This window comes from Falco punctatus (assembly GCF_963210335.1).
Source record: "Falco punctatus genome assembly, chromosome: 20".
Classification (NCBI taxonomy): domain Eukaryota; kingdom Metazoa; phylum Chordata; class Aves; order Falconiformes; family Falconidae; genus Falco; species Falco punctatus.
Genome location: NC_137600.1, coordinates 606232 through 725988, shown reverse-complemented (window position 1 = coordinate 725988; position 119757 = coordinate 606232). Strand labels below are relative to the sequence as shown.

Genomic DNA, 119757 nt, shown 5'->3' with positions numbered 1-119757 from the left:
CCAAGGTAAAGAAAAAAGGTAGTCCTGAGTACCACTGTCCTTCAGTTCAGAGATTGCTGGTACGTTTACCAAGGAATCACAACAAACACTTGTGTTTCACGGTACTAAGCCAAGTTGCTTCATTCCCTATAGGTTTTTCAGAGGTGAAATGATCACATTACCTAGGAGTTTAAGGACCTACACTTCGTAAGATCCTTTGATAACGCCAAAGCTGGACAGGGCCTCTTGACTAGCACTAGCATAAACATTTGATGCAGAGAAACATGTGCTAACAGTGTAGAGTGTAAGAGTGCCCCTCTGTACTGGAAAACCAAAAGACTATTGAATAGCATGTCTTTGGGCTCATTAATTTTTCAGTTAAAGATCCAGTTGCGTTTGGTGACTGCAAAAGAATCTTTCAGTCATACATATCAAATATTTCTATTGCAGCAATTATTAAAAACTGAGCAATAAGAATGCACTGTTGTGGAATGCCAGCTATTGCTATGGAGACTAGTGTACATCAGGTGTGTTGCTGCAGGTGCCATAATCGTATTTTGATGACTTGCAACGTAGTTTCTTGTACTGGGGGGGGGGGGGAAGAAATTGTTTTAAAATATCTATAAAGGAACTAAGTTTTACTTAAGAGGAGTTAATCCTGAAGCGCCAAAGTACTCTGAGCCCTAATGCAAGCTGATTGTCTGTAAACACTGTCATGAGAAAGAGCTCTACAGATCAGGCACAGGATGTTGCATTCTGACACAGCAGCATTTCCACCTACTAGTTGCTTGTTTTGATAGTGGCTTTGATACTTGAGATGGCTCAGTTTGGTTAAAAATGCAAGTGCAGTATGCTGGGTATTAAGGCTGCCAATCAATGCACAGATCACTTAACACCATCTTAGGTATGACCTTAGGGTAATTTATTTTTCTTTTCTTGTTTTTAAAGGACCCCAATATACAGAGGTCAAAGACTACCATGCATTAAACTTGATGTCCTGCAACATCTGGGCTTCAGCTACTGTCATGCCAATACGTAGGCCTGAAAATCTTACCTTTCTTGAACTAAGCACAGCTGCCTAATAGCTGCTGCACAAAGCCAACTGTGATACTGTTCTTCCCTCACATTTCCTCTTCAAAAGTTTTGTTCTTGATGATTCAGGTGCTGAAACAGATCAATTGGTGACCGTATCTTTCAATTAAAGACGTTTAGCATCAATGAACTCTGGGTAGTTTGTTATTCCTATACTCTTTATCATCTGTGAACCCATCCAGAAAAATATTTTGATTACATGTCTTGTACCCCTCTTAAGCCCTTCAAATGCTCTTTTAAAAAAGTCTGCTCTTAACGTAGGGCACATCCGCAGGGGTGGGCAAGCGCCAGCGTGTGTACAGTACAGATAAGGCAGAGTTAAAACTTCCATTCCCTTCTCAGGGAAAGATGTCTCACATGAAAAATCTTTATTCATGTTGCCTGAAAGGTAGAAAGAAAGAAGGACAATGCAACAAATTTGCCCTTTTCAAGGGAAGAGCAGTGTAATTTGTAGGATTTACAGAGTTGTTCTGTTGCTAAAACAGAGTCCTTTTTTTTTTTTTTTTTTTTTTTTTTTCCCAGTGCATAGCAAGGACTGGCTAGAGGTATCCCATTGAACACTCTGGTGGATGGAGCTTTGCTTCAAAGATGCACATGCAATATAAACACAATTATTGATCCATGTAAGACAGTGCAAGATTCCCAGCTGTCTCCTCCCAAATGCCTCTAACTCTGCCTTGAAGATGAAAAACAGGCAGGCTTAGTTTTTCTTCCATAACGCTGCAATGGCATCATAAAAGGAGATGAAAGATTTATTCCATTTATGCTGCCAGGGACGTGTAGAAAGAGTCTGCACTTTACTGATCGCTAGTCCTGGAGTGTCTGTATGTCCACTCTTCCAGTAGTATAAATTTGACATGAATCAAGCTAGGAATACAGTAATGTTTCTGCTGAATTAACAAGGGCATTTGACAAAGTGTTTATGTCAGATTTGTCAGTGCTAGGCTGAAGACAAACAATCCCCTATCTATTGTGATCCAGCATGAAACTTGCTGTTACAAAGTTTACCTTTTTTTTTGAACAAGTGGGGACTGAAGGATGCATTTATCTTGGACTGTTGTCACCCAGCAACGGTTTTCACCTCCCTGATCCTGCAGCGGACACCTAAACTCAAATATGTTACATGGTCAAGCCACTGTCAGAGAAGAATCAAAACTTCAGAGAGTAAGAAGCCAATCCCAAACATTTGAGAGTAGAGAAGTTTCAAGGGGAATTAAAGTACTTTTTTTTTTTTCCAGCAAGGCAAGGTCACTGTTGCTCAAAGCTTTTAAAAATAAGATTGAGCTCTTCTGTTCTAACAAAAAGGACAGGGTGGCCTGGGTTATCCAGGTGAATATAAATCTGTCTTTAAGAGGAATACCAGCCATGCAATGTCCCTCAGTTTCTATTTCCCTCTCACTGATCCCCAGAGGCTTTATTCTGTGAGCAGTTTGAAAGGATATGGAGTTCACTTAGGCACATCTCAGGCAAAAGCATCGGAATTATCTGGATTAGCATACATCAGTCCTAGCAGAGGAGACAGACAGTAGTTTGTTGCTGCTAGTCTCCTTCCTTTTTGGTATTACACAAGCTCTTTTAATTCCTTCACACACCATCAGTTCTCATTTTGCTCAGGCTGAGGCTAAATATGACAGAAAGAAGAACTGAAGTTTAGGAGGGATTTTTGCTTATTTTTAGTCATCATACAGTATCCTAACAAAATCTTTCAGCTTTTGCCATGCCCCACTTTGCCTTCATATTGGCATTTCTTTAACTCCCTTTCCAGCAGGGACTGGAAAAAACTTCTTAGTAGTAGTATGTGCTTCTTTAATACCAAACATACACAAGCAAAAGAAAAGGAAACTTCAGCCACCTAGCAAACTAAAGAAACTCCTCAGCAGCAACAAAAATACCTGTCTTTTGCTTACTGCAAAATTGTAGTACAAGCAGTCTGAAGAAACGAAGTTGAGGCAAGGCCTCAAATAAATCTGATGCTTCAATAGAAACTTTATTGCTTGTTGGAGCTGTTATAGGTCTTGTTACCCCAGCCTAGAGTCTCTGCCTGCCAGCACACCCCCACAGCATATGTACACATATGAGAGTTCTGAAGAACAGCAAGAACAACCTCACTACAAATCTTCCAACCCCTGCCATCCTCCCGCACAGAGGCAGGTTACAGTGGTCCGGCAGGTGACATTTAATGGCAGAGAGCAGTGCATGGTGGATGTCCACAAAGCCATCTTCCAGGATCTGATATGCAATGATTTGGGATTTTAAAGAATCACAGTTGCACTCTGCATATACTCTTCTGCATTTTGTCCCATAAAATCTAAAGCATGTGCTAATAAGTGCAGTACTGAAGATAGTAGGCAATACTCAATCAAAGGAGATCTGTAAGCGTGATTAGAAGCAGGATAATTTGACAACACGGTGCAGGCTGAAAAGGGAGAAGTTTTCCCTTCATCACTCCAGTCCAAACTCCAGGCTGGAGCACACATCAGTATAACTAACTCCTTCCAACAAAAGTCTTCGAGGAAGAAGAGGATCAGTTAAGATACAATGTCTTGCCTCATAGATAAATGGTCACATTCTCCATGTTTACAGCACTTTGAAAAAGGCAGGTCAGACACTGCAAAGCCAACAACACCCTAGGATTTGTTTTTAAATCCCATAGGATTACGTGAAATTCAGTCAGTAAATCTGAATCTTGCATTCTGTGCAGCTCTGCTCCCTCCTGCTGGGCGTGTGTGCTTATCCTTTTGCCTTAGAACCAGTGGAAACCGAACTGCAGAAGATCCTAATATTCATTTAAACAAACAGTGCTTCATCAGTGCTGTTTGCATATTCACTTGCTCAAAGTTAAATGCATGTTTCTAGATAATTGTTGTTACTTTGGACTTAATTATTTCAAAATTCATGAACTTTAATTTCTTCAGGGGGTTAATTACTGCTGTCTAAAAGTTAAATGCATGTTTCTAGATAATTGTTGTTACTTTGGACTTAATTATTTCAAAATTCATGAACTTTGATTTCTTCGGGGGGTTAATTACTGCTGTCTAAATATCTGATCAAATTGGATGGACTTGTGAGTCACAGGGGACTGAGAATCCAGGCACCTATGCTGTGGTTTGAACTCGGTCATTAGAGCATTCAGAGTTTTGAGCTCAGGTTCTTAGAAAATACTTTTAACAGAGTGATTTCATTTAAGAAGAGAGGTCAAAGTCAGCCACCCAATTTTCAGAAATGCTGAAAACTGGAAACCTCCAATGATTTCCTCAACATTTGTTCCAAACTCCAGATCAGTGGGAACCAGGCTGATCACCTTTGTCTAAATTCAATTAGAGAGAAAAATTACCACTAATGATAGATGCCCCTTTGAGTAAACTGGGCTGCATTTTTTCTGGCTGTAAGTGAATGTAAAAGACACACCTGCAGAGGTGCTGCAAGGATGCTCTAGTGTTGGCAGAGTGCTTGGAAATGGTTAAAGGCAAACAAAAGCAATATAGATGTGATGCTGAGCAGAGGAGGGAAGGTTGCCAGGATGTGCATAGCCTTATTACACAGCCCTGTTTTCCTACGGCACTAACCAAAGGGGACAACAGCTCATCTGGCTGCGCCCCTGCTCCTAGGCAGCTTTACGCTTTAATTTAGAAATTAAAAAGCAGGCAAATGCATGGCCTTCTTAGATTGTGGTAGAAATATTCCCTATACCATATTTTCTCCTATTTTATTTAATACATTACAAGCATTATATTTTCATCTGTATACTTAGCATAGTATTCCTCTTCAGGAAGAGGTTACATACCTATAGCAGCCCTTGTTAAAAAAACCACCAGTGGAATTAACTGTAATGACCAGAAAAATGACGCAATACTGCCTTACATGTTGCAGGAGACACAAATAAAATCAAAGCAAGGCAAAACCACATAAAAGCAAGAGGCAAGGGTGTTATTGATCTCTTGAAAAAATAGAGCAAGCCAGGGAAGAAAAAAGCCTCCTTGGCCACTGGGTGTCAGCCGGGAGTTATACGTTGTACAACTGAAATGTAAAGGCAGACAACTCATACCGGGAAATCTGTTCTATACCACATAAGACAGTGTAGCTCTGCTAATACTAGCAGGGCTGTGCTGAATTACACCATTTGAAGATAAAGACATGTCCTTAAACTCACTGGCTACACTGACGACATGGAAGGAGTTCCTGTGCAGTGATAATATATTTGTGATAATAACATTGGTCAGTGTAGGCAATTTGTGACATCTTGATTATCCATCCAGTGCTGCAACAGCTTCCTGCAGTGCCATGAAAGCCAGCGAACACGATTTTGAGATCTTGACAGAAGCCATTATCCACCATCCAGATCAGACCTTTGCGAGCCAAAGGGAACCACCCCCAGACTCCCAAGTGAGTGCTCACAGACCCACCCTGTGCTATGCCTCGCCTACCAGCAGCACCTCTGCTACCACAGACTGACAGAACCAGCTTCTTCCAAGCTGTGAGTTCCAAAAAAAGTTGCGTAAAGGACTAGATGATAAAACAAGGAAACCTACTGATACCACTTCCCCCATCATTTACATATACAAATTCCAGTCACACACCAAGGGCATCATTTGGTGCTTAATTAACCATTGAAGTGCTGTATGCAATTAAACCAGCATTTTTTATTGTATGTATGCATGTATATATAATGTATTATGCATGTATATATAATGTATGCTGTATGCAATTAAAACTTTACTTCTTATCTCTTTTGCACAAAGAATACAGCACACCCAGTCTCTCCAAGAGTCGTTAGGTCTTTCACACAAAACCCTATAGTATTCATAATATTTTTATTTCTAACATTTTTAGTGAGGGAGGAACAGACAGACACTTCAGTGCCTGTGGACAATTCCAGTCCTGTGTCTCACATGAGCTTCCTTTTATGGAGCTGCTTTTCTCAGAGTGTTGATGCTGCTATTACCACCAGATCATGAACAGACACATTTGTGAGACAGACACACGAAGAGGACTAGCCCTGAAGAAAGTCAGTGTTACAGCATGGTGTTTCACTTTGTCAGCAGCTCCCTCCATCTCAGAGTGCTCTAAGCTTCATCTGATGCCTCATTCCTTGGCTTTTTCCCAAGCTTTCCTGGGCCTTCTGTCAGCCTGAATCCACAGCTACATAGAATCTGATCTCTTCCTCCATTCCCCCTCCTTTCCCTCTGCTAGCTTCAGGCCAAAGATATTTTCCTGAGGTACAGCCTTTTTCTTTTCTAACCTCTACATATTTGTTTATCTCAGGGCCAGTCAGAGACAAATGGAAGAAATCAATCTGCTTTTCATCTTTAGGCAGACACAGGTCAAAAGCTAGTGACAAGTGACGAGATACTTTATCTGGCTGTGGCAGGAGTCCTAGCCATACCTCAGGTCTAAGGCTGGCCCTAAGTACTTTTCCAAAATTTCTCAAAAACAGCATATCAGTCCCCAGAAAGGAAGCTTTTCTTCTACCCTTCCTATTTTTACATCCTCCCACTCACTTTAACATACCAAAGAAGAATCCACACACTAGTCTCATCCCCTTCCTTAGGGCAGTACAGCATTCAAATACTGACCTATTGCATAACCCCAGGGTTTGGGCAATTCAAGCTTCATAACTATAAACATTTTTGCTTCAGAGCATCCAGATAACACTTCAAAATCCCCAGACCCTACTTGTTCACCTAGCACAACCCTGCACTTAGACACCAACTCACAGTACTGAAGGGCCAGATCACCCAGATATGTAGACCAGGAGGTGGCAGCTCCACCCGTTTTCACAGTGACCCCAAAAGCAGCACCTGTCCTCACATCCTGCCCACCCAGGGCTGGTGCACGTGCCAGCCCTCAGTTTGGGAAGCATCACAACAACCTCAGCAAAGCCTCTCATACACCTCTCTGACATTGTGCTTTATTTTTGTTCATGGTAGGAAGCCTGATTCCCTGACATGGATCTTCTGCCTATGCAGTAAGGAGCTGTATTACTACTCTCAGACTAAGAGGTAACTGAAAGACTCACACCTGCACTCCCAACTTCTCTTGAGTTTAGGTGTGGAAGCCCAAAATATCCATTTACTAAACAACTGATCATGCTTCTGTCTAGCCCTAGAGAAGCTTTAACTTTCAAGGGATCTCCACTTGAGGTTTGATCAGGATTTGACATCAGGACCAAGGAGGTACCATTTGTCCATGTCTCTCTCTGTATTACTCACATTAGAGGAGATGGAGCTGGTGTACTTGCTGAGCATAGCCAGGTGTGGGAGGGAGAACACTCCCAAAATTTTAATCGTCAATGCAGCAAAGTGCCTGACTAATTTGTAATGCCAATGTTTGCACTTCTGTCAAAAGTCTATCGTCATGCTGTTTGTCATTTTCTCTTGAAACTTACCCTGCTGGTCTTCCTGATCTTTCCTCAGATTGATTGTTTTTGCTAAGAATATTTTAAAGACAAAATTAACTCTTTAGGCAATGAAGAACAGCTTGAAAGCCTGACTAAAGTGCACTTGCATCCCACGTCAGAAAGCTGACCTGGTCCCTCTGCACTTGATGCAACACCTGAAGCTGTTCTGCTAAGCAGCAGTTACACTCAGAGAACAGGTGTGTTACAACCTGAGGGGATTTGAGAGGGAAGGCCAGAAGCCCCTGCTTCTGGGATCTCTACTTTAGCTCCTGTTGGTATGGGGGTGGTGGTGCTTTGACTGGACAATGCTTTTGAGCTGTCCTGTTCAGGTTTTAGAGCTTCTGGTGCTGTTTGTAGAAGGAGACAAAAAATACAAATGTAGTTGAAGTTAAATTTGCCAGCAAGTTTTCTTGGAAGGAGGAGAGTTTAGGCTCTAGTGGCTGAAATGAGTTTGCTAAGGGTGGTAAAAGGGGGAAGCCCGTTTCATAGGCACAGACACTGCTTGATGTTTCTTGTGACTGAAAAAATACGAGGGATGAAACCTGGTGTGGCTTGTCACTTCAACATTTGTGAAGCTACTGCAGGTTTTTTAAAGTCTTCAAACTCAGATGTTGCCTACGTAGGAAACAAAGATATCTCAGCGTGGTGCTGTGTGACTGCTGTAAGCAAAACGACTTCTACAATCATACCTAAAGCTGCTGTGGTATGTTTAGTACAGTCGGTGCACGAATGATGTGCTTAAAATCAGACTCCCGTCAGCTTGAGTTTTCGCCACAAGGTGGCATTCTCTGAGCTTTTTTTTGCTAAGGGAAAAGTAAAACTTCCCATCCTTAATAATAACAATAATAATTAAGGAATGAAAAAAAACCTCAAACCCTCCCTGTATTTTCTGGAGTCTGTGACAAAGCAAGATTTGTTAGAAGGCTGCTCCTGCTCTTGCAAAACAATGGTGCTGCTTTCAGAGAGCTGCAAGTAAGACTGAGGGTCAAGTCCCTTTAAAAAAAAAAAAAAGTGAAATACAGTATTGTGCATCTTGAAATCTGAAACCAAGAAACAGAAGTGCAAGGGAAACAAGGGGGAAAGTCTTGCAATTCCTGAGGACAACTGTTACAAGTGGAGTTTTAAGGAATAAAATATACACATATACATTTAAAGGTCATTGAATGGCTTTTGTGGAGAAACCTGTGAAATAAAGGAGCCTTGGAAGAAGAGATTTCTTTTTCTCCTCCTCTGTGGATATAATGGCCATTGCAAAGCAAAGCATCTTGAGATTTGGCTTCAAATGTCTCTTCCTAGCAACTTTTATGCTAGCCTGTGATGGACAAGGTGGAAAGAGAGAGAATGGTGGTCCTGCCTGTTACGGAGGATTTGATTTGTATTTCATTCTAGACAAGTAAGTCAGATCTACTCTGTTCTTTCTCGAAGAAATCTTTCTCTAGGTATGAACCGGAATAGCATATACTGATACCAAGGAGGTTTTCTTTGGATTTTGGTTTTGTAGAAGTCCCTGTGTCCCAAGGGACCTGCAAAACTCCTTACTACTCTGGCTTTGTTTTCGTTGTGGTAACTTTTTTGGTAGGTCTAGTATATAATCCCATTGTGCTGTGTAAATCGAATTGTTGTAAGTTTTGCTGTGGCTGATATAGAAGCTTTATTGTGTACTTGACCCTGCAATTTCTTAAAAGAGTGGTTGGGATAAGGGCAGCACCCTGATCACCTCTGATTTCCCTGTGAACCGTGAAGGTTGAGGCACTCATGAAAGCAGGGGTTGGAGAGTTACTATTAAAGGCATTAATTCTGTAGCTGAAAACGTGGAGGAAATGCTCGCCTGCCTGGAGGTCTGCTTCTGTTACCGCTTGCTCCTTAGCTCTGTATGTTCCAGAGCAAAAACTTGCAGGTAAAGACCCAGCTCTGAGAGGTGGCTACTCCGTTAGAAAGGGTCTGAGTTTAGCCCTTGTGATGGAAAAGGACTAGAGTGCTCATTTAAGGAGAGCTTTGTTTTCTCTACACTGAGTCACACTTTCTTTGTTTCCTGTTAATCAAATGCATATTTTGACTGTTTATACTGAAGATGACTACCTATCTCACTTTTTTCATCACTAATTGTGATAGTGTCATCTTCTTGGCACTGGTAAGTTTGCTTCTTTGCAGGCCTTCAGGTTGTAGATGGAGCAATATGAAACAGATATGTGCTGAGCTTTGGAAAGTTTCATATTGAAGCAATACAACAATTTACGCAAAAGTATTAAAAAGTACTAGCTAAAATGATTCTCCTAATTTTCTTGATTAAAAACAGTTACTTTGAACCAAAGGTTTGGAAATACTGGAGAATATGCATGCCAGAGCCATGGTACTGACATTATTAACCATAAATTTCAGAGACAGGAAAGTATTTGCAAGTTGCCAAAAGTGCTCACACATGAAGATTTCTGACTGATCCTCTTGAGTGTTTTGCAGTAGCTCCTACATTCCGCTAGTATAAATTACTTGGAATTACATAACACTTTATTACAAAATACTGGGTAAAATGTAAGACTGAGACATTGGCTCCTTTAGTGTGCCAGTTGTCCTAACACTCCAAGGGAAAGGTATTTTTTTTTCTTTTACTTTATTCAGTGGAAAAAATATACCTGTCTAGGGCATTTTGTTGCTTTGGCTGTTCAGTTATTAGTCAGAATACTTCTATTGCTACATGTAAAAGAAGAAAACCCACCCAAAACCAATGGAGCATGTTTTGTACTGCAGACAGCTTTTACAAACTGTATTTCTCTGAAAGCTGAAGCAGGATTGAAGGTTTTCTCAAATCTGATGGTTGTGTGTGTTATACCTCTGAGCTAACATGATTTTAACAGCCACTTATTTCAAGTTCTGTGCTGTCCTGTTAGTCAGAGGCATGACTTTCTAGCCTTGCTCAAGAGATTATGAATTTAGGTGGAAATGAGGCTTGGCACAAACTTTCAAGTAGGCAGGCTTACCTTGGTGTATGTATCAAGGTATTCAACAAAAAGTCCTGCTTCGACAGTTGCAGGATTCCTATTTCAGGGATTTTTCTAGTGCAGAAAAGAACTGGATCTGATGTAAAAATTTCGTTGCTCACCAGTGGAATTTGGAGGGGAGTTATGGTGTTTAAGCTACTAGTGTGTACAGTATACTGTGGACGTGATTGTTTAGCCTTACTTTGATGAAAGGCTTACTGTGGTCGAGTAGGTTATCCCATATCCTTTGGCTTTAAAACTTTCTTTTATTCCTTAGAGGCTAAGATGAAGGTCTAAAAAACATGTGTCTTATTTAGCCTGGGTTTTCTATCTTCTAATTGTCCAGAGAATGTTTTCAAAAATGCTGCTTGCAGTCCTGAATGTGGAGAGAGGCCTCCAGGCAAACTATGGAACAGATATGGAATAGATTCAGGTTTGCAATAGCTCTAAAAATGATCAAAATTATTAAAAGTGATAAAGAAAACTGAAGGAGAAGACATGTAGATTCTTAAAAATGAAATATTAATTTCAGTGGTGGAAGAAAGCCATTAAAATATTAAGCAACCTACTTTCTGGGATCAAAGGAGTAATATAAAAAACAATAAACACGGCCCTGGCAGTCACTAGTGCTAGAGCCCTCTACTGACCCTTTTGCCTCAGTGACTTTGTCCATTTAGCGCCCTGGATGCGTGCATCTTGTCGGACGTGTTCCAGCTGCTGCACTGTGCTCTGTCCTGTCACAGACCTGGTTCCTGAAGCGCGCTCTGCCCACAGGAAACCCCTTCAACATGAACATGTAGCCCACTGAGGAAGGGGCACGTGTTAGAGGCTGTTCTCCTGGAGTGATGCTTTAGCTCCCTGCAACATTCTCCTTTAGAAGACTCCTGCAAACTTGCTGTGTGAACTGTTGAAGGGAAACCAGGCTTCCTCCAGCTGTCTGCAGACAACTGGAGATGTGACGCCCTGCAGATGGCATGCTCAGAGGACCTCAAGCAAATCTCCCATTTCTGCAGGTCAAGAAAGAGAAGAAAAGCCAGCATTCAGCCATTAAGAAATAATCCTGTTATGCTACGCAGCTTTGATGTGCATGTAACAAACAAACAAAAGCTTGAATGGTACCAGATATGTTTGCTAGGGTATGATTGCATCTTTAATCTCTGTGCGTGCACTTGCGTGTCTTTTATCACTTCCAAGAGTTCTCACCAGCTTAGATAGCACTAGAGAAGGCCTTTCATGCTGTGACCATTGGACCTCGGGCAAGAAGAGTAATGTTCCCAAAGTGATGCAAAGACATCCCAGAGGACTGCGGTTTGAGTTGGGCAAACTCCTTGCCAAGTAAAACTGAAGTTGTCTCGCTGTTGTTGTTGCAGTGCCCCAACTTTGGAGGAAACAATGGTTGTCAGCTCTCTGGAGAATCATTGCTTGACATGCAGCAAACTTAAAAGGATAAAAATAGTACCACACACAGAAAACACCTAACTTGAAATTCTGAGCTGCCTGACAACAGGTTCACTGAAGGAATTGTATTCATGTGAATTAAGACTGGATTAATCCACTTTTCTTGTGCTTTGATAGCAAAACAAAACAAATCAAAAAAAGGTGGAGAGGGCTAAAACTCAAGCTGTATGTTACTTAGAGTATAGTAGTATGCTATTTGCATTTAGGTTATATGCAGAATCTAGTCATACAGGATGCTGAGCATCTCAAAGTGGAGGTCATACCAAGGTGAGCCTAGTGTTGTGGAAGCGAAGGCCAGTTTGTCTTGGGAGAATTGCTGAGAGAGCTGGTCCTAGATGGCATGTCCTTCTGTGTTACTGAGGGGTTTCATGGGCCGAGGCTGCCATAGACTGAATGGTACCAAAACATGGCAGAAGATGGTGCCACAGAATTTACAGCCTGAGTATAAGATTCAGGGCCTTCATTAAGAAGGCAGAATGAGGAAGCAGTGAGATGTTGATAAAAAAAGCCAACATTTGTTTTTGCTGACACTGTCCAGTTATTCTAAATATGTCATCCATGTGACAAATTAATGAAGACTATGACCCAGCCCCTACCTGACATGGTATCTACTGCTGTAGTATGTAAATACCTCCCATGAGCACAGCTGGAATATTTAGAGGCAGCTCACAGATTAATTTATTTGCAGGTAGGGAGGAAGGAATAACGATGAGTAAGTCTTCTCAGTAATCTTTTGTTACATCCTCTGTAGGTTAAAGGTGTTATTTCCTATGCTGTTGCCTGTTGTGTGCAAATAGTAGGCATTTTATACCCATGTGCAGAAAACACACAAGGAACCATACATGCGTGAAAGAAAACTTGGCTTTAAAAGATCCTTGGCAAAATGAAGCAAGTAATCCAAGCTGTTTCCTGTGATCCCTTCGTTATTCAGCCAGACAGCTGATCTATTTTTAGTGATTGTCTTGAAGTTGTCTTGAAGTGAAGCTCCTGCTCTAGAGAGGCTAATAGTTGCTTCTCTGAATCTAGCTTTAGTAGCTGTAGTTACCATGACTTAAACAGGACTAAGTCCAGATTTACACTCAGAGTGTAGAAGAATATAGGGGCCACAGTGGGATGGAAAGCAGACAGACACTGCATCGCCAGGCAGGGAGACTGACCTACGTGAACCGCTTCTTCCTTGGGAAATGTGAGCCCTAACCACAGGACCCTTACAGAGCTGAGTAATAATCTAGCTGCTCCAATCTGAGGAAATACAAGTCTTTAGTAGGCAATGTAAAATAGAGTGCCTGCAGAAATAGGTTCAAAACAATCTCTGATCTTCATTGGCCTAGTCAGTGATTCCTTGATTGTTTTTCTGGAATCACAGGCCTGAATCCAGATCCAGAGAAACGTATGCATTTGGTTTGGATGGCAGGGAGCTGCAAGTATACGGAGGCGTAGTTTTTATTTTGGCATGAGGGTTGAGGGATGCTAGCAAGGTAGGGTGGAGAAATTTGTGCATTCTTGTATCTTTTTACTTGTTGCCTGAAGGAATGTAATTAACTCCTAAGTCCACTGTAGGCATGTAGGCATGCAATTGCAATGAGCTAAGTTAGCATGTGAAATCCTTACCTGTCAAGACCTGTGTACATGGGTTTTTTTAGCCAGTGGTGAATCTAAGGTTAACTATTCCTTGGTAAAAGGGATGGGTGGGAGCTGTCTTACATCCAGGATTAAGTGTGTGCCCGCAGCATTCTGCGCTTCATCTACTGCTCAATGTAAATTCAGACCATGGTTACTTGTTTATTCATTGGTTTTATAAATATCCTCTGCCAATCAGGGAGAGAAGAATGTTCTTGGACGAAGATTGGACTTAGAATCTCTGAACTGGGCTTCTGTAGACCCTGTAACCTCAAACATTTGACAGTATCTCTGGGGAACTTTCTTATGTGAAGTGTGGTAAAAGATAGTAACATTTCCTCAAAGAATTGCATCATCTCTGTAACATCTTTGTGTTATGTAGTATTTTCAGAATTCCTCCTGAAGTATTTGCAAAGACAAAGGATACTTTTTGGCTCATTTGTGTTATTTTTTAAAGAGCTCAATAAAAAGATGCTGCAAAACTTTTTGGGTCAAATGCCACCTCTGGCAGCTATGAGACTTCTTGACATTAGCCCAAAACTGTGGAAGTTTAAGGAGAATTTGGATTGACATCAGTCTTTGAATCAGGTGTCTACTTCTGTCAGCTGCAGTGCGTGTAACTGGTGTGAAGTCTTTGTATAAGAGTTTGTGGGCTTGATTCTGTTTTCTTCCAGTTTGTGAACTAAATAAAATCACGGGTGTTTTGGGAAGGTGCAGTGACAGAAATGGAAATAAGGAGTCTAAAAAGTGCAGGACAGACAAACTGTAAGAAGGTTTGTGTTGCTGCAGCTTTGGGTTATGGTGCATCTTGTCACAGTGAGTAGGAGAAAAGTACTTGCGGGAGGGTGGGTTTAGCCAGAGTGCGGCTCTCTGTGGCTGGAGAACTGTGTGGAGTGTCTCTTACCCTTACATTTAGTTTAGATGTAGAAAATATCATCACATTTGACCACAGAATGTATCATTCCCTTGTTAAAGGCATGATGGTTTACTTAATCTTAATTTCCATTTATTAGACTTTTCTCCAGCAAGAGAATTTGGCATCCTCACGATGAGCCTTTTCTTAAACTGCAAGTTTGTAGCATCAACCAACCATTCAGCTGCAAAGTGGTGGCTCGTTGATCATCTTGTTTGTCTTTGGGAATGTGAAGAGATAAGGATTTTAAATTTGGCTTTTATTGCCTTACAGTTAGGCTTTAGAAATGCTTGTCCTGCTCAGAGTATTGGCCTGCTTTGTGAGAGGCTTTACAAGTGACAAGTGGCTTTTACTGCAGGGCTTCCAAGTAACACAGCTGAAAGCTGTGGAGTTGAAAACTGTAAGCTAATGCTGGTTTTTCAAACCTTCCATTGACTGCAAAAGGTTAGTTTTATTGGTTTTGTCCATTTTATGCCAAGTGAAGACTGTAGGAAATCTGAAGTGTGCTTCAGAAGATGTATTTTATGTATTGGAGGAGTACTTTTTTCTAAATGCAGACCTGGGCATTTATAGCCACTGGCAGCTGGGCTTGAGTAGATGGAGACTTTAGCTGCAAGTAGACTGCAAGTTGTCTAGCTTCAGAGGAAAACTTGCTGCGCTGGAAGGAACGACGTATGGTCAGCAAAAGTGTGAGCCTTCATTTTGGGACCCTTTTATAGCTTGCTTTGGTAGAGATGAGAATAAATGGATTGTAGAGTATGCCAATTGCCCTACTTCAGTGAAAGCAGAAACCATCCTTTTGTGGGATAGAAAGGGTTTGTTTTTATGATTGTAGCAATGGTAAGAAGTCTCCTTAAAATAGGTGTTTAACATTAACAAGCTCTTGAACTTCAGGTTGTTCCTTTTGTACATTCATAGATGTGTAGGAAGGTTTCACAGAAAAAAAGCTGTAACTTCAGATGCTTGGAGGCTTGTTCCAGAGGGCATAAAGATGGGACTGTTGGCGGGAGAACAGAGTGAGAATGATGAAGGGGAGGTGGTGCAGCAGGAGCTGAAGTCATGCTTTGTGAAGAATTAAACGGCACTGCATACCTGAAAAAACTGCCCAAACAATTTAAGACTGGTGGAACAGCAGTTGCAAAGGCAAACACTTAACCAGGATGTGCTATTGACTTATTGACTAGCACATCATTGAACTGAGCTATTGGTTTTTCAGCTTTATTCTGGCAAATGCTGTTTTCAAAAAATGCATGACTTCTCAGAGCCATGGAAAATGACAGGAGTTTTATATGACGACCTACATACCTTATGTGCTCTGTGGCTGGATCTCATTCCCAGCTGCCTTGCTGCAATAGTAATTTTAAGTGACGATCAACTTTTCTTCAGAGGAGAAGAAATAACCATACTTCTGAAAGCTACCGTAGCTTCTAGGGCAGTGTCCTGTTGCAGGTGGGGGTTAGTTAGGGCTTTGTACTGGCAGAGGCTGAGCGCTATGTTTTCCCTTAACATAAAGTGTAGTATGGTTGTGTTGTCTGATGGCCTGGAGGAGGTTGGTTAGGGTATATGTGTGAAGGGATCCTGGCTTCACATGTCTGCTACCGGATGGTTGACGAGACGTGAAACTTTAACGAGGTGTACTTTTTTTGAGAGGTGGATATATGGTCTGTAGCAACATACATTTCACTGAAGGAGGCAGTAATTTTTTTATGGTTAACAAAGCCTTGGCTTCATGTGTCTTATAGAGACTGATGCAATCATTGCTATAAAGTCAAGTGTTTCTTTTACAGCTCACCGTAAAAGGCAATAAATACTTATTTTCCAGGCCAGTTATTGGAAATTATTTGGGCTGTTTGGCATTGATGGGAGTGGAGTGCCTGTCATATTCAGGGTCTCAGAGTTATTCCATACATCTCAGAGGAATTTGCACATGGGGCTGAGCTTGGCATGTCTACGTTCTATCAGTTTGCGGTTTGCATGCAGCGGGAGTTGTTTCTTGTTTGAAAGCAAGTACTGATGTACCTTGCCCTTCATCGGTTCTAAGACAGCAATTTTCCCACTGTCTGTGTGGTTTAATCAGTTTATCAAGACCCTTGCTACTAGTGTTTCTTTGGCCCTCTCCAATACCTATTTGTATGAAGAACAAGTCATGATTTCAAGTCCTTGTCTGATGAAAGGAAAGAGAGCCCTGAAGCACTATTAACATTTGCTTATGATCAAGTCTCCACTGCAATCTGACCTTTAGAATCATGGACAAAACTGGGGACCCCTTAAGGTTGTCTTTAAAGTGCATTTGGTATCAGCTCCTTTCTGCAACGAGAGCTGGAGAATTCACTGTTTTTCCAGACGGTCTATATGCTTTTGTACCTGTGCAAGGGTCCTCATTGCATGTCATCTAAGGTTGTCTTTGGATATATTGGGGTCATACAATGGCTTAAGGTATCACGGAGCAAGTGGGTAAGGCCAAAGTTTTTACTGAATGGCTGCAAATAAAAACCAGGTGTGGGGAGAATGGAAGGAAATTTGTATGACCTGCACAATGTGTTTAGCATGCTTGCTATGCTTATAGGAAGTGAAGTAATGCTCTTTGCAGCCAGGCTGGGGTTGGCGGTACCAGGTGTGCAGTGCCTGGGTGAATCTATTCATGGCTGTTCATTGGCATTCTCACATCTAAGGTAGAACAGTCAGGTCTGATGCTTTTTCTTTCTGTGAAGCAAAAAAACCCCACTCTTCTCAAATGCTCATCTTTTCTTCCTCAGGCTGCAGATCACTAAAGCTTCTATTAAAACTAAAATGGTTATTTCCTTTATAAATATTTTAACTGTATTCAATGGATTAAATAAGTGATGACATATTTATTTTCTGATTCTAGGAATGATTTTTTTCCAATATTAATATTCCAGTGTTCATAGAATTTTTTGTGCTGGGATGGGCATTTAATGCTGAAAGATGCTGATTAACCTAATTTTTTCCTGGTTCTTACAGCATAAAGAAGAATAATCCAGTCCTATTATAGTCCATGGTTTATTCTTCTGTGATGCAAAATTAAATTGTTTTGCCTTCAACTGGGGTGTGAATGAATTAGCCAGGACAGTTGGCATGTGGACCTAAGGTGTTTTATATTTCATAGAATGTATACAGCATAGTGGTAGAGAAGGTTAATAATCTGTTCCTCCAACTGCATTTTATTCTCAAAATACACTTGAGCTAAAAGCTCTGCGTAATGGTATGGCAAGTGAGTTGGTGGATTTAATCTAAAATACTGTGCAGAGAGACGGGTTTTCACTCATACAGGATTTATTTGTTTAAGGCTGTGCTGAAGGTCTAGCATAACTGCCATATGTTATTGCCAAGTGTAGCCTCAGACACTTGCATGGAGTGTAAATTATTCCTGCTTTTCGAAGTTAAGTAGGAAATGTCATTTACAATTTAATATCTCTTTAAAGGAAGAGTGTGGACAGTGAGTGTTAAACAAAAGAAAAAGGAATGACTAGCTGAGCAACGTGTAACAAAACATTAGGCTGGGAAAACTACAATAGCAGCAATTAAACTAATATTGCCTGTAATAATTGTTTCCCTAGATCAGGAAGTGTCCTGCACCATTGGAATGAAATATATCATTTTGTGGAACATTTGGCCCGCAAATTCATAAGGTAAGAAGCGCTGCTTTGCAGATGAGCGAACGAGGAGGGGGGTGTGTGCCAGCGGCTAGGAGACACACTCTCAGTCACAGTCAAGTAGCACATGCTGCTTCCCACCAGGGGACTTGGGGGGGAGAGACTTCTTAATGCTTTTCTCAGATTATCCCATTGACTGCTTTTCCCCAGATTTCTGTCATGTAGGAGCAGATAAGCTAATAGTTTTCCTTTTTTCCTGCCTGACTTCCATGGATCAAATTGTATTTTTGTGGGGAAGGAATCCACTTGTTTCTGAGATGGCTGGCTACTGCCTGTAGTACAGGAGTTTGGGTCTGCAGGGAGAGGCCTTAGGCTGTAGCTTTCAGGCACTGAGTGACTTGAGACTGGGTGAAAAATCCCCCAGGCCCATGGGTGGAATGTGTTATGATAAACAAAATTGGCCTTCTTTCGTCTCCATGGGGATACCAGGATGCACTTAAGCCTTTCTTGCTTTAGCAGTCCTAAGGTCATGATGCACATGCTATTTACATCTTTAAGAAGGAATCCTCATGGTTTGCCTTGACTGGGAAGGCCAAAGGCAAAGCGCCTTTTGCTGCTTAGTCTTGTCTTTCATCCTGTGGAGTTGTAACCCCTAGAAATGTTCAAGGCCAGGCTGGGTGGGAATTTGAGCAACCTGGTCCAGTGGAAGGTGTCCATGTCCATGGCAGGGGTTGGATCTAGATGATCTTTAAGGTCCCTTCTGACCCAGACGTCCTTTGATTCTGTGGTAATATAGATAGCAATCTGTGTGTTCGGTGTTAAGCATACGGTAAGCTCTGGTCTGGACCACCAGAATAATTTACTTTTTTTCCTCTCCTTCTCCAGCCCTCAGCTGAGGATGTCCTTCATTGTTTTTTCAACTAGAGGGACAATTCTAATGAGGTTAACAGAAGACAGGTAAGAAGAGGTCTAAAGGTGCACAGCAGCTTTTGTGTCCTTGTAGCTTTTCACCTTCCTTGCTCAATGATTTCCAGTCCACTGTGAGCAGTGTTGTGACACCTTTGTGCTTCTGAATTTGTTTGAATTGCCTGCCCATTTTCACATGTGACACTTGTTCTGCTAGAATGCGTTAAGGTCTCTTAAGGCAGAGGTTGCCTTCTTAATTTTAACTTCTAAAAGTGTTTCTGCCAGCAATTAGGGTTTTGACTCAAACTGCTTTCGTTGAGGGAGTCTGCCTTCCACAGATTTTCAGGCTTTTGCCAGACAAGAGCCTTACTGCCTTTGAAACATCCTTAGGGAGTTTCTTCTGCAAACAAATAGGTGAAAGTCCCTTCCCATAAAAATAAACTTGAAAGATGTAGGTGATATCCATACTCTTGAGGTAGAGGCGAACATGATTTCTTTGGAGGTTGGAAGGTATGTTATAGACAGACAGCGTTTAGGGTGGATTGCAAGCATGTATATTTTCTGGAAGTGCTGGTTTGATTGCCATGTTTCTGAAGCATGTTCCTGTCATATTGTCATATCCCTGTAGATCCCTAAGTTAATCCCAGTAAAATCTATGGGATGGATTTTATTTTTTTTACTCTGACTTCAAGGAGAGCTGGATGAGATTCTTTAATCACTCTTGCTTCCTCTGTTAACTTCATTGCCACGTGGAGCAAAAATATATGTAACACATGTGAAGACTGTATAAGTCAGCATGTGTTTTACATATTGGATGTCTATGAAATTGCATACCAGAACATACTATAGAGGAATGAATAGGAAATTGGCCGCTTTCCTAAAGAGCAATCCACATACATACCAGCCATGAAAAATGTCATTAAACCCAGCCAGCCTAAGCATCTCTTGCCACTTACTGCAGCAATAAGTATAAAGAGAATGAACCATATCTAACTTGAGGCCAGAAGAGAACCTGTTCCCTGGCTCTTTCTGTCTCCCACCCTGTGAGCACACCCCATTGCAAAGATCTCTAGTCTGTTAAGGCTCTAAGCTATGAGACTTCAGTGTTTCCCATGTGGAAATGTATTTCGTATTTATCCAGCTGTCCTAGAAATGTTGACTGGGAACAGGATATTGATATGGTACTAGTCTAAAAGCCAGCTGACTGGAGAGCTGCTGTTTTTTACTGGAGGACTGACAAACAAGGTGTAGGCTTTAGTTAACGCTGGCCTTTCTTAATTGGGAAGCTGGAGCAGTGGCAAAACCTCTTCTACCTTGCCCCTGTCTCCATGTGGTGTATCAGCATCTGAATGTGAAGGTTATGGGTGTTTAATATCCCTTTTGGAAAAATTGTGCTTCTAATGGGATTGGATTGACATATTTTAAAGACTTTTGTTGTATATTTCAAAATTTCAGTGCTCATGTTTGAAAAAATAGTTCTGATCACAGGAAATGGTCTTTATTTTATATTCAGCTTCAGCTTGGTATGTGCATGGGTAGCTGAATGGAGGAAATGTCTGTCCCTAGCCCACATATGATATACAAGCTCCATGTCCTACAAGTTTGGGATATCAGAGGTACAGAATGAGTTCTTGAAAGTTTGATAATTCAACCTACTGCAAAAGCAGATACTCTTTTCTTTTTTTTTTTTTTTTTTCTTCCCTGTGGGAGTTACCTCTCTGTAGACTGGATAATGTTGATATGTTGATGCCCTGCTGCAGTCAGCCTCACAAACATGAGATAGAGTTGTGATCACACAAACTGGATTTTCTGAGGTAGTTAAAAAATGCAGGGACAAAACTGCCTTCTGGCGTTCAGTCTTACAATGTCAGCGTGGTCCTGAATTGCAGTGACTTAATCGGTTTCCCATGGAGTTTTTATAGTTTGCTCAGAGATACACCTCACACATTGCAGGTGTTATCTTGGTATTAAAGACTCTTGGCCTGTACTTGGCTTCCAGAGTTTGGTGCCTGCAACTCAATGGAACAGCAAAGGGGCGTCCATCCCGTTTAGCCTGCAGATGATCTGTCACGGTGCCTGGGATTTCTAAAAAGATTGAAACAGATACCCTGAATTGTAGTAAACTATTGGGAAAGGCTTTAATCTTAAAGTCAGTTTTGAACAGGAACTGAAGGTGTAATGTCCAAACAAACAGGAGTTGCCAGGATGGTTTGAGATTGGTTCATTTTTTGTGTGTGTTTGATTACATTTGTATGTCAAGACAGCCTAAGTGAGGAGTGAGCCAGGTGCAAGTGGGCTGCTCTGCATCAAATGTTTGACCAGGGTTGCACAGGGAATATGTATTTAGAAAGAAATGTATGGATATTGACCTGGGAGATGCTGCTTTGTGATGCTTTCCCCAGGCTGTGGGAACACCGGCAGCCCAAGTGTTCTGTTTTCCACATCCTTAGAAAGGCATCTACCCAGACATTACTTTAGCCTATATAAACACTGGCTAAAGTCTTCCCCCCCTCTCTGTATCTAGTTCTACCATGCATCTCTTCACCTGGATATCAGCTCCTGGTAAATTTGATCTTGGATCTAACAGTGCATCTGCATTCATTTCAGGGAACAGATACGTCAGGGTCTAGAAGAGCTGCAGAAGGTCCTTCCAGGAGGTGACACATACATGCATGAAGGATTTGAAAGGGTAACTAGTTGCATGCTATAGTGCCTTTAAACTGTGTCTAGGTGCTCCTCAGGAAATGTTAAACAAATGAATCTGGTTAATAATTGTCTAGTATGAAACTGGGGCTATTTCCCTTTTATGCAATAGACACACTGAAGTGTACACAGTGTTGGATCCGGTAAAAGGGAGCTGTAAACCCTGCTACTTTTCTTTTGCCTTCAGCTTTTATGGGGGGAGCAGCTTTTTCAGCTTAGGACAAGGCAGAAGTCTCTGGCATTGCAATCCCACATGGAACCATGTTCACAAAGAGTGGAAAGCTGCCCAGAGTCCTACATGGGTGCTGTAGTAGGCTTGTTAGAGTTGGGTGGGAGCTGAGACCATGGCTCTAACATGTTCTCACTGGTAGAAAAATAATGCTGCCCAAAAGTTATTGCTTGCTCTGGCCATCTCCTGTTTGTTTTACAAGCTCAGGATTTTTTCTAAACCTGAACTCCTGAACCCCTCCCACTTCTGTACTACACATGCATTTGCGAGGATTGCGGAACTGCCTGCCTATTGAAAATGCATGTGAACACACAACAAAAATTCGGGTGACCTGACAGAGATGCTGGCTCTTAACTAGGAGTCCAAAACCAAGTCCCAGAGTGTGGTGACTTCAGAAACTCTGCAGAAGTCCAAAAAACCCAAATTTAAATTCAGAACAGAAATGAAATGAATAAGTCAAGTGTGGTCAGGGTGGCCTACTTCTTAATTTTAAATTGATGCACACTGAAGCCTTTGCCTTTCTACCCTGCAGAATATGCTTGAGCATAGATCAAAGGGGAGACAGAAGCATAAGAATATCTCCCTGCAGTTTTTTTATTTGCTATTGGAGTAGCTGATCTAGAGGTGCTGGGGAGTATTTATCAATGGACGTAGAATGTTTCTCAAGGCAGAAGGTGAGTGTGATTTTCAGATAGCGTAATAGTGGGAGACTACATTATTCTTGGCCAGTGACCTTGGGGTTGGTCTGACTGAGTTATGCTTTAGATAAGACACTGAAGAACCATAGGCAATCAGAACCATAGGCAAGAAACTTGTTCCACGAAGCAGATATCTCTGAAAGCCAAGGTTATGTGTGGACTACAAACATGACATCCTCACTGCCATCTTCTCTTTCTTTCTGGTGCATGTGTAGATGCCCACAAAGTATTATTATTCATTTATTGCTAATAATATTTTGATTTAATTTCAGGCAAGTGAACAGATTTACTATGAAAATGTTCATGGTGAGACACTTTCTTCATCCATTGATTTTTTTTTTTCTCTTTCTTTTTGACCTACAACTTTCATAGATTTGAAATGCAGCTTCACTGTGGGAAAGGTGGGAGGTGGCTCCTATTCTTACAGGAATGCAATGCTCTTTGGGCTAGTTGTCCCTGAAAAGGAAAAAGAACAGGTGGAGCTTTAAGGATCCAGAGCTAGAATGAATGAGTTTCAGGCTAGAAATGAGAAGCCAGGCTGACTGAAGGTGCCTACTCTTTTATCAAAACTGTCTAGTACCTTATTTTGTTCTTTTTGCTTGAAGACTCAGGTAACCATTTCTTCTTCCTTCTGAAACATGGGTATGTGGAGGTGCTGGTAGGTAAAAGTTTTTTCAGTGAGCAGTTACTAAATCTAGTAGTAAGTGCAGAGAATTGCAAAAATGTTTGTCCTTTCCTTTCTTGCAATTAATATAAAAGATTTCTGCATTGTAAAGCCTGAAGTAGAAATATAAACAATTTTCTTGGAAGCCAAAAAAACAGGCAACCAGATGTTTCAGTACAAAGCTAGTCCTAATGGTTTTGCAGGGCCACTTGTGAATAAAATGAAGTAGTGACCACGTCCACACAGCTTTGGGGCTCACCTGTAAAATATGACTGCAGCAGAATGGAATAGATAGCTAAAACCATTCGATTTGGGATTGATAATGCTTTTTACATGCTAGTATATGTACTACATGTAAACAGGTTGCTGTCATATGCAAGAAGCAGTGGCCAGCTGGGTCCTCAAGTCTGAATGTTGGCCTGTGTTTGTCCTTGGTCTAGTCACTAAAGAGTGCTTCTACAACCTACAGTAGATCCAAAGGCTCCTTCAGTAGCCAGTGGAGGGAGAAAGGCATCTCTGAGGTCATTTGGGCTCCTACGTTTGTACAAGAAGTGCTCACTTTTCTCCATTTCCTACAGGAAGCACCTAGGCACTTGAGTTAGGCATCTGCAACAGGAATGGCCCTGAGTGTTGCTTACTGTTTCTCAGGCACTCAACTTCCTTGCTGCATCATTACCACGTTACTTAAAATTGGGGATTTCTAAGTAGCACCAAGAAAATTAGGTGTCAGTTCTCTATTCTGTAGTAATTAAATAAGTTACTTGTTTGGATTTTTATCTCTTTGGCAGAAGCTTGTTAAAGGCACAGCTACTGGTAATGGCAGGAAAATGCCCTAGATGGCTATATAAATTTAAAGGTTGATAATTTACATGCCTTGAGATATTTAGATTTTATCTTTCTGTAACAGTGTGCAAGATGTACCTACAGAACTCCTTCAGATCTATAGCAATTCCCTTGTCAGAAATATGAGTTAATTCTATTTGGTCACTCCTGAAAAGTAGTACAAACTTGTAAACCCCAAGCTATAATCAATACAAGGGGAAGATTGGAAGGTTTAACTATGTTGCTGAAATATGTTACATATTTTAGGCCATTTTCCTACCATATCCCAGCTGTGCTTTTTATCACAAGCTGAAAAAAAATCTCTGAATTTCTTGAATGGACAGCATTAATAAAATCAGGAAATAACTAGGAACACCTTGTTTTCTTGATGGCTGTGGTCTAATCTACTGGTCTGAAATACTGAAATAGAAGGGGCTGCCAGTTAAAAATCACTGGCACATCAGGAGAGTGGTATAAAACTGGTATTGAAGTCAGGTGTCCAAGTGTAAAAAAGTATGCAGAAATTCAAGTCTTCTGAAAAGTGGTTGGCTGGAGGGAGGTTAGGGCTTGAAGCCCATTGTTTCTGACCCTTTAAGTGTGCTGACAGGTTGCTAGTGGGTTGTTATCTAGGCTAGTTTAAAAAATACAACTCAAACAAGAGACTAAAGAAGTTTGTGTGTTTAGGTTACAGAACTGCAAGTGTCATCATTGCGTTGACAGATGGAGAACTCCATGAAGACCTATTTTTCTACTCTGAGAGGGAGGTAAGTGTCTTACACTTTTTTAACCAGGGAGAAAGTGAAATGTCTGGGCTTGCTGCTTTGAAGGCAAAAGATAGGGAAAACATATTTCCCTAGTGACAGAACTTCACTTTGGTGTTCTTAAGACATGATTCTTAAGGATAAACAGTAACGGTAGCAATGCTTCTGACTCATCAAAACTAAGGCTGTTCATGGGAAAGGAGAGGGTTTTAAACTTCCAGTTAAAAAAATAGAAAAATGTGGAGGAAGGAATAGTTTACAGCTGAAAGGTTTCAGTATTTGCTGAATTGTTCTGGGAAATACCTGGATCTCACTTTGACTTTTCTTCTTTCACAAAAAGTGGGTGACTGTTGTTCCTATAATCTTCTGTCACATCAGAAAGCCTTTCAGAGGATCAAATCCAAAGTTTCCACAAATATTTCCAAGATTCAAGCATGTGTTTTCAGCACCCTTGTTAAATTAGCATATTATGCAAAATATTAGCTAAACACTAGGTTGAGCACTTGCAAGCTTTGCTGTATAGTGTTCTTGCTGACGTCCTTTTGATAGTCATCTCTGAAGAGCTGAACCAGTTTTCACTTGTCAGTCAAACAAATTTAAGATGACCTAAGCTTGGAAGATGGTATTGTTACATGAATTTGCTGTTGACAGATTTCTTTTTTCCTCTCAATCTGTCCAAAGTGCAGCTTTAAATCCAATGACAACAGAAAGAATGGTTTTGCAGAATAAAACCAATATTGCTACAGCACAAACAAATGTCATGAATCAAGAGTTCCGGTCCTCACTGTTCATCTTTTCTTCTGAAATAAAAAATCCACAAGAAAAACAAGTTTGTTTTTAGAGGTGAAAGAACAAGTTGAGAGGTCAGGAGTGTTATATTTGTGTTGGTTTGGGGAGAAACAGCTAGTGAGCTAGTAGAACGGAGGTCCTGAACTCAGCTTTTATGCTGTGAGTTGCTTCGGTTGTTTGGGTTTAAGTTTCTCGGTATAGAACTGGAATGATGCTTTTCTTGTAAAGCACTTTGCTATTGAACAATTTGAACTGCTACAGTCTTCTGATATAATCTGACTTGCTACCATCTTTTCTGGGCATAGGTTTTTGGTCAAGTCTTCCTGTTGTAATGAAATATGATTAAATGACTTCATTCTTACAGAGGCAACAGAATTTAATACAGTTGCTTTTTGAATAGTCAATGCAACTACATCTGCATGTCAATGAAATAGCCTGGAAAAATCAAACCTGTGTATGTTCTCCTTTTATTAGTTGAGATGCTGTGTAAATAGTCGGAGCAGTACAGTTCTGTAGGAGATGGAATAAAATGTCTCTTCACCTATAGGTATCATGAGTCCAGGCACACGTCTGAAACAGAAAACAGAAAAATGTTTTAGGTTACTGTTATACTGGGATATGTCCTAAATGATGAAAATAAAATGGATTTAGTCTGTCTTACATCTGTTGGACAGACAAATGTTAGGAAGATGGAGTAGCTGGGAAGGTGAGCTAATTAGGTTTAAAAAACCCACTAAATAACGGGATTTGCTTTACTAAACAAATAGGTACCCTAGTAGCAGATAAAACCTGTTTTTGCAGAATCAGTGAGGAAAGCTTTTAAAGCTTTTTTGCGGTAAGTCCCCCCATTGCTCGTTTTAGAGAGAAAGACTAAATTTATGATTAAGACTTTTCAGAAACCTGCATCCCATCACATTTTGCATTCACGTCACTCTACCTTTCCTTGTTCCAGGCTAATCGGTCACGTGACCTGGGAGCAACAGTATATTGTGTTGGTGTGAAAGACTTCAATGAGACCCAGGTAAATGAGGCACTCGAGTTTACTGAGGTACTTGGCAAAGGCACACATTGAACACAAGCACGTGCTCCTGAATCACTTTCTCAAGACTTCTCAAGTGGTCTTCCTCTCCTTGTGTTGACTGTCTAAAGTGACTGCCTGAGGTGTCTTGGTCTGGCTATTGGGTTTCAGCCCCTTTCTGTCTAAATATCCATATGTGGAGAACTGTTCCTCTGTCTGCATGCCACAGTGACTCTTGCTAATGGTGGACAAAAGCAGAGAAAAAGACACAGGAAGAGTAGCAAATCAGTCTGGCTTAAGCTGTAGGCAGAAGGAGGTTGTGGGAATTTTTTTTTTTTTTGCCATAAAATTCAAGTCTTGCCATATAATGTTTCAGTTTGCGTACAACTTTTCTTTCACGGGAAAACTATGCCATAACAAGCAACAGCTTTATTAGTGACAGTAATATTTTACAGTGTTTTCCCATTTGATAGTCTGACTTCTAAATTTATCACATGAATGTTAATATGTCCATGAATTAGATTTCACACCAAGTGTGACAGTTGACATTATATTTTTCTAACATGAGTGAAACACTTATACGGCCCCTAAGTGGAGTGCTGAAATAGTTGTTGAGTAGAACTTTTTCAGGTTTTCAGCTTTCTAACAAAGCTTCAAACACTGATTCAAAAAGGAGTCAAAACAAACTTGGTTTAGAGTAATCTCCTTGGAATCAAAACCAGAGACTAGTGCAATCCAGGGTAAGTTATAGAGAAAGCAAAGAGGGAACAAAAATGGCAAAGAGACTAGATCTGGAGTAGCAAACCTCAAAGACAGCTGCTACTTGAAGCCATTTAGATGCTGAAGAAATTAACTGGAATTGGATGACTGTGTCCAAATGCCAGAATGCACTGGGAGGAGGACTATGGGGAATGGGTTGAGGAAACTGTAAACATCCTGGTTTACAGAAGCTGCTGTACCTTGGCCAACAAGCAGTAAGTTGCTTTACTACCCTTCTTGGAGCAGGCAGGGGAAAGTTGCCTGGAGTATTTCTCTGGACACAAACCAGGAGGTTGGCAGTTTGGTGTTTTGCTTGAGAAGTGGGAGTTCTGAGTGACATGAGCTGGAAAGGTGGAGCCACTGGGGTTTAGGGAGGAATGTGTGGCTAGTCTGCTGCCTCCAATTTGCAGTGCTACAGGAAACGCCAAAGAGGCCTGCTGGGTTGATGTTACCTCTGCCATGGGAGAGAATTGCTATAACAAATGTTGGTCTTGCAGCAGTAAAACTTGATTCTGCTCCAGCAGATGCATGGAGAGCTCATTACTTCTGAATTGGGCCTATATTTTTGCCTTAACCCTTAGCATGCCATAGACAAGTGAACTTGCATGTAACTCTTTGCAGATGATTTCCTGGTTCCCCTTCTCTTACTACCACCTCATGAATGGCCCTTTTCCTTGTCATGTAGACTTCCAAATGCTCTTCTGCTACCTTTTTCCTTCCAGGCAGAAAATATCTCGTGTTAGCTCCCTGTTTCTTCTTCTTGGCTCTCTAATGCCTAAGACTATGAAAAATAGTCAAACCTCTGTCCTGACAGGAAAGGTGAATCAGGCCTATATCTCCAGATGGGGTATGACTTGCATTAATCTTCTCTATATTGTGAAAATATGGAATCATTTTCCTTAGTTCCCTGGTTTAAATGATGTATGTGCTGAAATGTTTTGCTGCATTAGTGGTCTGTCATGATGCTGTAGCCTATTTTGGTTGGGGAGTTACAGTGCTGGGTGATTTACAGTCATGTGGGAGACAGTTTTTGCAATAAAGATCATTAGGCTCTGGGCATCGGTGAAAGTCGTGTTCCGTCCTGTCTTCAGAGTTAAGGGAAGCCTTTTCTGATTCCTGATATAGAGCTTTCTAAAATCAGTCAGGGTAAAGAGATAAATTTTTCAGTACTTGACAAACGATAATGCACTAGCAATCCATATGGAGTACCTGGAGTATTTGTTGTTTGGTTTTTGGGGTTTTTTTACTTGCAAGTGGATGAATCTGGAGAACTCTTAATTTGCTGCCTTCTGGCTAATTTATCTCATTCTTCACATTTCTGTTTTATTTACTTTTACCACTCTGTCAGCTGGCTAGAATTGCCGACAGCAAAGATCATGTCTTTCCAGTGAATGACGGTTTTGAAGCCCTTCAGGGTATCATAGACTCTGTAAGTATTTTTAATCATGTGTTTGTATGTGTGCATGTTAGTCTGTGTTAACTTGTACAGTTGAAGGTTAGTTTTCCTGTGCTCCTAAATCACTTAAACATTTGGTCCAAAGAAACTGACCTTTGTACTGATATTGCTAGTTCAAGGTGGAGTTTATCAATAGGTCGCAATACAGGAAACTTTGAGCCCAAATATTATCTTTGTATATCTTTATATATTCCCTCCTTGATGGAAAGTAACTGACTGAATGGACTAGGGACATGATGGCATTTTATTAAATGGCTGTGACAGACAGGGACAGCAGAGATGTGTTGTGCACATTCTATATTAAGGATGAGGGCACTCTTTGATCCCTGTCTTTCTGTTTGATTATCTTCCTTTCTGTCCTGATGGATGTGCTGCACTGCTCACCTGTTTAGACTAGGGGAAAGGATCCTACTATGTATGCCAAAATCACAAAAAAATCTGCTTTCTTGCATTCGGCCTCCTGACAAATGGCCTACTGTTTTCCTCTGCAGATCTAGGTTTCCTGATTTAGATTGATCAATTCCTGGCATTTTCTCTAGGGGTTGGGTGCAACATGTAAAAGCTGGCCTGTTCCTGGGGGGCTGGGATAAGAGCTAGTAGTTCAGCTGACAGAGGGAACGACACGGATTGATGCCTGTCCTATGCCTTTCATACAAGTCATGTAAATGGCTCCATGATCTTTACTGGCAAATAAGGGTGCCTCATGAGGCATCTCTATTTCTAGCTCTAAAACTTGGAGCAGCCTAATACGCTGTCACCTAGGATCAACACTTCCCTTGACTGAGCAGGAAAGGCAATATATGAGAGGATGTGTGTCCCGTTTTCATTTCAATTGTAAAATGTGCAAGTATTTGCTAAGAAACAGTATGTTTTCAGGTAGTTTTAAGTATTCTTCTGTTCTTTCTGCTTAGTTATATCTCGTAACTGTTCTAATTAGATTGCTTCCCATGGCTACAAAGAAGGATGGGAAATCCTTTTAAAAGCACATGTTTTGTTCATTTTGAATAGGCTTTTTAGTTGATAAAACACAGGAGAAATATACAACTTGAAGCTGGGGAGGGTAGGATCACCAAGGCGGGGGGTCTCAGATTTCTCTGTTTAACAGTGGTTGCACACCATTCCAACCATGTGGTATGGAGCAAAACTGTTCCCTCAGCACAGGTTCTATTTTCCCTGGTGCTCTCACATGTAGATGGAGTACAATTCCTTGCTTATTGGTTTTCCTGGCACTGCCCAAGCGTGGGGCTACGGCCTCAATTCTCTTGGACAATCAGGTGTTGCATGTCATTTAAGAAAGCAACAAAACAAACCCCCCTAGTTTGCTTCCCAGCCCTGCATTCCCTTTGCAGCTGTTTTTAATGAATTCCAGCAGCAGTTCTGACTCCCTTTCCAGTTACGCTGAACACAGTGGGACGACTTCACCCTCCAGGAACCTAGTCAAGAACTGCTTCAGCTGACTGGTGGAAGGTTGACCAGCCCTAGAAGGAGGGTCACAAGCAAGTATAATTGTACAGCAATGAATCTGTGATCTGATCACCTGCGTTTGAGTGGGGTGATTGCAATAGGCTGGGTAGAAAGGAGGTGTGTAAAAGGAATGGCAAGAAGGACATCAATCACTCCATAGAATAACAAAGAATCTGTAGGTTTGTGTTCTAGCCAGAAAATAAGCTCCCTCATTCCTTCTTTTCTTAGCCTTGCAAAGCATCTCTGTGTTCCTCGAGCAAACAGAGCAGTTGTGTTCACAGGAAAGCATTTTAATGTTGAAAGGTCCATGAGATTTGGAAGCTTCTTTCAATTCCTATGTAGGAATAAGTACAGCAAGGATGCTCAGCCATGTGTCGAGGCGATTGGTTAGGCTACTAGCTGATGGTTGGTATGTGATGTAACAGGGGAAGAAAGGATAAAATGATGAGCCTAGGGGAGATTAGTGCTTGAAATCACTCTAGAGATGTGAAGACATGGGTTTATTCTGGTCTGCAGTGATTTGGTGTGAACTGCCCTGTATTCCTGTTGAGGTGGCCTGAGCCTTCCCTCCTCCCCTTGTCCTGAGGAGTAGCTCTCTTTCGGCCCTCTGTGTGTACAGAGGCAGTAGAATTAGAAGTCCCTCTGGAATGAGGAAGAGGGTGGGAGCTGGGAGTGGCTGAGCTTGAATCTGGCCTCTAGGTCTGCTGAGCAAAGACTGTCAGGGTGATTGGTCTGCAGATGTTTCAGTACACCTGCCTTTCCTTTTGTGTGGGAGCCAGCAAGTTTTGACTTAGCAGCTGCAGGGAGATCTGCTCAGTGCTTTCTGAGGAGGACTCTCTTCCCCTGAACACCACCAAGCTATTCAGGCTATGCCCTGGAGGCTGTGCTGAAATGAGCTGAAAATATAGTCCCATGCTGAAGTCATGCTTAAAACCACGATTCTTAAAGTGGGAGCTAAGGGTATACTGTGTACTGTAGGTTTTGGTCCTTTTGCTCCTGAGAGTTCCAATGTGACTTTTTTTAAAGCAAATCAATTCCTTCGCCTCCCTCATCATGAAAAAGCCACTGCTAAAACTTCAGCTTCCTCCATGCTTAGTGGGGATTTTGAGTTTGTTATGAGGGAAGAATCTGGTAGAGAAACAGACATCTGATTGCTCTAAGCTGGAAAACAAATGGAGGGAACTGAATTAATTTATTAAACATGTCTTTGCTGTGAAAAAATTTCTGCAGATCATAACCTGTCAATTTAAAGCAAATGGAACAAGTCTTAGAAGGAAAACTTGAAACTCAACTTCATCTGCTGCTCGAGATGTCTTTGGTAGGAGTGCTGGAGGCAATGAAACATGAAGCAACATGAAAATCAGGATGGGAGCCTGTCATTTCTTTGCTTTGAGTCTTTAAGAGAAACTGTCTGAAAGAGCCGTCGCTTGTAACAAGAATACTCCTTGATCCTTGCTGTGTGTTAAGCAGTGGCACGGTAGCTTGGAGCTTATCTCAAATGGAGATGTAATCATGGGTCCCTTAGAAAGGATTCTCGAGTGAGCTGCAGGAAGCCTCATGAAGCAGTTGTGATGTATAAGAAATGAAGTAGTATGAATTAGTTTGTCTCCTATCTGTATAAATTGTGCAAATGATTCATCCTTTTAAAAAGTTTAATTTCCTGCATACTCCTTTTGGGCCACCTTGCAATGGTGTCCATCTACGCTCAATATTTTTCAGGTCTTGCCTCAGCTTTTAGAACTGATGTGACAGTTTAATGTACTCCTTCACCCCAAGAAATTCTAGCTTGGAAATACACTGTCACTGAACATTTCTGTTACACAAATGTTTTCTGGGACGAACTGCAGTGCTGGATACGTGTAGCATGGTTACTTTTGTAAGAACATGAAGCGAGCATCTAATAGACAAAGAATGAGAAATGTGGTGACGCTTTTACGTACTCGTTCTGAGCTAGCTGTTCAAACTTTGCTTGCAAATAGGTAAACTGTATATTCCCTGTTGCAGGGAGAGGGGCTGAGACCCCGTGAATGGGAGAGAGACATGAGAGAAAGTTACTTCTTTTCCAAGACACGTCCTGTACGTGCAAAATCTGTAATGTACACAAAACGTCTAAGTCAGCTGTCTGTCTTAGTGTAAACCTCTAGTCTGAGCTGTACGCGTACACCGCCCAGGGTCAGCAAGCCGGGCTCTGTCAGCTTCTGCGGCCAGTAAGGACGGGTGGGATCTCCAGTGGGCAATTCAGAGCTGGAGCTTCACACAGATATTCTGAATCTGTCTTCTGTCAGAGCCACACTTTCTGTGTAGGCCAAAGAAAGTCAACAACTCCAGTCTCTATAGTCTTGTGTAGCTACCTTACTCATCTAATGTAGAGGATGTGAACCCCCAGCCTCAATTGTATAAAAAGTAATGAGAAAAACAAAGTGTTTCTCATTACTTTTAGTGATATATGATCAGGCTTTCTCCTTTCTTCTCCCAAATGCATCTTTAAAAATGACTTAAATGTATTTATTTTACTTAGCTCATGCAGATATTATTGGACAGGAAGCACTTCATAAATAAATTACTGTTTTGTAATTGGCAACAGACTTAGTTATTTAGTAATTCAGCAGAGTCTGATAATGAGTATCTAGCCTCAGACTGTAGGTCATTCACACTAACACAGATTAGGCAGTAACCTTCTATTAAACTTCAGCATCCTGTTTGCTAATTAGCATTCCCAAATTTGTTGGAAAAAAAAATTATAACAAATATGCAGCTGCTGTGGTGAAGTAATCTGTCTGCATGCTTGTGGACCAGAATGCCAAATGGAAGCTTCCAGCAGCTGCAGATTTTTTTCTCCGCTTCTTCCCTTTGTTTCTGAAAGGGCCCGGGTGACCCGCAGGGCCTCTCCTGGCTCTTGGCCTTGAATGTGCTGCCTGGCAGAAAGCTAAATTAGTCACAGGTAGTGCTAAATTCAAGTTCTGTCCTGACAGAGATAACTGTGACAAATGAAGCCATGGGTTGCATTTTTTATTTGGCATGTCAACAAATATTAACAAGACATCCTCGCAGGAGCTTGCGTGAAGCTGGAGCGTAATTGGAGCCCTGTAGAGTACAACAGAAGACTGATTTGGGAATCTGAGCTTGGTCATTAAGCGTGTGCTGCTAAAGACAATGGGATGCTTCCTCACCAAGGGTGAGCACTTGCTTCAAATGCTTTTCTGCGTGGATGCCAAGGCAAGCTGCCTCGAAGCCTGCAGCTAGTTACCAAGTGAACCAGCACTGTTGTAGTCCTCCTTATGAAAATGAGGATGTGGGGTCAGCTCTCCATGTATGCTGGTGGAGCGGTTTATAGGCGCTCAGCTGGGAGATTGCATCACCACTCCTGCATGTTATTTTGCTTTCCTGGGGAGCCAGACAGCAGTGAATGAAGTGCACCTACAGCCCACACAAGGCTGTGCGGTCCTCAGGAAATAAGAGAACAGATTTGATGAAATCTTCTACAATGAACATGTTGAAATCCATTTTGAATATATTTTTATAACGAAGAATAGACATAAATGAATTCTTTTGCAATAGTTACTGCTGCCTGATTTTCACTTTAAGTTGGGGGTGGGTGCTTGAAGCATTGGAAACTTCTTATTCTAAAGCAAAATAAATGTTGCGGTTGGCACTGTAAAAAGCCATTAAGGCCAGCTTTTTATAGTCACATAAATGGATTGGATTGGACTGGAAGGGAGGGAAGGGAGCTCTGCATCATCTAATTGAGACACCTGCTATTCCACCCTCCATCTGAGCTGGCTTACAGCGTGAATGTTTGCAAATGACTGAATAGAAGTCATGAATTTCAAACTTAATCATGTGAGATTTTACTTGTTTGTTTTTTTTTTAATGAAAGTATTGTATTTTTCATGTATTTGTTCTCAGACTCGTTTGCCTACTTCTCTTTCACTTTATCGCTGAAAGGCAATAATAAGAAGAAATATATATTAAGATGTTTGGGGATGCTGAGGGAGCGGGGAACAGAATCTAAGGGGGTATTTGGAAAAATGTGGAAAGATTCCATTTTTCAGTGGAGAGGAAAAATACTTGGCAAAAAAAAATATCAACTCTTACTTGTGCTCATTAGCTCCAGCAGTCAATTTAAGAGGAAAAATACTGTTTTTTTCAGAGAAGCAGAACCTGCAATGAGTAAGGGGGCAGGTACTAGAGGACTGACAGGAGATGGATGGATAGCTACAGATGGATACATTGGAAGAGTGTTTCTTACAGTCCTCTCTATTTTTTGTGTGTCTTCTTTCTTCTGCCTTTCAAATTCTTCTAGTGCTTTTCAGTTCTGTTCTCAGCTGTTGACTTTCTCTTTTTTCTTTTTTTTTTTTTTTCTTTCACTTTACAGTTCCTGTATGACCTTATTCCTGCGAATCTTTCTCCTCACTTGTCAGGCTGCCAGCAGCTCAGACAGTCCTGGTTCCTTCACTCCCTTGGTGCTCTTTCAGGCTCTACCAGCCCTGCTTCTAAGTAACTTGAACTTTTGTTTTAAAGTTTTTAAGAAAGAAATTGTGGCTCTGTCTGTACCTTTTGTGATTAGGTATTTGAGGCAGAGGACCCTGATTGTGGAGAAAAAACAGATTATCTTTTTCTTACAGAATTTATTGTATTGGTTGCTGTTCTTTCCTTACAGATGTTTCAATTTAAAGTTGGGAAAATAATTTTCATGTTGGATTTGAGTCATGATGCTTGGCTGACATTTACTTGCCTCTTGGAGCTGACCTAAATTTTGATCAGTATTAGCTCGTCTAGGGGCTGCTCAGCCCAGTGCTGAACACCCACAGCTCTCGGTTGCTGCCGCTGTTCTCACAGGGGCTTACGGATACTGTCACAAGTTTGCTGAGTGTGTGCAGTGAAGAATTAGAGTTGGTCTTCAGGGCAGTTGAAAGGCTGCTGCATGCAAACAACAGCTTGAGCAATTTTAACACCATATGGGAATAAACAATGTCCAGCTCTAGCATGGTCCTCGTGCCTTGCAAGGAGGCTGCCGAGCCTGATGCTGAAGCATTTGTGTAAGTTGCTGTCTACACATAAAGCGGTTAAAGGCAGTGTCAACCCTTATGAAGACATTCTGCTTAATTTAAGTTGGGTTTAAGTAAAGAACAATTATCTATACATCTTGATTTGAAATCACAGTGCAACTTAGAGGATGCACTCAGGTGTGCTCTCACAGATCAGATGAAAAAGTAAGGAGTTTGAACCCCTATGCTAAGACTTGAGAAGTGATTATATAGATTTTCCTAGGATGTTTTAATGTGGAGGTAAACAGCTTAGCTTAAACTTGTGCTGTTTTGTTTTGAGTTTTAGGCTCCAGAATAATTTTGGAGAAGGAGGTGAGGCTGCAAAGGGAGGGCCATGGCATTGCCTCACTAACCCTTCAGAGTGCGCCTTAGTGGTTACAGATCCTACTCTACATCGTAACTTGTACCATGGACAAAGCAAGCTTGTACTGACATAGCAGAGAGGTGGCTTCCATCGCCTCCCTCTGCAGAAATAGCTTGCTGTGGAAGAGCAGTGACACCTGGTTAAGATGGCGTAATTGTGACGTGAATGCAAAGTGCAATGTTAAGTTAAGCGTTTACGTGAGAATAAATGCATTCTCTCTTATACTTTCAGATTTGTGTTTCTATAGGAACAAGTCTGAGATACTTCATGACATTTGGTCTGTCTTTTAGATTTTGAAGAAATCCTGTATAGAAATTTTGGCGGCAGAGCCTTCCAGTATATGTGCAGGGGGTAAGTACAAATGTAGGCTCTAGTTGTTCGTGTTGCCTAAAATACATCTTTCTGTCCATCTCTAATTGCTGGAGAGTGCAAAGGGAACCAATTAACAGAAGCTAAATCCTTCGCTTTTTTTGGTGAATTTCTTTTTCATCTCACAGTAGCTTGCACGTTTCCCACTTCTGCCAAATGATGTCAAATGGGATTTTCTTACAGAAAAAGCTTGAGTTTGACAGTTCTGCTTAACTGTTGCACTCAAACCAGTCTGTCTTTCTTGGACTGTGCCAAACTTGAAGTAGATATGCTGCAAGAATACAAACCAAATCAGGAAATAAGACTTTGTGACTAGATTTAGAGTTTTGCAAATTCATCACCTCTGAAGACTGCTGAAGGAAGTACTTCTTAAGAAACGAGCAAGGAAGTCAAAAGAGCACACTTTGATCTAAAGGCTTCTAAGAGCCTTTGAACATTTCTTAGGCATTTAGTATTGACACAGTGACTGGGACTAGAATTTAAACCTCATTCAGCTGACTTGTGTAAACCGTAGTGCGTCCCCTCTTTGTGTGCTTGTTCTAATATGATTGTGTCACCTACACTGTGGCTTTAAAGTCCTGGCAAGCATTTCTGCATTCAGCAGAACTCAGTTTTTTTTGAAGAAAACTTAAAAAAGTCTTTTTTAAAGAAAACCATTTTAGCCTCTTCCATCTGCTTCCTGTGAATTCTTCACATTTTATGAAGTGTATCCTAACTGTTAGTTGAATGTGTAACAACTCATAAAGTAGAGAGGATGGGAGAAAAGCTGAGGTTTGTAGAGAAGGATGAGTCCGTGACAAGTCCTGCATCTTCCTTTTTCTTAAATTGGTAGTCCAAATAGGAAAACTAATTATCATTACTTCTTTGTTTTCACTTCTAAAGCAGCTGCTTTAATCATCCTTCCTGCATCTCCTGTTCCTGGAGCAACTGCCTGTATGCCTAAACATATATAGGCAGTCACCCTTTCCGAGCAGCAGGAAGACACCAGGCCAAATGCCCAATAAGAACCAGGCCTCAGTTTTGCATTCCATGCGTGCCACTACAGTAGTTCTGTTTTCTGAAGCCAGGATGGTATCATTGACATGAATTATAGTACTAAGTGATCTGGTTTTCATTTTTGCTGGCCAATTAAACAGTTCCTCTCTTTAAAAAGGCTCCAAAACAGGGCTCTTTCTACCTTAGCATGGTGGATGGTTGTTGTCATGGGTCTCTGATATAGTGCAGTGATGTTCCGTAAATGTTTGGGAAAGGAAATGAAATTTTATGAAGATCCAGAGCCACTTTACAAACTTAAAGATTTTTAAAAAATATATTTACATAGTTATACAAGTGATAAACAATGATACTTATGTAATGTTGTAAGCCAGAAGATGACTTATAACCATCATTTATAACTATCTTTAACACTTTCTAATATGCTTGGCAGCTGCTTATTCATCTTATCACTCCCATTCATTGTGTCTTAATGAGAATGTGGGAGTAACGTACAGCTGTATCCAGCAGAGCCAGCTGAAAGAAATGCAGAGGGGTTTTATATAAACTGTTCATATTGGAATTTGGCCAGTACTTCACAGGAGGAGGAGAAACTTTAAACTTGAAAAATGCCAACAGTTACTTAGAAGCTCAATTCAAGGCCCCATCTCTGAGTCTGGGCAGATAGTCCATTGCTCTCAAACTGCAGCTAACTTAATCGCTTTGGACTTTGAGACTAATGCAAGTGCCATTGAATATGAAAGCTATGTACATTTGTGTCTTTTTTAAACAATTTTTTGCAGGTATAGCTCTGATGCCTCATGTTTTCTTGTTCCTGTGCACATCCTTGAAGAGTGATGGTGCCATTTTTTTTTTTTGTGGTTTTGGTTTGGGTTTTTTGGTTTTTTTGTTTGGAAGGAGAGAACATGAGGGCTCCGTGTTCCCTGAGGCCACTCTTGCACTGCAGAGTGCTCCCAGACACTTGAGTCATGAATTTCAGCAGCAACACATAATTCTGAAATGTCAGTTTTTTGATGATTTGGTTTTGCATCAGTACAGACATGCAGGGTGCATACTGTATCTGGTCATTTCAGTCTCAGGCAGAGACAGGATCCCCGTGGTTAATCTGACATCATTGATATACTGTTCTTTGACTGTACTTGAACTCTCATTCCCCAGCAGTTGAGACTTCTGTGATTTCTCTTAAGTATTCATCAGCCCCCACGCTCCAGAACAGAGCTCTTCTCCCCTGTTCTTCCCAAATGCTCTTGGACAACACATAACGGGCCTGCAAGGCAGCTTCCCTGGCTAGATGTGGTGGGATGATTTGCAACTTGGCTGTAAACAAGTGGGACCTGGAAGAGAGCCCAGATTCCAGAGCAAATCTGCTTTTTTTTTTTGACAAGTACAGTGTATGAGTCCTTAAGGGAGATGAAAGATGGGGACTGTAAAATGCAAAGGGAAAGATTTGAATCTGCAAAAACTAGGTTCCTTGTTTCTCCTGGGAATTTTAAAACCAGGGTGGTGTTTCTGAAGCACTGTAATTAGTCCTGTGTTGTCTTGGACGGTGAAATATTTTGTGTCCAAACCACATTCACCAGTGAAACATCAGTGGGGATTATCTGAGTGCCTCTCCTAGATAGTAACAGGAATTGTGGGGGCTGTTTCCTTCACATGGGGAACTGCAGAGTTTGAGTCCCTATGTCTGCTGCCAGAACTTTTCTGGGACTATGGCCCTGTTTCAAAATCTGAAAGTCTGGAAATGGTGCTTGCCTTGCAAGGCAGTCTTAATGCTGGTGGCTGCAGGAAGTTCATAAACCTTTCCCAGTACTAGGCTCAAGTAGCTGGAGCAGCAAGGGATGGTAGACAGTGGTCCAAAAGACTTGGGAGGATATGATCTCATTGCTCAGCCCTGCTTGCTCAAAAAAAATGACTGCTCACTTCAGCGCTCAGGTGTAAGTGACTGTTCTTGAAGCTTTCTGCTTGCACTGCAGCTTGTGGTGACCTTGTAGAGTTATCTGGAAAAATAGCAGCAAGGAAGACTTGGGGAAATGCCCACCAACTTTGAGATCATAGCCTTTGTCCAGAGACTGGAAAGCTGGTCGGTTGATGAAATTCCCTGTCACCGTATGCACATAAGTCCAGTCAAAGACTCATGGTCATTGTACAGGCTAGTAGGGCAGGGTGTGACACAACTCGTGGCAACTGATACAATTTTGCAGTTACCTGCACTTGGGAAAGTAGCACTTGAACTTCTCCAAGTTATCTGTCACTGAAAGAATTTTTTTTTTTCCTTTCCGTGGAAAGATAACCTTTGCCTTTCTTCACCCAAAACTTTCTGCCATTTAAAATGTCAACCTGGGGAGGGGAAAGCTCAGTGTGTCTGAAGCTTAATGTTTGCACTGCAGGTCAGTTATAAAATGTTTCTGTTGCGTATTATTTACTATTTCTAAAAACTCAAATTGAAATTGGGTAGAGATCGAATGGAAGTCCAATTATTAACAATTTTTAAACCTAAAAATTGTTAAACTGCAAATCTTAGCTCAAGGATCTCAAGTGAAAACTTTTGGCATATGTGCCTTGCCTAAATGACCGTTCTTTGCCTTGCTATGTATCAATGATCTACTGTTTCTTTTGCTACAGAGTCGTTTCAGGTTGTCGTGAGAGGAAATGGATTTCGACATGCCCGTAATGTTGACAGAGTGCTCTGCAGTTTCAGGATCAATGACACGGTTACTCTCAGTAAGCTGTTTTGATATATATTTTTTTTTTCTGATTCTGCACTGGCAGACTTCTGCTTGCAAAAGATTTTGGATCTTCAAATACGTTGACTGTGAAGGTAATAATAATTATGGGATGAGGAACTATTAATTTGCAGAATGGAGAAGAGGTGATTTTTCTAGAGGAAAGCTGCTGCTGGTATTGTATACTGCGACTCTGACAGCAAGTATGTGAGAAGCTTGAGCAGCAAAGAGGACGAAATATAGAAGACAAGGAACTTGCCTGTAAAGAGTATTTATATGTGTCTTGCTGGGTTAAGTATGTAGTGATACGAGTTCTGTTTCTCTCCTTACCTATATTTTGTAGTACTTAGCAGGCCTGGTCATGCATCTTAAATAAACACAATTGTTGGAAGCTGTGTTGGAGCAGTGGTGAAGGTATAGCTGTGCTTCTGCGGGTGTAGCTTGGAAAGATTTTTCCTCTACAGAGTCCACCCAGCAGAAGAACCAAAGTTAGAGAAGCAAATTGGACCCTGAGTGTCTGGCCTTTTTGTGAAGTGTACTGACAGCTGGAAGGCCTAATGATCCTCTTGTTCTCATCTGGCATGCCTGCAAACCCACATAGGAAACCAGATAGCGTAACTCATAGCTAACACCACCAGTGACAGTAGAATTCATCTTTTCTAACATGGAATCAATTTGGAAGCTGCCTGATGGTTTTGGAGGCAGTCCTGACCCTTTTGAGTAAAACCTAAATGCATTAATTAGTTTCTTACATGTGGAAGTCTAATGGCTTGATGTTGGATTTGCTCGTGCTTTGAGCATTTGTGTAATTTGCTCTTTGGAGCAGGGGAAGAGTTTGCTAAGGCTGTTTGCTATGTTGGGAATGCCACTGAGCATTCAGTGCAGGTATAGGACAGTGAGTGTATGTAATTTATCCTAAAGGGCTTTTGTACTGTTATGCTGGCTGCCTCTGTAGTAGGCAGGTTCTGGAATTGCTATCTCTTGTGTCACTAAGCAGAAAGCTTGGCTGGCTGTGGTTCGTATTTGCTTAAGCAGTTATGGTGAGTGCTGAGGACATGAAGATCAGGAGCTGGAGGGCTCAGTGTCCAGGGAGGAGCAAGTGGCATTGGAGGGGGGGAGGAGGGAAGGAGAGGGATCTGGGCTGGGTAAAAAAGCACTGGTGTGGGAGGGATATGGTGAATTAACTGCTTTGGAGGCACCTCCATGCAGCCCAGATCTAAGTGTTGGAGATGTGTGAGCAAGTGAGGGGTGGCTTTCAAACAAAGAACAGCAGAAGCAGCCACGGATTCACTTATTTTCTTTCTAAGCTCCATAAAATTGGAACCAAACCTGACATGTGGCCGGAACTCCTTAAATCTGGATCATGGCTGTATTTAGATATTGAACCATGTTCGGTTTCTCCCCAGAGCTCAGATCCAAAGTTTTGTTTGGATCCTATGTGTTATAAAGTCACCCATAGTTCTCCAGAGCTAGGTAGGAAACCTTCCCTTCTCTCTTCACCTGGAAGGTTCCAATGGAAATGAAATTGCTGTTCAAATATTTACAAGTTTTCTTTTCATCAAAAGTCTGAAGCCATGTGGTACAAACCCATAAGCCTCTGGGTTTGGCTGCTGGAAGCCGACAGTTTGTAGCATCCTTAGTTTGCATGTCTGCTGTCTTTTTTTCAATTAAAACATGAATATCCTGTATTAAACATAACATTTGGGTGAAAACTTCCACTTTGTGGAGGAGCTACTTTCAGTTAAGGAGAAGCATTAGTGGAGAATTTTTCAAGCAGTCATATTTTATGCCAAGAAATGCATGGATGTGTATAATGGAAGTTCTAGGAGTTACAAGACCACGCGTCAGCATGACAGAAGACTGTAAAGCTGCAAGATTTAGGGGTGCCCACGTCACCCTGCTGTAGCTTGGCCTGGCCTTGTTTTAAGCCCTGAACTTCCCTTAGGCCAGATTTCCCTTTGAGAGACCTGAGCTGTTGATGATTTCTAACGGAAGATGGCTTGGGTCAGAGTGTGTACCATTTCAGATCCACCAAGGGCCAGATTTGCAGCCTGTGTAGGGCGGGGATAAGAGCTAGGTTTGGTCCTTCCTTAGTGGAAGGACATCATTACTCTACTTCCCCAAACTCCTTTCCATTTCTTCTATAAATAGCTTTCAAGAGCTGCAGCACAAAGGTCTTTGAGAGTAAGTTCTGAAAGCCTGAAAAACTTGGATCTTGGGCTTAATTTGAACTTTTTTTTAGGAGCTTTAAAATAATCTGTGTCTTTAAGAGAAAAAAACATTGGAAGGTGTATATGAATGGAGTAAACTCTGCCTCCCCGGGTTTACAAATGGGGGAACTGAAGTTACAGTACTGAAAGTAGCTGCTCCAAGTGAGCTGATCGCAGGCAAGTGGGCGGATGTCCTGACACCCAGCCTAGCGCTCTTCCTATACTAGTTTGTGGGGCCTCTTCAGAAGCTAGAGATTTGGTGCAGGTCTTCTTTCTGGATTGCCTGTTCTTCATTTATTTCTGCCTTCATATCCGTCGAACAACTGCCCTTCTTATGGCCCCCTTTACACTGTGAATCCAGGACTCTGAGCCTGAATGGAAGGTGAAACAGCTACTGTTCCTGCCAGCAGCTTTGTGAGTTATGGAAGTGATACTAATGCTATCCTTTTCTCTCTTAGGTAAAGTCTTTTCAGCACTTGACTTGCTTTCCCTCCAGAGAAGACTACTTGCTCCCTTGTCATTAGCTTGAAAGTTACCTCTCTTACCTGAGGCTATGCTAGCTGTGACCTGCCAGTTGCATCCCAGTTGATTCTCAACTCAGCTTCCTAGGAGCTGGCTGGCTCTGGAGCAAGGCATTCATTCCTGGAAACATCCTAAAGTCCTCACAGAGCTAAGAATGTCATCCATCAACTTTCCACTATTCAGTGTCCTGTCTGTGGAGACACAGAAACGTCCAGTGTTGCCAATGGGAGGAACTGTTTGCGAGGGTTACCTCACTCCCAAACACTGTGACCTGGTGTTGGTGGGGTGAGGAGAACAACTCCTTCTCTTCTTGTGCGCTGACTGCTTGTCTAGCTGAGTAATTTATTACGGTGTCTGTCATCATAATTTCATAGTAGCTTTCAGGAAAGATCAGTTTATCTTAGTGCAACCCATGGACTTTAATTTGAAGCTGTCTTCCTGTGTCCACAAAACGACTGTGGAAAATGAGGAGATGAGCCAAATATGTTTCCTGCCCCCCTGACCTGATGCATTCATTGTGTCCTGAATCGATGCATAGGTGAAAAGTGAGCTCATTCTCCTTGGCACTGCACCAAGACTTCTCAGTTCGTTTTGCACTAGTCTGTCTGATGCAGTGACCTGCAAGCAGAGAGGCTGCAAACAGTTTCTGAGCTCAAACCATTTCCTCACTGAGGGAACTCAACAGTTGCTCATCAGTGTTCTCAACCCCCAGTCTCTCCTGGTGGGAACTGGCACAGCTCTGTTAAGTTTAAGTTGCTTTATGTGAGAACGTATCTCAGTGTTTCGCTTTACTGGAGCCTGCAGCTCCAGCCTGCATTCTCAGTGTGCCTTTGGCACTTAAATGCAAACAGCTTACTGTAAGAGTTAAATAAATTAGAATTTTATGGAAACCTTATGGAGATTGGATAGTTCAGTTATTTTTGATTGCTTGAAGCCTCTCAGCCTCTGATTGTATCAGGGAGGGAGAGAGGGATTTTTGAAGATAACGCTAAGCCAACAGTTCCTGAAACCTTAAATTATCCCAGATGAGATGCAGGCCAGCACAGCTAGGACTCACTGAGGTAAAGGGCATGAGCTAATAGGTTTTTATTGGGATTATTGGCAGAGAAAAGTGGCAGGTGAAGAGAGCATCAGCTCATAATGTTCATAGCTTTGGGATAAAAAAAAGGAACATCTGTAGAAACCATGAAGAATATTTGGCTGAGCAGAACTGTAATCAGATGCATGTTCAACAGCAGGATGTTTTCTGCCAGCAGCAGGACCTAGGAGAATTGGTTTCAGACTGCACAGAGTTAAAAGTAATTATGCAGTGCAGTGATTTATGACTGCTTTGTGGTGCTAAAATGTCTTTGTCTGCCCAGATTGTGCAGGATCCAGCAAAGATAGTTCTGGGCATAGAGACGAGCTTTGTCCTAGGCAATTTAAAACTGAATCAACAGATGAAAGATCAGTGAGGAAACAGCATGCCCTGCAGCAGGGGTGGGGCTAGATCTTTTGCATTCTAGTGAATACTCCGGACACTTGGCCGAAACTGATCCTTTGGACAAACTCGCCTGATTTATTTTTTTTTTCTCCAGCACTGAGTACCAGAAGTGAGGGGAAAATGAGGCAAAGACATTGGGAGCAGGACTTTGCCAGGTACCAGTGGAGAGTGAGCTGTATAGGGAACTGTATCCCAAAACTGCCCAAGAAACGCCTTTTAAAAGTGGTCTTCTGTTTTTAAATCCCTAGCAGGTTGCTCTGTTTTCCGTGACTTTCCTTTCTCCTGGCAGCACGGTACTTTTCTGGTGATACCTTCTTTACTTTCTCACAACGTGGTCACTCAGCACAGTAATGTTTTGCTTTGCAGTTCCACACACTAATCCCCAATTTCCCCACTTGATCATGTCACTTTAACTCTCCACTGAACCTTTTCCTTTCATGTTCTTATAGTAGCTTTTCCCTCTTTCCACTATGGTAGAAGAGAACTTCCATTACTGTGTACTAACTCCATCAGGTGTTTTTGAGAGTGTGACCTTTATGAAGGACACAATGTATGCCTCTAATGTGAAAACATACACCAAGGTGAGCTTGGAATCCTGTTTTGAAGGATGACCCAAGTTGTTGCATGACAGAGAATATGAAAACAGAAGAAATGGTCACACTTCCTTCATAGGCTCTCCTAGCCTCCAACAAATTGCAGTGTAAGAACTTTTAAAATGGGATTCCTGTGCATTTACCTCCAGCAGGCTTCTCTGCAACTGTCTAGGCTGAGTGTGAAGGAGCAAGCACAGGGCAGCCAGGAAACTTGGGCTGAACGAGGAGGAGAATCTCTGTGGAATGTGAAGTGCTTTACTAAGCTCACTTTTTTATACTGTCTGCTGCCGGGGAACCAAGATGGTCTCTTGCTGCGACACCAGTAGATCTGTACAAATAAGTACACTGGAGCTTATGGTAACAGCTCTGAGATTGCAGTGGAGCTGTTGCAGTGCTGGAGCAAGACGCTCCTGCCCAGGGCTGCCCCTGTCGTATGTGCTGCTCTCCTGAGCCACCCGTTGTGCGCATGAGCAAATGAAGTGTGGTGCTTTGTCAAGTTCTGTTAGTAGCCTTGCAGCTATGTGTGCTTGTTGAACAGAGCTGCAGGCACAGCAGATGAACCCACCGGAGAAAAAAGCAATTCCTTCCAGATCCTTTCTCTCCATCTAGAGATTGTTATGAATGTGATATCATTGTTCTGTGCTTATCTGTTTCTTTCCCCCTGTCTCCTAACTCTGCTCTGAATGGCTTTGGCATTCAAAGCTCCCTACACAAAGCAGAGCAATTATAGTATGATCTCAATGTGGTTTTCATTACAGCATTAACAAAACATTTCTTATTTATGGGTCTTTCTCATAGGCAGTTTCTCTAGCTCAGAGAGTATTCCAGTGTCTTTCTACATTCCTATCTCCCCACAAAATGGGTTTGAAAGAAAAACTTTTCTTGCAGAGTTGTCACAAGGAGTGGCATAGGAGGAGTCGTCAGCCAGGAGGAACAGAGACTGTGCTGTGGGAGGCAGTGCAGAGAATTATGGAGGTATTTTTTCTCATCTGAGGTGACAAAGGGACGATGGAAGTACTCAGGCTCACGATGGCTCAGGGCTACCCATCAAGAGTGGGCTGAGGTGCCGACAAGAACAGCCGCCTTAGCACAGATGTTCCTGAGGGAGTCTTATGTGAGAGCAGCCAGGCTCCCACCCCCAATTTGGCTGTGTTTGTCTAATAGTCCAGAGTCTTCTCTCTTGCTGAAACAGAAGAGTTCTTTTGTCTCTTTAAAGCATTTCTGAAGATGTGCTTTAGTTGAATGCAAATCATAAGTACAGGGATAACAGAGGGAAATTGTTGGTCTGTGATACATGGGAAGTTTGGCAAACAGCTTTTGAAGCCTTTTCTGGACTAAAATACTGCTGATATTGCGAGTCCAACAAGCAGCAGTTGTGATATTGTGGTGGCAATTTGAAAATGTGCTTTTTAAAATGCTTCTGTAAGGGATCTTTGCAGTTACTTTTCAAAATGCCACTTGGTTCTTGGATGAACCGTTAACCAGAGAAAAGGCCATTAATTTTTGCTTGGTTATATGGCTAAAAGAAAGTACTACTATCTGTCTTGGTCACCTTCTTTGGGGTTTTATGCCTCTCTTATTGAGGTTTGCTCTTCTGTGTTAAAACATCATGCATATATTGAGCCTTTTATTATTATGGTTGGGAAGTACTCCAAGGCTGGCTTGCCAAAAGGTTACACCCTGTTAATGGCAAAAGAAACTATTCACTAATGCTGGGAATAATAGATTTTACAGGCTACAGATAGTTATTAAAAGGTGTAGGAATGCTGGGTAGCAAATTACAGGAATTTGAGCAGTAGCAAGTACCTTGTTGAAAGGGCATCCACAGAAAACAGATGTATTTTGTGAGATGTTTGGCCCTTCTGCATTTCTGCACACTGTTCTGAAAGGCCTTATGCCTTGGGACTGCCTAGTTTTAGTTGCCTATGTGTGCTGTGTCCTGTAGGTTTTTTTTATATAGTGAGAATCTTATTTGACTTGATAGAGTGATTAGAGCTGCACAGGTAAGGAGCAAATTGTGCCCATTACTGTAGGCAGACTTTCTCAAAAGCGAGGCGTTGCAGAATCTCCTGAAGATGCCCAAGCTCTGCTTGTGATTGGTGTCTGAGATGTGATCAAGGCCGGGGCATCCTTGCTGTAACATTGGCAAAGGAGGCAAAGTGATTTCTTCACGGTTATGCAGCCAGCTAGCAGCTGAGCCAGGAACAGAAATCACTTCCTGGGCAGCAAAGTCAGCGACATCGAGCCGAGTGCTCCGCCTCCCGCCTTCCACAGCTCCTCCACTAGTATTGTCAGCTGAGAGGAGGCCAAACCACAAAACTCAGATTTTGGCATGAGATCTAGAGTTTGGGAGCATTTGAGCCCATCTCTTACTGCACAGGAATACAGCAAGTTTTTTTCTGTAGCAGACAAGAAAAGCGGCGTTCTTTCAAATGCATCCTGCAGATACAGATGCAATAGCAGATGGGAAGTGTTGTTTTGTTTGGTTTCCCTATGTAAGTTTTCCAGGAAGGAGTCAGATGGCCAGAGTTATGCAAACCAAATGGATCGTCCTTTGTTTAGAGCAAAGGAAAATAATCACTAATTTTTGTGGTGAAACACAAACATTCTCCAAACAAAATAACCTCTCCCTATAGCCAGCCTGGCCAGCCATGAGTTCCCCCTCTTGGGACTTTGAGTCTGATAAACTTTCTAGAGAGGCATAGACTTTAATGCAAGTTGAGGGTGGGAAGGGAGAGAAAGAGAAACAAAAAAGCAAATGAGATCTATCTAAAAGGCCTTGCAAAATTAAGCCAGCTTTTGTTTTAGTGAATGCTGGCACGGAGAATTCTTTGGCCTTTGCTGCCAGTGTTAGCAAAGGAGAAAACAAGACATCGGTCTTCATTCTCTTGGCATGTTTGCGCTGAGGCGATGTCATAAATTTATGGGAGTTAATGGTATCTTCATAAATCAGGGTGAGAACAGAACTGTAGGGCCAGATTCACCGCCGCTGTGCATCTGCCTTGCTTGTGCAAAGTGGGAAATGCTGGTGGTTTGATTTGGTAACTCCATTGCAAAACTGAATGCCTGTAGATGATGCAAGCGCATCATAAATCCAGTGCCTGTGCTGCAGGCGATAGGAAGTGAGGAGTGTGCACTGTATCGCTACATTGCATGCTGTAAGTGCCTACTGTCTGTCTGCCTTTCTTTTAATGAGGAAGAAAGTATGGGGCTAGCAAAGGAATATCGCATGCTAAAAACATCTGCTGCTAACATTTAGCATAGTGGAAGTGTTCTTATGTGTTCTCGCACTGAGGCTATGGGAAAATAGCAATAATATGGTACTTTCCAGGCCAACAGGAGCAGGGATCTAGAGTGATCACAGGAGCTTGAAGACTGCTCTCAGTAGGTGAGCCATGACGCAGAAGCCAGGCCTATCTGTGAAAACCATATGGCTGGCTAAAATAACGCACTTTCAGCTGTTTGCCTGTGTCAAACAGTCCTTAACAAAATAATTGCTGTGGGTAACCCAAAAATTCAAATGTGTAGGCATGGGGTTTGCTGGAAGCTGGAAACATAAGGAAAACTTCAGGGAAGGTTACAACTTTTCATTACTATTTTATTTTTCTTTTAATGGAGTGTAAAACCTAAACATTTCCTAACCTGCCTGAGGAAATAATTGTTTATACTGCTGCCAAAGCAAAGAAGTACACCTGTACGAAGTAGGGATTATAATGTGTGATAGGAATTACTAAAGCAATATTACTGCTTTCTAGAATTTTGAGTTCAGTGGAAACCTCTCTTTTAGGAACATCTAGGAAAGAATGTTTGACTTGGTGAGTCCTGCTTCTTCATGAGGGGACAAACTCTTTTAGTCTGTATCTCTGATCTTCATGCCTCATCCAGTGCAGAAAAATGTGCTGCGTGACCCTGCTTCTGAGTGAACGCTGCTGAGCTAACCACCGAGAGTGGGGCCAGGGTCAGTAGTGCTCTGCTGCTGTTGCTCTAATCATCGTTAGGTACCATGTGAATGAATTTATCTTGGCAGCCAAGTATGATCAAGGCTCACAGCTGATGCAGAAATTACTTCAGAGAAGGTTGCCACTTTCTCTTTGGCTTGTGTCTCTTCATGGCTTTCCCTCCTTCCACTGGCACCTTAAATGGAACTGCAACTTGCACAAGTTTCCTCAAAACCAAAAGACCAGACAGTCAGAATAGTGCAGATCTTCATTAGATTGCTAAATGATTTGGTTAAACTTTTAACCTTGCTCCCTTCTGTTCCCTGCTGCTGTCAGTGATGCACTGAACACTGTAACCTTACTTCCATGTCGGCAGTGTTACTAACACCCCGGGCAGTTAATTAAGTGCACTGTGCAGTTGTGAAGAGACTTTAGATGGTCAGAGACCCCAGGTTTGCTGTCTGTATTCCAAATAGCAAAGCAAGGTTGTGATAATTTGTACTCCAGTTTCAACGTGGCCCCACAGAATGAAGGTCTCCTCCACCCTGCCATGTACAGAGATAAGATTCAAGATTTGGATTGAAGATGAGATTTGAAACCGACAGGTTTGAAAGGCAAGGGGGAAAGAATCTGCCAGGAGAGGAAGGGTTTTCAAACAAAATGAAAATTTCAACTGGAAATTTTTAGTAAGCTGATAATATTGATAACAGCTCGTTTCAGGTCTATAAGCATCTCTATAGAAGGCCCTAGAGATGGTTAAGTACAGCTGGTAGAAAGCTTCCTGATGCAGTGACGTGCTTCTGGAAAATGCTGATTCAGCAGAATCAACCCCTTCTGTGGGAATGTGTGGTTTCCAGTCCAAAAAACAAAACCCACCCAGCCTGTCTGCCTGGTTTTCTGCCAATCTGCCCAATCTCTAGTCAGCTGGCGAATGGGCTGGGAAGTTTCTTGGGATCCCCATCTGTCTGGTCACCAGAGTGATAGTGTAAAGTTCTGATTTAAGTCTACAAAAGAAGAATATTAACTAATAATGTTCCTGTTTCCCAGCGTATTGATTATTCTTCTGACTCCACTTTAAAAAGCATACTATAATTCAGGTTGGAAGTTTTAATTTAGGTTCAGTCGAATCTGCCTTGAAGTACAAAATTTCCCATAATATACAATTTTCTTAACTCAGCTATTTCCAATTACATGTAATCTGTTGCAGCTCCATCTGGTCTCCTGTATGGAGTGGCTGTGATAATTTACTGTGACCATTCAAAAAAAGCTTTGTATCTTCAGTTTTGTTGTGGCTCGGCTATGTGGCATGGTAGATTTCAACAGCACGGAGCAGCTGTAGGAACAGCGAAGGTGCTGCATGCAAGATGTGAGTAACAGGTGGTGCAGAGCCCCGAGGTGTTCAGCTCTGCAGGGGCAAGCAGTCCTCAGCCCTTTTGTAGAAACAATGGCACAACGGGCTTTGTGAAGCGACATTTCACAGTGAGAATGAGAGCTTGCTATGGCAGCCTGAACACAAGACTGTTTTCACAAGGGCTCTGCAAAGAAATGAGGAACAAGGGTGAGGTGCCACATTTCCTCATCTTTCTCAAGGCAGGTAAATGTAAGGTGTTGAATTTTATTTTTTTTCCCCCTGAGGTGCAGGGTATCTGCAGTTACTCTGCATTTACTCTGTAAATTCATGGGCTAAAAGCATGCCTACAGTTACCTCCGAACAACTGCTGTGCAGTAGATTTTTATCCCTCACACAGTGTTTTATCTTGTTTATGTATTGAGAGCAAGGAAAAACTTTATTTAAGTTTGGTCTTTGAGACTTGTATTACTGATCTGGTAATAAATCCCAATATTTCTTTTTTTCCAGATGAGAAGCCTTTTGTAGTGGAAGATACCTACCTACTCTGCCCAGCACCTGTGCTACGAGAAGTTGGCATGTACGTTTTTTCTACATACTCAAGTATTTACTTTGCCTGTGGGAAAATAAGTCTGCATCATCTCACTATATTCTGTTGTTGCTATAGGCCTCTAATTCTGGTGTCTCTGGTGCTTGTTGGGTTAATTGGCAGTTGTGCATTGGAGCACAAGGGAGAGAGCACCATCAGTGTGAATTAACCTGTACAAAAGGCTTTTCTGTGCATCAGGAGCCCATGTTCTAGAGGATATAATCTAGTAGAGGATTGTGGGCTAGCTGGCCTGACTTGTCTCTTGTGGGTTTTTTTCTAGGGAAGCAGCTCTTCAAGTCAGTATGAACGATGGTCTGAGCTTCATCTCTAGCTCCGTCATCATCTCCAGCACACACTGTGTAAGTTTCAATTCATGTGCCTAAAATGATTCAGTGGGATAGTGGCACTTAAACACAGATGTTTGTTATACTGGTATTAGAGCTTCCAAGTTGAGTAAGTTTGGTGTACAAAGAACCTGTTTCCCTTTTTTAAAGGTGAGCTTGTGAGTTTGGTAAATACAGTATTTTGTGTATCGTGTGTGCTGTAGTGTGGCAAAGCTCTTGAGTCTCCAGTAAACACCTCAGACTGTATCTGCTGTAAGATGCAGACCAGAACAGGTCTAGCAGCAGCAGCCAGTGGCCTGGAGGTACCTATACTCACTGCAGGGTGAACAAGAAGCAGGTCTGCTGGCTTTGTTAGCTAGCCTGTTTCCTCTACAACAATGGTGCTGCTAATTGTGAAGACCGTATGGCAGTTGTGATCACAACCTTTGTCTGGAAACCAGTATGGTTGCCAAAAATAATGTGGGAGATTCTCCACTGAAGTAGCTGGCTCACGGCTGGCATCTTTCGTTGCCAGTAGTGAATTGCTGCACTCAGTCTCTGGTGGAATCAGGCAAAGGATGATGAAGCCGTTATAATTCACGGTATTGCTGAAGATGCTGCCTCTGTTAAGTCATGGCTGATGGGAATAGAGTATGAAATGACTTGTGCTAAAGGAGGTAGTGGAGGAATTCACCTGCAGTTCAGAGAAGTCCTTCATGCTTCAGCATTATTCATGGGAAGGCCTATCTTCCATACAGGGAATGGTTGAGGTGCTGCTTTACTACTCCCGTGTACTGACTTAAACTGTTTTTTGGGAAACCAGAGTAGTCTCGCCAGAAAGACTCTGCTTTTCTCCCTACCCAGGAAAGGCACATTGTGTTTCCATACAGAATAACTGGAAGGTGAAGCTGTATAACATCAGATTACCAGAAGTGCTCTGTGGTCCCCAAGGGCTGATGCACAAGATGAAGGAAGTCTTTTATGTCACTTGGTCTTGATACTTGTTCAACAAGGACAAGATTGTATGGAGAGACAGTTTTCAGAGCTTACATGAGGGGTTATATTCCAAAACTTACAAAGACTTCATTATGCCTTTAAAGAAGGGAGTTTATTTTAATAGTTAATTTTTTAGTTCAGGTTCTCTTTGCTCACTGGCAAAAATGTATTTGCATTTTGTCAGCAAATTACAGGAATATTTTGGTATGTTTTGATCATGAGGCAAGACCTGGGAAAGAACTCTTAGAGAAAAATTATTCCTTCCTGATCTGCTTTCTTCTGGGGATACAATTATTATTTCTAGGTTATAGGAGATGAAATAGCTGTTCCTTTTCTATTGTCTTAATAGCTGCAAGAAAACTCAAAAATGCCTGTGTTTGATGGCAGCACCTACTACTGTAATGCCTCCAGACTGCGAAACTGGATTTGCAGTGCCTCTAAGCAGCCAGAATTCCAATTCAGAACCTACATCCAGACCTAGAGGTAGTGACGTTCATTGGCTGCTTTGATAATTATATTGCAGGCTTCAGTAATCGAGGAGGCTTCTTCTGGGTAAACAGACGTTTTGCCTTTGTAGTAGTGTTTGTTTTTTCCAAGTTCCTTTTAAAGATGGAACTGTTTACCGAGACTACAATCCTCTCTTTAATTAAGGTTACAAGGGCTTCGGTCCTGGAAATACCCGTATACAAAATGTGCACCAAATGACTTGTTTAATTGACTTCAGACCTGCGAGTTAGGTCTGTTTGAAGATCTGCAGCTGAAATGGGACAGTCAGAAAGCTGTGGAATGAAGTGATGGTAACAAGCAGGGAAAAAATCTAGGGTTTTCTTCCCTGTGTGCAAATGAGCAATCAGTGCTTTCGGTTTCCTCTCTGCACTATATTTCAGAAATTATCAGGTTTGGAAAGAGGTCTGGAGTGTTGTCTTCAAGAAGCTTCCCAGATGGCCATCAGCAGTGACTTAACGTGGCAGCCCCACACTTGCTTTGATGCAAATGCCTTGAACCCAGTCTCGTTCCACTCCAGGAATGGTATTTAATGGGAGAAGGAACAAAGCAAGTGGCTTGATGGCCTGATAAGCTTTCCATTTCTTTATTTTCCTGTGAAGCTCTACAAAAAAAACTTCCTATGCAACATGTAAAGAATCTGCAAAGATCCCATTTTCCCTATAAACAATACCTGACCTGTTCTATGAACTACCCATTTTCAAGGACTATCTGGAGATAATCCAGGGAAGAAAATTCAAGTAAGAGCATAGCTAAAGCAGACAGCTCCAATCCCTGCAAGTAAAGACCAAAAATGAATAATCAGAAAAGTCAGTTGGACTTTCACTCCTAAGTTACAAATGTAGGTATTTGAGGACTGAAACAAATAGAGCCTAGGCACTGAACTATCTCATAAGCTTTTTTTATCACCCTAGCTGGCAAAAATTTTAGTGTAGGTTTTTATGGTAAGGAAACTGGGCCAATTTCTCATAGGTTAATTGGGCAAAGCTGTTTTATGCTAGCATAGGTGCTGACCTTTGTTAAATATCTTAAGACTCCTAGGAATGAGGCAGCTAAATGAAGGTCAGTTTTATTGAGCAGTGAAAACTCTAGAAGATAGGAAACAGATGGGTCACTTTTGGAAAGCAACAAGGGATCAAAGCCTTTGCCTTTTCTAGAGGCACATTGTGGCTTCACTGCTATAACTCAGCAAGACCGGACTCCTGTGGCTGCCAGAAGCGAGGAGGGAAGAGGACTTAGTACTCCTGTGCTCTCATTGTGCTTTCTTTCACCAATTGCCAGATGCTGAAAGTGGGATGCTGGGATTTTTTTACCTTGCCCGGTGCTGTCATTTTTGTGAGGTTAAAAGTGCTTTTCACTTTTTGCAGCTAATATGCTGCCTTCATATTTAAATACTGAATGTGTGGCAGAAAGTGTTCTGTAGGCTTGTCCCCTTTAGGAAATGTCACTGGTTTATGTCTCTGAATGTGGTAATGCACATACCTCTCTAGGATAAACTCACTCCCTCTGGGAACAGACAGAGCTTTTGCTTGAGCCAATACTGCCTAACCAAAGTGATTATTTGCACTTTTTCCACTTGAGGTGTAAAATCTGCTATAGGATTTCAAGGAGGAGAAAACATGGGAAAGTTAGGAATGAAGGCATAAGTAATGACTGACTTAATCTCCTTCTTAGTCTGAGGGACACTTAAATACATCTTACTTTCCAGCATTAAGCGATACTAGTTGTCAAATCTGTCAACAGCAAATTAGACCTCACTGAAAGCTGGTTGGGGTTTTGGGTTTTTTATTTTGTTTAAAGGAGTCAAACGTACAGCTAAAACAGCCTTAGAGCTTCTCCCTATGCTTTCAAATCTGGACACTTTGGAATCTACTTGTCTGGACTTCAGGTGTCTGTTGTGCTTTGAGGGACTTCTCGTCTTCCCTAGCTCTCTGCATCCTGAAGCGTGGCAGGCTTCAAGGTTTGCAGCCCCAAAAAAAAGTGCAAGGTTTGTCAGAAATTGAACTGCTAGGCTTCTGTCGTATTCTGCCCTTTGCTTAATCGCCTGTGCTTTCCAATATCAGAGTCCAGGCATGACTGTATATCCTTTTATACCTCATTTTCCGTGGGGCTCAAGGAGCTGCTGGTTTAGGTTCCCAAGATAAAATTGCCAGCAGTGTTTAAATTTTTTAAAGCAAGTCTCCAGGCTTTCCAGGTACTTCTCTGCAGTTCTCTCCTCTCCGTTGAAAGGTAATTGATTTTTTATTTAACAAAAGAAAACAGAAGGCGGCATGGGAGAGACTTGTAAAGATGCTTTTGTTGCAGAGGATCTTTCAGCATTTCCCTTTTAAAGTACATTTTGGGAAGACTTGTAGTCATATAAAAGTGATCTCAGCTGGATCAGGTGGAACAAAATCTCCATTTAAAAAAGGAATCAAAATTCTTCTCTGTTGGCCCAGTTACTTTCAAGCCTGAGGTATGAAGCTGTCCATAGGAGGTCTTTGGGGATTTTATTTTGTTTTTCTTCCTTGGGCTTTTCAATATGAGTTTTTAGAGGCAAGAGGGTTGATTACACAAAGGAGGCCCTTTTAAATCCCTTGTGATATGTATCAGTCCAGAATTTGCCCATCCAACAAATGAAACTTCAAATGCAAGGCTGGTCTGAGGTATAAAGAAGTATCAGTCAGAACAAAGCTTGACTCCCCGATCTCGTGCAGGGGTGGTCTTTAGTTAAAGGTGGAATTGTCATTTTCTGGAGATGGTAAAAAGCATTGACTGTGGAATTGTGTGGGACTGCTCGGTTTTCAGAGTGCAGTCTTTACCTCAAAGAAGAATGAAAGAAAGAAAAACAGGTAGAACCAGGTTAGTAGAGGAGAATTTTTTTTTTGTTTTGGTGACTGCCGCTCCCTCTCCCACCTTCATGTTAGTTCCACGGGAATAGTGCTTTTATGGTGGTTTGTTACCATCTTGGTTTTTCTGCTGGTTTTGGTGGCTTTCAGATATAAAGGGAAACCTGGCTGCACAATGCCAGATGCCCCCAAGATGACAAAGTATCAGAGCATGTATCTGTCTGTCAGGAGAGGAAAATAAAAGGATGCTGGGGAGAGACCAGGATATTGCACCCACTGCTTTGAGATTATAAAACAAGCCTACCCCAACTAATCACATCCCCACAGGTGGTCAGGAGCTGCTGCATGCATTCTCACAGATCCTCTCTCAGTCCCCCAGGTGGTGCAGGGCAAGAAGAGGCATGTACTTCAGGGTGGACAGAATTGGGAGGTCTGTGTCCTGCCCACCCTTGCAGGGTGCCAGCAGCAGTCTCAGAGCTGGGCTCACTAGGCAGGGGTTTGTCGTCAGTAAGGAGCTCCGTGGACAAAAAGGGGGTTTGCTTGTTGGGTGAATGCAGTGACTTCTGTTTATCTGTCCAAAGTGGGCCAGACACAGGAGCTTTTGTGGTTGGGCAAAGCATTTGTTTTATTAAATTATGGCATGCAGATGAAACCCTCTAGCTTAGGGCAGAATGGTACTACAAGTAAATGTGAAGCTTGCTTGTGCCCTCTCTGTGGATGGGCAAGACTATTTTTCATTCAGAGATTTTGCTGACTGCACACCCCAGACTGAGGATTACTGAATGGCTTCTGGTAAAGCTGCTAACAGTGGCCGGGTTTATTTCAGAAGCTAGAGGGTAACACTGTGTAAATCAGGGGCTGCAGACAGAAGTTTAATCCTGCGCCCCACTAACTTTACATATTACCCAGTTAAACTAAGACAGGGCTGTCCTGAGTGTAATTTAGGGCGTTATTTGACCACTGGCAGCTACTCCAACAGAACAGGGGAATGGCTGGAATGAGTGTTCTTAAGGTTGGGAGACAGCATGCTGTTTATATGCTTAGCTGGAGGATAAGATGCCAGCATCTCCAGTATGATAAAGCTCAGCTGGCTGGAAATATTTGATGAATTTGTCTCTTGGCTTGCTTGTCTTGCAGAGTGTTGTGCTTTAACTCCAGCCGGAACTAAGCCCTACACAGCTGCTTGCTTACTCCCCCCGCAGTGGGATGGGAGAGAGAATCGGAACGGTAGAAGTAAGAAAACTTGCGGGTTGAAATAAAGACAGTTTAATAGGTAAAGCAAAAGCTGCACACACAAGCAAATAAACCCAAGGAATTCATTCACCGCATCCCATTGGCAGGCGGGTGTTCAGCCATCTCCAGGAGAGCAGGGCTCTGTCACATGTAACAATGACCTGGGAAGACAAACGCCATCACTCTGAATGTGTCCCCACCAAACTTCCTCCTCCTTCCCCCAGCTTTATATGCTGAGCATGACATCATACGGTCTCCCTTGGTCATATCCCTTCCGTCAGCTGGGGTCAGCTGTCCCAACTGTGTTCCCCCCCAACCTCTTGTGCCCCCTCCAGCCTACTCACTGGTGGGGTGGGGTGAGAAGCTGATAAGGCCTTGACACTATTAAGCACTGCTTGGCAATAATGAAAACATCTCTATATTTTCAACACTGTTTCCAGCACAAATCCGAAGCACAGCCACATACTAGCTACTATGAAGAAAATTAACTCTGCCCCAACCAAAACCAGCACAGGGAGTTACTAATTTATTCCTCTGAAGTTGTTTTTTCAATATCTATACCTTTTAAATAATGTTTTTCTTTCACTGTCAAGTTCTCTGTGGGGAAAGGAATCCCTCCTTCCGTGCAGAGGGCAGTGAGGCTGCATTGTTATTGCATTACCTAAACAAAAGGGAGCAAAACCAGGCAGGGATGTCCAGGTTCCTCTGCTGCTGGCAGAAGATGCTAAATGGCAGCCCTGAATAGTGAAGGCTGCCAAGGCCACGCACCTGTTAGGGGCAAGGCATCGTGAGGCATCACTTCTAAAGAAACGCCCTTAAGGCTGTGGCATTACACTGGCCCAGAGAAAAGTGGGCTTGTTCCCCTGTGTTCTTTTGGACAAGGTAATCTCTTCTCTATAGAATCCAATGTGGACTTGAAAGCCTCTCTCCAACCCTTGGAGTCAGGTGTGACTCCTTGGACTGAGATTTCAGGAGGAGATTACCCTGGCAAGCATTCTTTAGGAGGCTTGTGAATGTGTCCTGGGCATCTGCTTAGCAACTGGGCCTTCCATTTCTGAGCCTCAAGGAGCTATTTTGGTTATAGGTAACATTTAGTTATCAGAACTTGTCACTATCTGTCTCTGCTTGACTCAGATTAGACAGAGGCCCCTTCTGGGACAGATGGACACACAGACGCACCCCACCGTGCTGATATTCTTTCTTATTTGGCCTTCATACTGCAGTCACACAATGGATCTGACTTACTCCAGGTGCTGCGTAACCACAGAAGACAAAGACAAACCCTGCCCCCATGTTGTTAGTGTTCAAGTCCTTGCAGCAGGGGTATTGACTTCAAATGTTCAGTGCTCTTGCTGGCAGCCAGGCGTGCTCAGCTTTCCAGTGCCTGGGAAAGGCCTCATCTCCCAGCGTGGGCTGGCGGGGCTGCTCTGCAGGCGAAGGAGGTGCCTTTGCTCTCCCTGGCGGAGGTATCTGTGCAGTAGGCTACCCGAGGTCAAAGGTACCCAGCAACTCAGTGGAGCTGTCAGAGATTGCGATAATCTTCAGAAACACATTAGGTGTGACTTTACGGTACATGAACAGTATATTTTCATATGCCATGAAAGACAGAATTCTTGTTGCCATGATAGGTTTCCTCTCCCGTAGCTTTTAATACTAGTTTTTTATATTTTTTTTAAATGTGCCTGCATTTACAAATGAGACACTAAGGCAGAAAATAAAGATTAATGTAGCCTCTAGTCCCAGTCTGGAAGTTGACGATTACGTTGCTCCAGGTGTTACTGCATGGTTGCACACTTTCTACCTTTTATCTGACTAGAATGTCTTAATTGGGTGGCAGATAATTAATGATGAGAGTTTAAGAAGTAGTTTCATTCTACTGAAGTCAGTGGGCCTGTGATATTTGAAAGCACCAAGAGCTATAGTTTGCTAAGCATAAAAATCCTATCTTGTAACAGCAATAATATACAGCATAGGACACAAATGCAATGGGAACTGAGCATTCTCAGCTTCCACTAGTGCTAAGACTAAAACCCAAAAGTTATTTCTTCTTCCCCAGCTGTTAGTCTGAACCTGCCACCAAGCTCATAGGCAAAGCTGCCCCACATCAGGCTTTAGTGGTATGAACGCAGTGTGCGTTGCCAGCATTTGCACCGTTAATGCCTTGGGAGTGTATGTTGCCGTGGATTTCCCACTGCTTGAAGGAGAATGAGCAAGTAATGGCTGGTGGAGTTGGGAAGCTTTTAGGAACGGGAGTAAGTCCCTTCTTGTGTTGGAGAGTTTGAAGAAGTGAAAGAGAGAGAAAGTATTAAATACCGCTTTATGATTTTGTACACGTGATGCGCACAGAGCAGGTTGCACACCAAGCATTGTCAGGAAACAGGAGTGTACAACAGAGGAAATAATTTACAAGGCAGCATTTAGAGGCAGGAAGTCAGTCCTGCTCTGTGGACTTGGAGGGCTGCTGCCAAGTTCTTCAGTGAAAAAAGAGAGCATCTCGGAGAGAAGCCAGGATGAGAATTAAAATAAGTCTTTGTTCATTTTCTAAAATGCTCCCAGAAGAGGAAAAACTACTAATGACCTCTTGCACTAGCAACTCTAAGACTCATAACTGGGAGGTGAAAACTGCAGGGCTGCAGTGACAGTGTAAACCAGGTCTTCCTGGGCAGTTCTCAGTTGGAAGGAGCATCGCTAGGTGATATTGCTGTGCTCCCTGTATCACCTAGTGAAACGCGTGATGTTTCTTTGCAAGAAGGTGAGACAATGGAGGTACCCAAACATGGGCTGGGAGAACGTTTCTGTGGCAAGATGTTAGACTTGCCTTAGACTAGCATTGACTGAAGCTCGATTTTATTTGCTGTGTGTATCCAGTTCACAGTGGATGTCTTCCCAGGTCACACCCTGTTCATTCAGGAGGAGTGCTAGGGGAATTATGCTTCTAAAAAGGAGCGTCTTTCAGCTCAAAAGGGACATTTTGAGTCAGGGCAGCTCTGGGAAAGCAGCTGCATTTGGGAGGCATATGCAGTGCCTAAGCTGGGCTTGCCCTCGTAAGCTGGGGTCCTACCCAGTGCCAGTAGGTACCGGCCCCTCCTTACCTGACATGCTGGTGCTCCAAAATCACTTTTGGATGGAAAGGTGACAAGGTGGTTAAGCCCTTCCACAGTCCAAGATAGGACTGTGTGATAATCTAGGGGTTTGGAAACCAGAGGAGAGCTGCTGGCTAGCAGCTGGGCCAAGCCAGTCCCTGGCTGTGGAAAAGGGGCTTCTTGAAACGATTCATGTGGAAGTGAATGGATGCAGTGGCTTATTGCACCTGACAGTAACTTGGGGAAGAGAAAGTCTTGCATAGGCAGATCAGAGAATGGGTTATCTCACAGTGAAGCAGTTGTCTTGGTGGCAACCTGTAATAAATGGCTTGGGATGACCAGTGGGGTGACAGGTGGGGAAAAGGCCTGCCATTCTGGAAAGAGACAGCCCCTCTGGTCTCACATTTCCAGTTGCAAGGGTGCAGGAGCCATTGAAATCAGTTAAAAAGGAGAATTTGGTCTCTTAACCTCAACAGGTTTTGCATTTGACAAAAGGAGGTGGGTACTGGCACAGCTTCACTACATCTAGGTACCTCGCTTTTCTTCCTGTGGCTATCCAAAAGACTGAAGGAATTCACACCTTTGAGTTAAACAATAGTGGATGGATTTGATCTTCAAATGTGGAGAAAGAAATAGGTAGAAAATCAAGAAAGCACTGCAGGGTTGTAGTAAAAACTAATGATGCCCTTCAGTAAAGGTTGGTTTGGGGTTTTTTTAATTCAAAAGGAATGTAATTCAGTGCTAAAGTAGGGTTTTTTCAATTGTGACTTTGTTCTGGGCTGCACAATTAAGGCTCTGCTAGTTATCAGTGTTCTTAAGTCTGCAGGCAATTAAAGTGCATGCGCTATTGTATCAATAGAGGCTTTATGAAACTGCAGAGTAAATTTAATGAGCGCTTTCCTAGGGCCCTTGACCTGTATATTATTAGTTGAGGTATTGCTCTGTGGGAACTCCAGGGCATACGATTTCAGGTTTGTTTCTAAAAGAAATTGTTCTTACATGCTTTATGCTGCAAGTATAATAGGCAGTGAATGTTTTGGCTAATGCAGGTCACCCGAAGAGTTAAATGTGCAGAGATTATTTCACTCCAACATTGCTACACAGGCTGTTTTATAATACCCTTAAGTGTGGTAGGCATATTACAAACAGCATGTTCCTATGGTTTGGAAAGTAGGGATTTACGAAAGAGACCAATAAATTTGAGGTGGGGGCAGGATCACAGAATGGAAGTTCTGAAAAGTTTTAATTTGGAAACATCAAAATAGGTTGTGGGTATGCGACTTTTTTTCTGTGCCAATGCTGAAATTAACTAGAAAATACATGCTATAATCTCTATATGCATGTATACCTCTAACAGTAAAACTCATTTAAGTTGAAACAGAGCACTTTGAAACAGTGCATTTGAAACAAAACATTTTATTTTATTGAAATGTTTTTCCATTGAAAATGTGATTTCAATTTAAACTGAGTTTCAGAAGGAAACTTATCCCAAACACATCTTGTTGTGTGGGTTCAGGTCATGCTGGCATGCTCTGAGACTTGTCAGACTCCAGACAAACCATTTGTAATGGCCTGTGAGGAACTTCCCCTGTTCAGCTTTGCGGGGTAGGTACATGAGCGTTAGCTCAAGGAAGGTGCTCCTGAAATACCTTTTTTTTAAAAAAATATTTATTTATTTAAGTGCTGGTTAAATGCTACAAATCTCATAAACATGTACAGAGGCAAGACATTCCAGAGCTGTAGCATGCTGTTTTCTTTCCTGCCTTGCAAAGGAGTAAACCCAAGTCAAGCCATAAATGGTTGCTGTTTTGACAAAGTCTAATTCCACAGAATTTTGTCTGCTATTATTCCAGTTGCTATTCACCTCCTGAAATGGATTTAACATACTTCTTTTTAAGGACTGTCTTCAGGCACAAATGGAAACCAAAATAACTGCTTAAGTTTCACCTCAAAGGTTTTGTTGTTTAGCTATAAGTGATGACAAGAGATGGCTGTTTCAGAATAAAGCTCTTTGGTGCCTCCTCAGTCAAAATAGAAATATCTATAACTGAACGTGCACTGTCAGGAGGAGCAGTTAAGCTGCTGGCATTATTTCATTGCAAGGGAGTGTGCAGATTGAACCTGAAAAGAGCACTCAGAGGCCTCTGCCTTCGTGCTGGCTGATTTTCAGGATTTTCAGGCTATGTGATGTCGCAGCCACAAAGCCGAGGCTTGCACACTCACCTCCAGGATGAAGTCTGAGGCCTCACAAGATGCTGTGACCTCTGCCTGTAACTGTAGGGTGTGATTATTAAGATGCTCATCTTTGGTTAGAATGCTGAAGGCTTGCAGCTAAGGAGCCCTGCTCCCTTTGATCTCTGCTGCTTCCTGCAGTGAGGCTGTTAAAATTGTGACACCTGAAGTTTGATGATTAGCAGGTAATAGCACGACCAGTAGAGATCTGAGCAGACGTTTAGTGGCACCAAGTCTTACCACTGTTTTTAGCCTTTGGTTCAGAATAGGTCTCTTGGCAGTGAAATTCAGGGGTCAGGAGCTTTTGTGTCAGAAACAGTAAAAGAATTTGGAGCATTTTACCAAACCAGATGGGGTGTTCAAGGGAGCTGGAAAACCAGAGAGGAGAGCATAGGCTTTTGGACCACAGCACCTCTGAATGGGGAGGCGCCTGTCATCTGAAGACTACTGAATCCCAGCACTGGTGGAGCGTATATAAAACTGAAGAGGAAAGCTCATCAGTCTGCAGGGTTTTGTCATGTGGTTTTTGATAAGCTATCCCACCAGATCCTATTGTATTTACTGCAGGATCCAGATGCTATGCCTTACGTGTGAAGCACTAGCCAAGGACTGTACGAACTTGAATTCTACCATCAGTTTTGCCATATCTGCCTTTCAGAAAACTTGCAAACACTTCTGTTGAGCTGGAAATTTTTAAGTATTTCTTCTGAAGGAAAAGTTCAGCTTGTTTTCATAAGTGTCAATCAAGTATTAGAGAATTGTTTTCCCTGACCAAAGATTTTTCCTTGTAACAGTGGGTGTAATGATTACTTCTCCTTCCCACCATGTGTTTGCCTGCTCTGTGTGGAGTGTGAACTTCTCAGGACAAGGGTTGTCTCTTGCTCTGGGTTTATACAGCCTATGGTCATGCGAGCCTTCAACTGGTGTTTACACTGGGCTGAAAAGCAAATAACATAGGATGCTGCAGAAGTCTGGTTTTAAGTGTGCTCTCATCTCCTTTCAGCTCTGGAAGGAGACGAGGGAAACAGATGCCCCTCCCAGAGGGGCAACTCATTTCACAGCACAGTAAACTTGGAAAAAAGAAGCTGAGAACACCTACACTGGTTGACCCAGACCAGGTCATTCTTGCTGGCATCCCCTGCTGAGCTTGGCTCCCACTCAAGAAGCTTCGCATAGATGCCGATCAGAGGCTAGCATTGCAGAACAGCGCATTCACTGAGTTTTCATTTCCTTTTAGAAATTAGGCCAGATTTTTCTGTTATATTAAAAGAAATTCCTGTGTGTGATAAAATAAATTATAGACATCAGTTTCTATTGCTGTGATGGGAGAGTCCCCAGGAGAGGCAGAAATAGAGAGTGGTTCCTTCACAATAAAAGCTGCCAGAGTCTCTCTGGTGTGAAAAGGCAGGGTCATCCTTTGTCTTCCCTCCCCTATTGACTAAAGGATGTTAAAACTGTTTCTCCTTTCTCTGCCGGGAGAAAACCTCTGTCTGATTTTGGATGCCCCTTCAAAACTGTACTCAAGATTTTCATAAAGCTTTTTAAAGGCACTTCATTCTTTTCCTACTAACACCTCTGAAGGCTTTCAGCATGTTGTTGCTCTTCCTGCTTGGAAAATGTAAAAAAGGACTGGGATACAGGAGCCATTCCATCTTCCCTGTCTCTGGAATGACATTAACCATGTTTCTCCTCTTTGTAAAGCACCTAAGGTTTATTTGAGTTATTATTACTGTGGAGTCACCCTGAAGCGAGACTTGGTTATATGGCTGTCTTCATGCCACTGCTCCCAGTTCTTGGTAGCAGTGCGGATGGTTCCGCACTCCGAGCCCTGAAGCAGTAATGACAGCAGCTTTCCAGCCTGCCCTGGTGGAGACATCACAGGGCTACAGGACAGCCCCAAGTCCTCTGCTGCAGTAAAGAGCTGGAAAGGCTCCCACAAGCTCTTCTGCATACACAGGGGAACGATAGGCTGCCTGTAGTCCTGACAGCAGCCAGCTGGTAGGGTGCATCGCTTTTGTTTGCTAAAGCAGTGGGTGCAGAACTGGATTAAACAGAATATTTAGGGTTCTTACTTTCCAGTGAAGTATGTAGGAGTTAGGACTAAATCCTCTTACTGAACCCAGCCTTCAAGCCCTACTAGAGCCAAGCGCTTGATGCATGTATTTAATACATGTTCATCCCTCTTAGGCACAGCATGAAGTCAGCACATTTAAACACATGTTTAAGGTTAAATCCATTTACTTCTGTGGTAACAAGCATGCATGCTACCCACCTCCTGATCCCTATAAATTGACGGTGCGTTAATTTGTCAGCCAAAACACATGAGTGCATTTATTAGATGCACCTAGTACTTCATTCATCACTCCTGAACATCAGCATTCAAAGCTTTTGAGGGTCTGTGCACTTTAGGAATGTTATTCCAAGTTACCTTTCTGGAATAGCTAATGTATGCTGTAAATGCCAGTGCAGTAAAGTGAGAAACTAGGAAATAAAATCTTAAACAAAAATAGTATTGGAAAACACAAACCAGACCAAATTCAAGCACAACAAAAAATGTCCATCTGGTGCACAGTAGCATTTTTGGAAAAACTCTCAGAAACAAGCCATAGTTCCACTGAAATGTCAATGAACTCCTTTATGTTTATGAACTGGTATATGTTTGTTTCTATGTTAAAAGTATTGAGGATGCCTAAGAAGAAATAGGAGCTTAATATCACAGATTCTGTTTTAGCTTTGTCTCTCCAAATATTGTGTGCGTGCTTCCTGGGGCAGCCATCTCAGTAGGCAACAGCAAAAGAACTCCGGGGGATGAGTCATTTCCTCTGTGGCATGACCATCACTGCAGTGGCCATCGCTGTTCGCTGACTATTAAAGGAATGTGCATGCACCTAGTTTATACTAACCTTCTTCTTGATAGGATCTTCCCAGGGATTGCGTGCGTGCCTTGAAGGAGCGCGTTCCTTTGAAGGACAGCACATATCCAAATGTTTGTGGGTAGAGTTAAGGAAATAGCCGCTGCTGTTTACCGGATCAGATTTTGCCATCCCTTCCCTCTTCTCTCTGGAAGTATCTGTGGTCCAGGAGGTGGGCCAGGTTGCTGCCTCATCGCAAAAGGATCCCCTCAGTCAGTCTGGCTTCTCACAGTCCGTAACAGTTCCAAGTAACTGCTGAGTGAAAGCATATGTATGTACATACACACACACACCCCTTGCACACACATATAGCTATGTATGAGGAAATGCCTCTAATATGTTCTGCTTCAGGCTTATTGATATCTTTATATTTTATAATGTCTTTCAGAGGTTGTTTTCCATTGTTCTTTAACTGCCGGTGATACCTGTAGCGTTTTCTTGACCGTGTTGGTCTCTGGCAGGGAAAAGGAGGCTTCAAGGCCCAGCTGCCTTGCGTTCTCTACCAGCTGATCTGTTTCAAAATCTACATGGTAGAGTTTTAGCATGTCAGATGTGTAGCACCTTGAAAGGTCACATAAAGAGCCCACTCTTTTATACATTACTGTTTCTAGATAGATAGCAAGGCGTTTCAAAATGACTCCAGGCATTGCCTAGGTCTTCCAACAGCTGTCAAGAATAAGTTGCCGATGTTTTACACTTGGGGTTTGGCAGAGGCTCTGGCAAGTACCTTAGCTGCCTGGCTTTTCTCAGCCGTTCAGGTGTGATGGAGTTGTAGGCTGTTGATCTCACTGCGACCACAAGCACCACGGTTTTACCTTGGTGTAAGCAGTCAGGATGAATCCCTGTGGGAAAATAGCACTGATTTCAGATAACTGTGCACAGCTAGCCACACTTTGTCTCTATGGATATTTTAAATGGAAAATTCATGAGTTCAGTGTTAAAATTCTTCTTTTTTGGTCTTTAAAATGAAAGTTGTTTTCTTGGTCTGAATTGACAGCATTTGTTCAGTAAGCGTTAAACACAGCTCATTGAATTGTTCCATGGTTCAGTGTTTCCATGAGCATTTGTATAGTTCTTCCAAATTTTGATTAAAAAAATAACGGAATGAAAACAAGGCATTTCAAATGCTTCAGCCCTTTTTAACCAGCTATGCCTGGGAGAATGACATTCAAAATGTCAGTGGAACTTTTGCAAACTATTTTAGCAGGTGTATTTTCCTGCTTGTTTATTATTCAGCTTGGATAAGCGGCAGTATCTAACTAAGCATTGTTCTAGCTGTATAAAACCATAGCTGTTACACAGAATGATAGCTAAATTCTAGCAGAAGCTGACAAAATAAAGATAAACCAAAAGCAGAGTTCAAGCTGCTTTGGATCATTATAGTAGGATTTATTGTGTATATATGCTTTATCCTGATCTGACTTGCAAGGGTTTCCTCAAAGCCCCGTTTGCAGCGGTGACAGCCCAGTCAGAGGAGATGAGGGTAGGATTTGCCGTTCCTGATTAAGGCTCTCAGTGTGACACTTTGTAGCTATGGCTGAACCCAGAAAATCCAGTTCATATTTGTCTGGAATATTTTTAAGTTTGTTCAAATACAAGAAAAGGAATGAATCCAACAAGGAATTATTTCTTTGGGGGGGGGTGGGGAGAGGGGTAGGGGGTGAAGTGTTCTGGTTTTGATATCTGAAGAGGGCTTGTTCCAGCAGACTTGCCTGGCAATGCTTGCTTTAGCAAGAGGCATTACCTGAGTGAGAAATGTAAGATTTGGTAAATCAAACCCTTCTATGTCCTCTGGACTTTTTGCTGCTGTGATACACAGAATACCAGCTGGCCGCATCAGCAGCCTTGCAGAGAAACAGATGTGTTGGGGTAACGTAATTGCTCTTTACAGATTGTTGGGGGGTGTGTGTGTGTAAAGATGAATTCTGTTTGAAGAAAACAGCTAAAAGGCCACTTTAATTTGGTTTTTATTTTTGCAAATTGATTTTAGGATATTCTTCATGACAAAATTTTTGTTTCAGTATAGGGGAAAAAGGGGCAGACAACAGTTAGACGTAAAAAGCCTTATTTCTTCTGTAATTTCATGGCAGCAAAAAGTCAGGATCACGTTTTCTGGAGTGTTGAATGTCAGCAGGTTCCATTTTGCAGATGATGGATATAACACTATGTCTAGGGGAACAGCATCAAGCATCCAGCTTTGTCTTTTCAAATGAGCTTTTATTTTGTGTTGGGGTCCAAGTTCCATTTCCAGATGTGCCTTTGGTGAATTCTTCTCCTGTGGGGACTACCCCTCTTTTGTTTCCAAGTGTTGAAGATCAGGTTGTCTTGATCCAAGTTCTCCAGAAATCCCTTCAACACCAGAAACAGCTCTCAAACTGACTTTTTTTTTCCCCATTATTCTTCCCATTATGGTATGATGGGAGATCATCTGGCCATTGGATTACAATGATTTAAGCAGGCACCCAATTTTCCCATCCTACGGGTCAGTCTGCTCTTGAATGTGTCCTTAATCTGGCATTGTGATCTTGACACTTGGAGGGGGGGGGGGGGAGGTTAAATGTCCAGCTCTTAGATCAAGAACATCTCAAACTGGCTTAAGTCAGGACTGCCTGCTTGCTTATCTCGGAACAGGATGACGTTGCGGGGGAGCGGTATAAGGAAGCTGGCATGCCTCAGAAAGCCAAGAACATCTGGTGTGGGTTAAATCTAAACAGCAAGAAATAATGCACATTCGGTTTTGATTGCTGTGTTGAGCTGGCTTGTGCAGCACTTCGCATTGTTAATCAATATCAGAGAATTGCAAATGCATTTTTAAATGGGGGAAGTACCCAGTTAGAGAGGAAAGGATCTTCTAGAGTCAATGGCTTCTGACTGCAGATTGTTGTGGTGGGGGGTGTGTGTGCGCCCAAATCTCCTTGAAAAGCTCATGGCAGAACTACCCTGACTCAGCACTGCTAAGAAGAGCAGGATGACCCGAGCCATGGGTCCATGGAGATATTGCTTCAAGTTTTCTTTTTGGAGCAAACTTTAATGCTAACATTGCGTTCAAGTTTATAGTGCAAGAGGGGAAAAGAGTTGCAAAGAAAGGGGAGTGCTTAAACTGCAATGAAACAGTGTGTTGTGAGCTCTTTTTTAGGTCTTTTTTTCCAGTCTTTACAGTACTCTGAGGAATATTACATTAATTTTGATCTGAAGCAAAATAAGTGGTTTGCGTAATTGTGAGGCTCAGAAAATTGAGACAAAACCTATAACTCTCTAGGAAGTGAACTGGAGGTCTCAGCCTCTTTGCAACAAGGTGGCAGGAGCGGGTGCCACATTTGGATGGATGAGGAGGGAGGAAAACTGCATTTTGTCTGAAAAATCATAAATGGAGTATGGCAATGGCCTTTGGCACATGTGCTTGCCTGGCAGCAGGATGCACAGACTGGTACTGTGAAAAGGGGAGTTTTGTATTAGTGATGCTTACATTCTCTGTGTTTCTTTTCCAGTCAGATGGGACCATCCTGGCTATTGCTTTGTTGATCCTCTTCCTCCTGCTGGCGTTGGTTCTTCTCTGGTGGTTCTGGCCTCTTTGCTGCACAGTGGTAAGTGACAGAAATCATTAGCACAAAACAGCAATTCAGTGTTGCCTGAATGTATGAAATGGGTGGGAAGGAGGCAAAGTTTTCCAGTAAGAAAGAGCGTAGGACTGGTCATTGAACAAGACAGCATTTCTTCCATTGCTGGCACTGTTCTGCGCTTCTATTTCATCTGCCTGACCTTTGGATTATACCCATGAAATAGCAATGTTGCTAATGTACAGACCTTGTCAGGAGCCTTTTAGTCTTATTTATTGATCACAAAATGGAAAAGGTTTGCAGAAACGTATTAGTTGCCATGCCTTTTTAGGAAGGAATGGCTTTTCTGGATTTTCTAACTCATGTCAGTATCTCAGTGCTGGAGGACTCCTGTAAAAGGATGAACCCAGGCTGAAGCCCTTGTTCTGCCTCAGGTACAAGGAAAAGAGATTTGTAAGTGTGCAAATTTTTGCAAGATTAACTTTTCTTCCTGGCTTGCAATTTCTGAAAAGCTCTTTGAAATATCCAAATGACAGTTTCAGATGAAGCACAACTATGCTTCACTGAGCATTATCTTTCTGCCACGCTTTTCACAAAATGTTCTTTGCAGTTAAAAAGCACAGTCACAGAGTTAATAATTTAAAAAGGCAGACAGAAATCAGGAGAAAACAGAGGAGAAGGAAGAGGTCAAGGGAGGCAAGAAGGCAATCGCAGGACTTGAGACAAGCTTTTCTGGTGTTTGTCTGCAAGGATCTGTCATAGCCCTGTACGTCTCTGCTGGTCATCCCCTAGGTCTGCCTTTCCCAGTAAAGATCAGGGCAAAGGCTCATTATTGCGGAACGTACAATGAAGCTTGTGAACAGTGAAGCTCTGCTTTTCCTTTGGGTCTTGTTCATGCTGCAAATATAGAACAAGAATTAGGGATGTATAAATGTCAGCAGAATTGGAGTCTGTTTTTTGTGATTGTCTGCATGTAATGTTTCAGATGTTTCTTTCAAAACTGCCCAAACTGGCTCTAGTTTCTGTGTTACCATCATTATTCCCAACTTTAAATCACTTACCCAGTGCTGCAAATTTGCATCTTGCTGTACCAAACCTACGATCCGGTGCTGAGAGTTCTGAAGCCACAAACTGCAGGAGCAGTCACATTTGAGGATGAGTCTTTGTCTGGAGATACATTTCTCTGTCCAGAACAAGTAGGGAAGTGTTGCAGGGAAAATCTTAGTTGTCTATTTCTGTTTCTGGCTGGAAATGCTAGGGGGTAAAATGCTTCTTTTCACAGTAGTTTGGCACCTCTGTCCTGAGATGAAAACCAGAAGGGAAAGAATATTTATTTGGACTTTTCAGAACAATAAAAATCAGTTCTAAAAATGGCCAGAGGATTAGCAGGATGGTAGGTTGCTTGGAGCAGTTATTTGTCTTAACTAGATGGCACATTCCCAGAGAAGCTGGGCTAACTTCTTTGTTGGCGCATCTGCATAGAAGTCAATGGAGATATGCCCTGTACAGATGTTTACACTGGGGTTTGGTGGAGAATTGAGGTGTTGGAGAGGAAAAGCTCTAAGTGATGCTGCCATTTTAAGGTTCTGTTACAGGAGAAAGATGAAGCTGATAGGAAAAAGGCATAAATAAAAGCAGCAGGGCATGGAGTAAAGGGAATATCATGAGGGCAGCATGGGTCTGCTGCAGTGGGATGATATGAGGATAGTGGTCATATAACAATGTTCTTGAAGTGTGGGAAATACAGTCCACATAAGCAAGATGGGTGCAGCAGAGATAGGGAATCACTTGTCCACATGAAACTTTCAAAGGTTAATATTTTCCAGTTTTAAATTCTGTACTTAAAAGTTAGTTGTAGCTAATCTCTCCTCCTTTACCTCCCACATTCCCTCTTAGCAAGGTCTTCAAGTAGGGACTATCTCACTGATACTTTCCAAATGTAAGTCAAACACATTCCTTTACTTGCTGGAGAGGTTTTAGTTCAAGAGCCTGTATGAAATCTCTTCCAGCTCTCTGGGATGGCAGTCCAGTATGTTTGGCAGTACATTAGCAGCTAAGATACCTGACTGTGTATTGCTTACCCAAAGGTTCTGTAAAATTATAGATAAATTCACAGAGGAATACTCAGCCTGTAGGACTTAGGGTAGGGAGAAAGAGAGCATAGCAGTGCTTATTTACTAGTTTGGTAATGGCACATTAAGGAATGCAGTGTTGTCCAAAGCACAGAGTGAGTTAAGGGCAGAGGAACTGGCTTGCACAACAGGCAAGAGAGGCAGGCAAGCAATAACCTCTAATAATCAAACCGCAGACCCAGAGACACTGCTGTGGATTCAAGCCCAGGGATGTTTCAGAGATAATTGTGTATGTGTCCAGAGGACAAAAAAATAAAAAAAACACACAACAAAACAAAACCAACACAATTGGCTCTTTCTGACCAAGTATAAATTTGTTTCTGAGTGACAAGCACATTTCTAAACACTGAAATTCCTCTTGGCATGCTTTTTAATTAAATAGGAATCATTATTATCCAGCAATTCTTCAGGAAAGACACCAAGCCAGCTTCATCCCTGGAGTAAATGGACTGAAGTCAATAGACTTACTCTGGAGATTTATCTGGAACCCAGTATCTCCTTGGCATGAACTCATAAAGAAATGCTGTTTCCAAATGTATCCAAGTTTATTGGTCTCAGAAGTATTCTGGGATGAAGTCTGGAATTTACCACTCAGTTTACAGTAGATGCAATTGTTGCTTAGTGGATCAGAACAATAATAAGGTCTTTGCTGTGCCTGACACCAACACAGGCAAAATTTCCCTTGGTATCTGTGGGGGGATATTACAAAAGCATGGGAGCCAGGCCCTAACCTTTCAAAAGGTTTCAAGGATGTTTATTCAAAAACAGCAGAAACCAAAGAAAGATAATTCTGTTAAGTGGACATCCCCAGCACTGTGCACGTTAGAAGAATGATGGCAAGTACAAAGACAGCTGTAATAGGACGGCCCCGCTTTTCCTAAGCAGAGAATATCTGCAAAACAGCACATGCCAGATCCTGGCCTTGTTGATGTTAGTGGGCATCTTGCTGTTGTCTTCCCGTTCCTCCTCTTTCCTGAACACAGTATAACCTGAAGGAGTCTGAGTGATCATAGTAACTGTGTGTGCAAGAGGCTCTTTAGGTGCCCAAGGGTGAAATTGTTCTGGGTAGGAGGCCAACACAAGGCTTAGGTTTAATGTTGATGTAAACCAAGTAGATTTTAATGTAGATGTAAGCCAAGTAGATAACAAGCCTCCAAAACTGTCTTAAGGAGGATTTCACAGGCATGTTGTTAGATCGGCTTGAAAATGGAGCTGATTAAAGCATTGTGGATGTATAGTGAAGACATAATCAATACGATAGTTGGAAGGCTTGTCTGTGCTGGGGCAGTTTCCCTGTGCCAATATGCAGCACCACACTAAGCAAGTGTCCCCCACGGAGCTGAAGTGGTGGCTCCAATCAGCCTGCCCCAAGCCTTGAGCCAAACCTTAGCTAGGACTGAATCTTAGCAAGGGGTAAAATGTGGAGGGTATGAGTGGAAATATCTCTGTGGTGCAGCTGAGACTCAAAGCATTTCCCCACATGCTCGTACATCACATCTCCTTGCAGCTTTATGAGTCACTTTGCCTCCCTTATGCATCGATACAGCCTGGCCTGAGTGGGGAGGGCATGAGAAGCTGGTCTGTGTTAAATGCCCACTTAGAATATACCCACCATCTTGCTCATTTTTATACTGCAGCTTTTTTAAATACAGAGGTGTGGCTGGCATATAAATGAGGTGTTGGTATTTAAGCATTTAACACCAGTTTTAACTTTAAAGCTGTTTTCTGGAAGGAAGCATGGAAGAACCCAGCAATTTGTTTGGCTCTATTTGTGCTGCAGCTGACCAGAAGTTTTGGAAACAAGGAGCTGGATGGAGAAAATACAGAAAATATGTATTAAAATCACATGAAAATCAAGGCTAAACTGGAGGAAGAGGAGGGGAGGAAATGCATAGACTCTATAGAAATCCTCTGGAGTCATAAAATTACATGGTATACGTTGGCTTGATGGAGATTACTTACAAGGGCCCACGTATTCTGATTCCCACCCGCTCCCATGTGCACATAAAGCACAGTTTTTCTGCAGTTGTGATGATTTTGGGAGAATGGAACACAGGATCACGAATCATCTGAAACATTACCGAGACAAACCAAGGAAGAAAGGCACAGATGTGCAGGCAGAAATTGCTTGCGGACCCCACTGTCCTTGCCCTCAGTTCAGATCTGAGCTATTGAGACAAGCGCTTACCCAGCGTAATGTGGTAGTTCCACTGAGTTTATTGGAGCTTAATGTGGTGTGTGACATAGAAGGTCTGAATTCATGCACGCTGCTGCAAACGGGCGTCTTTGTTTACAGCACAGTCAACCCAAACATTTGGAGGTAGCAATGTTACTGTAGGTTTAAAGTAGTGTAAATAACAGAAGCTGACTTTGCCATTGCTGTGCACAAAGGTCAGCAGGAGGATAAAAAGATGGTGTTATTAAGCATCCAGAGTACCCACAGCAGTTCACTGCTCCTCTTAGCCTCCTGTCAGTCAGGTCAGAATGGTTTAGATATGCATATAATGCTCTATAACTGGCCATCTTTAAACAGCCTAGCATGGATCCTGGAAACGGCATAGCAGAGGCATTTTGCCTGGGCTAACAGCATCAGCTCTACAGCAGCACAGTGGAGCAGCGGGCTAGCAGGACTGTGTGTGTGCCAGGCACTGAACTGGGGTGCTTTGACCTGCTACTGTGACGTGTCGTTACCAAAAGGTTAAAGCCAAATTCTCCAAAGCGTCCATCAGTTCTGAGGTGTCCAAACTGGAATATCTTCAGGGAGTTCTGTTTTTGGAAAGTGCAGAGCTTTGCCTTCTGAAAGTTAGGAAGGTAGCCATTTTCCTTTAGATGAGTGCCTAGATTTCAGATTCCTAAACCATTTTACTTGCTATGCATTCCCTTAAGGCCAGACCCAAAAGCCAATTACATTAATCTTGACCAGTTTCAGCACCCTTTGCTCCAGACCACAACAGATACTTAAGGCAAAGGAGGCACTGTTGTTCTTTGCCCTAGTCTTGCATGGGAACTAATTAACTCAGTAAAAATGACGAGTTCTTTTGCTTTTTCCCTGGCCGTCTCTCATCTCTTCTAAAGAAAGTTGGCTCAGCCCAGCTAAGGAGAAAGAGACCTTTAGGACATAGTCTTACTTCACCAGAAAATCCACTAGCAATTAGTGAGTGAGAACAAGGGCTTCTGCATATAGCTGAAAGTAGCTAAGATGTTTTCCTTTAGTCCAGAAAATCAATTTCATTTATATAGTCTTCCAAAGAAAGTGGGTCAGACTTGGAGCACACCCCACTGATTCTGGCCTTGTTTATCTGGGTAAGTGGAATAGCCGAGAAAAAGGAATGACCTTTGCAGATGCAGTGTTTTCTCATGCATTCCCTGGAGAGCTGCATGCCAGCCCCATTCAGTTGCGAACCGTGCCAGGGTTAATTAAATGGAGAGCTTTTCTTTCCCCTCCATGATGTCATGTCTTTCATAAGTGGATGACATTGACATGTACTACGATCTGTATTGAATGTGGTTTGCACAGGTCAGTTTGAAGTCTTAGGTGTGAAACAGCCTTGTCTTCTAGTTTGAATGAGTTAAAATTGAGATTCCTGGATCTGCTTCCAGGCTGGCAAGAGAATTTAACTTAAAAATATGAGTTACCTTTCCCACTGGATTTCATTTACCTCTTACTGGTATGTCTAGGATGAAGAATGTATTGTATGGCAGATGAAGAAATAGAGACATGCTCCTGCTTGTAGTAGAAACTTTGAAGTGTAGACCAAATCTGCAAGGATTTAGTGGGTACTTAAAAGCCATGGCAGATATGAAACAAATAAAAACGAAATGTTCCTTTACCCAGCTCATAACTAAACTATGAAACTCTGTCACAGGACTTAGAGGAGATCAAAACTATAAATATGTAAGGGCGGGGGGGAGTGTCAGATCGGTCATAGTTAATGCTATGAAAAAAACCCTCTGGTTATTAGGGTAGCAAAACCCACATTCTGTATTTTCCAGAAGAGTGAAGATAAATAAGGACAAAAAAAATGCCCAGTTAACTTCATGCTACCTTCTCAGATTTTGGTCCTAATTAGAGGCAAAATCCTTTATTTCTTATTTTGTACTGTTTTCTTGTGTAGCCTTAATTTTAAATGATGATCTGTTCCATCTTAAAGCAGCTAAACTTCACTGACAAGAAACACATTGTCCCTATTTATCATATAAAACTCCAGGGACAGTTACTGAGCATGTGCTTGCTGGACACTGTAAACTGGTGGAGTTTTCTGGTCTCCCAAGATGGAAAACATGCTAGACACATTCCTGGAATAGGCAAAATTTGGATTCAACGTGTGCTTTCTTATGCCTGAATGGCTACAGAACTTTCAGGGCAACAGAAAACCAAGCCTTTCCAATGCTTTTAAACTTCTAGGAGGTCACTAATAGCATTCCTCTGTTTTTACACTGGGTTATTCATCAGAAACAGCTGATGCTGTTTCTCCATGCAACTGTGACATCAGGGTGGGTCAGCTAACAGACTTGTGTCAATCACATGCATGTTGAGATCTGTGATGAAAGGTGATAGAAAGGCAAAGCATTACTTTACTGTCCTGAATTTCACAGCTAAGTGTGTAGCAGTGCTGACAACTACTCTCAAAGTTCCTTCCCCTGCCAAGAAAAAGCCATGGCCACCTCTTCATCCCTCAGGCCTTTACTACTTGAAAACAAAAGACCACATTGTAAGTTTTTTATAACACGACGATGGTGTAGGAACCCTCAGGTATTCCTCACCTAGCAAGCAAATATAGTTGCTGAACAATCATATTTTTCTTCTTTCAAACACAGGGACAGGAGATGCAGTTGCAGCAGCAATCACAGAAATGGCTTGGGGTTATCAAAACAATTGCAGCACACATGAACAAACACTTGAGCCTTGCCAAGCTAAACTAGCCTAAGCATTTTGCTTGGCCAAGCATGCTCCCAGCTGATCGCGTTCGGCAGGTCCATGTGTGTCATCTGGCGAGGCAGAGGGAAGGCGAGAGGTGCAGCCCAGAACAAAACGTGATGGCCAGTGTGGGCTGTATGCTCACTGGGTTCCCTGTAATGGCATTTTCTTGCTTGCACTTGAGTAATTGTTTCTATGTGTGCAAAATGAGCAGGTGTAAGGCGCCGCCTTTTGGCTCTGGGACCTTGTTATTCCCATGTGGCGCTTGCTTTGCTCACTTGTGTGAGATGGTGCAACGGTCCCATTTGCTTCACTGCCTGCAGTACCCCAGAGTAAGGGTCTCCCGCATATAACAGCTCTAAGTCTCCAAAAGGGAGAAGGAAAAGATTTGTACTGTTTGTAGACCAAAAACCTTTCCAGACCTGGGCAATGAGACAGAAAATATCTTTTTTCATAAAGCTTGGGTTTTGAAAGCTCATACAGGCTCACAGGCAAAGACGACTAAACTCTACCCATCTGTGGACTTGTCCAAACTAACCAATCTGTGTTGCCAAATTATGGGGTGTTCAGTTGCTCTGCACTTTAAAATTTTTTTTTCCCCTTTTGGACTGTGATAGAAAAAAACCTTGATCTGTTTATAGAAATCAATTAGTTTGCATGCACGTGTATGCATATGTTATGAGAAGGAATGCAAATGTACGAAAAACACAGCCATCTCTTCATTTCCAAGTCTGTAATCTCAAGAGTTTCTAGTGATACTGGCTGAGAAGTTGTGTTTGAGTGCTTAGCTGGACCAAATATTTTGGACAGATTATCATGGTTTTTCATGCCAATGCAAATGAGAGAAACTCCACTGAAACCCATGATGTTCCACCAGCACAGGGAATTCCCCCGGAGGGAATGGGGCCACTTCCAGTAGGTATATTTTGGATCAGATATCTGAAATTTCTCAGCGTCCAATGGGTTTGGATTAAGGAGTTTGGTTCAAAAGGAGGTCTGTTGACAAGTGCCACTCCTCACGCTGGCCAAAACATATCTGAAAATGTGGCTAGAAAAGTCTTCTGTGTATTTTGGTGCACTGTACATGCTGTGTCAGTATTTATTGTGTCAGGAGACACAGAAGAGATCATGCTGTCTCTGTCTTAAGCCAAGGAGCAGCACCATGCCGGTTCCCATCGTTTCTTTTCCACAGAGCAGGACTCTGATGCAGACAACATTCCAGCCACTTTTTGTCATTTGCTTTCCACTGGGGCAAGGGCTGGTATCCCCCAGAGCTGCAAGCACAGGCTCGGAACCGCAGGGTAGGCACAGATGGATGTGGTATCAGACGCTCGCCAGCTCTTGCTAGCCAGCCTGCGCTCCTCTGGCGCATCACCCCTCCTCTGTCTTCCTGATGTGGTCAGTGGCTTTACAGCCACGGTCTGACCCGCAGTTCTGCTCTGTCAGAATGAGCGATGATGTGAGCAGGGCAGCAGGTGCACCTACCGCGCTCCTCAAGTGTCAATTCGTGCTTCCACATGAGCTTTCTGCAACTGTGTTTATAAACAAAGATTCAGTGTCAATTCCTTAAGCACAAAGATTCTTTGGCAGGGGTTCCCAGGGGCACTGCAGGCCACCACAAAAAGCCCTGCTGCCCAGGAACAGGTAGTGGCAGAGCTCTACAGCCATCGTCTCTCTGGGCTGAGATACAAACAAAGGACCCGATCCAGCCTCCATCTCCCTAGCCAGAGGCACATGCTCCTCATTAATGGCCACATTGCATGACTCTGGGTTTGCAGAGGAAAATAAAAACAGTGAGCTCATCAGAGAAGGAAAAACACGAGTGAGAGGAATTGTTGTAAATATTTATATCTTCAGGGCCTTTAATGTGATTGTCATTTTCTCTTTCTGCATTTAAGTAGCCAAGCTGCGATTGTTTGGGACTGTGATTTTATTTTTTTTAAGGGTAATTTTTAGGCCTACACATCTGCACCCCATGCCTAGGCAGCCTCAACACCTAATACCCGGTCCTGAGAGGAGCTGAGGACACTCAGTGCTATCTCCACGGGCGCTCAGCACCCTGGCAGCATCTGACTCATGGCCTGGTGTGTAAAGAAAGAGCTGCCTCGTCCAGATGGATTTAAAACTACTGGAGAAAATCCATCCCTGGGGCAATCGCATTGACATGACTGTTTGGATTCAATCTGTTGACTGCAATGGCTGTGTGCTGGGGTGCGTCTCGTGTAAGGGAGAGATATTTGACGTGCCTGTATGCAACTCCTTTCCCTTTGGAAAGCTCTCTGTTGCTTTTGGAGTGGAGGGCTGTGATAATAGCCAACTGCCTGCCGAGCCCTAGATGCAAACTTTTTGCATGAAATAATAGCCTCACGCCCACATAAACCTAAATTGTTTCTATGGAGAATATCCTGGACTGGTATAAAACCTCACCCTGCTTGCTTTATTAGAAACCCTAGGAGAGCCTCAAATGTATATATATATATGTTTTTATATATATTTTTAAAGCTTATGAGAACGAACTATTTTAGTCTGATAATGTGAAAAGCATTTTTCATGAGAGCAATGAGGTGGCACAGCCTTCTGGAATGAAGTACGGGCGTGGGAGACAGAGGCTGGGGGTTTATTACTGCTTTGCAATGTCTCCAGGGCATTTTTACTTCACCTTCATTTTGCTTTCCAGTCATTTTTTGGTTCAGACTATAAATTATTTGAGGCAGGATTTGTACACAGATGCAATGCAGTGACCAGTAGAAGGAGAGGCTGACTTTAGCATGGTCTTTCAGGTGAAGCCATGATTGCTATCTGTTGCTTTAGAGCCAGCACTGACTGTGGCTCCTACTGGGATTAGCAGGCTGGAGAATCAAGGATATATGACTTTGAATTTGCTGGCACCTCACGTAGGGCAGGGGTCACCTAATGAGCAACATGAGTCTGGTGGTGTAATTAGGAAGTCTCTATATGGCAGGGCTTTGGGATACCTCCTGTTTCTGCTCCTACTTTCAGTGACTGTGACACCAGTAGTACACGTAGCCACCCTGTAATCACACAGTATCGTAACTGAGTTCAGAGATGTTCACACCAGCATATCCTGTTGTTCTCTCGTTGGGTTTTTTCAGGTGACATTTGAATTGTGCTAAAGAACAAAGTATGAACTTACTATTTTCTTTCTCTTTGATCCTTCTAGATCATCAAAGAGCCGCCCCCACCTCCTGCAGAAGACAGCGAGGTGAGTAATGCTGATTACCTGGTTTCTTCAATGTTTAGGACAAGATTTTGTTCAGGTTTCTCACAAGAGGTTGTGAATCTACTGCGCGGCAGTGTACAGACCACTTAAACTTCTGTGCTCAGCTCTGTAGCCTTGAAGTCAATAGTGGTTTAGCTAAACTAGGGGCTTTTCAGCTGATGTCTGCCATGTGTGTTTCACTCTGCTCCCTTTGCTTTCTACAGAGGTGGAGATGCAGTGTTTAATTAAGAGTGGCTGTAGATCCATATATACGGTATATACATATATACAGTAGCATATATACACCGAGCAGGTAGGAAAGGACAGCAGAGGCAGACAATACTTCCACTTGGTCAGAACAGCACTACAGAGTTAGGCTGTGATTCACAAAAAGGATAACCCTTAAGCATATGTTTAACGTTGAAGTTAATGGAACCTAAACATATGTTTAACTGCCTTCCTGGAGTGGCACGGTAATGATTTTGATGGTTTAGCATATATAACAGCTCTTGGCAGCTGAGCGGTAACTCACGATGTTGAATCCTTGGACTACAGTTGCTGTGAGTGAGGGCAGCCCACGGTCTTTGCAGTGTGTCTGAAGGACCAGTTTCTGAGCAGATGTAAAATCCCAGTGAAATCCTCTTGACACCAGAAGAGCTGCACTAGCCAGGCAAGTTTCAATGAAGAAAAATAGTAAAACAACATTAAAACCCTCATCTTAATTCTGCTTATGCTTTTTAGATGAACCTAGCAACAAATGGTTTAAAGCTATGTCATTGTTACTTAATTAGCAGACTCCGCCCAGAAACACGTGGAGATTTTTTTTATCTGCCTCTTTCTATGTCCTTCTGTCCTTTCAGCACGCAGTGAGTCTCTTCTTTGCTTTCACGGTTTTGTCCATGGGATTTCAGTGAAAAGTCAATGAGCTGTGTTCAGGGTGTGTTGATGTCAATGGGAGTTTTTCCATTGACTTCACTGGGGTTTGGATCAGCTCCTCTTAACTATGCAAGTACGAACAGACTTAGATCTACATTCCATGTGATTTGGTTAGTTAGTTTGTCTTGCTTTTTGCATCTGGAGACAAATTCACTGCCTGCTTCAGCTTGCAATTGGAAAAGCTTGCTGAAATGATCCTCTCTGTGCTCTCCATGAAGTCTGGCCCAGTGAGCGTGCTCTGCACCAAGGCAGACACCCTTAAAGCTCAGTCCTCTGCAACACTATGGAGGTGGAATCCAACCTAGCTTTTGCTTGCACTGAGCACAGAGAAATAGCTCAGGGCAGCTGGAGCCAGGGACAGTACTGGAACCTTCATCATGGTGGCACTCATCCCCTCAAAACAGGCCTGAAGCAAAACTCCAAATCTGAACATTCCTGGCCCCAAAGGAGACTTGCATTTGGACCCAGTGCCCCCCATGCCTCATCTGGCCTGTTTTCCTAAGCAGACGTTTGTTTGGGCTGTATGTAAATCCACTAGCTTTGTTAGCTTCTCTCCACTGGATTAAAAGGAAAACATTAACCTAAAGTTGCACATGCTCTGTTCTGCATCATGTGTGCCTCCAAGCCAAGGGATTCAATTGCTGAAATTAATTAAAATACATCATTCTGGAATGCTGGGTCACTGGCCAAGGACTGGAAGGGGAAATTACATCTCTGTGCTAAGAGGGAAGGCGCGCTTCACGTATAAGGAAGCCTTTTATCAAACCAGTAAGTGCTCCAAAAGCAGACTAGTTGCTGCAAAACAAACTAGTTGCAGCAGACCAGTTGTTTGCCTCAGGTTAAGTGTAATTAAGGTGGTGCAAAGATATTTCTAGGCGTGTTATATTTTCCCTCAACCCTGATTCTGACAGAGAGGAACAGTCTGTGCAGCTCTTTGAATGCGATAGTGCTCAATTCATCTGCCTGTTTGACAGCTTTCCTTCAGCAATGTATTTGCCACTGGCTTTTTATTTTAAACTAACCTGGTCTTGTACTGTGGAGAACGTGGGGCAAATCTCTCTTTTAGTAGAGAAGCAGAATGTTGACCAACTTGCTCTCAGGCTTGCTGCTCGTAGGCAACAACTTTAAATGCAAACTTGTCCAGACCTTGGTTGTACCCAGAGTAGGGCACAGCACAGTGCGTGAAAAATTGCATACCTGTCATTTACCTGCTTCCTCGTTAATGCAAGAGATCTGTACAGTCTTTTTGCTATTATTCTTACTGTTCTGGGACCCTGGGACAGGGGTCTTTGGTTACAACCATGTTCCAACATTGCAGGGACTAATCTGATGGTGTCATTTCACATATATTTTTCCACCAGAGCACATCCCCTAAGCTCAATACTCAGTTATCCTATAGCCATCTTCTTCAATTAGCAGCCAAAGGTTTCTTAAAAAGGAAAAGATGGTTTACACTATTTTAGAGACTGTATAGCATCAGAGCAGTGCTCAAAAAGCAGTAAGGCTTGAAGCTGTGACTTGTACCATGCATTTTTGCCCAGACAGAAGAGCTTCTTGCTAGTGGAAAAACAGCAGAAGCTCTGAAAAGATGCACTGCATTGGTCCCATTTACTCTGACAGAGCCTGATCCGCAGGATGAGATTGGCAGTAGTATGATGCTTTCAGAAAAGGCTGGGTGCTCCACATTTTCCACTTTGCTCAAAACAAATAGAGGATGGGGTTGATTTTTTCTTACGTGTTGCAGATAGCTTTCTCCCTTCCAGAACACCTAGCAACTGCTCATCTCCAGCAGGAGAGTGCTAATCCCTTAAGCAGCAGCATTACAGTTACAGTAAGACTTTTTTTTCTTCTCCCAAAAATCTTGGCAAAAAAAAGGACAAGAGGAATTCTTGCATCAGCAGATCTGGGAGCTGAGGCCCATATGTCTTTGCACTGCAAGGAGAATGCATTATACTGTAGCAATGAAGGGAAAGTAGCATTGCTGTCAAACCCGCCAGAGGTTTTATTGAACTCTACTTTAAAGGCCTTTTGAGACATATTGGAGACATGCTCACTGTTGGTGAAGGAAATCATTATTGGCTAGAAACTTCCAATTAATTCATTCAGAAATTGCAAATGTCGTCAACTTACCGCTGTGCTCCTCAGACAACGCAGGATGCTAGAGGAGGTTAAGCCCAGATGAAGGACAGATGGTTTTACTTACAGCCAGGAAAGATTGAGTTAATGCCAATCGGAAGAGGTGAATGCCTCCAGGAGCCAGTGAGCACCTTTCTGGCCTGTGATTAGTCATTGATGGTGGATCAAAACCACATTCTTCTACCTCCAGTGAATAGGAAGGCTTTTTCTAGCCCTGCTGGAGGAGGACACAGCTGCTGTTATTCATGTGTCTCATCACCTTCAGGCTGGCCTTATTGGAACAACTCTTACTCAACTGAGACCAGAAGCTTACCCTGAGGCTAACTATCGTTCTTATTATAGCAACCCATCTTTTTCATCAAAAAATCCCAACCTGTAGGGCTCTGCAGCTTCCAACAATTTTCCTATTTACTACCTGACTCATGCCGGGGGTCTGCTGCTGGTGAGTCCCACAGAAAGACAAGCTGACTGTGGTCAGAGGGTGTATAAACTGCAGCCCTCCAAAGTATCCCCAAGAGGCACACTCTCCTCTTGTTGCTTCCTTGCTCTGTAAACAGAGACCAGTCAATGTTAAAATCTACTGCTGGATCTTCATTTTCTGTCACAGCAGCGCTTTCTCCCACAGAAGGGATTCAGGGACACAAATTTCCCTGAAGTCTGGTAAAACCAGGCAGAAGATCTACCAGATGACCAGAGCGTGCCCTTTCCCCATCACTCAGCCCCGTTTTTTCCGTGCTGCTCTATCATCCAAGCTCCACAGCCACCCTGAGCATGGCACCAGAGCCAAGCCACCAACCAGCCTGTAACTGGATAATTTTTACGTCTGTTGTCATCTTACCCACATACACCAAAGCAAACACATACAACAAAGTCCTGGGGAGAAAGGATCATTCAGCAGCACAGTCATGAGATGCTGAAGGTAATTATCACTGTCATGGGAGGCCAGCATGAAAAAGAGGAATTTAACTCACTGCATGGCAGCTATTGTGAAGCCAATAGATGAAACCACCTGTTCAGCCTGAACCACTTTGATCTTTGTGAGCTAATCTCTTTCTCCCACAACTGAACATTCATGAGACTGGAGGATGGCTAAAAGGGATTCATCTGCTTGGGGAGCTGCTTGCACCCTCACTTAGTGGTGTTTATATTAATCTTTTCCAAATTGTTTTCCTTCCTCTCTCTTCCTGAAAAGCCTTGCTGGGGAGATAGCAAAATAAGCTCCAGAGAAAGGATCTGACAGGAATTTTTTGTAGACACCAGGGCAGGAAATGCATTCCATTATTCCTGAAATAAAGCCAGGTCACAGTGGTATGCCAGCTCTTTTCCTTTCCCTTTACTTCCCTTTGACAGTGAGTTGGAGAGATATGGGAGACGGAGAAAGGTAACCTTTCAAGAGACGGGCATTTACAAGAAAAAGATTTGGGATGTTATTGGCAATAGGTGAGGTGTACGCATTGCACCATGAAGGAGTGGAGTTTCATAGCCAGATTTCATGTGAAATGTCGAAGTAGGCCCAGCACAGAAAACTCAGTTAGTGTAGAGGTGGTGGAAGCTGGGTTTAGTCGCATCATAGTTGCAATGGGAGTGCTGGTGTTAATTCCCTTGACCTTAGGAGACCTTATGTCATCTTCCTGTAGCTCAGTGTCTGAGCTATAGAGTGAGAAAAGCTCAGTATCCTTTCATCTTCATCAAAGCAGGGGTTTTCTCTTAACTCTGCACGTGCAGTGCTTTGCCCTTGGAGATATAACTTCAGGCAAGATCTTTATGAATCTGTACCATAGATAAACTAGGAGTTTCTGTCATCAATAAGACCAACAAAGGCTGGTTTTCCAAGCATTTGTGTGTCAAGAATGAGTTTGTATGTGGATTTTTGGTACCTCATGAGAGCTGAGGTCTGTCTTCAGCCTGCTCCGTAGTGGAGCACCAGTAGAACATCTTCTCTTTGATGGTCTTGTGAGCTGTGAGTGCTTTCTGAGAATAGTTTGCAGGCTTGGGCCAGCGACAGGCAAAGATACGAGAAAAAACAAAGCGATGAGTTTATGCATTTGCAATTTAGACGCCTGGCAGAGTGTAATGTAACAAGCAAAACCTTCCACAGCAGAGAGGAAATGTTTCTTGAGAACTGAGCAAGGTGTCCTCGAAGTGTAATAGTGTAATAATGCCTCTGCATCAGGGAGGTGGCCATGCAATTTGGAAATGAGTCCAGCCTTCGGAGAAAAAGGAGGCAGTAAGGAGCCAGAAGCCTTGAGGACAGCATATTCACCTCCATGTTTCCTCAGCTGTAAAATTAGATGATAACATCTCTTACTCAGAGGAATGATTGTCCTGTCATGTCTTACAGCACTTTGTGCAGGCAGAGCTCTCTATAAATGCTGAATTCTGACAAGTTTCAGGCATTGCAGAGACAACTGTGAAAATAATTATAAGGGTGGGGAGAGGGGTAAGTTGTCCAAACTCTTTTTTTCTATCTGGCCAAATTTAGTATGAATTCTTACCCTGAGTGGTTCAGATGTCCCTAGTGGAGCCTAAATTATCCTTGTGTTACCCACAGATGAGGTTCCCTCAGGTCAGGGTCAAAGTATACAGAGCCTGGCAAGGACTCTGAGATAAACACAGATCTTTGTTGTCTGAAATCCAGCAGTTATGAATCTGGATCTCAGACTGTGAAATGTAGCTCTGTCCTGCTTCTTATTTTTTAAAAGAAACTCTAGCTCCATCTAAAGCAGATTTTGGGGGTGGAAAGATGCCAAGTTCTGTACAGTCAATTTCCAGCATCCTTAAATGCACTTGAATTTTCCGGGGCTGTTTTTTATACTGCTGCTGGGTCAGAGCTGAAGTTCCGTATGCAATCCTTCCTCAGGCAAAAACCCCATTGCAAAGTGTAGAAAAATATGGGCCAAACAGTGCCAGGACATGAGAATTTGGCCCTGTTTTATTGGCTCAGATCTTCTGAACGGGGCAGTGATTTAGCATGCTGGACATGGGGATTGTATACCTCTTCCTTCTCATTTTCCTGCTGTCTCCCTACCCTGACCCCCAAGTTTCCAGTTGCTTTCCTTTAGCTGCTCACGTGTGCTGGGAGCATATTTGCCAAGTGTGTAGGACATCACTGGTGGTTTGGGTTTTTCGCTTGTATTGCAAAACCTCCCATGCCCTTCAAAACATGTAAACAGACTCATCTTGAAGAAAGCTTGTGACTCCTTTGTTTTTCAAGTGTCCGCTGTTGTCTTTTTGTGCGTGTGCTGTTTCTGTTGTTGTTCTGGCAGAAACGCTCCTATCTTAGATTGAAGTGACTTGCAGGGCTTTTAAGGGCTTGTGGGGAAGATTTCCTAAACCTTGGTATTTCCTGTTGTGAGAAGGCCAGTCTGTGCTAAACTGAAGAGAGAGAAAGAGAATTGCTGAAGGAAAATATTTAGATGGCTTTGATTCCAATTTTTTAAAGAAGTCCTCATGGAAAACTTCATGCAGAGATATTAAGTTCTTAGGTTGCAGCAAAGAGCCTCAGCAGCTCGAATGAGAGCAAGAGAAAGAGGTCAGCTATGAAGGAGAAGAACCTTGTATTTATGACTCAATTGTTCACTCTTCCTTTAGATCAGGACAAATTTTGCAGCTGAATTTATGTGTATTTTGAAAAACAGAAATGCTTTTGTTTGACATGAAAAGCATAGTTTGTCTTGGATTTTTTCCTCCAGTTTTTTCAGTTTTCCTACTGGGGAGTTCAAATTCAAAGTATTTTTGGCTTTTCCAGTTTTGGAAAGCTCCTAAGTTTTGGAGTTTTGCCGAATCCCTGTGAAAAATTAAAGAAAGGGGAAAAAAAAGAAAAAAAGAGGGACCATTTTCATTTCTCTCCACATTTTTCACAGGAAATACTTCACGTTTTTGATCAACTCTGCTTTTCTGCTTTGCCAGTTCACAGCCTGAACTGTAGAAATTAAAGGGAAAGGCACTATATAGGTCAGAGCATTTGTGGAGTTGTTACATAGTGCAACAAAGAATATAGAATACACTGGCTAGAACTTTAGGTAGACTCATTTCAAATAAACTTAAGGAGATTTGCTTGATTTGTTAATTTGGCTGTCTCTGAATCTCATCATGAAGGCCAGGGTCCTGAACACATTTAACTTTGTGTATGGCGCTGTGCCATGGGTTTCTGCCTGCAGTACGTAAGGGTAGAACGCATTCAAATTTGTATAGGATTAAAGTCTCATTTTTCACACAGAACTTGACTTTCTCCTGGCATAAGCCTTGAAAATCTGTGAAGCCACGTGGACTTCCATGGGCAGCCTCCCTAACAGAGGCAGAAGTTCATTAGAAGAACTAATTCCATTCTTGTAACTTTTCCGTTAGGCTTTTCCATCCTATTACACTTGGCCAGCTCATCTCAAAAAAAACCTCATCTCTGTGCTGGGCATTCATGCTGGCATTGTTTCCAGCTGTGCTCCTAATCTGCCTTCACTTAAGGAGCAAATTTGACTTGCTTTCTTGTTTTTTTCCCCCATTCTGTCAAATCTGAACTACAATACGATGAATTTTCTGGGTCCCGGAGGGTTCCTCTGGCATGGGGAGCTGCGAGTCAGGGAAGACTCCCCAGAGCAGCAGCTCTTCTCTCCCTAGTCACAGGTATGAGTGAAGGGGTGGCAAAGAGGTAAGTCCCACCTTCCGTCACTCACGGCTGGTGTATCAACCAGACTTGGAGCCGAAAGACCCCAGCTCTTCAAGCTATGCTGAGTGCTATTTTGGTGGCTGCTTCTTCAATGATTTTGCAACTTGGAAACAAATTACTTCCCCGAATTTAAAGATGATGAAAGACAGTCTTCTTTAAAAAAAATCAAAAAAAGGCAAAAATTGTGTTCTTGCTGGAGCTGGACTGTACCTTTCAAGTGGTGGTGGTGTTTATATCACGAAACATTTTCTTTTCATGAGTGTACATCCTCTGGAAAATAACCAGTGAGAGATCAGAACCTCGACTGCACTGGCTCGAGCAGGCTCAAAGGACCACATAGCCTGTGACTGTTTATTCCTTTCCATCTCTAGCCGTGTTTCCTAACAGTGCACTCCCTCCCTTCTGTTTTGTAGGAGGAAGATGACGATGGCCTCCCAAAGAAGAAATGGCCAACAGTAGATGCCTCATATTATGGTGGACGAGGAGTTGGTGGCATCAAACGAATGGAGGTAATTAGACACCAGCTCAGGTATCGAAAGATCTTATTTGTGAAATGAGCTGTGATATCTTCCTGCAATTTTCCCAGAAGGAAACTCAGGGGATAGGCACAAACTTCTTTAAGCTTTTTTTGTACATCTGAGCCCAGATCTTTTTTATATAGGAATATTTGAAAGCAAAACATGGATTTCTGAAGTTTGGGACCATCTTTTTCCTCTAGTAGATCCTGGCCCGTGCCTGGGATACAAGAGCAGTATTGCCACACAAATTACAAGGAAATGTTTTTGGTTTTTCTGGAAACTTTCCCCACTCACATTTCTTATAAATCACAAAGAAGTTCAAAGTCTGGTCTCTAGTCTAGAAACAAGCTTCACAGACTGTGCATCATCCTTCACCTTGGATTTGGACACTGGGAAAATACAGACAAGGATCTGGTTATTACAGCAGGAATGTAACTCTCTGCAGCAGCTACTATTGTAATATGCTCTGGTGCCATCTTTTCAGGTACGCTGGGGAGAAAAGGGCTCCACAGAAGAAGGCGCTAAGTTAGAGAAAGCCAAGAATGCCAGGGTCAAGATGCCAGAACAGGAATATGAGTTCCCTGAACCCAGGAACCTTGTGAACAACATGCGCAGGCCTTCCTCTCCTCGGAAGTGGTACTCTCCAATCAAGGTAAGTCCAGACCAGCGTTGTGCTGCATAGGAGGTTTCCAGGAGATCTGAACTCATATCCAGGAGATCTTTTCACATCTAAGGCTATGATGTAGAACGGCCCACAAACCTGTGATCTCAAGATGCTGCTAAAGTAGCTGTGCATGCAGGGGTCCCCCTGAGCTTGTGCCTAGGGAGGTGCTGTAGAAAGAAGCCACATGGGGCAATGGGAATTTCCAACCAGCTTGATCAATTTTTTGGAGTTGCATTGCTTTCTTAGACCAGAATAGGATCCTGATCTTGTCTAGTAGCATAGCTAGCTTCTGTAAGGTGCTTACAGACTCGACTGCACTTCCAAGGTCAGGCCCTTTAGTCCACACTACATATTCCCTGAGATGCAGGGAATAAATAGCATCCTTTTTCCTTAGAAAGAGGGGAGAAAATAGGAAGAAAATTGCTGCTAAATGTCATGAGGGAGAGTTGTCCTCAGCAGATCAAGGGTTGCAGTGTGGCAGATGGATGCCTGCCAGCAGGCATGGGTCATAGGGCCAGGCTTGCTGCAGGGCAGTATGCTTGCCTCACAAGGAGAGAATGCCCTGCAAGAAGTGTTTGGCTGAAATAGAGTGCCTCAGATGCAGAAGGTCAAATTCACACTGATATCAGGTCACATGCAATGCATAGCTGCGCAACAGCCACCCATAAGGAACTGGGAAAACTCCCTCCCTGCCATCTGTCCCAAGGGCAGGCAGCTGTTCTTCAGTTTGTCTCCACTAATACAAATGGTTGGCAGGCACAAAACTTGCCACAGAAACAAGCAAAGCCACTGAAGACTTCACTGAAGCAAAACTCTCCGTTGCGCATGTGAATGCTTCTCATGGATTAAGAGAAACAAACCACACGAAACAGGCATCAGCTGCGTCATCCAGTATGAGGGAGCTTCAGTGTCAGAAAGCTAATCTTTTGCATTCAGGGCAAATTAAGCTGCCGTCAGGAAAGGAGGACAGCTTAACTACTGTATAACTAATGAAAAGAAAAAAAGAAAAAAAACCCCAAAACAACCACACTCCTGTTTCTCGGGCTTAACTTTTCCGGGAAATGCTAAAACCCTTCTTGTCTCTTTTTGGTCTGGGACTGTTTGTAGCAGCCCTGTAGTTATCAGTCTCAGAAAAGACTGAAAATGCCTAATTCATATCCAAGTGCAACCTTCCACCACTGGAGCTTGGACCTCATTTCGAAGACTGGAGATGCTGGTTAGAGGCTTAAAAACCCTCTACAGGCAGTTTATTTGCAAGTAGTCTGCAAAGAGGGTGTGTGTAGCACACGTAGTAGACCTTTTGGTCTACAGAGCTCACTTTATGCTGGGGAATGAGGAGGTGCCTCACTGCTGAAAAACAGAGCTTTTATTCTCCTGTTTTCTTCCTCCCCAGTAGTAGTCAGTCTAGTCAGACATATTCTATTAGCCAAGTTATTGCAATGCAAGTATACTACACTGCAGTACACCCAGGTTTCCCTGTGTTGTATCTTGTTACTGATCAGCTCCAAGCAGCGTCCATAGGAATTTGGGAAGTCACATGTTTTGGCTTTCCTCAGCCATTGATCTTGCAGCTGGTTCAAATCCAGCGTTGGGAATGGCAAAGATGCACAAGGGAGTAAGAGTGGTTTCCGGAGGATATGGAAATGTGAGCCTCTTTGAAAATTTGGTCCAACGCCTTCTCTCTTTTCCCCCTTAAAGATTATCATCTAATAAACATAGCCTACCAACAAGTCATTTGCAGTTGTGTTATAATGACTTCAACATGTGTTCATGAAGATTATTCATCCCCACAGTGGAACCAGGTTAGAGAGTCAACTGTTTTCAGTTCAGAGTGGGGAATGCAATAAGCACCATCCCATATAGCTGCTCCTTTGTTCCTAAATGCATTGCATTGTCACTTTGCATCAGTGCGGAGCATTTGTAAAACACACTCATCCCATCTGGAAGACTTTCACTCCTAATGTGTGCTCATGGAAATGACCTCATCCAGCTGAGAGATGCAGCTCCGTTGCTTTTTGCATGCTGTAGTCAAAAGGGTTCACAGCACACAAAGCTGTAGTCTAACCACTGAGGAGCTGACAGAAACACTGATTTTAGCACAAAAAGCCCTGAATACATGCTCAGGCAGCTGGAATCCATGAGGGTACAACTACCTGAGATCATCAGTTGAGAGCTGAGTCCTTTCCCATAGAAAATACTGCGGAATTTCTCCCCTCTTCCTTCACCAGTTCTCACTGTTGGGTTACAGCCTCAGGAGTCTTTCAGTTAATTTTCAGAGTTTATTCTGCATGGTAGGAAATCAGTTCTGAACAGAGGAGTCAAGTTTGTTGCAGATCTGTGTCCCAGCTGGAGATTGTCCAAAGTTCAAGAGAGGCTTGGAGAAAAGACAATGAGCGTAGGGTTCAAGTTCAGTTCTGACTGACTAGAAACAGCTATTGCATTGTAACAGCAAGAATTCACTTACGGGGGGCCTGCAAATATTAGGAGTGTCTCATGGGGAATATATATTCTTAATTCCTTTATACAGTTTGAACAGTAGATAAGAGAGATACTTCTAGAGTATAAGGTTCCAGTCCAAGACCCTGTGTCCACATACTCCCATAACTTTGGGGTGCTCCATATTTGGATAGTATTTAGCAGCCTGTGGACAAGAATTCACCTAATTATTAACTGCCACCACACCCCTTATTGAACTGCGCCCAAAAAGACAGCGTATGCGGATGGGATAACTGAATTCAACGCTTTCCCCATGTAGAATTATGACGACTCATCAAAAAGAGGGGATCGTTTCTATGAAGCAGGGGTCCTGCTATTGCTCTCCCTGTGCAGTAAGGAATTAGCAAAATTGGCAAAACTCATCAGCACTCTTGGCAGAAGCTCTTGACCTGAGGATGTGAGCACACGAAGATGAATTTGCGTGGTGTTATGCAGGGACGCTATCACAGAGCCATAACAAGCAGAGAGAGGTGGGAAGGGATAGCCTGTTAGATCATCGGGTCTGTACGCTCAGCCAGAGCAGGGCTGCTAACTTGAATCTATCCTTCACTGCTTTTTCCAGTCTGGTTTTTAAAATAACACACGGGCTTCCACCACTTCTCAGGGGGGAATATTTCACAGACTACCAGACCTCACCCATAAGAATTGTCCCCTGATACTCAGCTTAAATTTTCCCTCATCCCCATGCTCCAAGTGCACTTGGCTCTTTTGGTTAAAGCAGATGTTAAATTTCCACCCACACCACTGGACTGGTTGAAACACCTCTTTGGAAGGTAGAGAAATATGCATGTAACAAGTTCTGTAAAAAAAAAAAATCACTGGTTAAAGGAGGAGGACAAGGAATTAAATCTCAGGAGCAATGAACCAAAGTAACGTGAATCTGGCAAAGGGCCAGGAAATTCACATTTTGGGGCCAGTCATCTTGCTGGCCAACAGGCCTCCTTTTCTCCATGCAGTACAAGTGTCAGCCTTTACTTCTGCCTTTTGCCAGTTTATCTGATGGATTTTTTCTTCCCTTTTTTGTTACTCTTCCCAGAGTAACGTCTATAAGGTAGGCAGACAGCTGAAAGTGGATACATTGCTTTTTGAAATACTCCAGATTTATTTGCTACCAAATGTGGTTACTGACACTTAACAGATTGTGGTTATTACTGTTGTTGTTATTCTTATTTGCTGCTGTTACTTCTTAGCACGATGCCAACTGGATTATCCTGCTTTTAAAATATCACTTCAACAGTTCGAAAAGTCAGTGCAAATAACCCAAAGAGAATGACAAGTCTGAAAACTTCTTAAGAAACTTAAAAAAACCTCAGTTCATCTGACAGAGGGATGGGCAGCACAAAATGTAGATGCAAGTGAAGGATCATAAAGGACCGTCCTTTAGTTTTAATTTGATTCAGGACATGCTCCCTGCTATAGCCAACCACACAGCTCTCTATGCTTTGGTTTGGTTAGCAGCTTTGCTCCTACCTCTACTTCTGCTTGTATCTACCTGTCTTACCTCATTACCTCTCCTCTCTTCCTCCTCCTCACAGCATTTATAGTACTTGTTTGACTTCAGAAAGACCACTATCGCTCTCTAAAAAACAATGCAGAAAGGACCACAACACAAGACTAAACTCACTCTTTGTCTACAAAAACTCACATGCAGGCTCTGCCTCAAGGCTGAGGTTGCAGCAGCAACTGGTGCTCTCAAAAAAACCCCACCACCACCTCAGGTGAATCCTAAATGGAGGCTACTTAAGCATTAACTAAGCTATGTGTCCCTGGCACGTTTTCTAGCCTTTGTCCCTCCTGTCTCTACAAAGCTGACATGGCACAGCTGCCTTGCTAGAGGAAGCCCCAGGGCAGCCTAGATTTCTAGGCAGCTTACAAGACTGCCTCTAACTGAGACCACCAGGTACCAGGTCTCAGGAGCACTCTAGGCGTCAGGTCATTCACGAGACCAGGGTCGATACAGTACTGAATTAACCAGTACTTCAGGAATAGAATGTGTTTATGTTAAAGCAATGGCTGAAACTGTGCCCTCCTTCACTTGTCATCTGCCCTGATTGTTTCTTCTTTCTGGTCTTCATAGCTAGTAGGACTCAAAGCTTTATTTGCCTCCAGACCTTTTTTTTTCAATCCAAGCAGCCTTGTGCTTCAGTTCCAGGAGTTCCCAAACACATAGACACAGCCCACTCACTAGAGAGCACAGAAGTGTTTATATTTCCAAGTGAATGCATTGACATTTTCATTTCTTCAACCAACATCATCCTTTCCATGATCTACTCTCCCTCTCTTCCACCCAGATGTCTCAGGCAGACTCTGAAGCTCCATTCAGACTCCCAAAGATGGAGCTCTTGGCTTTTCCTAAGAAATCTTGGTAGGCTCTTGGAAATTAGGACTGTAGAGTAAAAAGGGCTTTTTTGTTCCATGGAAAGTTGTAATTTTCCCCTATAGTTTCCTAAAGGAGAAATGGAAGAAAAAGGTACTTATTTCTTAAGTTGTCAGAGGAGACAGGAGATCAAGAGCTTCAACCAGCTCTGATGTAGGGGGAAAGATGGACTGGGGAGACAGGGATGGCTTTCCTCTGGTCTAAAAGTCTGTGCTGTCCAACTGCAGAAGAGTCTGACAGAGAAGTTTCTGGCTTCTTCCTTTGAGAATAACACTTTCCTGGCTCTCGCCGTAGGAAGTCTTTCCCCCAGTACCCTATGGAAACAAGATCTGTGCAGTCATTCTGTGTGTCTGTCCGTCTCCACCCATGTATCCCTCCAACTCCCAAATAAGCTTTGAACCGTTGGCTCAACACACTGATCGAGGAATATAGGTCTCAAAGATGATTACAGCCCTAGTGTTTTCTTGAAAAGGGAAGAGAAAGGCTCAGCATCCCCATGAAAGGAGCGGTAGGCATTGAGCTTTAATTAGCTACCGGTGAACCTGGGTCACAGAAGGACCTTTTAAATACCCTGGCTGCCAGGAAGGTCTCACCTTCACAAACACTGAAGTTTACTCTCAGCCATGGAAGCCAAGCTCTCGGGAAAGCAAGCTTCCTTGCTTTCTTTTCCCACCACCACTGCAATATACAGCTTGCTTTTCCATTTCCTTAATTTTATCCCATGATAGTTACATGAGGCAATTCTGCTATCATAAATTTTTTGTAGTCTTTATTTTCAGGAAACAGGTAGGGATCATACATGAGTTTCTGAGTCCACTTAGGGGTAGCAAGGTCTTTGGGTTTGATTCTCGTCATCACAGGAACTAGTTTTATACCAAGGGACGGTTTTGTACATTCTTAGAGTAGCTTTTGTCTGTCTCTGCAGATACAGTAAAGTTTACTGACTTACTGGTAGGGGTTTTGCTCATGGGGCCTGCTCTCATATCAAAGCATTTGTAGCATTTGGAACAATACTAATGGAAAGCTTAATAAACACTGCCTGTTGTTAATCCTCTCCAGACATTTTTACAAATCTCTGAGTATCATGCACTTCAAAGACCAAGGGTCAAATGAAGTTAATGTGAAGAGCGTTTGATAAATTAATTTTCAGCTTCTAAGATGTCTGTAGCCTTCCACTGAGCCAGCCAACATGCTGCCATCATGTACACCCTTCTACAGATCTCCCAGAAACTGAATCCATTTGGAAAGTGAAAGCCTGGCCTATTAAAATGGGGATACAGCAGGGGATTCTTCAGCAGCAGATGTACGTTTTGGAGCAGATGATTCAGTGGGTATCTCTACATTGCAGAGCCCTGTGCTGCTCCTTCTGGCCTTGTTCAGCTCATTTGGAAAATAACCGCAGGCTTGGCATTTTGTGTCGCTGCTGAATTTCAATCAGGAATGAACACTGTGTCTGCATTGCAGAGAAGCATTGCAGGAGTGGCAGGGAGGGTCCGACCCCACATCTCAACCAGCCTTTCTGTCAGCAAGAGATTTATTTCAGCGTGTTGGGTTTTCAGCAAGACTTGTCTGGGTCTGTGGGTGCGCACATGTGTGCGGTTGGGTGCGGGCAGTTGGGTATGAGACCACCCAGTGAGGTGAAGGGCTTGTCAAGACCAGTGCGGTGTGCTGAGGGTGGCGTCTGCGGGGCAGCTGACACTGAGCTCATAGGAACGGAGGACTCGGAAAGATGTGTTATTGCCTGGAAAAGATGCAAACGTTAACTGACATATGGGGTGCGACTGGGGAGCTTGCGTGAGACTCAGTAACCTGATGCTCTCCTGCTAGCCTGTAGCTGACAGGAAAGATTAAGCGGGTTGTTACGTAGCACCTAGCTGTGACTCAGCTGTCTTGGCTGCGTGGAGAGACAGGTTTTCAGTCAGTTGTCCCTAGCAGATTGTTTTGAGATATAAATCAGAATTATTCCTAATGTGTCACGGTGGTCACCTAGAGCTAGAGGCAAGCCACTCAGCCAGCCAGAGGAGGCGGCTGGATGGTGAGGAAATGCGTCGGATAAACTCACCTGATTGCTTTCTGCATTGAGTTAGCATTTTGCTAGCAATGATGTCAGGAGCTGAGTAGGTATGAGACTCTCTCTCAGCCCAGGACGTATCTAAGTCACCTATTACTTTTAGAGATTTTCAGAAGAACACGTAAAAGCTGGATGCACGGATACTGTTGACTGTCAGACACACCTGCTTGTTGCTCATCTGAAAGCCTCTGCCTTTGCACTTGCAGCAAGTTCGGAGTTTCTGTGAGAAAAAAATACGGCTCTCCAGCATCTTGTACAAGCACAGGAAATGATTAACTAAAAAGTGTGTATGTCTAAGCTGCATTGTCCCTGCACTGCACTTAGCACAGAGCACTTGTTCTTGCACAGAAGATTAACACTGTGTTTCTTTTGATTGCAGGGGAAATTGGATGCTCTCTGGGTCTTGCTGCGGAAAGGTTACGACCGTGTATCTGTGATGCGCCCACAGCCAGGAGACAAGGTAGTGTGCCTCAAAACCATTTTCTTTTTACAGCTAGGAAAAAATAAAATATCTTTAAAGTTTCTGACTGCCTTTACGTGTGGAACTGAAGGCAGGTACTCATGACTGCTTAGAAATAAAAATTCAGTCACGCCTGTCCGCTTTGTTTGCAGCCGCAGTTCATGCGGTTTAACTGATGTGGTTTCAAGTACAAAAATTATCCAGGTGCAGCGAAGGAAATACCCATTGAAGAGCCCAAAATAATCTTGCTCTTAGATAATAGCTGCTTTCAATTAATTACATAAGTAATTCTAATGAATAGTAAGGAATATCGTTACATATGTTCATTCACTGAATCCTACATCTTGGAATAAAACCATGAACATACATAAATATATATATATATGTACACATACATAAATTTAAACTTCATGGGCACTTCTACAAAGCAAAGTTTGCAGAATGAGGTTTGGACTGTTGTGTGAGAGGGAAGAAGTATTTCCATATATTTCTAGTGAAAACTGGGTTCATGCCGATTTCTATACATTAATGTGTACTTGTGTGTGGAGACAGAAGCCATTAAGAGGGTGGACTTATGTCACCTTACAGGAATGGTACCGTCTGTGGCAGCTGGGTACTATAGCTACCTCTCGTCTCCAAGGTATTAGTCTCTTCCTTTTCAGTGGAATTAAACAGCTGGGTGGTTCCTAAGTAATTTCAGGACAGTTACCCTGAAAGATCTCTGGGGGTACCTGGCCGAGCGCCGAAGCTGGCATACACTCATGGGTTGCGTTGAGCTCTGAGCACCCAGCAGATGCCGGGACAAGCAGCTGGGAAGGGAGCGTGAGAGCTGCACCTGGGCTTTGCAGATTTAGTGTGTGTTCAAGGTACACAACATGGGCGAATTGAAATCCCTGGGGTAGCCATAAGACATCCCCTAACTCCTTGCGATGTAGATGGTTACACCCAGTTGCCCAGGGATGTTCCCAATCCAGTTTTTAGTATCTCCAAGGGTAGAGATTCAGCACCTCCCTGAGCTCCTGTTCATATTTGCCTCATGGTGAAGAATGTCAGTTATATTAATGCCTTATGCGGTCAGTTTACATACCTCGGACATAAATCAACAAAGGAGCTTGGAGCTGCTTCAGGAATATATCTGGGCCAAAGCACAAGTAACTGTGTAGCGTTGTGAAGGCTTTTTTGGTGGAGTATCATAGGTCTGTAACGTTTGGCTTCCTGTAAGGTTTGCTATGGAATACAGGACCAATGAACTTTTGTGAATAAAAAGGTTTAAGATTTTATTCCTTCGGGGGGAAAATTTGCTGAAATGTCTTCACTGAGTGTGATACCGATTTCTGGGAGAAGAGTTTGTAACATACAGATTGCTAATGCCTGGCAATTTTCCCGCAGAAGTCAGGGTGTGAAGAATGCCTGTTCTGTCAATAACTTTTTTGACTTGGCAAGCTCAGTTAATTTACAGGAAAGATGCCACTTCCATTTATGCTAGGGAAAATCCAGAGCAGTTTAATTGAAGCTGATACAGTTAACAGCGATTTATACTGGTGCAACTGAGAGCAGGCTCCATTCCTTTTCGGTGATGTATCTCTTAGACATGCAGCTCTGTGTCCTGTCAGAATAAGCAATACCACAATTAGCCCATATAGGTGTTTTATGATCCAGTCTCCAAGTAAATTAAGCTCTTTATGATTCTGTTGTGCTATAAAGAATCTCTGACTTGGGTGCAAGTATAATTTAGTGTGAAAGAGAAGCTGGCTGAAAATGCACCCATGCTTATAGCTGCTAAAATACCTGTTTCTCTGCAGCTGACTCCTGGACGACTTGCTAATGTTTGAACACTTTCCTGTGTCAATATGAAGTGCTTCTCGGACTTTCTGTGAGGGTAGATTGCTCTAAAGAATATTTGTTTTCCTTTGTGTAAACAAAACTATGATCCCGAGTGTTTGTTGTCTTTGAATAACCACGTGTGATCCTCTTGATGTTTTTAATCACTTTCAGACTTAAGCAAGCAGTTCATGTTTATTCCTTTACAGTAGTGACATAACTACCAGGTGACGTCACCCCCAACAGTCCAGGCAAAACCAACATAAGGACACACTGTAAAACACTGAAATTACTTTAATTAGTTTATACAGCTGAAATGGCAGAATTAGGTAGGGTTTTCCCCTCCCCTATTCAGCAAAAATGTGTGTGGGGGTTGTTTCCCTACTTCAGATTTAAAGCAGGGAGAGGAATCTAGCTTTCAAGCACTGGGTTCAGCTTTGTGATTCCTGAGTCATCTCCCATCTTGTTACAGACATTGCTCACGATTTGGATGCTGGTTTTAGTCTGTCATACTTCACTTTCTCCTTTGTAGACATAGAAAGTGATTTTACCAGAGCTGGGGGTAAGGACGGCTGGCTTTACAATATTTAGAGGCTTCGGTGCAAGGGACTGGGAAGGGATAAGGCAATGTTGCTGCTAACTAAACTACCACAAACTACAACTGTGCCTTGGGAGACAGATTAGTCAAAATGAAAAGCAAAACGTTACAAAAATAGCTGCAAAATTTGCACCTCTCAAAATAAGAAGACTCTATTTGATTGCTGCCAATCTCCCTTTATTTTTCTCTGTGCCACTGTTGTTCTATGAGAAATTTAAATGCGTGCCCAAACCTTAGGATACAACGGTGGCGTGATTCAGGCTACTTTAAGGCCAGTGGCTTCTCCCAAGTCAGCAAACATGACATATTATCTCATAAAACACGCTACTGTTCTGGTATGGTTGGGAATCCAGTGGGAAGGTCAGTGCTGAACTGATGGGGACAGCAGCCTGGAAACATCTGCCAGCGTTGACTGCAGCTGTCAGTGCCTTCAGTGCAGACAGTCCTGAGCCAGGGTGAGCAGTTTGCTTTCCTTGCAAGAAAAAATACCAAGGAAAAGGAGCAATTCCACAGAAAACTTTCAAAATGAAACCTATGTCCTTAGAACAGTGTTGCAAAAGAAGAGGAGTGGATGCATTGCACTGAAATGATGGGAAATTTCTACCCGTGCAAACAACTGTGTGGCCGGAATCCCCCACCCAGGAAGCCAGGGCTGGTTTTGATGAGCTTGGATCTAATCCCTGCCATTAGCTTGGAGACTTTTCACCAGGACCACAATGAGAGGGCCTCTGGGTGATTTATAAACACAGCCCTTCCTCTGAAGTGGATGTTTGATAAAACAAGTTCAGTAATCTGTTCATCATTTCCTTCATCCAACCTAGGACATAGTTCTTGGCATCTCTCCGGCTTGCAACAACACTCACAGCAGCAGCATTTCAACCCTTTGCTGTCCAAAGACAGGACCACTTTTGAGGTGGGCTGTGCACTGGGTCACTTAGCAGACACAGTTAGACACCTGGTCCCATGCCAGGAACACCGCCAAGCGCCTGGGAGGTCCGACGGCTGACAGCTAGTGTGAGGAAGGTGTCTTTTGACACAGTGCTCTGAGGTACGGCATGTCACCACCTTGACCTGACGTGCAGACTGAGGCCAGCTGGCTGTATCCAACTGGCTTAGATGGTCCTAGTGCAGGAGATGTGAAGTGCAGCACTAAGGAGAACGTTCACACCCAGGAGCCTTGCACATTCACACGCAGGCACCTAGATGCTCTCCCAGCCACGTGTAGTGCTGACAAACCCTACACCAGCCAAAGATTAGCCGGTGGGGTAGAGCTGTAAGAGCCATTTTGATAGTGGTAAGCTCAGCTGGAAATTCCTGTGGCCTCTCCATGTGATTCCAAATCATTCCTTTGGGCCAGGCAGTGCAGACCAGGGCCACAGCAAGGACAGACTTGGTCCTCACCAAGTTGCAGAATCTTCAGTGGCAGGTCTGTGGGCTTTCATAACTGTTCGCTGGGCGATTTGGATTTGATCCTGTTCTACTGGGAAGTGTACCTGAAGGAGGGCTCTACCCAGCTTGTCAGCAAAGGGGCCCATCAGAGCTGGTACCGACAACTCCAAGCCTGTCGTGTGGCTTTAAAGCGGAGGCGCGGAGGCACAGGCGGTTTGACACTTCAGCCCCAGTGCACTGCTGTAAACCTTGCCTGGCCAGTTGCAGAAGATGGGAAGCTTCAGGCAGTCAGATGCAGGGCTTCGAGGTATTGCTGCACAAGGCAGGGCAGCTCCCGCTTGCCAGCTTTTTCCAGACTGCCTAACTTCATCCCGGTGCCAGACTACTTTCACAGGGTGCTGCCCTGTATGCTATCTGCTGCACCGTAGGGGACCAGGCCACCCATCACTCCTGTCGCAGGTCCTCTGCAGGAACGCTGGGCAGTGGAGGCTGGGCACTCTGGTTTGTCTACCTGGCAGTCACACAGAGGAGTTCCAGACTAACAAGCTCCGTCTCAATCATACCGTGCAGCCACTCAGTGTAGGTTTCATGACACAAGCAGAATAAATACTTCAGAGTTACTTAGCAGCACACTAGCATGCCCATGCTGCCAGCTGCGTACGAGCTGCCAGCCATAGCAGTCTTTACAGCATGGACATGCCCTGGGAATGAGAGAACCAGTGATTAGCCAAGCATCTTACAGTAACCAGCAGTCTCAAACGGAGCCACCAGATAAAAAACTCACCACGTGGTGCATTCTCAGGCTAGAGAAATATTCAAAGCCTGGCAGGCAAAATTTATGGCTAGTAAAGAGGAGCCTGAAATTTGCAGACAGAAGCCTTTGACCGTCTGATATTCCGAAAAGCTGCAAGGAGGAGTTTTGAAAGCAATTTGTACCTCGTTTCTTCTCTTTCCTGAAGCAAAGAAAGAGACAGATTTCAGCTCATGGTGCTGTCAAATGGGCACCTTAATTCACCCACTGGTCAACATCAAAAAGTGTAGCCAGAAGAAAAATAACTGAAAGGCATCTCTGTTTGCTTTGGAGCCTGTGAAGGAGTTGGACTTAATCCCAGGGTTACATCATCTTCATATATAAGCAATCCCTTGCTGTAATCAGTTACTTTATCCGCTGCCAGCACATTAGCTGAGCTGTTCAAAAAGATTGCTTGCGTTGAACGAAACATGGATTCAGCTTCACTGTGTTGACTAACATTACTGTTTATCTGCTGTAGCCCACACAGCCTCCTAGGTACCATACCAATTGTCAAGAAAGATGTCCTCTGCCCTGAGGCTCACATTAGTCTGTAACAAGCCATTGGTTCAAGGGTCGTGACTAATAAATTTGCAATTTATATACATCGCAGTGGATCATGTGGGGACTGAAGCTCAGATTCCAGTCCTCTCTGTGACCTCAGACAAACTCTTATCCCTGCCTCTTGTCCATGCCCCAAACCCTTTAATCAAGGTTGCAATGCCATGTACTAGGACTGTTTCTTCGCTGCAAAAGGTACAGTTAAAGAAATAACTGAATAGTAAGTTCCAGATACAGGGCTAGATCTTTCTGGACATCAGAGAGCTGAGACCTCTTCAGGGAGAACTGCCAGAAAGGATGCCTGCTCGTAGCATGGCAGCAGCCTGAGCCAGCCTTAGCCTTACTGCTGTCAGAGCTATGGCTCTAGATGTTGGCAACAGCTCCTGGTCAGCAGGTTGTTACATCTGTGACACAACTGGCCACATGCCCATCTGCATTTTCAAGAAGAAACCATGAAGCAAGCTTTGGTCTGGTTTGCCGAAGGCTCTTAAAAGTGCATCTTTTACCCCAAAGCAAAAGGAAAAGAGAGGGATGTTCAGGACCTGTTTTGAAGTGCACCCAGAGAGGCTGAGATGCACGAAAAGGTTGTGAAATTCTTTTTTTGGAGTCAGACCTGGAAATGATCTGAAGTTACCAACAGACACAGATGTTTCCAATAAGGCAAGGAAGTCAGAGTCACATGGGATTCCTGTGGTCTTCTCACATTTTCAAGAGACTAGGTTTGCATTCTTGTCAGCATTAATGAGGTTATTTTTACATTTGAAACATCATCAGATGGGGTGATGTAAAAAACCATATATTTTCCAGAAAACTTTATCGCTTTTATAACAGAGTAAGGAAATGCTTGTTTATGCAAATTGCTCACAGAACACAGGCTCCAAATAATTAGTGTCACTTCAAAGTGTCAGTTGCATTTCCTTGATAAACATTTTTCTGTCAGAGATTTATGAGAAGATTATTAAAATGTTTTTCAAGCTCAGACTTGGCCAGGACCATCTCAATCTGGGAGCAAATTATATTTTAAATTTTTATTGCATAGCATTATTGCATTTTCATGTTGTGTTTGTATAGGTGAATATAGGTGGGCATAAATATGGAGAAAAAGTGTAACAAAACTGTAATTATGTGTAAAGATGTATCCTACCTAAATTAACGATGATGCAGGGGGAGGAGCTTTTTCCAAAACTAGTATAATGTTGCAAGTTTACTGGTGAAATCACATATGCTCATATCTTGTTAGATCTCAGTGATACAGTTCTGGTACAAATTGTGGTTAGCTATGACCAAAGGATGAGGCTACAGAATACATGAAAATGTGCCCGTTAAAGTAATTGCAATTGTTCTTTTTACTATGAGAGGAAGAATGTGTGTGTGTGTGTGTGTGCGCTGACATAAAAAAATGATCTTAATACAAACAGAACAGTCAGGGTATGAAATGAGACAAATTTATAGCCAAGTTGCATGAATCTTCACTACAGAAAAGCACTGATTTTTAACAAAAGTTTACAAAACTCCCTCTGCCTTGACGATCCTGCTAATGTTTTTATATTGCACTGAAATGCCAAAACCTCAAACTAACTTGATTTCAGGCTTCGCTGTGAATGTTTTGTGCAGCCTAAGGAGTTCAGATGACCACTCTGCATTATATCAGGCTTCGTCCCAACTGACCCTTTTTTGTAAAGGGCCAGATTCTGCAAAGCAAGGACTTGCTCCTGCATGTAAAGTCCCATGGCATTTCTGGAGAATCACTGGAGCACGCACCCCAGGGCTGCTGACCGAGGCTCTGCCTTTGCACAGCTGTGCAACAGGGGACAGCGAAGAGCTGTCGAACCCCCAGCCCATAATGTTCTGCAAGTCTTAAGCCTAGTAATGGATAGCTCTTTTCATTTGCATCCTGCTATTATAATTCTGGATCTAAGATGTCTAACTGAGCTGGAAGTCTGTGGGCTATTCACATATACGGGGAGATCTGAGGTTTGGGCACCAGACTGGGAGTCGAAACCTAGAGCTGCTCTGGTCTCTGCTGGTGACACACAGAGTGACCTTGACTGAGCTACTTCATCACCTTCCATTTCTCAGAGGCTTTTCCTGTCTTCTTGATGAGGCTAATCCAATGTCTTTTCTTTCCCAAATGGTGAAAATGAAGGCTGGAACTCAGTAATAAATTTAAAAGATTAGCAACAGTCATGGCTGTGGGCAGGGACAGTTCTGTTTGCAAGTACCTGTCTAAGTTTGCACAGTGGCCTGTGGGGTGACATGGTCACAACATGATGCTGACAGTACAGAGGCGCAGGGTTTGGGTGTTCAGGTCTGTCTGTTTTAGACCTGCGCGATGCTTAGATAGTTGAAAGCAGAAGTCCAGCAGTGTTTCTTACACGGTGTGCCAGCGTTCATTTTTCTTTTGCAGGCTGAGGTGTTACCAGAGGAAGCTCGGTGGGAAATAGGAGCTAGCTTTACCGAGTCTGTCCACATGCCATCTCTGGCACCTGTGTCAGCAGACTTGGTCCTCAGTTCATGGGACAGCCCTCCTGAGCACTCCTAGCTGAGTGGGCAATCACCACTGTGGCTAAAAAATGCAGAGGAGGAAAAAACCAGCCTGAATTGTCACCACATTACAATAAAATTTCCCTCTTCTCTGTCCATTCTTATGCTTTGAAAAACCTGAATAACCTTTCACTACTGTAATCAGGTGTTTCACAGAGGAGGTTAGCGCTGGCTGCTGTACTGTTTGAGGAATGTGAATGTCTTTTTCTGTCTGGCAAATTCGCAATCTCAGGAAACAAAGTCTCCTTTCCACAGCTTTCCCTGTCTTGTGGAGAAAGCTGTGTACTTGCAAAGACCTATCTGAGAAATAACTAGTTGTCTCTCACTTCCCACACAGTGCTGAAATAGAAAGGAATTAAATCTAAACTAAGAAGAGGACAATGCTGCCACATAGCCTGGAGCCTTGCTCCTTGGTCGTTATAGTGGTGTGTTCATATGCTCCAGGCATCACCTTAAATCAAACCCATTGTCCCAGGCGCTGTGAAGGTGTAAAACAAAACCAGAATCTCAGCCTTGTGAGAGGCAAAGGGCGAGAGCAAGGATAGACAGATGGAGTGAGAAACCCTGAGACAATGTGGCAGTACTAATTTATCTGAATGTTAAACAGTGGATCTACAGCGCTAGCTGCAATAATCTGTTAGTGCAGTTCAAATGCACTTAATGCACACATTATGCACACAAATGCACTTAAACCACAAGGAACAACTTTTGTTGCTGGTTTGTTCTCCCTCAGCACATCTCCCAGGTGGCTTCCCAAGAAGGAGCACTGCAGAGTTCTAGCCAAAACTGAGTGTGTGTGTGCACGCACATGTACATGTGTGTCAGAGCCTGGAGCAGGCACTGCCTCTGGGTGATCGAGCCATAGGAGGGGGAGCCTGCAAAACTCTTGCTGGGTCAGAGCAACTAGTCCTTCTGGACTAGTGGGACAGGGGATCAGACTGTCCGGTGTGCCTAACTGCAAAATTTGCAGAATATATTTTTGTTTGCCAGAGGACAGATACCTAGGTGCAAGCAGTTAGATAATGATGTGGGTTTCTCCATCTAAGCAGTACCACCTCCTCTCTTGATACAAAGGCAGATGCTTGTGTTCCCACTGCAGTTCCTCTTTCCCTCCCATCCTCCCTAGCCCCAAGAACACAACTGCATTTTGCTCCTCTGAGAAACTATACGAAACAGGGTTTGTCCAAATTTTAGTACAGTGATAATGATCACAAGTGCTGAGCTCTACTGTAAAGCGTGATTTTAATTGAGGCAAGAAATTAGCCTACTTAAGTGTTGACTTGAGATTTCCAGAGCAGTGAGGGACTGGGCAGGCTCTCTACTCTGAGGATATTCCTGTGTGGGGCTCATGGAAAGGGCAGCCTTTGCTATAAGGAACTGAGAAAGAAGAGGGGTTCCTAGTTTGTTTTAAAGAGCAGAAGGTGAAACAAGCCAATGGAACACCATAGTTCAAAGTTTCCTCTGCATGGAGTAAGTAGCTCTGCGGCTGTGGGGTAAATGAAATTACTTTGAGTAAAACCCTTACTGGAGATGTGCATATTACATGGAGTGTAATAACACTGTTACGGCGGTGGGATTGCAGAACCAAGGAGACCAGATGCAGAAAAGTGTTTAAGTACGTAAATTCTCACAGAACATATTACAAATTTGTTCAGTAGGTCTTTAGGTTCTTAGAAATCAGTAAAAACATAGGGCGTGAAACTTACAACTGAAAGAATAGGATTTTGATGCAGAGAGAATCACCTTGTGACAGATGCCTAGAAAATCCATCTCTCCCATGCATGTTTCTTGCTGAGTGAACGTTGATGTTGCATTTGTTTTGTGTTTCCTTCATGCAGCTTCCAGCAGTGGGCTGGATTTACTCTCCTTATCCTTATGGGAAAGCGAGGTCATTGTTTCCAGTGGGCTTGCAGTAAATTCCTGAAAATAAGCAGCAGCCCCAGCTGAAAAACTTGGACTGTGTCTGTGTCCATCTGTGCTGAAAACTTGTGAGGGGAACCCTAGGTCTTACATCAGCCATCGGAGGGTCATCAGAGACTTGCTAGGCATGCAAAGCCACCCAGAAACAAAAGCACTGACAGCAGATGCTTTACCTGTAGTCCAAGGCACAGAAAGGAATGACTTACACTACAGCTTAATTCCATCCTTGGCTTTCCCTGGTCAGGCCCCCACCCTGGATGTGCAAGCACATGGTACCTGCAGCACTCCAGGCAAATATCCTGCATGAAGTGCAAAAAGGGCAAACAGTGTCAGACTGAAGAGTGAGGGTGAAAGCTGTGAAGACAAAGGCACAGTGGATCTGGGAGAGGGACAGTCGGCGGAGCGGCTCACACTGTGCCCGTGTGTCACACAACAGACAGGTTGAAGCATAACATTGGTAGTGGTAGAGCCACACTTCTCTGGTCAGCCTAACAACTGCAGAGCCCTGCTTCCCGGTGCGTTTTTGTTAATACACACCCAAATTCCAAACATGTAAGCGGCATTTCGGAAGAGCCATAAAGTGACACGGTGGTGTGTGGCAGGGCAGCAACCACCCTGTGTGGGTGGCCAGTTTAGCTCCAGCTGGCCTTATAGTGCTTTGCGTAATGCTGTTCTGCTGCCAGGGCTTCAGCTCTCCCTCTTACCTCTGCTGTGATCAGCATCCTGCCAAAATCTGCAGGTCCTGTGCTGTGTGTGCCACCCCTCGCCCGAGGTGAGTGGTTATGCAAAGCCTGGAGTTTTTCAAAGAGGAGTGTAGGGCTACCAGTAACGAAGAACCCCTTCCTGCATGTCCCTACCAGCAGTAGGCACCTATACCTGGTAAGTCATGGCCAACGTCCCGCCCTGTGCCACCAGGGACTTACAGACCACAGGGTGTCATTTCTGTCAGTGTTAGCACCAGTGATTGGTCATCAGCCGTGACGCACTTGTAATAAACTCAGCCGTTAGCAGGTTCATCAGGAACTGTAAAGCCCATTAAGTATTGCTGGCGCACAGGATTACTGTTTTAAACTTAAGGCTGCGTTATTAGAGCTATATCAAAAAATACAGAAGGTATGTAGCAGTTAGCCTGGGCCTTTGCTTGGAATGTACAAATCCAGTGAAAACGTCCCCAGAGCTGTAATTATTTGTTCATAGTTGGATACTGAGGAGCAAATTTTGCCACACAATCCTCCAGTGAGGTCACTGAAAGTCATGAAATCTGTTTCATTATAGAGTAGCCAAGATGAATAGCAATGTGGATATTACTATAGTAATAATAGTAATGGAAGGGCTACGTACTGCTAATTAACTATGAAGTTCTCAAAGCACACGAGCAAAACCTGTCATCCTGGAAAGTCCCCTGGGTCATCTCTTATTTTGGATTAGGAATCTATATTAGAGATGAGGAAATTCAGATTTAAGGTAACTGTCTGATTTCACACCATGCTGTTTCGTAGTGTCATGAATAGAAACAAAGAACAGGAACCAGGAAATAGAATTTCAAATTCCTTGCTTTAAACACTAGACCCTTTTGCAGACCTGAGAGTAAAACCAGCCGTGTGGACTCCCAAGTCACCCCCCTACACACACCTGTAGACTGCTGCGTTGCTCCTTGCTTGGTGATTCTTCTTTCTGCAGACTCAGAAATGCACAGGCGCTAATAAGGAGCTCTTGTTTAACTCATTATTAACTCTGAGCTAGCAGATCCCTGTTGATAGGCTGCGGAGCTTAAGAACAAAATTGTAACCTTTCCGCACATACTGTTGCGGTGTGGTTTTCCATTAATAGCCATGGAAAAGTTAACCTAAACATTAGCTGTTTTTCCTGGAACTAACAGCTTCAAAGCCAAAAACCCAGTGATCTGCTCATCAGCTTGCAGGACTACTGCAAAGCAGACTGCTCGGTACTATAAAAGCAAAGTACAGAGCTGCTCTTGAACTGCCCGAGCTGGCTTTGGAATGCTGTTTCTGCAGCAGGGAGTAGCCAGCTCATAAAGGGGAGCATCCCAGTCATATCTCAATTCAGGGCAAAACTTCCCCCAGACAGAATTACAAGGTTGTGCCTTTGACGTTGATGGTCAGAGATCTGCCTCAGAAAGCAAGGCAAATCTAGAAAACAGGGATTGCAGGGGTGGGATTTCTCACTAAATAGTAGTAGGACAATATTCAGCGGACAGTAATTCCCATTTCCTCGAGCCATGAGCACTGCCCTAGCACAGGAGAGTTTTCCTGAGTCATGTAACATGAAAACAGCCACTGAGTTGTGTTCTTCCCATGTTTACATTGTGAAAGATCCAGTCCTGAACCGTGCCCTGTCTTCTTTGCCCAAAGGCAAAGTGCACCCAGAGAAATCCTCCCCAGCTCGCTGATTTCCGCAGGCTGCAGGATCCTGCAGGCTCTTTCTTCCTCTGCAGAGGGATGTTTACCACTGCCCTTGATTAGTTGTTCCAGTTATTGCTGCCAAAATAACGTGTTTCATTTTTCATTTGAATTTTTCTCTCTTTTCCTCATACCCAGTAGGCTTTGTTATTCAACCTCCAGATGAAAGATTACGATCCTGTATGAGGCAGCGTCTTTGATGTGTCACTCAGCATTTCTCCAAGACTAGCTACCTCTTTCCAGAAAGACAATGGGAAGAGTGACCAGATCTTCCTGGAAATGACACCCATCCCACAGCGTAAATAAGCCAAAACGAGCTCCTGCAAAAGTAATCAGGCCTGTTTGCTGACATGCACATGCCCACTCATCACTGAAAGAGCCATGCTCCTGAACTCTGGCATGAGCCAAAGATTGAGGCTATTAAGCTCATTCCCACGCTCAAATTTGGCAAGGTAGAAGCCTGTATCATCTTGTTTCACTTTTTGGAGGAGTTTGCTCTGTGTGTTTTCTTCTTAGTAGGTTCCCCAGCTGGTTCAGTCCTGCATTAGGTAGTTACAGATACGAGGAACCAGAGGCTGGCAGAGCAATGGGTATTATCTGGGTTGTGGTAGGTCTGAAGAGCCAGGCACAGATGAGAAGTTATGAGTAAGCTATGAGTAAGATTTCAACTGGAGGTTGAGTTGGCAGAACCAGCCTTTGTACTGTGGGGCCCCCAGATGCACAGTGCTATCTATATGCATAGGTATATGCGAGCTTTAGTCATAAGCCAGCATGACTGAGCTGATGCTCTAAATAACCTCTTACTTATTTCAAATTCTGTGGAAGATCTGTGAAAGTTCAGTATGTTTTTTTTCCTCTGTTGTTCAATGTATACTGCTTTTGGGTGGCTTGAACGGAACACAACCATATAAATACAAACCGTTGCTTTAACTTCTGAGTAGACCAAACCATATCAAGGCATCAAAGAAAGTTAGGTAGCTTTTATCTGCTTCTTTTTTCCTTCTGAATTTAGGCAGGATGCTTGTCTGCAGTGTAGGAAACTGCCTCTGATGTAACTGGAGTTCAGCAACCATGTATAAGATTACTTGTTACTAGTTTTGATGTTTTTAACATTCTCATTTGGGGTAAATCCCACCTCCTTACTGGCCTCAGAAGGAAATGCTGTCTTGTACCACTCTATTCCTGGGAGTTAGAAAGTCAAATCTACATGGTGTGTAGTACTGAGACCTGACAGAAAACTCTGGATCTTGCTCCAGATTTTTATCACTCTGCAGAACCTCTCACAAGGTCTTTTAAGGTAAACCATAACAGTCCCTAGTTTTCAGTGCCGCCTCTGCAATAACAGACCAGGTTATTAGAACCCTGTTGGAGTGGTGACCTTATCAATGGAAGTCTTCCTTTTAATGTTGGGAGAAAATAGGTCAAGCCTCCAATTTATTATTTAATGAGTGGCCAAGGTGGCAGGAATGCCTTGGGAACTAGGTCTTATGAGCAGTGCTGAGTTCTAGCTCTGTATTTAGCAGTGAGACACAGATGGGAATGGTTTTGTTGCGGTGATGTTTTATCACGAAATGAGACAGTTTTAATAGTTGGTTGGTGACTAACAAATACAGAGGTAGCCGTATAATTAGTGTGCTTGCTGCAGGAGGCAGTGTTTCCTGGCATTACCAAGCACGCTCAACGCAGACTGATCTCACTGAGAGGCTGGCTAACAAAACCCAGAAGCTACTTAGCAGTTTCCTAAAACTGTCTCCAGACACCCTTGTGTGATTTAAAAGGCAGCACAGCTCAGGTCTTGCAAGCAGGGATATTTCCATCTCGCAGAACCCTACCACATAGCAGAACCCACCTGGGATTTTGGGAGTTATCCTGACAGGGGTTCAGAGCAGCAAAACCCCCTGGGAACCCAAGAGCTCCCCGACCGATGCTGTTCCCAAGTGATAAAATATCGGTGGGAAGCAGATATTGATTATTCTCACCCTGATCTTTCCCCGATATTACCTTTGTCCAGGCACAAAGGGATGCATTTTTGGAAAGAGGTTTTGTAAAGTACTCTATGCAAAGAGCACTTTCACAAGAGGGGATCCCCAGCACGTTGGCTATAGGCAAATTTTCTCTGTAGCCACAGGAGAGGCAGCTTGAGCTGTCTGTGCTGTTTGGCTCTTGCAGGCTGCAGACAGGCAGTTGCCAGTTACCGCCTTCCTCTCCCCGTGGGGCTCAGAGCTGCTATCACATCCACTGCGACTCTCCGCTCTGTGTTCCTGTTCTCTGCCCACTCGTCACCCTCACAGATGTTTGTGGAAAGTTCATCTCTGAACTGGGTTCAAACCAAGCACCCAGGATCTTTGGTAGGGAGGGTTTGGCTTGCAGAATTTAGCGTTAGTTTCTCACAGCCATGTATGTGCTTTGCTTTTGAAGTAGCTACGGTTTAGTAAATCATTTCTTTTCAGACACTAGTGGTAACTCACATTTATTTAATATATTTAATGTTTGCCTATTATTCATTTGGCTAGTATCTCCTACAAGTTTTTGTGCGTGCTTCGTTCAGAATAAGGTACACAATCGTAGGGTTTGCATTTCTTTTTTCCCCCTCTCTCTCTTCCTTTTTTGTATTCTTTTCTCTTTATGTTTGTATTTCTTTTTATTTCTCTCTCCTCTTTCTCGTAACGACAGGGTAAACCAGGATATTGTTTATGGAAAGTCTGAATTACTAATGACCCATACAAAACAACATTAAGGATCATATCTTTTCCAGTATCTCTTTTTAAACGCAGGAGCTCAGAAGCCAGGCCCAGTGTTTTATGATCTTAAAATGTCGATACTTTTCCAGGTATTAATTCCAGCTTGATAGGAAACCAAGGGAAACAGAAACATTTTTCATCTTCACTTGAGAAAAATGTGCTCCATCTTCCTTTGTTAAAGAGATACCTTTTCAGGACCGTGAAGGGCATGCCACTGCTCTGGGACTGACTTCCCTTTCCTAAATCACCTTTCCGCTGTGCCGGTGTGAGCCTCACCCTGAACAGCTGGAACCACAGAATGCAGAGCTGAAATGAAACAAAGAAAAAAAGCTTCCTCCTAGTTTGAGTCCTGCTGCGATGGGAGCTGGAGGGCTGGCTGGTTAGAGAAAAAAGAAATACCGCAGGGTCTCAAGAGAAAGGTCCATCCTCCCTGCAGCTGGATTCAATGTGCTGAATCCCAGTCAGCGTCTCTGTACAGGTAGAGGTCTGGGCAGGTCATCGTGCACTGTGCTCAAAGTGACTGTCCAGTTAGTATCCGGACTCAGATAAAAGCAGAAAGAGAGGCAGGAGGAGGTGGGAAGTGGCTTGGAGAAGTCTGTGGAGTTCCTAGGAAAGGGCACAACTTGGCAGAGGCATCTGCTGCTCTTTGTGCCTCTGCTTACCAGATCCGTGTCCAAGATACAAATGCTCCAGCTCGTGCTCTTGAACGCTCAGCAACCACCACCCTGTGCTATGACCTCAGTAGCCTAATGTCCGCCGCACCCCACATCCTACCCTTTTCTTTCAACCCTGGCAGTGCTCCTCCGCCAGCCAGATGTGAAGAACAAAAGGAAAAGCTTGGATCAAGTGTGCAACCCTACAGCACTCCAAAGAGCTCGCAGGGCGAGGCCCGTGGTCAGAGGAGACCAGCCTCCCACAGCCAAGTGCTTTGTTGTCCTAAAGGCAGTGCTCCCTGCCTCCATCCCTGACAATTAGCTGTCGAAGGTGAAAGAGCAAGGCCACTCCAAGCAGAATTCATTATGCATATGCCTGCGAGCAGTAACTCTCTAGAAAAACAACATAAAATGCGAGAGTGAATTGACCTCACTGATTTTGCTGATTCCGCTAAATTTCAGGTCTAATAATGTCTCCATATTGCTTCAATTGTCTCTTCTGAGGCACAGCTGTGACTCTCCCCCCCTGAAGCGTTGTGGCTGCAGAAAGGGAAATAAAACCTAGCCAAGGCGTCCAACACAGCAGCCTTTTAATACACACGTTTAATTCCCTCCGTTCGTACACTCGGTATCTCCAACCACTGTCTCCCTGCTAGGAAGGCTAATAGAATTGGCTCCTCTCATTCTCAAAGCTGTGGTATAATATGGTTAAGGAGTTTTTTCTCCTGAGATGGTGTGTGACTTCTGTTTAAGGAGGCAAAGTAGCATTTTGTGGCAATGGGTTCACTTCCTGCCTCCTGGATGTTCTGCCACCATCTTCCACATCCACCCCATCTCGATTTGGACACCCAAAGGAGGTGATAAACCTTGGTGGGTAGCCAAGAGTGGCTGCTAACTGGTGAGCATTGAGACCCTCCTCAAATCACAGTCATGTGAAGGTCCTTATGTCTCCACTGATTGTAGAGAGATCCTGCACTCCTCTTACGTGCAGCACCTCAGGCACTCGGTCTGGTTTTGTGTGCAGAACCCAAAGCCAAACCAGGCATTTGGGCCCATTTATTTAGAGGGTCTGTTAGCGCTCACGTCAACTTCTGTTATCTGTGGGATGAACTGCACTGTGCTGGCAATGGAGAGCCCTGTAAAAGCTTGAATGGATGGGTGATCAGCCAGCCAACTTGATCTTCAGCCAGACGGTTTTCCAGATAAAACAGTACTGAACCATGGAGTAGGTCAATGATGCTGATGTTTTATTTTTCTATTGCGATTGCATGGTACAAAGCCCAGCTGTGAATCAGGGCCCCCTTCTGGTAAGTGCAGGTGGGAAAACACATCTCTTGCCACGGATTTCAGAGAAAGCTGAGTCTTCCGCAGCTCTAGGATTACTTGTTTGTGGTCACACTCTGGCTAGCACAACCTCTGCACTTTTGTGTCTGTTATCATATTGCTAGATACAAGATGTTTAACATCCAGCTTTTTGGTTAAAGTAGCTCTCTTCATCCTGGGTCTGCTTTACATTTGTACCCAAGGCACCAGTAGAACATTTTCTGCCTCTCATGTGCTATGGCACAGTAATTTGTTTCCTGGCTATCTCCTTGTCATTCTGACAGTTCTTCTCCCCCAGGAGATGTTGGCCTCTCCATCTCCTCTGAGGCAGCATAGCTGCCAAAGTCCATCTCAGTCCATCTGGACTGAAAACTCCTATCTGGCGTTCTCCCCTCCCCCCACCTGCATGGGTGAGGAAATGTCGAGCAACGAAACACAAGTACTCCCTTGGTCTGTCAGGTCACGGGAAAGGAGGAGAAAGCCTGAACTGTGTGTCTGTCTGCCCTTCACGCGTGGGCTGCCCTGCAGAACTGCCCCCTGCACAGCAGTAGGGTGTGTTGCCAAACAAGTTGCTGTCAATTCCCTGCAGAGCAGCTGACCCAGGCGGCGAAGGAAATAGGAGGAGATAGGGAACAGCATGCCTGAGCTGAGAAAAAGGCACGCTCTAGCCTGTTTCGAGGGGACGAAGATTTGAACTCTGAAGTTAGGCCAGTGCAATGCACGAGGGAACGGGGACGAGGTATCTGATAAGTACAGCCACATCTGTGCTAGCTCTGGGTCAAGGCTGGCTCTCACGCCGGCGCTCCTGTGCTCTCTGTACTCTGGTCTGCATCAGAGGGGCTTGTGCTCAGACTCCGGTCCAACTGCTTGTTCAAACCAGACAGCGTGTCCAACAAGCCCATGCGAAAGCGTAGTCATCGAGGACGGTGAAGACTTAATCACGTCTTTTGAAAAGAGCGAGCTCTCTAATCTCAAAGCAGCCCTATTACTGGAGAAAAAGAGTTATCATTAATCATGGATAATAAGCTCACGAACACAGGCTCGCTAGGTTGTAGCTGACTATGAAAACTAGTGTAAACATATTGTGGCTATACATTGGTGTGACTTTCTAGCCCCTTTTTTTATGATAATAGCACTGATGATCTGTCCAAGCTGGTTTTTGTCAGAAAGAAATCAAACCTTTGCAAGTGCACAGGATGCACAAGATGTACTCTCTTATCCTTTTGGACCGTGCCTTGGGCATTGCTGTAAGTACTAGATGGCTTTTAGTCCTCAAGCCTGCCCTGGCCCCAAACCCAAAGATTTCTGAGCCTCACTGCATCTTCTTGAATGCTCTTAGGGTGGTGCTGAGTTCCATTTGGAACAGCAGTACCATAACCTCACCCCTGGAGCATCCAGACAGAGTATCTCTCCACAGAAAAACAATTGCAATTTTTTGTTCTCTGGCTGAGATTCCTGGACTGCTGCTTTTTTTCAGGTTTATTTTATTCTCAACATAAATAAAGAAAACAAAACTAGTGCAAGTAATAGTCTGAAACTACTAAAGTTGCATCGCAGGAGATGTGGCACTGGAACAAGGAAAACATTCTCATGGGGTTTTTATTCTGAGTAGAATCAGTTAATCTTGGGCTCAAACCTTCACTCACTCAGCAGGTCTGCCCCACAATATTTACTTAAAATCACAGCAAAGTGCATTAAAATGGCATTAAAGCAGACACGCCAGCCCACAAAGAGCCAGGGATGCTCTGAGGTGAGAGAACAGTGTGTTTATTTCAGGCTTTCCTCTGCCTGTTGGATGGTGCCCCCTTTTTGGCCAGCACCAGAGATGCAGGGATGCTGTGGAGGGAGCGCAGTGTTTCTGCTCAGGGGCACTGCCCACTCCAGCACTTCATTTTTTATTGGTGTTTTGTCCTGTGTGAGAGATGGAGAACGTGTCCTCACTGCTAATGGTGGCACAGTGTTCCGTCAGGTGGCACAGGCAGCCGTCAGGCGTCTCCTCCTTTTCCCCTCTGTTGTCATGCTGCAAGGACAAGCTGTAACTGCAAGAGCATTAATCCTTACAGAGGGGCATCACCATCGGCATTTTCATGACCGTTAAGTGGGTGTCTGCTCTGCCCCAGAGCCTGATTCCTCGAGGAGAGCCTGAGCTGAAGCCAGAGGTTCTTCCTGCTGACAGAAGGTCAGGGCCAAGCCAAGCAGAGAGGGCTCAGCTGCCACTGTGCTCAGAGCAGCCCCGAGGTGATGCTCTCATCTTGAACTTGATGCAGTTCAAGGCGCTTTGTTTTCCTTAAATGACCTTTGCTTGCACAAGACAGCCTGCACTCAGCTGTGGGCTGCTCTGCATACTTCATCACTTCGGCGAGGAATCCACTTTCCTCTGCTGAACGGCTAAGGCTCAGGCAGATGTTTCTTCATATCCACAGAGCACGATGATAATAATTGGCAGAGCTCATGGAGAGGAGCTGTCTGTATCTCTTTATGTCAGCCCCTTCCAGGCCAGCTCCTTTTCATCCCTGTCAAATCCTTCTCCAGCACCCTTCTGCCTTTCTACCAGCATCTCCCGTGTTTCACTTTGGGCCCCTCTTCTGCGGAGCATTTGTCCGTAGGCTGGGTGCAGCAGGGAGAAGGTACAGAGCCATGCAGAGGGTTGGCTGATGTGGTTACCCCAACGGATCTGCTCCAGCCTGCATGGGCTCACTGCTCCATCTGGCATTTTTTTCACCAGGAAAAAGCATTTACTTTGGGAGAGGAAAGGAGAAAACAGAAAATAAGATCATGCTCACAAATCCAAAAACAAAGTACGGACTCAGAAACCCTCTAGTGCCTTTTTGGATGATTTCATATCTAAAAGAATGAATCCATAGTACAGTAGTGCTGATTCTGACATTTGAGTATTTACAGTGCGATCTTTCGCAGGTGGAACTTAGGAGAAATAAAGAGAACAGCTCGGAGGGCAAAGGTTTTTGTTTAAAAATGTACAACAAACTGTAGCTTAGCACCGAAGAGCGAGAAAAGCAGTTTACCGGCTTCTCATGAGCACTAGAATATCAAGACATCCTAATGAAGAACGGATGAATTTCAGGAAAAATTCTAAGTAAGAAACTTAGTTAAACAAACCTTCCCTTTTGCCTGGTTGGTAAATGATTAGAAGTAGGACACAAAAGCCAAGTATTTGAAGGAGAGAGAGGCTCCAAAGGTGCAAAGTCCAGGTTTCCTGCTGTTAGACGTTTAAGACTGAGGTCTGGGAAGAGGCATCCGTAGGGGCAGGGACCACAGGTCACGCCCTGACTCAGACACCAGCTCTGAAGAATAGGAACGGCTCTTGCCATCTCTTGTAGCTTCGGTGTGACCTGAACTACTTGATGCTCTGCTTTACAGATCTCGGAGTCAGAAAATAGCGTGAGAGGAATTTCATCCTCCTTCGCTACCTACAAAAGCTGTTGCAGGGTTTAACCTCTTGGTTGCTCGGCACGGGACTTGCTCTCATAACATCCGTCTCTGAGAGAGAGAGGGAACAAAGCGGTGTGCCCAGGGATGCTGAAAGTGACATCAGATGTGCACGCAGCCAGCACAGGCGTCTCAGCTGCGATTGCCATTGCCTCAGTGAGTAACTGTGCTTTTCCACTTTTTTTCTCTTCTGTTTTAGGGCCGTTGCATCAACTTCACCAGAGTGAAGAACACAGAGGCCCCACCCAAATACCCGCTCAACAACGCATACCCTCCGTCATCTCCACCTCCGGCACCCATCTACAACCCCCCACCCCCAGCTCCCATCTATACGCCCCCTCCACCCAGCTCACCCACACCCCACACCCCATCCCCGTCCTCCACGCTCCCACCCCTCCCACCACCACCCCAAGCCCCACCACCCAACCGGGCCCCACCTCCATCTCGGCCCCCACCTCGCCCAACAGTCTAGGGGGTTGGCCTTGCTCCCGTCTCTTCCACAAGCGTTCGAGAGGCTTTTTCAGCAGTACTGTATCACATCCATCTTCCTGGGGGGGTGGGGGAGGCTAGAGGAAGCCGGACCATTTTTGAAATGGGTGACAACAGAATGAACGACTTGGTAGTCGTCTTTCTCCTTTAGTTTTCTTTTATTTTTTAAATCCCTTGTGCATCAGTGCCACCAAACTATCGAAGCAAGAAAAGCCAAGAGACTGCAGAAATAAGGCAGATAACTTGAGTTCCATTTCAGCAAGGCTCTCCCCCCATTTTGTCCCCGACACTTCCCTGTGCCTTACCATGGTGATTCCAGGATACATTGGGGGAAAAAAAAGGAATGAATAGCTAGAGTAAGCTCTCCAGAAAGGCAATTCTCCCCAGGGAAGGACTGCAGAAGACTCTTCCAAGTGCAGACATCCCAGCTAGCTACCTGGAGACAGCTGCACAAACTTCATGGTACGAGACTCAAGGTATGACAGAAAGCTGATCTCATCTCACATGCCAGCTGCCCAGCAAATAATGACAACAGCAGGTCTGCAGATACAGAAACCCTTGTAAACCTGAAAAGAATTGTTGACAGGCAGCTGTTCCCATGGACCGTAAACTGGAGAAGGGAAGGTATTATCATCTCGGAGGGTCTGGAAAGGCGAATAGGTAGGTCTCTGGTGTCTGGATTTGCGTATGTTGGTATGTGGAAGTGCAGGTGAATGAAAATGGAGTGCCACTAGGAAAACAAATTACACGAAAAAATAAACCGGTCAGTATGTCACGAGGCTTTGACCCCATTCCCTGAGGACAAGGAATAATTGACGACAGGTCAGCCTTCAGCGCTGCCAGTGGGACAGAGGACTTCATAAAAATTGAGCAAAGGAATCTGGGAAAGGTACGGTTGACAGAAGAGTCTTTGCATTCAGTTTAGACTAATTATGTCCATCTAGTTAATGGCTCTGCAGTTTAGCAGTGTAATTTAATGCTGGTTTCCATTTTAAAAGGAAAGTTTCTGAGTATAAACAAGAGGTTAGGTGTATCAATTTCTCTAAATCCAGTCTGCTTGGGCTCCTTGTTATTGTCAGTTTGAAATGGTTACCACTGATGCATTTCTGTTTTTCCTGTAAATTGCATTCTTTTGCCCTAGAAATGTTTCCACATGGATTTGTATTTTTTGTTTTCCTTTCCTGAATAAGTAGCAGATGCCTTCCAAACTCGTAGTGAAGAAGAGCCAGTGTGCTTACTCACTCTTGTCGACTATAAACAACATCACTTCTATTAGCAGTTGTTGACTAAGGCAAAAATCAACACACCGGACATGCAGGATGGGAATCAGTCCTCCAAGAAATGCACTGGCTGCATTTCTCCATGCTTTCTCCTCGCCCTCATGGGACCCCCACCATATTCCACAATATTGCCTATGCACATCTTTTATCTTTATAGCAAACCTTCTGAGCACCTGCCTTTGCCACACAGTGCTAGAAATAGGTGAGATCACTCAGCACTTCGTCAAACCTCTGGCTCTCTAATTTACTGTCAGGATCAGTTCTCACGACATGACTTTCTCTGGGAATTGTGAAGTCATAAGAGGCAAACCGTCTTTGTAGCTGCAGTTCCGTGAATATCTAAGGGTTCTCATAACTGTGTAATTTTTTACCAGATAAAGAAATGCTTTGCCAAGTACTTACTTCAGTGCTGTCGGAAATATTAATTCTAGCTTTTCTATCAAAAAAAAATATTTAAGAAAGAAAAAAAAAGAAAAAAGAAAAATTAAAAAAATGCTCAAGGAGGAAAGGGAACAGATGAAAAAGACTCAGTGGAGACTTGATCTGGGACCTTTTTGGTAAGGGCATTTGTGAATAAACCCTTACTGTGAGACTCAGAGTTGGTCTAAATGTCACTCACCAGCCTTACCCACCACTAGGTCAGTATGTCATCTGTTAGGTGAGATAAGCACATCAGTCAGGAAGCCAAGGCTGGCTGTCCTGCGAAAAGGCTGATGAATTCACCCACAACACTGTTTTGTCTGCAGGCAGCACAGAGCAGTTCCCAATTAGAAGCAAAACCAACAGGTTTGCTACTCGCTCTTGTCAGACTGTATCAGCTACAGGCCACAGTTAGCTCAAGGAGACGACTTTGCGATTGGCAGGTGGCAGTGGGAAACCTTTAACACTGACACAAGTGTGGTTGGACTCCCTCTTGTGATGGATGGGATCTAGTTAAATAGCTGATTTGGTTTCACGATGAAAGGTGTAAAAACTGGGAATAGTGGAATACAGGATCAATAGATACTTCTCTTAACATATCCACAGTATTTCAAAAAAAGTTTGGAAAGGAAATCGATTTTCAACAATACAGCATTGAGATTTTTTTTTTTTTTTTTTTGAGTCAGCTAACCAATAAATCTAAACCTGCTGTTGGGGAAAAAACTAAAAGCAGTGTATACTGCATGACTAAAGCTAACTTCTTGCAGATGTACATAGAAATTTTAATTCTCCACAAACTAAGGGGGAAAAAAACCCCTACAGTATTAAAGAAGCAAAATAAAACCTAGATCAGGCTATAAAAATAATTTTAAAATAGCCCCTATGTAATCATCCAGTCTATGAATAAAAAACAAACTCCAAATTTTTTGTTGTACATATTGTTACTGCATGCTTACCATATGTTAGATGGAAGCATTTCCTATCCATTGTGGATAAAAGAACATTTTTCAAGTTGTAGTAAATTATTATAAAGCCAATGACATTTCATGGCATGTTATCGTATCAAGCTGTGCTTGTTGTATTTTTTCTTTATGGTTGTATTGCTTTTTTTATAAATGTACAAATATTTCCTGTAGTGACGAATACCTATTTTACATAGCATTAACTGAAGCACCAGAGCTCCAGGCTACACACTCCCTTGATCCCTTGGCAAAGAGTTTTGCACGTCGTTCCAGGGTGGGAGATGGCCAGAGCGCGGTGGGTAGAGCCAAAGGAAACGGGTGTGGGGTAACTGGGTGCTGAAGCAGAGCACCCACTCTGCTGCCAGTGAGTCGGTTTTGGTGGACCCTTGCTAATGTTCTCAGAAAAATGAGAGCAGGTTTGGTGGCGGGCTTTGTGCCTGGTCTTGTCTTTAGTATCAACCTACATGTGGCTGCTAAAGTGGCTTCCCAAAAGCACCGCACATGCTTTCCAAAATCCTACTCCTTTTATGCCGGTCCCTAGAAATTCACTTAGGAACTTAACGTGTGGCAATCAAGAGTGAAAATTTGGTCCTGAATTTTAAATCAGCTTCCACTGGCAATTAATGCTATGTAAATGTGGTTGAATTAGCTGGTGTACCATATATGGGTATATGGTACCCTATGTATTCTCTGTCTATAAAACTTTCCTAGAAACACATTACACAGGCTATCAATCCACACTAGCCAGTTTTTAAGTAAATGTTCATTCTAGATCAAAAGGAGTTGAGTGGCACTACATCTGCTCTGCAATTTCAAAAGACTTCAGCAGGTCTCACTGTTTACTAGTTGCACGTGCTCCTGTATAGCCTGGTCTAAACAGCAATAAACAGATGTCTGACGGCATTAAATATACGGTTGTTTCATTTGCTCTAAAGAGGTCACTTTGATTACTGCCGCTGTTTTTCATTCGTGCAAAACTTTCTGTCAGCGTGTCTTGCAGCCTTGAAGGACTAAGCAGCTGCATTTGACAAAGATTCAGATTTTTTAATTGCTAAAGTGTTACAAATTGTTGCTGGCTGTATTTTGAAGTGTTCACCCACATGAACTTTGCGGTCATCCAGATTCTCTCTCTACTCCTTGGTGTGTGAAGGCATCTTCTGTCACTGTTTATTTTGGGGAAGGGGGGGAGTGTCTGGCTTCGGAGAGCTCTGGCAAGATTTGAGGGTAACCAGGCAGTAACGTTGCGCTCTATGTGGTGCTGATGCAGCAAAGGAAAATAAACAAGCCTTCTGTTCTGATGTTGAATTACATGTTGTCAGTTCAGCCAGTGCTGTGCGATGATGTTTTACTCCCTCTGTTTGTTGCATGTGTCATTGTTAAATTCAGTCATTACTCTTGCTGACCTTGTTGTTATTATTAAAGAACTACACAAAATTGCGCTGGGCTCCACAAGATTCATTGACTAGGCAAAGTGAACAAAGCAGGAGGTAGGAGAATCTCAGTCAACAAGTTTTCTCATAAAACTGGCTTTCTCTCACCCTGGAGAACTCAAGACTCGGTGGTTTTCTTCCTGACAGCCCAGAGCACTTCTGCCTGACACAAAAGCTATTTTCATTTGGACGTGGCACAGCCTAAACCATTTC

General features: G+C 43.2%; 1 protein-coding gene across 1 annotated transcript; it reads left to right on the top strand.

The window, feature by feature from the left end:
* The first annotated feature begins 3151 nt into the window (after window positions 1–3151).
* ANTXR1 (ANTXR cell adhesion molecule 1) lies at window positions 3152–119551 on the top strand. The gene is made up of 18 exons (XM_080370310.1): window positions 3152–8861; window positions 18013–18084; window positions 18934–19005; window positions 21562–21643; window positions 22857–22890; window positions 24755–24834; window positions 26573–26641; window positions 28746–28826; window positions 36020–36080; window positions 39714–39812; window positions 50419–50488; window positions 50778–50856; window positions 68097–68192; window positions 78397–78438; window positions 86584–86679; window positions 87173–87340; window positions 94676–94756; window positions 115163–119551. The coding sequence occupies exons 1-18, from the start codon at window positions 8710–8712 to the stop codon at window positions 115433–115435; spliced, it is 1707 nt and encodes a 568-aa protein (XP_080226436.1). The 5' UTR covers window positions 3152–8709; the 3' UTR covers window positions 115436–119551.
* The last annotated feature ends 206 nt before the right edge of the window (window positions 119552–119757 follow it).

Bases quoted from the DNA above. Each gene is read 5' to 3' on its own strand.
- ANTXR1 (XM_080370310.1), top strand. From the start codon at position 8,710: ATGGCCATTGCAAAGCAAAGCATCTTGAGATTTGGCTTCAAATGTCTC. The intron at 21,644-22,856 runs GTAACTAGTTGC...ATTTAATTTCAG, and splicing joins TGCATGAAGGATTTGAAAGG to GCAAGTGAACAGATTTACTA. The intron at 36,081-39,713 runs GTAAGTACAAAT...CTTTTGCTACAG, and splicing joins TTCCAGTATATGTGCAGGGG to AGTCGTTTCAGGTTGTCGTG.